The sequence below is a fragment of the Oncorhynchus tshawytscha genome, linkage group LG01, assembly GCF_018296145.1.
Source record: "Oncorhynchus tshawytscha isolate Ot180627B linkage group LG01, Otsh_v2.0, whole genome shotgun sequence".
In the NCBI taxonomy this organism is placed as follows: domain Eukaryota; kingdom Metazoa; phylum Chordata; class Actinopteri; order Salmoniformes; family Salmonidae; genus Oncorhynchus; species Oncorhynchus tshawytscha.
In genome coordinates this window covers 8,261,369-8,405,547 of record NC_056429.1, presented here as the reverse complement: position 1 = coordinate 8,405,547, position 144,179 = coordinate 8,261,369, and the positions used below count along the sequence as shown (strand labels likewise).

At 44.9% G+C, this 144,179-nt stretch overlaps 2 protein-coding genes and 1 long non-coding RNA gene across 11 annotated transcripts in view; all 3 read right to left on the bottom strand.

The window, feature by feature from the left end:
• Positions 1-34,088: 34,088 nt before the first annotated feature.
• LOC121846909 lies at positions 34,089-36,112 on the bottom strand. Its single transcript, XR_006083908.1, has 2 exons — positions 35,596-36,112; positions 34,089-35,561 (listed from the first exon to the last, which is right to left on the bottom strand). It is a non-coding gene; the product is annotated as an uncharacterized LOC121846909 (long non-coding RNA).
• A 112-nt stretch (positions 36,113-36,224) lies between these two features.
• Positions 36,225-105,207, bottom strand: LOC112258161 (GRAM domain-containing protein 2A-like). Of its 4 annotated transcripts, XM_042325572.1 has the most exons (13): positions 104,943-105,204; positions 91,750-91,859; positions 83,574-83,702; positions 69,650-69,707; positions 61,473-61,545; positions 56,337-56,440; positions 53,780-53,878; positions 47,889-47,960; positions 44,527-44,589; positions 40,241-40,409; positions 39,227-39,320; positions 38,390-38,497; positions 36,225-37,749 (listed from the first exon to the last, which is right to left on the bottom strand). In XM_042325572.1, exons 3-13 carry the CDS (start codon positions 83,696-83,698, stop codon positions 37,704-37,706), a joined length of 1,011 nt encoding a protein of 336 aa, XP_042181506.1. In that variant the 5' UTR covers positions 83,699-83,702; positions 91,750-91,859; positions 104,943-105,204; the 3' UTR covers positions 36,225-37,703. The 4 variants fall into 4 exon arrangements, with proteins under 4 accessions (XP_042181506.1, XP_042181486.1, XP_042181535.1 ...); XM_042325552.1 differs by lacking the exon at positions 91,750-91,859 and having other exon boundaries at positions 104,943-105,203; XM_042325601.1 differs by lacking the exon at positions 91,750-91,859 and having other exon boundaries at positions 36,225-37,872; positions 104,943-105,201.
• A 12,946-nt stretch (positions 105,208-118,153) lies between these two features.
• Positions 118,154-144,179, bottom strand: part of LOC112266881 (zinc finger protein 609) — a 191,628-nt gene continuing 165,602 nt past the window's right edge. For all 6 annotated transcript variants that reach the window (XM_024444899.2, XM_024444816.2, XM_042325450.1 and 3 more), the window contains 6 exons: positions 138,404-138,491; positions 126,451-128,857; positions 125,855-126,263; positions 125,063-125,401; positions 123,812-123,890; positions 118,154-122,125 (listed from right to left, as the gene is read on the bottom strand). In XM_024444899.2, coding sequence (XP_024300667.1) covers positions 123,817-123,890; positions 125,063-125,401; positions 125,855-126,263; positions 126,451-128,857; positions 138,404-138,491 — 3,317 coding nt within the window. In that variant the 3' untranslated portion in view covers positions 118,154-122,125; positions 123,812-123,816. The remainder of the gene's footprint in view (positions 122,126-123,811; positions 123,891-125,062; positions 125,402-125,854; positions 126,264-126,450; positions 128,858-138,403; positions 138,492-144,179) is intronic.

Sequence of the window (144,179 nt, the reverse complement as noted above, 5' to 3'; positions counted from 1 at the left end):
AAAAAGAGTCTGCATCAGTCTTAAGCGGTGGACTCAAAATCTGGTTTTACACTTTGGACGTGTGTTGACAGGTAGTTGTTGTGCAAAATATGTTAATGAATGTTCCCAGACAGGTATTTTATTCCTTACTTCCCACTTACTTTCCAATGAGCTTAAACATTTAAATCAACAATGTATTTTATAAGCTTGATGATTTCAGTGTTAAAGATGATTTCAGTGTTAAAGATGATTTCAGTGTTAAAGATGAATTCAGTGTAAAATATGATTTACACATACAGTGCACATACAGTACAGTACTGTATACATACCTCCACACATACAGTACTGTATACATACCTCCACACATACAGTACAGTATACATACCACCACAGATACAGTACAGTATACATACCACCACACATATAGTACAGTATACATACCTCCACACATACAGTACAGTACAGTATACATACCACCACACATACAGTACTGTATACATACCACCACACATACGGTACAGTACTGTATACATACCACCACACATACAGTACAGTACAGTATACATACCACCACACATACAGTACTGTATACATACCACCACACATACGGTACAGTACTGTATACATACCACCACACATACAGTACTATATACATACCACCACACATACAGTACAGTATACATACCACCACACATATAGTACAGTATACATACCACCACACATACAGTACTGTATACATACCACCACACATACGGTACAGTACTGTATACATACCACCACACATACAGTACTATATACATACCACCACACATATAGTACAGTATACATACCACCACACATACAGTACTGTATACATACCACCACACATACGGTACAGTACTGTATACATACCACCACACATACAGTACTATATACATACCACCACACATATAGTACAGTATACATACCTCCACACATACAGTACAGTATACATACCACCACACATACAGTACAGTACTGTATACATACCGCCACACATACAGTACAGTACTGTATACATACCACCACACATACAGTACTATATACATACCACCACACATACAGTACAGTATACATACCACCACACATACAGTACAGTATACATACCACCACACATACAGTACAGTATACATACCACCACACATATAGTACAGTATACATACCACCACACATACAGTACTATATACATACCACCACACATACAGTACTATATACATACCACCACACATACAGTACTGTATACATACCACCACACACACAGTACAGTATACATACCACCACACATACAGTACTGTATACATACCACCACACATACAGTACAGTATACATACCACCACACATACAGTACAGTACTGTATACATACCACCACACATACAGTACTGTATACATACCACCACACACACAGTACAGTATACATACCACCACACATACAGTACAGTACTGTATACATACCACCACACATACAGTACTGTATACATACCACCACACACACAGTACAGTATACATACCACCACACATACAGTACAGTACTGTATACATACCACCACACATACAGTACTGTATACATACCACCACACACACAGTACAGTATACATACCACCACACATACAGTACTGTATACATACCACCACACATACAGTACAGTATACATACCACCACACATACAGTACAGTATACATACCACCACACATAGAGTACAGTACTGTATACATACCACCACACATACAGTACAGTATACATACCACCACACATAGAGTACAGTACTGTATACATACCACCACACATACAGTACAGTATACATACCACCACACATACAGTACAGTACAGTATACATACCACCACACATACAGTACAGTATACATACCACCACACATACAGTACAGTACTATATACATACCACCACACATACAGTACAGTATACATACCACCACACATATAGTACAGTATACATACCACCACACATACAGTACAGTATACATACCACCACACATATAGTACAGTACAGTATACATACCACCACACACACAGTACAGTATACATACCACCACACATACAGTACTGTATACATACCACCACACATACAGTACAGTATACATACCACCACACATACAGTACAGTATACATACCACCACACATATAGTACAGTACAGTATACATACCACCACACATACAGTACAGTATACATACCACCACACATACAGTACAGTACTATATACATACCACCACACATACAGTACTGTATACATACCACCATACATACAGTACAGTATACTTTTTTTTTTTGCCCGCTTTGAGGACAATACAGTGCCACTGACACGGCCTGCAATGAAAACATGCGGTCTCTCCTTCACTGCAGCCGAGGTGAGTAAGACATTTAAACGTGTTAACCCTCGCAAGGCTTGCACGCCCAATTTTTCAGTTTTTGATTTGTTAAAAAAGTTTGAAATACCCAATAAATGTCGTTCCACTTCATGATTGTGTCCCACTTGTTGTTGATTCTTCACAAAAATATACAGTTTTATATCTTTATGTTTGAAGCCTGAAATGTGGCAAAAGGTCGCAAAGTTCAAGGGGGCCGAATACTTTCGCAAGGCACTGTACCTCCACACATACACACAGAGGAACTGCTCCAGAGCTTCTCACGGCTTCATGACGTTGACTATCCTATTTGATATGTGACAGAAAAAGGTCACATCCATGTCTATCATAGTTGACACTTGTATACAGTACTGTGGAATGTATGGGAAAATTAACTCCTCTTTGGGTTTTCGAAATGAAAACATCCCACCTGTTTTTCAGGGGATTGATTTCCAAGCCCTGTGACATATTTTCCAGGGCTGACATTTTGAAAAGGAAATGCACCCTTTCCCTCTGTAAATTGGAATTACAACTCCCTTGCACAGAGGGGACCCATTCTACACATTCAAGGCAGACTAGCATCACTGTCCAAATTGATAGGTGCTTTACATGAAAAGGCCACATCAACTCAGAGCAGTTTGTGGAGCCCGGGAGGGACAATAGGCACACAGGTTCATACCAAAGACCTTTCACGTCACAGAGAAACCAAAATCGGATCAAAACAACCTTTGTTAGGGATGGACCTGAAAATAACTGTCACAGTAGCATGGTGTGTGTGTGTGTGTGTGTGTGTGTGTGTGTGTGTGTGTGTGTGTGTGTGTGTGTGTCTAAATGAATTAGACTACCGGGATGTAATTCCATGGGACTATCCTCACTTCTCAAATGACTTTTAAAGCCACACTCTGTAAAATGAAAGCTGGGCTGCCAATCAACAGAAAACCCATCAACAAACAATGGAGCAAATGCATTCCGGCCCGAACGAACGTAATCATTCAATTCTTCCTCCAAAAACTAACAAATAAAAATAAAAACAGATAACATAACATCAATCTGTTCGCTTCCCAACCCGCCTGTGTAACGCTATGTACAACAGCACTGTTGGATAGTCACATTTCTATTGCAGAATTCATTCAAAGATATCAAATATCTACCACAAGCCTCTGTTAGGGAGTGGAAGGACGGCAGAGTAGAGCAGTGACAGGGGCTGGGGACGCTGGTCCATCTTCAGGCCTAGTGCTTCTCAGATGTATTGTCTCTGGAGACAGTTCACCCTCTGATTTGTCATTGGATAACTTTATTCTGTGGACGGGAAGGGAGTCAGGGAAGGATTAGTTCCCCCAGCGTCCATATTGTTAAAAATGAAACTATGAGTGATTGCTGCCCGACACTCATATCCATTGTTAGATGTCTGTATATTTGTGTCATGAAACTGTTGGGAAACTGATGTGTCATGAAACTGTTGGGAAACTGATGTGTCATGAAACTGTTGACAAACTGATGTGTCATGAAACAGTTTTTATGACTACAGTTTCATAACACAAACATACACCTGCTAAAAATGACCATGAACAGCCTGACTGATGACAGTCATCAAATCAAATTACATTTTATTGGTGACAAACACACGGTTAGCAGATGTTACTGTGAGTGTAGCAAAATGCTTGTGCTTCTAGTTCTGACAGTGCAGTAATATCTAACAAGTAATCTAACAATTCCCCGACAACTACCTAATACACACAAATCTAAAGGGGTGAATGAGAATATGTACATATAAATATATGGATGAGCGATGGCTGAGCGGCATAGGCAAGGTGCAGTAGATGGTATAAAATACAGTATATACATGTGTGAGTAATGTAAGATATGTAAACATTATTAAAGTGGAATTCTTTAAAGTGCACTATATAAAGTGACTAGTGATCCATTGTTTAAAGTGGCCAGTGATTGGGTCTCAGTGTAGGCAGCAGCCTCTCTGAGTTAGTGATGGTTGTTTAACAGTCTGATGGCCTTGAGATAGAAGTTTTTCAGTCTCTCGGTCCCAGCTTTGATGCACCTGTACTGACCTCACCTTCTGGATGGTAGCAGTGTGAACAGGCAGTGGCTCGGGTGGTTGTTGTCCTTGATGATCTTTTTGGCCTTCCTGTGACATTGGGTGCTGTATGTGTCATGGAGGGCAGGTAGCTTGTCCCCACACTCTGGAGAGCCTTGTGGTTGAGGGCAGTGCAGTTGCCATACCAGGCTGTGATATAGCCTGACAGCATGCTCTCGATTGTGCATCTGTAAAAGTTTGTCAGGATTTCTTCAGTCTCCTGAGGTTGAAGAGGCGCTATTGCGCCTTCTTCACCACATTGTCTGTGTCGGTGGACCATTTCAGTTTGTCTGTGATGTGTTTGCAGAGAAACATAGAACTTTCCACCTTCTCCACTGCTGTCCCGTCGATCTGGATAGGGGGGGGGGGCTCCTCTGTTGTTTCCCGAAGACCACGATCATCTCCTTTGTTTTGTTGACGTTGAGTGAGAGGATGTTTTCCTGACACCACGCTCCGAGTGCCCTCACCTCCTCCCTGTAGGCTGTCTCGTCATTGTTGGTATTCAAGCCCACTACTGTTGTGTCATCTGCAAACTTGATGACTGAGCTGTAGGCGTGCATGGTCACACAGTCGTGGGTGAAAAGGGAATACTGGAGGGGGCTGAGCACGCAACCTTGTGGGGCCCCAGTGTTGAAGGTCAGTGAAGTGGAGATGTTGTTTGCTACCTTCACCACCTGGGGTGGCCCGTCAGAAAGTCCAGGACCCAATTGCACAGGGCAGGGTTGAGACCCAGGACCCTCCCGCTTGATGATGAGCTTGGAGGGCACTATGGTGTTGAATGCTGAGCTGTAGTCAATGAACAGCATTCTTACATAGGTATATTGATTGTCTTGCGGAGGGAATAACTACACTGTTTATATTCAGCCAAATTCCCAGACCTCTTTCCATGGTTAAATGCGGTGGTTCGTGCTTTCAGTTTTGCATGAATGCCGCCATCCATCCACGGTTTCTGGTTAGGGTAGGCTTTAATAGTCACGGTGGATACAACATCTCCAATGCACTTCCTTTTGAACTCACTCACAGAGTCAGCATATAGATCGATGTTGTTCTCTGAGGCTGACCGGAACATATCCCAGTCCGCATGATCAAAACAATCTTGAAGCGTGGATTCCGTTTGGTCAAACCAGCGTTGAATGGTTCTAGTCACTGGTACATTCTGTTTGATTTTCTGCCTATAAGACGGTAGGAGCAAGATGGCGTCGTGGTCAGATTTACCGAAGGGAGGGCAGGGGAGGGCTTTGTATGCAACGCAGAAGTTAGAGTAGCAGTGATCGAGGGTATTACCCCCGCGTGTACTACAATCAATATGCTGTTAGAATTTAGGTAGCCTTGTACTCTATCTTGCTTTGTTAAAATCCCCAGCTACCATAAATGCAGTCTCAGTATATATGGTTTCCAGTTTACATAGAGTCCAGTGAAGTTCCTTGAGGGCCGTGGTGGTGTCTGCTTGAGGGGGAATGTACACAGCTGTGACGATAACGAACGATATTTCTCTTGGCATTTGATTGTAAGGAATTCTAGGTCGGGTGAGCAGACGGACTTGAGTTCCTGTATGTTGTTATGATTAAACCATGAGTCGTTAATCATGAAGCATACACCCCTGCCCTTCCTCTTCCCAGAGAGGTGTTTATCTCTGTCGGCGTGATGCATGGAGAAGCCCGGTGGCTGAACCGATTCCGACAACATATCCCGAGAAGAGCCATGTTTCCATGAAGCAGAGGATGTTACAATCTCTGATGTCTCTCTGTAATGTAACCCTTGCTCGAATTTTGTCTACCTTGTTGTCAAGAGACTGAACGTTGGCTAGTAGTATACTCGGGAGCGGTGTGCGATGTGCAGATCTACGGAGCCTGGCCTGGTGGCCGCTTCGTCTGCCCCTTCTGCGGCGTCTTTGTTTTGGGTTGACTACTGGGATTAGATCCATTGTCCTGGGTGGTGGTCCAAACAGAGGATCTGATCCATTGTCCTGGGTGGTGGTCCAAACAGAGGATCTGATCCATTGTCCTGGGTGGTGGTCCAAACAGAGGATCTGATCCATTGTCCTGGGTGGTGGTCCAAACAGAGGATCCGCTTTGGGAAAGCTTCCTGGTCATAATGTTGGTAAGTTGATGTTGCTCTAATATCCAATAGTTCCTCCCGGCTGTATGTAATAAGACTTAAGGTTTCCTGGGGTACCAATGTAAGAAATAATACATAAAAATACAAAATACTGCGTAGTTTCCTAAGAACTCGAAGCGAGGTGACCATCTCTGTCAGCGCCATCTTGCTACTCATCAGAGTGGACCAACATTAAAACTGAGGAAGATCACAAAACATTCCCTGTGTGCTCCCTGTGTGTTCCCTGTGTGCTCCCTGTGTGTCCCCTGTGTGTTCCCCGTGTGTTCCCCGTGTGTTCCCCGTGTGTTCCCCGTGTGTTCCCCGTGTGTTCCCCGTGTGCTCCCCGTGTGTTCCCCGTGTGCCCCCGTGTGTTCCCCGTGTGCTCCCTGTGTGTTCCCTGTGTGCTCCCTGTGTGTTCCCTGTGTGTTCCCTGTGTGCTCCCTGTGTGCTCCCTGTGTGTTCCCTGTGTGCTCCCTGTGTGTTCCCTGTGTGCTCCCTGTGTGCTCCCTGTGTGTGCTCCCTGTGTGCTCCCTGTGTGTTCCCTGTGTGCCCTGTGTGCTCCCTGTGTGTTCCCTGTGTGTTCCTGTGTGCTCCCTGTGTGCTCCCTGTGTGCTCCCTGTGTGTTCCCTGTGTGCTCCTGTGTGTGCTCCCTGTGTGCTCCCTGTGTGCTCCCTGTGTGTTGCCCTGTGTGCTCCTGTGTGTTCCCTGTGTGCTCCCTGTGTGTTCCCTGTGTGCTCCCTGTGTGTTCCCTGTGTGCTCCCTGTGTGTTCCCTGTGTGCTCCCTGTGTGCTCCCTGTGTGTTCCCTGTGTGCTCCCTGTGTGCTCCCTGTGTGCTCCCCGTGTGCTGTCACTTTATACAGTTCAGTAAATAAACAATAGCAGTGTCTTTGTTAGGGAGTGGAACCACACAAAGGGGAGTGAACGCAAGGCAGAGTAGTGAGAGGGTCTGGGGATGGCAGTCTGTCATCAGGCCTGGTGCTTCTCAGATTGACTGTCTCTGGAGCCATGCCACCCTCTGGGTGATGTGTTGCCTTCCCTGTCGGCTCCGATATTTCACCAGGAACACACAGCTCATACTGCCACCGCATTAAGGTTAACGGGCCCAATAAAAGCCTTCAGAGCAGGCCTGAGTGGGCCACCACATTAAGGTTAATAAAAGCCTACAGAGCAGGCCTGAGTGGGCCACCACATTAAGGTTAATAAAAGCCTACAGAGCAGGCCTGAGTGGGCCACCACATTAAGGTTAATAAAAGCCTACAGAGCAGGCCTGAGTGGGCCACCACATTAAGGTTAATAAAAGCCTACAGAGCAGGCCTGAGTGGGCCACCACATTAAGGTTAATAAAAGCCTACAGAGCAGGCCTGAGTGGGCCACCACATTAAGGTTAATAAAAGCCTACAGAGCAGGCCTGAGTGGGCCACCACATTAAGGTTAATAAAAGCCTACAGAGCAGGCCTGAGTGGGCCACCACATTAAGGTTAATAAAAGCCTACAGAGCAGGCCTGAGTGGGCCACCACATTAAGGTTAATAAAAGCCTACAGAGCAGGCCTGAGTGGGCCACCACATTAAGGTTAATAAAAGCCTACAGAGCAGGCCTGAGTGGGCCACCACATTAAGGTTAATAAAAGCCTTCAGAGCAGGCCTGAGTGGGCCACCACATTAAGGTTAATAAAAGCCTACAGAGCAGGCCTGAGTGGGCCACCACATTAAGGTTAATAAAAGCCTTCAGAGCAGGCCTGAGTGGGCCACCACATTAAGGTTAATAAAAGCCTACAGAGCAGGCCTGAGTGGGCCACCACATTAAGGTTAATAAAAGCCTAAGAGCAGGCCTGAGTGGGCCACCACATTAAGGTTAATAAAAGCCTACAGAGCAGGCCTGAGTGGGCCACCACATTAAGGTTAATAAAAGCCTTCAGAGCAGGCCTGAGTGGGCCACCACATTAAGGTTAATAAAAGCCTTCAGAGCAGGCCTGAGTGGGCCACCACATTAAGGTTAATAAAAGCCTTCAGAGCAGGCCTGAGTGGGCCACCACATTAAGGTTAATAAAAGCCTTCAGAGCAGGCCTGAGTGGGCCACCACATTAAGGTTAATAAAAGCCTTCAGAGCAGGCCTGAGTGGGCCACCACATTAAGGTTAATAAAAGCCTACAGAGCAGGCCTGAGTGGGCCACCACATTAAGGTTAATAAAAGCCTACAGAGCAGGCCTGAGTGGGCCACCACATTAAGGTTAATAAAAGCCTACAGAGCAGGCCTGAGTGGGCCACCACATTAAGGTTAATAAAAGCCTACAGAGCAGGCCTGAGTGGGCCACCACATTAAGGTTAATAAAAGCCTACAGAGCAGGCCTGAGTGGGCCACCACATTAAGGTTAATAAAAGCCTACAGAGCAGGCCTGAGTGGGCCACCACATTAAGGTTAATAAAAGCCTACAGAGCAGGCCTGAGTGGGCCACCACATTAAGGTTAATAAAAGCCTACAGAGCAGGCCTGAGTGGGCCACCACATTAAGGTTAATAAAAGCCTACAGAGCAGGCCTGAGTGGGCCACCGCACTGGCAGTCAACCAACTGTACCATCATAATCCTCCTTTTTACAGATGCAAAACAATTAAGAGTCCTAAGGATTTTTTTTATTTTACCTTTATTTAACTAGGCAAGTCAGTTTCAACTGACCTGAGCCCTAGCACCATGCCCCAGGACTACCTGACATGATGACTCCTTGTTGTCCCCAGTCCACCTGACCGTGCTGCTGCTCCAGTTTCAACTGTTCTGCCTTATTATTATACAACCATGCTGGTCATTTATGAACATTTGAACATCTTGGCCATGTTCTGTTATATTCTCCACCCGGCACAGCCAGAAGAGGACTGGCCACCCCACATAGCCTGGTTCCTCTCTAGGTTTCTTCCTAGGTTTTGGCCTTTCTAGGGAGTTTTTCCTAGCCACCGTGCTTCTACACCAGCATTGCTTGCTGTTTGGGGTTTTAGGCTGGGTTTCTGTACAGCACTTTGAGATATCAGCTGATGTACGAAGGGCTATATAAATACATTTGATTTGATTTGAGTTAAGAACAAATTCTTATTTTCAATGACGGCCTAGGAACAGTGGGTTAACATTAGTCAGACATTTGCACAGAGTAGTTCACAACAATATGGCTTATTTGTTGAAGGAGAAAGACTTAAAGCAACAGAACGGGGTAGTATTTTATTCTGTTTTTATTTATTTTTTTAAGAGGGTGGATCAGCTTTAATATTGTAGCTAGATTGTTGATTCCATGAATGTAATTGTAATGCATCATTTCCAATCTGTTCTCTTGTTAATCATATGAGCAACAATGGCCAATTAGTTACATTGTCCTAGTTCCTTTAATCAAATGAACTCTAACGATCTAATGTTTCACATTGCATGAGGCTCAGCCATCTTTAAACGTTGATATTAATATCTCCAACATGAATAGCATTTACAATACATCAGAGAAGGTTAGTAGCCCACGTGACATGATACATTCTAATCAAAAAGTCATCTATTATTCAAGCAGTTAAATGTCGTTAATCGCAACGCAGGCTGCAGCAATGGATCTGGCCCTCCCCTTCTTGGCTCCCAGCCAATCCCAGCCCAGTCAACCTACCAAAGCCTTCCAACTGTAGTTGATATAGTAATAATAACAGGGGGTTATTGTGTGTCTATAGCGCAAGAGCCCAAACACAGTTAAAAGTATGAGGTCATGAATAGACTAGGGATTTATGTCAAAAAATGGGTCTGGGTCACAACATGGTTGACCCTACACAACTCTGGTTATGAGAACATGAAGCTATTGTGACATCACAATAGTGCTGGATTATAGAGTAAACATAGCCTCTTCTCTGCCACGTTCTGTGGTCTTCTCAATGTGCAGTGGTTTTGTTACATAACAAACGTGATGCCTCTCTAGTGACTATGAGCATCAACAAGCTGTCACAGTGTCTGCCTCCTCATGTCTGTTTCCTACAAGACGATGTGTGAGCAATGGGACCAAACCACTTTGGGGGGGGATCCCCATAGGCCCAGAGTGGCATGTTCCTCAAATGGTTTCAGACCCAACACTCAATATTACAACAGAGATATTTTCATCTCAACCCTGTTGTGTCTCCAGTTCCTGCACTTTATCAACAATAGCCTTCCCCAACCAAACTGCCACAGCAAGGGCTTTGCTGCTTCACAGTTGTGCATGTACTCTCCAGGCTAGGGAGGTAGTTGATGTGACTAAGTATCATAGCTGAGCATTTAAAACCATCTGAACTGGTGGTCTTAGGTGACTTTGTCATTGTTCCAGGTGAATGGAAGAAAGTGGAGTCAGGCGCAGGACACAGGTATGAGTAAAGCCACGATATTTACTCAATATCAACAATAATCCAACAAGGATAGACATGAACAATCCAGAACACGTACACGGAGCCACTTGACAAAAAACAATCACGCACAAACCAAAAGGGGAAGCCAGAGGGTTAAATAAGGAACATGATTATGGAATGGAAACCAGGTGTGTACAATGAAGACGAAACAAAACGAAAATGAAACATGGATCGGTGGTGACTAGAAAGCCGGTGACGTCGACCCCCGAACGCCGCCCGAACAAGGAGAAGGATCAACTTTGGCGGAAGTCATGACAGACTTCAACCTGGACTGGCTGACACCCATCTCTGATAACTTCAAGAACATTTGTTTTGATCTGAATCTAACCCAGCTAATCACAAAACCTACTCGGTTAAATGGGAAAAATCTTGATAGATCCTCATTATTAGATTTAATTCTCACAAATAACCCCCATAAGTTATCAGTTATGAAGGTAAGACCCAGATGCAGACAACGTCTGTAGGCAGGCAGAGTGGTCAGGCAGGCAGGCTCAGGGGCAGGCAGAGTGGTCAGGGAGAAGGGCTCAGAGTTAGGACAGGCAAGGATCAAACCCAGGAGGGTGAGAAAAAGCGAGACTGGGGAAAAGCAGGGGCTGAGACACAAAAACGCTGGTTGACTTGACAAACAAGACGAACTGGCAACAGACAAACAGTGAGCACTGGTATAAATACACAGGGGATAATGGGAAAGATGGGCGACAACTGGAGGGGGTTGGAGACAATCACAAAGACAGGTGAAAAAGATCAGGGTGTGACATAACTACATGTATTTTGGTGTGTTTGCAAGTGACCTTAGTGATCACTGTCCTATAGCCTGTATTATAGATACTAGACAGCATAAGATACATTTTTAAAATATTTTCTCCTCAAGCATTTATGGTAGAACACACCTGTACTCTCCAGGCTAGAACACACCTGTACTCTCCAGGCTAGAACACACCTGTACTCTCCAGGCTAGAACACACCTGTACTCTCCAGGTTAGAACACACCTGTACTCTCCAGGTTAGAACACACCTGTACTCTCCAGGTTAGAACACACCTGTACTCTCCAGGTTAGAACACACCTGTACTCTCCAGGTTAGAACACACCTGTACTCTCCAGGTTAGAACACACCTGTACTCTCCAGGTTAGAACACACCTGTACTCTCCAGGTTAGAACACACCTGTACTCTCCAGGCTAGAACACACCTGTACTCTCCAGGTTAGAACACACTTGTACTCTCCAGGCTAGAACACACATGTACTCTCCAGGTTAGAACACACCTGTACTCTCCAGGTTAGAACACACCTGTACTCTCCAGGCTAGAACACACCTGTACTCTCCAGGTTAGAACACACCTGTACTCTCCAGGCTAGAACACACATGTACTCTCCAGGTTAGAACACACCTGTACTCTCCAGGTTAGAACACACCTGTACTCTCCAGGTTAGAACACACCTGTACTCTCCAGGCTAGAACACACATGTACTCTCCAGGTTAGAACACACCTGTACTCTCCAGAACACACCTGTATAGAACACACCTGTATTCTCCAGGTTAGAACACACCTGTATTCTCCAGGTTAGAACACACCTGTATTCTCCAGGTTAGAACACACCTGTATTCTCCAGGTTAGAACACACCTGTACTCTCCAGGTTAGAACACACCTGTACTCTCCAGGTTAGAACACACCTGTACTCTCCAGGTTAGAACACACCTGTACTCTCCAGGCTAGAACACACCTGTACTCTCCAGGCTAGAACACACCTGTACTCTCCAGGTTAGAACACACCTGTACTCTCCAGGTTAGAACACACCTGTACTCTCCAGGCTAGAACACACCTGTACTCTCCAGGTTAGAACACACCTGTACTCTCCAGGCTAGAACACACCTGTACTCTCCAGGCTAGAACACACCTGTACTCTCCAGGTTAGAACACACCTGTACTCTCCAGGCTAGAACACACCTGTACTCTCCAGGCTAGAACACACCTGTACTCTCCAGGCTAGAACACACCTGTACTCTCCAGGCTAGAACACACCTGTACTCTCCAGGCTAGAACACACCTGTACTCTCCAGGCTAGAACACACCTGTACTCTCCAGGTTAGAACACACCTGTACTCTCCAGGTTAGAACACACCTGTACTCTCCAGGCTAGAACACACATGTACTCTCCAGGCTAGAACACACATGTACTCTCCAGGTTAGAACACACCTGTACTCTCCAGGTTAGAACACACCTGTACTCTCCAGGTTAGAACACACCTGTACTCTCCAGGTTAGAACACACCTGTACTCTCCAGGTTAGAACACACCTGTACTCTCAGGTTAGAACACACCTGTACTCTCCAGGTTAGAACACACCTGTACTCTCCAGGCTAGAACACACCTGTACTCTCCAGGTTAGAACACACATGTACTCTCCAGGCTAGAACACACATGTACTCTCCAGGTTAGAACACACCTGTACTCTCCAGGTTAGAACACACCTGTACTCTCCAGGCTAGAACACACCTGTACTCTCCAGGTTAGAACACACCTGTACTCTCCAGGCTAGAACACACCTGTACTCTCCAGGTTAGAACACACCTGTACTCTCCAGGCTAGAACACACCTGTACTCTCCAGGTTAGAACACACCTGTACTCTCCAGGTTAGAACACACCTGTACTCTCCAGGTTAGAACACACCTGTACTCTCCAGGTTAGAACACACCTGTACTCTCCAGGTTAGAACACACCTGTATTCTCCAGGCTAGAACACACCTGTACTCTCCAGGCTAGAACACACCAGTACTGCCCAGGTTAGGGAGATAGATCACACAGTTCAGTATGAAGGAGACTGTCAGTAGCTCTCTCCAAGCGCTCTGGGAAGCTGGAAATGGGTCCTGTACAGGAGTTAAGTTAGTGACGTTTAACATGTAAGTGAAGATTGAAACACCAGACAAGCTCAATCAAGCACTGGGAAACTAGTCTTCACACTTTAGTCTCAAATGCAGGCTCATATCAAAATCATAAGCCTCTTTCCATTTAAGGTAAAGATATTCTGACATCATAAACGTGATTTACTTTTCAACCAAGCCCTCCTTCCTTTGAGGAGCTCTGTAGTCCAGAAAACACACAGCCGGCTTCAAACGACGCACTGTGTAAATCATTGGCACATTCCAAGAGATAAGAAACGTTACAATAAACTTGTCATGTGTCACGGCCAACGTCTGAGCATGGTGGGACGCTGTGAAAAGCGGACGAGACGACATACCTTCCTCCTCTCCAGACCTGGGTTCAAATGTTATTTGAAATCTTTCAAATACTTGTAGCATTTGATTTTGCCTGCGTGAAGGGACAAAAGGGCAGACCTTTTCTACAATTCTAGGTTCCATTACACCAGGCAATTCTAGGTTCCATTGCACCAGGCAATACTAGGTTCCATTGCACTAGGCAATACTAGGTTCCATTACACCAGGCAATACTAGGTTCCATTACACCAGGCAATTCTAGGTTCCATTACACCAGGCAATACTAGGTTCCATTGCACCAGGCAATTCTAGGTTCCATTACACCAGGCAATACTAGGTTCCATTACACCAGGCAATACTAGGTTCCATTGCACCAGGCAATTCTAGGTTCCATTACACCAGGCAATACTAGGTTCCATTGCACCAGGTTCCATTACACCAGGCAATACTAGGTTCCATTGCACCAGGCAGGTTCCCATTACACCAGGCAATACTAGGTTCCATTGCACCAGGCAATACTAGGTTCCATTACACCAGGCAATACTAGGTTCCATTACACCAGGCAATACTAGGTTCCATTGCACCAGGCAATACTAGGTTCCATTGCACCAGGCAATACTAGGTTCCATTGCACCAGGCAATTCACCATTGCAGGCAATACTAGGTTCCATTGCACCAGGCAATACTAGGTTCCATTACACCAGGCAATACTAGGTTCCATTGCACCAGGTTCCATTATTACTAGGTTCCATTACCATTACACCAGGCAATACTAGGTTCCATTGCACCAGGCAATACTAGGTTCCATTGCACCAGGCAATACTAGGTTCCATTGCACCAGGCAATACTAGGTTCCATTACACCAGGCAATTCTAGGTTCCATTGCACCAGGCAATACTAGGTTCCATTGCACCAGGCAATACTAGGTTCCATTACACCAGGCAATACTAGGTTCCATTGCACCAGGCAATTCTAGGTTCCATTACACCAGGCAATACTAGGTTCCATTGCACCAGGCAATTCTAGGTTCCATTACACCAGGCAATACTAGGTTCCATTGCACCAGGCAATACTAGGTTCCATTGCACCAGGCAATAGGTTCCATTGCACCAGGCAATACTAGGTTCCATTGCACCAGGCAATACTAGGTTCCATTGCACCAGGCAATACTAGGTTCCATTACACCAGGCAATACTAGGTTCCATTGCACCAGGCAATACTAGGTTCCATTACACCAGGCAATACTAGGTTCCATTGCACCAGGCAATTCTAGGTTCCATTACACCAGGCAATACTAGGTTCCATTGGCAATACTAGGTTCCATTGCACCAGGCAATTAGGTTCATTGCACCAGGCAATACTAGGTTCCATTACACCAGGCAATACTAGGTTCCATTGCACCAGGCAATACTAGGTTCCATTACACCAGGCAATACTAGGTTCCATTGCACCAGGCAATTACTAGGTTCCATTGCACCAGGCAATACTAGGTTCCATTGGTTCCATTGCCAGGCAATACTAGGTTCCATTACACAATACAGGCAATACTAGGTTCCATTGCACCAGGCAATTCTAGGTTCCATTGCACCAGGCAATACTAGGTTCCATTGCACCAGGCAATACTAGGTTCCATTGCACCAGGCAATTCTAGGTTCCATTGCAGGCAATTAGGTTCCATTGCACCAGGCAATACTAGGTTCCATTGCACCAGGCAATAATAGGTTCCATTGGCAATTCTAGGTTCCATTGCACCAGGCAATACTTCCATTGGTTCCAGGTTTTGCACCAGGCAATAGGTTCCAGGTTCCATTACACCAGGCAATACTAGGTTCCATTGCAGGTTCCATTGCACCAGGCAATACTAGGTTCCATTGCACCAGGCAATACTAGGTTCCATTGCACCAGGCAATACTAGGTTCCATTACACCAGGCAATACTAGGTTCCATTACACCAGGCAATACTAGGTTCCATTGCACCAGGCAATTCTAGGTTCCATTGCACCAGGCAATTCTAGGTTCCATTGCACCAGGCAATACTAGGTTCCATTGCACCAGGCTCAATGAAGCACAGCTAATGTATGTCAAATGATGTCAAATAGTATTTGATCCCAGGTCTGCTCTGCTACACTCTGGCCTCCACTAGCAACTCGCCTCTGTCAAACACACTCACCGAGGGGGGTATAGACAACACGGGATCCCTCGAGTCCCTCGCATCAGGACGATGGGACTAATATTTGCCCCCCCCCCTGTGAAAAAACAACAACATTGCCTCTCAAATCAACCAACTAATAAAATACCCCCGTCTGTCAACCCCGTCGATAAATTCACAGCCCGTTTATTTTTCTAGACAAAACATGGCAGACGTTCCCCGAAGTATTTGTGGTGTGAACATACTGTAAAAGCCTCATTTTTCCACTCATTAAATTGCTCGAATACAGGAAATGGCCCCGATTAGAACTATACTATATTTCCTATTTTATTATGTTCAGTGCCTGGTTTCATCTGGAGGCTGTAGGCTACTCTGCTATTCTTGCTGGCTTAGCCTCGGCTGAAACATTCAGTGGGAGTCTATACTGTGTTCACTTCACTACAAGATGGGTGGAAAGAATTTAATATATTCAGATGCCTTGAGCATATCGCATTTGCATTTGCTCGTTTGAAAACAAAATCAATAATATAGCACAGTAGGCTTAGGTCAAAAAGCAAATAAAGTTCAGAACTGCTTTGCAACTATAGTGTCTTCAGAGTGTATTCAGAACTGCTTTGCAACTATAGTGTCTTCAGAGTGTATTCAGAACTGCTTTGCAACTATAGTGTCTTCAGAGTGTATTCAGAACTGCTTTGCAACTATAGTGTCTTCAGAGTGTATTCAGAACTGCTTTGCAACTATAGTGTCTTCAGAGTGTATTCAGAACTGCTTTGCAACTATAGTGTCTTCAGAGTGTATTCAGAACTGCTTTGCAACTATAGTGTCTTCAGAGTATATTCAGAACTGCTTTGCAACTATAGTGTCTTCAGAGTGTATTCAGAACTGCTTTGCAACTATAGTGTCTTCAGAGTGTATTCAGAACTGCTTTGCAACTATAGTGTCTTCAGAGTGTATTCAGAACTGCTTTGCAACTATATGTGTCCATGGCAATGTCTCTCTTGTCGTGATGTGATTTGTTTACACGGCGATGTCTCTCTTGTCATGATGTGCTTTGTTTCCATGGCAATGTCTCCCTTATTGTGATGTGCTTTGTTTCCATGGCAATGTCACCCTTATTGTGATGTTCTTTGTTTCCATGGCAATGTCTCCCTTGTCGTGATGTGCTTTGTCTCCATGGCAATGTATCCCTTGTCGTGATGTGCTTTGTTTCCATGGCAATGTCTACCTTGTTGTGATGTACTTTGTTTCCATGGCGATGTCTCCCTTGTTGTGATGTGCTTTGTTTCCATGGCAATATATCCCTTATTGTGATATTCTTTGTTTCCATGGCAATGTCTCCTTTGTTGTGATATGCTTTGTTTCCATGGGAATGTCTCCCTTGTCGTAATGTGCTTCGTTTCCATGGCAATGTCTCCCTTATTGTGATGTGCTTTGTTTCCATGGCAATGTCTCCCTTATTGTGATATTCCTTGTTTCCATGGCAATGTATCCCTTGTCGTGATGTGCTTTGTATCCATGGCGATTACTCCTTTATTGTGATGTGCTTTGTTTCCATGGCAATGTCTCCCTTATTGTGAATCCTCAACCCCTGCCCCACAGAATCCTCAACCCCTCCCCCACAGAATCCTCAACCCCTGCCCCACAGAATCCTCAAACCCTCCCCCACAGAATCCTCAACTCCTGCCCCACAGAATCCTCAACTCCTGCCCCACAGAATCCTCAACCCCTCCCCCACAGAATCCTCAACCCTTCCCCCACAGAATCCTCAACTCCTCCCCCACAGAATCCTCAACCCCTCCCCACAGAATCCCAACCCCTCCCCCACAGAATCCTCAACTCCTGCCCCACAGAATCCTCAAACCCTCCCCCACAGAATCCTCAACCCCTGCCCCACAGAATCCTCAATCCCTGCCCCACAGGATCCTCAACCTCTCCCCCACAGGGGGCCTTTTGCCTCTTGCTAGGCCGTCATTGTAAATAAGAATTTGTTCTTAATTGACCTACCTGATGAAATAAAGATATAATAAATAAATAACACACATAGGCATTCGCCAAATCTATGCCTCGCTGTTCAGCTTCAGTCAAGACACAGAGCTGTCACTGGTCATATCGCACTGAGCTGTCACTAGTCATAACGCCCTGAGCTGTCACTAGTCATAACGCACTGAGCTGTCACTAGTCATAACGCACTGAGCTGTCACTAGTCATAACGCACTGAGCTGTCACTAGTCATAACGCACTGAGCTGTCACTAGTCATAAGGCACTGAGCTGTCACTAGTCATAAGGCACTGAGCTGTCACTAGTCATAACGCACTGAGCTGTCACTAGTCATAAGGCACTGAGCTGTCACTAGTCATAAGGCACTGAGCTGTCACTACTCATAAGGAACTGGGCTGTCACTACTCATAAGGAACTGGGCTGTCACTACTCATAAGGAACTGGGCTGTCACTAGTCATAAGGAACTGGGCTGTCACTAGTCATGAGGAACTGGGCTGTCACTACTCATAAGGAACTGGGCTGTCACTAGTCATAAGGAACTGGGCTGTCACTAGTCATGAGGAACTGGGCTGTCACTAGTCATGAGGAACTGGGCTGTCACTAGTCATAAGGAACTGGGCTGTCACTACTTATAAGGAACTGGGCTGTCACTAGTCATGAGGAACTGGGCTGTCACTACTCATAAGGAACTGGGCTGTCACTACTCATAAGGAACTGAGCTGTCACTACTCATAACGCACTGAGCTGTCACTAGTCATAACCCACTGGGCTGTCACTAGTCATAACGCACTGAGCTGTCACTAGTCATAAGGCACTGAGCTGTCACTGGTCATAAGGCACTGAGCTGTCACTAGTCATAACGCACTGAGCTGTCACTAGTCATAACGCACTGAGCTGTCACTAGTCATAAGGAACTGGGCTGTCACTGGGCTCACTGAGCTCACTAGTCAAACTGGGCTGTCACTGGTTATAAGGAACTGAGCTGTCACTAGTCATAAGGCACTGAGCTGTCACTAGTCATAAGGAACTGAGCTGTCACTGGTCATAAGGAACTGGGCTGTCACTACTCATAAGGAACTGGGCTGTCACTAGTTATAAGGAACTGAGCTGTCACTAGTCATAAGGAACTGAGCTGTCACTAGTCATAAGGAACTGAGCTGTCACTAGTCATAAGGAACTGAGCTGTCACTAGTTATAAGGAACTGAGCTGTCACTAGTCATAAGGAACTGAGCTGTCACTAGTTATAAGGAACTGAGCTGTCACTAGTCATAAGGAACTGAGCTGTCACTAGTCATAAGGAACTGGGCTGTCACTACTCATAAGGAACTGGGCTGTCACTAGTTATAAGGAACTGAGCTGTCACTAGTCATAAGGAACTGAGCTGTCACTAGTCATAAGGAACTGAGCTGTCACTAGTCATAAGGAACTGAGCTGTCACTAGTTATATGTAGTAACTGTATCACTAGCGTGATACAACATACCTGGGTCAAACGTTTCAGGTAGCCTTCCGCAAGCTTCCCACAATAAGTTGGTTGAATTTTGGCCCATTCCTCCTGACAGAGCTGGTGTAACTGAATCAGGTTTGTAGGCCTCCTTGCTCGCACATGCTTTTTCAGTTCTGACCACAAATATTTCATAGGATTGAGGTCAGGGCTTTGTGATGGCCACTCCAATACCTTGACTTTGTTATCCTTAAGCCATTTTGCCACAACTTCGGAAGTATGCTCGGGGTCATTGTCCATTTGGAAGACCCATTCGCGACCAAGCTTTAACTTCCTGACTGATGTCTTGAAATGTTGCTTCAATATATCCACATAATTTTCCATCCTCACGAAGCCATCTATTTTGTGAAGTGCACCAGTCCCTCCTGCAGCAAATCCCCCCCACAACATGATGCTGCCACCCTGTGCTTCACGGTTGGGATGGTGTTCTTTGGCTTGCAAGCCTCCCCCTTTTTCCTCCAAACATAACGATGGTCATTATGGCCAAACAGTTCTATTTTTGTTCCATCAGACCAGATGTCACGTTCTGACCATAGGTCTTGTGTGTTTTCCTTGTTTTAGTGTTGGTCAGGACGTGAGCTGGGTGGGCATTCTGTGTTGTGTGTCTAGTTTGTCTGTTTCTGTGTTTGGCCTGATATGGTTCTCAATCAGAGGCAGGTGTTAGTCATTGTCTCTGATTGGGAACCATATTTAGGTAGCCTGTTTTGTTTTGGGTTTTGTGGGTGTTTGTTTCCTGTCTTTGTGTTTGTTGCACCAGATAGGGCTGTTTCGGTTTTTCACATTTGTTGTTTTGTATATTGTTCTATTTTCATCTTTCATTAAAGATGTATAGAGATAACCACGCTGCATTTTGGTCCGTCTCTCTTTCACCAGAAGAAAACCGTTACAGAATCACCCACCACAACAGGACCAAGTGGCGTGGTGACAAGCAGCAACAGCGGGAGAAGCAGCCAGCATCACAAGACTCATGGACTCGGGAGGACGAGTTGGACGGAAAAGGACCCTGGGCAGTGCCAGGGGAATATCGTCACCCCAAAGCAGAGCTGGAGGCAGCGAAAGCAGAGAGGCGGCATTACGAGGAGCAGGAAAGGCAGCGATGTCAGGATTTCGGGACATGGGAGCAGAATCTGGACTATACAACTTGGGAAGAGATAGACAGGTGAGCGGTCGACCCAGGGAGAGTGCCGGAGCCCGCCTGGGATTTGATGGAGCAGTGCGAGGAAGTTTACAGGAGAATGAGGTTGGCGAAGCGAGCACGGCAGCGCGGTAGGAAGCCCGAGAGTCAGCCCCAAAAATTTCTTGGGGGGGGGCACACAGGGAGTGTGGCGAAGCCAGGTAGGAGACCTGCGCCAACTTCCTGTGCTTACCGGAGAGCGAGAGAGATGGGGCAGGCACCGTGTTATGCTGTGGAGCACACGGTGTCTCCAGTGCGGGTGCATAGCCCGTTGCGGTACATACCAGCTCCTCTTATCGACCGGGCTAGAGTGGGCATCGAGCCAGGTAAGGTTGGGCAAGCTCGGTGCTCAAGAGCTCCAGTGCACCTGCACGGTCCGGTCTATCCAGTGCCACCTACACGCACCAGCCCTCCGGTGGCAGCCCCCCGCACCAGGCTTCCTGTGCGTGTCCAGAGCCCAGTACTCCCTGTTTCTCCTCCCCGCACTCGCCCTGAGGTGAGTGTCCTCAGCCCAGTACCACCAGTGCCGGCACCACGCATCAGGCCTATAGAGTCTCCCGCCTGTCCGGCGCTGCCAGAGCTTCCACCCCTCAGTCCAGAGGTGCCAGAGCCCCGCAGTCCAGAGGTGCCAGAGCTCCTCTGTCCAGCGCTGCCAGAGCCTTCCTCTCCAGCGCAGCCTGAGCTGCCCGTCTGCCCAGCGCCGCCTGAGCTGCCCGTCTGCCCAGCGCCACCTGAGCTGCCCGTCTGCCCAGAGCCGCTAGAGTCTCCCGTCTGTCCAGAGCCGCTAGAGTCTCCCGTCTGTCATGAGCCGCCAGAGCCGCCAGTCAGCATGGAGCCGCCAGTCAGCCAGGATCTGCCAGAGCCGCCATTCAGCCAGGATCTGCCTGAGCCGCCATTCAGCCAGGATCCGTCAGAGTGGCCAGTCAGCCAGGATCCGCCAGTCAGCCAGGATCCGCCAGACAGCCAGGATCTGCCAGAGCCGCCATTCAGCCAGGATCTGCCAGAGCCGCCATTCAGCCAGGATCTGCCAGAGCCGCCATTCAGCCAGGATCTGCCAGAGCCGCTAGTCAGCCAGGATCTGCCAGAGCCGCCAGTCAGCCAGGATCTGCCAGAGCCGCCAGAGCCGCCATTCAGCCAGGATCTGCCGGAGCTGCCATTCAGCCAGGATCTGCCAGAGCCGCCATTCAGCCAGAAGCTGCCAGAGCCGTCAACCAGCCTGAGCTATCTCTCAGTCCTGAGCTACCTCTCAGTCCTGAGCTACCCCTCAGTCCTGAGCTACCCCTCAGTCCTGAGCTACCTCAGTCCGGAGCTGCCCCTCAGTCCGGAGCTGCCCCTCAGTCCGGAGCTGCCCCTCAGTCCGGAGCTGCCCCTCAGTCCAGTGTGGCCCTTTGTTAGGGTTACTGGGCCAAGGTCGGCAGTGAGGGTCGCCACTCAAAGGACGCTAAGGAGGTGGACTAAGACAATTATGGAGTGGGGTCAACGTCCAGCGCCAGAGCCGCCACCGCGGACAGATGCCCACCCAGACCCTCCCCTATAGGTTTAGGTTGTGCGGTCGGAGTCCGCACCTTGAGGGAGGGGGGGGGGGGAGTACTGTCACGTTCTGACCATAGGTCTTGTGTTTGGCCTGATATGGTTCTCAATCAGAGGCAGGTGTTAGTCATTGTCTCTGATTGGGAACCATATTTAGGTAGCCTGTTTTGTGTTGGGTTTTGTGGGTGGTTGTTTCCTGTCTTTGTGTTTGTTGCACCAGATAGGGCTGTTTCGGTTTTTTCACATTTCTTGTTTTGTATATTGTTCTATTTTCATCTTTCATTAAAGATGTATAAAGATAACCACGCTGCATTTTGGTCCGTCTCTCTTTCACCAGAAGAAAACCGTTACACCAGAGGACATTTCTCCAAAATGTACGATCTTTGTCCCCATGTGCAGTTGCACTTTTTAATGGCGGTTTTGGAGCAGTAGCTTGCTGAGAGGCCTTTCAGGTTATGTAGATATAGGACTCGTTTTATTGTGGATATAGATACTTTTGTACCTGTTTCCTCCAGCATCTTCACAAGGTCTTTTGCTGTTGTTCTGGGATTGATTTGCACTTTTCACACCAAAGTACGTTCATCTCTAGGAGACAGAACGCGTCTCCTTCCTGAGCGGTATGATGGCTGCGTGGTCCCATGGTGTTTATACTTGCGTACTATTGTTTGTACAGATGAACGTGGTACCTTCAGGCATTTGGAAATTGCTCCCAAGGATGAACCCGACATGTGGAGGTCTCCAACTTTTTTTCTGAGGTCTTTTTCCCAAGCAAAGAAAGAGGCACTGAGTTTGAAAGTAGGCCTTGAAATACATCCACAGGTACACCTCCAATTGACTCAAATGATGTAAATTAGCCTATCAGAAGCTTCTATAACCATGACATCATTTTCTGGAATTTTCCAAGCTTTTTAAAGGCACAGTCAACTTAGTGTATGTAAACTTCTGATCCACTGGAATTGTGATACAGTGAATTATAAGTGAAATAATCTGTCTGTAAACAATTGTTGGAAAAATTACATGTGTCATACACAAAGTAGATGTCCTAAGTGACTTGCCAAAACTATAGTTTGTTAACAAGAAATTTGTGGAGTGGTTGAAAAACGAGTTTTAATGACTCCAACCTAAGTGTATGTAAACTTACGACTTCACGTGTACATATAACTAGGAATAGAGTGACCATGCAACACGATAGATAATAAACTGTGGCAGCAGAGGATGTGATGAGTCAAAGTTAGTGCAAAAAAAGGGTCAATGTAGATAGTCCAGGTAGCGAATTGGTTAACTATTTAACTAATTAGCAATCTTTTGACTTGGGGGTAGAAGCTGTTCAGGGTCCTGCTGGTTAAAGACTTGGTGCATCGGTACAGCTTGTCGTGCGGTAGCAGAGAGAATGGTTTATGACTAGGGTGGCTGGAGTCTTTGACAATTTTTTGGGCCTTCCCCTGACACCGCCTGGTATAGAGTTCCTGGATGGCAGGGAGCTTGGCCCCAGTGATGTACTGGGCCCTACGCACTACCCTCTGTAGCGCCTTGCGGTCGGAAGCCAAGCAGTACGAAGCGGTGATGTAGCCAGTCAATATGCTCTGAATTGTGGAGCTGTAGAACTTTTTGAGGATCAAATGTTTTCAGTCTCCTGGGGGTGTTGTCGTACCCTCTTCACGACTGTCTTGGTGTGTTTGGACCATGAAAGATCCTTAGTGAAGTGGATATTGAGGAACTTGAAGTTCTCGACCCGCTCCATTGCAGCTTCATTGATGTGAATGGGGGCGCGCTCGGCCCTCCTTTTCCTGTAGTCAATGATCAGCTAATTTGTTTTGATCACGTTGAGGAAAAGGTTATTGTCCTGGCAGTCTCTGACCTCCTCCCTACAGGCTGTCTCATTGTTGTTGGTGATCAGGCCTACCACAGTCGTGTCATCAGCAAACTTAGTGATGATGTTGTAGTCGTGCACAGCCACGCAGTCATGGGTGAACAGTGAGTACAGGAGGGGACTAAGCATGCACCCCAGAGGGGCCCCCGTATTTCAGGGTCAGCGTGGTGGATGTGTTGTTTCCTACCTTCACCACCTGGAGGGCGACCCGTCAGGAAGTTGAGGAGTCCCACATTCATTCACTTATCTAATGGAAAAAACACATTTGCTGCAGCTACAGTCAACGGCCAAACGCATGTACTCATGTGTTACACATAACATCCACACATCAGAGGAATTCCTTAGTGCCAGTATGCCAGTGTATTTGCAGTATTCCTTAGTGTCAGTGTGTTTGCAGTATTCCTTAGTGCCAGTGTGTTTGCAGTATTCCTTAGTGCCAGTATGCCAGTGGCTTTGCAGTATTCCTTAGTGCCAGTGTGTTTGCAGTATTCCTTAGTGCCAGTGTCTTTGCAGTATTCCTTAGTGTCAGTGTGTTTGCAGTATTCCTTAGTGCCAGTATGCCAGTGTCTTTGCAGTATTCCTTAGTGCCAGTGTATTTGCAGTATTCCTTGGTGTCAGTGTGTTTGCATTATTCCTTAGTGCCAGTTAGTTTGCAGTATTCTTTAGTGCCAGTATCTTTGTAGTATTCCTTAGTGCCAGTGTTTGTAGTATTCCTTAGTGCCAGTGTGTTTGTAGTATTCCTTAGTGCCAGTGTATTTGCAGTATTCCTTAGTGCCAGTAAGCCAGTGTATTTGCAGTATTCCTTATTGCCAGTTAGTTTGCAGTATTCTTTAGTGCCAGTATCTTTGTAGTATTCCTTAGTGCCAGTGTTTGTAGTATTCCTTAGTGCCAGTGTGTTTGTAGTATTCCTTAGTGCCAGTGTATTTGCAGTATTCCTTAGTGCCAGGATTGTATTGCATTTGATATGTTTAGTAAAGAACCATGACATTGTAAAGAAAGGAAATACTAGGCTGTGTGTGTCCATTGCACTTGTGCCAATCGACTCAATAACATTATCAGCGCGGTATATATTCCATGGAGCCCCCCTGCTGGCCTCGTGGTCTTTACACTGATGGTGGACTGGCTTATCTGGGAATAGTTTACCAGCAGGCTACTTTTAAGTAGAAAATCCTCCATTATACAACCCTTCACTCTAAATTAGTTCAAGTGCCCCTATGATACTGATCCTAGACCAGATTTACTTTGAGGCCAGCTTACAGGGGGATAAGGAAATGTGGAACTCATGCTGCGTTCTGAACTGATGCTGACACTGAGGAAAAGTAAGGAGGCTGTAAACCAACAATAAAACTGAACCTGTCGCCCACGATTTGGGTTACTTCTTTAGTTCACAGGTAGATATTTGTTTTTCTTTCAGAAATGAATCTTAACTCGAGATACTGATGTGTGGGCCTACCTGTCAGACATTCATATAAATGGTTCCTAGATGTCAAACAATTCAAGCTACTTGGTTCATTCTGGTGCAGTGTTTCTGCACTGCTTGTTGTAACAGGAAGAAAAGACAGAGACAATGTAATTTCATTTGTCATACGCTGTCTCGCTCACCACTGCCTCATCTCTTACAGACAGACTGAGCCGAGGAAAGGTCCCTGGAAGAATATTCCAGAGACTGACGGGGACGTTTTAGAGACTGACAGGACTCCAGCAAGTGCTAGAGACTGACGAGATTCCAGGGAGTGCTAGGGACTGACGGGATTCCAGGGAGTGCTAGAGACTGACGGGATTCCAGGGAGTGCTAGAGACTGACGGGATTCCAGGGAGTGCTAGAGACCGACGGGATTCCAGGGAGTGCTAGAGACTGACGGGATTCCAGGGAGTGCTAGGGACTGACGGGATTCCAGGGAGTGCTAGAGACTGACGGGATTCCAGGGAGTGTTAGAGACTGACGAGATTCCAGGGAGTGCTAGAGACTGACGGGATTCCAGGGAGTGCTAGAGACTGACGGGATTCCAGGGAGTGTTAGAGACTGACGAGATTCCAGGGAGTGCTAGAGACTGACGGGATTCCAGGGAGTGCTAGAGACTGACGGGATTCCAGGGAGTGCTAGAGACTGACGGGATTCCAGGGAGTGTTAGAGACTGACGGGATTCCAGGGAGTGTTAGAGACTGACGAGATTCCAGGGAGTGCTAGAGACTGACGGGATTCCGCTGAGTGTTAGAGACTGACGGGATTCCAGGGAGTGTTAGAGACTGACAGGATTCCAGGGAGTGCTAGAGACTGACGGGATTCCGGGGAGTGCTAGAGACTGACGGGATTCCAGGGAGTGTTAGAGACTGACAGGATTCCAGGGAGTGCTAGAGACTGACGGGATTCCGGGGGAGTGCTAGAGACTGACAGGATTCCAGGGAGTGTTAGAGACTGACTGGATTCCGGGGGAGTGCTAGAGACTGACGGAATTCCAGGGAGTGCTAGAGACTGACAGGATTCCGGGGAGTGTTAGAGACTGACAGGACTCCAGGCAAGTGGTAGAAGCGGATACAAGACTTCCATCTACTCAGCCAGCAGATTTGCCATCTCCGAGCCTCTCACTCCGAGCCTCTCACCTCTATCCATTGGCCCTGGCTACAGCCAGATACCACTATATTGGTCAACACAAACACAAACCCGGATCTCAGTTCAGTTATTGTCTCAATAGATACAGTTAACACACAGACAAGGTTGTACTTCCATATGTGGACCCTGGCTCTACAGCACATTACACCCAAGGGCCACATTGGCTGCAGCACACATTGTATTTTCCTACGCTTCACTGTTTGCTTGGGCAGCGGTTTTGGAGCATATTTGGCCCCAACGGTATTCAGCCCTGGGTCTGGACTGTGAATAGTGGTCAGTGTCTAGTATTTTGGTCAAGTCTTATATAGAGTGGAAAAAGGAGGTTGAACACAAACAGATCCATCCAGGCATCTATCCTCCACCCCTGGATGGGTAGATGCCCTCCGCTTGCTCTGCTCTCCCCCGAACGCTCTCCCTGGGGAGAAGTTCATAAAGACTGTCCACTGAGCCCCAGCAGCCATCAGACAGGAATGTCCCAGTCAGACTCCCTCCCAGTGCACAACAACTGGAGAGGAGGGAGGGAGGGGTGCGGAACCCTACCCTGTCCCAATCACCGCTCACACACAGCCCCAGCCTCTTACACTTTGTCATACACACATATTCTCACGCAAGCATGCATGTATACACACACACTTTAACAGTCAGTTGGATCCAGATGGGGAATAGCATGTTGATCATTAGACTAGCTACCCTCTGGGACTGCTCTTAGGCCTACCAGGAGTTCCTACCAGGGGTTCCTCTGGGACTGATCTTAGGCCTACCAGGGGTTCCTACCAGGGGTTCCTCTGGGACTGATCTAAGGCCTACCAGGGGTTCATATCAGGGGTTCCTCTGGGACTGATCTAAGGCCTACCAGGGGTTCATATCAGTGGTCCCTACCAGGGGTTCCTCTGGGACTGATCTAAGGCCTACCAGGGGTTCCTCTGGGACTGATCTAAGGCCTACAAGGGGTTCATATCAGGGGTTCCTACCAAGGGGTTCCTCTGGGACTGATCTAAGGCCTACCAGGGATTCCTACCAGGGGTTCCTACCAGGGGTTCCTCTGGGACTGATCTAAGGCCTACCAGGGGTTCCTACCAGGGGTTCCTACCAGGAGTTCCTACCAGGGGTTCCTACCAGAGGTTCCTACCAGGGGTTCCTACCAGGAGTTCCTACCAGGGGTTCCTACCAGGGGTTCCTACCAGGGTTCCTACCAGGAGTTCCTACCAGGGGTTCCTACCAGGAGTTTCCTACCAGGGGTTCCTACCAGGAGTTCCTACCAGGGGTTCCTATCAGGAGTTCCTACAGAAAAGCCAAGGTGGATCCAAATACCAAATCACACACAACCTTCCAGATCCTTCATAGTTGCCTCAACACACCAGCTAGTTGCCCAATCCCAAATCAACCCCGGTTTACACAGTTGCCCAATCCCAAATCGACCCCTAGATTTAACTGTGGATTTACCTCCCGACGAGAGGATATACAGTGCATTCAGAAAGTACAGAAAGTTCAGACCCCTTGACTTTTTCCACATTTTGTTACGTTACAGCCTTATGTTAAAATGAATCAAATGGTTTTTTTTCTCATCAATCTACACACAATACCCAATAATGACAAAGCAAAAACAGGTTTTTGGACATTTTTGCGAAAGGTATTCAAAGTAAAAATCTGAAATTCCTTATATACATGCACTTGAAATTGAGCTCAGGTGCATCCTGTTTCCATTGATCATCCTTGAGATGGTTCTACAACTTGATTGGAGTCCACCTGTGGAAAATTCAATTGATTGGACATGATTTGGAAAGGCACACACCTGTCTATATAAGGTCCCACAGTTGACAGTGCATTTCAGAGCAAAAACCAAGCCATGAGGTCAAAGGAAATGTCTGTAGAGCTACGAGACAGGATTGTGTCGAGGCACAGATCTGGGGAAGGGTACCAAAAAATTACTGCAGCATTGAAGGTCCAAGAACACAGTGGCCTCCACATTCTCAAATGGAAGAAGTTTGGAACCACCAAGACTCTTCCTAGACCTGGTTGCCCAGACAAACTGAGCAATCGGGGAAAAGGGCCTTGGTCAGGGAGGTGACCAAGAACCCGATGGTCCCTCTGACTGTGCCCCAGAGTTCCTCTGTGGAGATGGGAGAACCTTTCAGAAGGACAACCATCTCTGCAGCACTCCACCAATCAGGCCTTTATGGTAGAGTGGCCAGATGGAAGCCACTCCTCAGTAAAAGGCACATGACAGCCCACTTGGAGTTTGTCAAAAGGCACGAAAGACTCAGACCATGAGAAACAAGATTCTCTGGTCTGATGAAACCAATATGTAACTCTTTGGCCTGAAGGCCAAGAGTCACTTCTGGAGGAAACCTGGTACCATCCCTACGGTGAAGCATGGCGGTGGCAGCATCATGCTGTGGGGATGTCTTTCAGCGGCAGGGACTGGGAGACTACTCAGGATTAAGGGAAAGATGAACTGAGCAAAGTACAGAGATCCTTGAGGAAAACTTGCTCCAGAGTGCTCAGGACCTCAGACTGGGGTGAAGGTTCACCTTCCAACAGGACACAGCACACAGCCTAGACAACACAGGAGTGGCTTTGGGATGTCAGGATTGAGGGAAAGCCAGAGCCAGGACTTGAACCCGATTGAACCTCTCTGGATAGACCTGAAAATAGCTGTGCAGAGACGCTCACCATCCAACCTGACAGAGCTTGACAGGATCTGCAGAGAAAAATGGGAGAAACTCCCCAAATACAGGTGTGCCAAGCTTGTAGCGTCATACCCAAGAAGACTCAAGGCTGCAATCGCTGCCAAAGGTGCTTCAACAAAGTACTGAGTAAAGGGTCTGAATACTTATGTAAATGTGATATTTAAATAGAGTATTTTTTATAAATTGTCATTATGGGGTATCGTGTGTAGATTTATGAGGGGGGGGAAAAAACGATTTAATCAATTTTAGAATAAGGTTGTAACGTAACAACATTTGGAAAAAGTCAAGGGGTCTGAATACTTTCCAAATGTATTGCACGTTCATAGAAGCATCTCCTGTTCGTCTCTCCAGCGAGCTGTGTAGCTGTGGACGAGAGGCCGAGTGTGAGCTCTGGTAAAGGTCATAACCTATTCCATTCTACAGGCCAAGTCTCGGCCTATCAGGGATCCTCAACTAGATTCAGCCATGGGACGATGTTTTTTCTTGGTCAGGAGCTGGAACATAATCACAAATCATTTGTAGACTGCAAATCGACCGCAAGAAGCCCAAACAGATATAATATTTTGACTGAAACATAATAATTTCAAACCTTGCTTACTATTATTGTATACGATCATGTGTCTCTCTATTATGCGTGGGAATACTAGGGAACAGATTAAATTAAAATCACTTGGAGCTGATTTCTTGGTGTTTTTGAAAGTCTATATTATGTCCAACAATGAAAATTCTCCAAAATCCTACTTTTTTTTTTTGCACAGAAAACTTGAGGGGCCATATAAAACCATCCACTGGCCGCCAGTTAGGGAATCCTGGCCTAGGCCCTAGGGGCTATGTAGCTTCTTATCTGTCATGTTTGGATTTGTGTTACACTGTTATGTTGTCACGTCCTGACCATAGAAAGCCTGTATTGTCTATGGTAGAGTAGGTCAGGGTGTGACTAGGGGTTTTAGTCTAGTTTATTATTTCTACATGGGGTTCTGATTCCCAATTAGAGGCAGCTGGTAATTGTTGTCTCTAATTGGGGATCATACTTAAGTTGCATTTTTCCACCTGTGGGTTATGGGATATTGTTTGAGGCAGCTGGTAATCGTTGTCTCTAATTGGGGATCATACTTAAATTGCATTTTTCCACCTGAGGATTATGGGATATTGTTTGAATGTATGTGTTTTGGATTAGTGCACATAACATCTGTTAGTCACGGTTCGTTTTTAGTTCATTGTTTATTTGTTTTTGTCATTGCTAAGTTTCACTTTATTCATTAAAATGATGTGGAACTCAACATACACTGTGCCTTGGTCCGACCATCATTATTACGATCCACGTGACATATGTGGAAACTTGTTTCTTTCCAGTTGAGTTGCCGTGGTCGTGTCAGTATACAGAAACTTTAAAGAGCAACTGTTCCTTAAAAAACATCTTGTTTAGAAAACAGCATATGTGGCATTGATATGAATCAGAAATATTTATTCTACTGTCAAAATTGACTACAAAGTGTAAATAGGATAATTTTGGTCATAAAGTCAGTCTCGTCCAAAACAGAGTTTTGTGACTTGTGGTTGTGACTGTATCACAATGTAAATAAAGGTTGGGTTTGTTTCAATCCTGCCACATGCCCACAGCTGGCAGCACACAAGTAATCATCAATTCGGATTGCAGCAGCACGCCACCTGATCGTAATGCTTGTGGTAAATTTGGGTTGACTTTGGATATCCCTATGGGGATAGTTACCATCGCTAAATTAAACAATGTACATGTGTGTAACGGCAGATCTCCTCTTCGTCTGAAGGGGAGTAAAGATCGAACCAAGATGCAGCGTGGTAAGTGTCCATAACTTTAATCAAAGAAAGCACTGAAAACTTAATCAAAAATAACAAAAGAAACGTGAAGAAACGAAACCGAAACAGTATAGTGTGGCGACTGACACAGAAACAAACACCCACAAACCAACAGTGAAACCCAGGCTACCTAAGTATCATTCTCAATCAGAGACAACTAATGACACCTGCCTCTGATTGAGAACCATACTAGGCTGAAACAGAAACCAAACATAGAAAAACAAACATAGACTGCCCACCCCAACTCACGCCCTGACCATACTAAATAAAGACAAAACAAAGGAAATAAAGGTCAGAACGTGACAATGTGAGAATATATACAATATGAGACAATATGTTAAGATTCCAATACTCCAAATGTCAATGACTTATAAACAAACCTCAAACCAACTATAAATTGTAGACAGTCATATACAGATATTGAAACCATGTAATGATAAAACTTAAAGGTGTACAACATGAAGATATTGTCTAGTTTACATTGTGTCATTTAACGGTCCCTAACTAGCCCCAGAGATAGGCTATCCAAAGTCAAAGTCAAGTCACACACCAGCCAGCTGAAGCTAATTGGCAAAATAATTTGGTTAAATCTTCCCACCTGCGAACACACATACACACGCGAGACACCCACGTCAAACCACACCCCTAAACCCTGTTTAATTAAGTAATGGCCGCTAGCATTTGAACCAAATCTAAAATGAGGCCAAACCAGGAAGTGCAGTCGCCCTTTAAAACTAAGTAATGACATGTTGCACCTCTACCTTGCTACCTTTCAGATGAGCCAAGGAGGACAGATGACAACAGCAGGTCAGTGGAGAACTTGGAACAGCAGCAACCAGGGGCAAATGGCAAGGTAGAAAAACATCTCATCTCTCAATATTCTAATCTCTCAATATTCTAATCTCTCAATGTTCTAATCTCTCAATGTTCTAATCTCTCAATGTTCTAATCTCTCAATGTTCTAATCTTTCAATGTTCTAATCTCTCAATGTTCTAATCTCTCAATGTTCTAATCTCTCAATGTTCTAATCTCTCAATGTTCTAATCTCTCAATATTATAATATCTCAATGTTCTAATCTCTCAATGTTTTAATCTCTCAATGTTCTAATCTCTCAATGTTCTAATCTCTCAATATTCTAATCTCTCAATGTTCTAATCTCTCAATGTTCTAATCTCTCAATGTTCTAATCTCTCAATGTTCTAATCTCTCAATGTTCTAATCTCTCAATGTTCTAATCTCTCAATATTCATCTCAAAGTGCGCCAAATTTGTGCATTTAGCTGTTGAGATTTTTGGACCAGACCACCCTGCTGGCTTTGGGCTAAGCCTCAAAGTCTTCAAATCCTAGAAATGGCCATAAATTATAGAATAATAGCCATCTATATCAACATGATCTACTCAGCTCGAGTTTGGGTTTGTTTTTGCTGAATAATATAATAATATACTGTAATAATATAATAATTTACAGTAATAATATACTATAATAACATAATATAATAATATACTGTAATAATATAATAATTTACTGTAATAATATACTGTAATAACATTTCATAATATACTGTAATAATATAATATACTGTAATAATATAATAATATACTATAATAACATAATATAATAATATACTGTAATAATATAATAATTTACTGTAATAATATACTGTAATAACATTTCATAATATACTGTAATAATATAATATACTGTAATAATATAATAATATACTGCAATAACATAATATAATAATATACTGTAATAATGTAATATAATAATTTATTGTATATAATAATATGATGTAATAATATATCATCATTTACTGTAATAATATAATATATTTTAATAATATAACATACTGTAATATTGTAATATAATAATTTACTGTAGTTATATATTAATATAATGTAATAATAAATAATATATGTAATTATATAATAATATACTGTAATAATATAATAATATACTGTAATAATATAATAACATACTGTAATAATATAATAACATACTGTAATTATATAATCATATACTGTAATAATATAACAATATGCTGTAATAATATAATCATATATATACATCCACAGAAGATAGGGATTATATTTCCATTCAGTATGCAATGTTTTGTAACTAATAGCGAAACCTCTGCTATGTTTCTAAACTTGTATAGCTAATGAGATATAAATAGGATGTATTTGTATTCCATCTGATTGTATGGGACCTTAACACCATATGCTCTACACAGCTCACGGAACACGGCCTGTCTGCCTTTCCCTCATAGAAATATCAGCTTTTCGGCAGACTTTCTCTCATCCATAATGTATTTTTCTGAGCAATACAAACAGATGTGTGCAATACTACGATATGAACTCTGTTTAAGTAGTAGTCATGTTTTGTAAGTACTTATTAGGACACAGTGTGCATAAATAAATACAGTGAGGGAAAATAGTATTTGATCCCCTGCTGATTTTGTACGTTTGCCCAGTGACAAAGAAATGATCAGTCTATAATTTTAATGGTAGGTTTATTTGAACAGTGAGAGACAGAATAACAACAAGAATCAAAGATAAACGCACGTCAAAAATGTTATAAATAGATTTAATTGATCCCTCATTTTAATGAGGCAAATAAGTATTTATTTGTTAAGTCAATATTTATAGTACACACCTCCTCATGGAATATTATAATATTTATAGTACATCTCCTCCTCATGGAACATTATAATATTTATAGTACACCTCCTCATGGAATATTATAATATTTATAGTACACCTCCTCCTCATGGAATATTATAATATTTATAGTACACACCTCCTCCTCATGGAATATTATAATATTTATAGTACACACCTCCTCCTCATGGAATATTATAATATTTATAGTACACCTCCTCATGGAATATTATAATATTTATAGTACACACCTCCTCCTCATGGAATATTATAATATTTATAGTACACACCTCCTCCTCATGGAATATTATACCTTCTCCTCATGGAACATTATAATATTTATAGTACACACCTCCTCGTGGAATATTATAATATTTATAGTACACCTCCTCATGGAATATTATAATATTTATAGTACACCTCCTCCTCATGGAATATTATAATATTTATAGTACACACCTCCTCCTCATGGAATATTATAATATTTATAGTACACCTCATGGAATATTATAATATTTATAGTACACCTCCTCATGGAATATTATAATATTTATAGTACACCTCCTCCTCATGGAATATTATAATATTTATAGTACACACCTCCTCCTCATGGAATATTATAATATTTATAGTACACACCTCCTCCTCATGGAATATTATAATATTTATAGTACACCTCCTCCTCATGAAATAGAATATCATAATATTTATAGTACACACCTCCTCATGGAATATTATAATATTTATAGTACACACCTCCTCCTCATGGAATATCATAATATTTATAGTACACCTCCTCCTCATGGAATATTATAATATTTATAGTACACACCTCCTCATGGAACATTATAATATTTATAGTACACACCTCCTCATGGAATATTATAATATTTATAGTACACCTCCTCATGGAATATTATAATATTTATAGTACACACCTCCTCCTCATGGAATATTATAATATTTATAGTACACCTCCTCCTCATGGAATATTATAATATTTATAGTACACACCTCCTCATGGAACATTATAATATTTATAGTACACACCTCCTCATGGAATATTATAATATTTATAGTACACCTCCTCATGGAACATTATAATATTTATAGTACACACCTCCTCGTGGAATATTATAATATTTATAGTACACCTCCTCCTCATGGAATATAATATTTATAGTACATACCTCCTCCACATGGAATATCATAATATTTATAGTACACCTCCTCCTCATGAAATAGAATATTATAATATTTATAGTACACGCCTCCTCATGGAATATCATAATATTTATAGTACACACCTCCTCCTCATGGAATATTATAATATTTATAGTACACACCTCCTCCTCATGGAATATTATAATATTTATAGTACACACCTCCTCGTGGAGTATTATAATATTTATAGTACACCTCCTCCTCATGGAATATCATAATATTTATAGTACACACCTCCTCATGGAATATTCTAATATTTATAGTACACACCTCCTCCTCATGGAATATTATAATATTTATAGTACACACCTCCTCCTCATGGAATATTATAATATTTATAGTACACCTCCTCATGGAATATTATAATATTTATAGTACACCTCCTCCTCATGAAATATTATATTTATAGTACACGCCTCCTCCTCATGGAATATCATAATATTTATAGTACACCTCCTCCTCGTGAAATAGAATATTAGAATATTTATAGTACACATCTCCTCGTCATGAAATATAATATTATAATATTTATAGTACACATCTCCTCCTCATGGAACATTAAGGGCAAGTTGACAGCAACCTAATTCATTGTCAACCTGAGTCTCTCTTTCTCTGTCTGTCTCCCCTCTCTCTCTGTCTCTCACTCTGTGTCTCTCACTGTCTCTCCGCTCTGTCTCTCTCTCTCTCTTTGTCTTTCTCTCCTCTCTCTCTCACTCTGTGTCTCTCACTGTCTCCTCTCTGTCTCTGTCTTTCTCTCCTCTCTGTCTCTCTCTCTGTCTTTCTCTCCTCTCTGTCTCTCTCTCCTCTCTGTCTCTTTCTCCTCTCTGTCTCTCTCTCTGTCTCTGTCTTTCTCTCCTCTCTGTCTCTCTCTCCTCTCTGTCTCTCTCTCTGTCTCTGTCTTTCTCTCCTCTCTGTCTCTCTCTCTGTCTTTCTCTCCTCTCTCAATACTTTCACCACTTTCTCTCCGTTCACGTCCAAAGTTCCACTCCATCCAACACAGATTCACAGACAATGGCTTTACAATTCTGTCAATATCTATTATTACATGACATGGAGAAGCTACCGACTACCTTGAGACAGTCCTAGCCACTTGTTAAGTCACACAAACAATGGTTAATACACTCAAACACACACACATACAACACGCACGCACACACATACACACACACACACTTTCACAACCTCACCTGACACACACAGTAGCATGTTTTCAGTTGGCATGACAAGACTCGAGCACAGCATCTTCAAATTCTGACAGAAATGTTAAACCTCTGATAATAGTGTCCATTGAAATAGTTTCTATTTTTCCTTAGTATTACAGGAACGGTTATGTCTCGGTGACCATGCACAGTAAACATTGCAATGTGGGCTACGGTTGGAAATGGTTGACCAGGTCAGGTTGAGTTCCTGATCGGACTGCCTTCTTATATTCAATCTTTATTCAGTCTCTCTCGTAGCAACTCTCCTACTGGGTGCAGTCTATTCCTGTTGAAAAAGGCCCTGTGTGTCTGACAACAGGCTCTGTGTGTCTGACAACAGGCTCTGTGTGTCTGACAACAGGCTCTGTGTGTCTGACAACAGGCTCCGTGTGTCTGACAACAGGCTCCGTGTGTCTGACAACAGGCTCCGTGTGTCTGACAACAGGCACCGTGTGTCTGACAACAGGCTCCGTGTGTCTGACAACAGGCTCCGTGTGTCTGACAACAGGGCTCCGTGTGTCTGACAACAGGCACCGTGTGTCTGACAACAGGCACCGTGTGTCTGACAACAGGCACCGTGTGTCTGACAACAGGCACCGTGTGTCTGACAACAGGCACCGTGTGTCTGACAACAGGCTCCGTGTGTCTGACAACAGGCTCCGTGTGTCTGACAACAGGCTCCGTGTGTCTGACAACAGGCTCTGTGTGTCTGACAACAGGCTCCGTGTGTCTGACAACAGGCTCCGTGTGTCTGACAACAGGCTCCGTGTGTCTGACAACAGGCTCCGTGTGTCTGACAACAGGCTCTGTCTCTAAAATCCTGGATACAGAAGTGTCTGATCAGTTGACTGGTATTGTAAAATTCCTTGTCAGAATCCGAGTAAAACAAGGACATTGAGGTCAAAGGTCAGCTGAACTCCGTTGGCTCTGTCCCATTGACACCTACTCTGTAGTCATCTACTTCCAATCCTCCTCCATCCATTCCAGTCTTTTGTCTGCAGTCCATAGTCTTTCTAGGGAACGACAAGAGGATTCTTGTCTCTCTGGCACCCCCTATTGGACGGTCTATTTAACTGCAGTTTTGGCTTCAGGTCTTGGATTTTCTCAAGTCATTGTCTTTTCATTGAACCAGCAGGGCACTTCTCCACACCTACAGGGTGGGACAGAGTGAACAGGTAAACAAACAGAGTCTCTGTTTGCCCAATTGCCAGGAGAACCTCCGTGACTGACAGACCATCTGTCCAATGTTGATGCAGCATGCAGCAAGTGTTACCTGGGAAGAGACAAACATGCACGTTGGCAAAGAAACAGCAATATCTTCTCTTGGAGTGGGGAAGCAATGTTTTATCTAATAAAATATGACACCAAACATTCAGCCCTGTGTTGAGATGGGAAATTAGCTAAAAGCATCCAGCCCTGTGTTGAGATGGGAAATTAGCTAAAAGCATCCAGCCCTGTGTTGAGATGGGAAATTAGCTAAAAGCATCCAGCCCTGTGTTGAGATGGGAAATTAGCTAAAAGCATCCAGCCCTGTGTTGAGATGGGAAATTAGCTAAAAGCATCCAGCCCTGTGTTGAGATGGGAAATTAGCTAAAAGCATCCAGCCCTGTGTTGAGATGGGAAATTAGCTCAAAGGAACTGGGAGAGAAAGGTGACATTCATGGGTCAAAAATGAGAAGTGTGTATATGTATGAGAGATTGAAGATGTACACTTACCTCTCTCTGTGTGTGTGTGTGTGTGTGTGTGTGTGTGTGTGTGTGTGTGTGTGTGTGTGTGTGTGTGTCCTCACCTCTCTCTCATGGGCATTGTGGGATGTGTGTTGAGGAAGGACAGCTGCTGCTCTAGACAACACACACGGAAGGCCAGGTAGCAGGAGGACATGACGAGCAGGACGATACTGAAGGAGACAGACACACGCCGCACAATGACCACATTGTTTACCACAGGGGTTCTCAAAGTGGGGTCAGTGGAGGTACTTCAAAATATATGATATATACAATATATGTTCTTAAGCGTGGCCAACATGGGCCTGGGAGGGTCACAGGGGTATTGGTATCCACAGTAGACCTACACTCCACCAATGATCCATTTCTCAACTCATAAGTTGATATGTAATAGGTAAGTGTAATATGAACGTGCAATAATAACTACAACCAGCAGGTGGCGGTATGACAGTAAGTGTATAATACAATGAGAGATGCCTTAGCCCAGTGTTTTCCAAACTCTGTCTCGGGGACCCTAAGTGTTGCACGTTTAGTTTTTGTTGCCCAAACACTACACAGCTGATTCAAATAACAAACGAATCATTAGTGGGGCGGCAGGGTAGCCTAGTGTTTAGAGTGTTGGAATAGTAACCGGAAGGTTACACGTTCAAATCCCTGAGCGGACAAGGTAAAAATCTGTCTTTCTGCCCCTGAACAGGCAGTTAACCCACTGTTCCTAGGCCGTCATTGAAGATTTTTGTTCTTAACTGACTTGCCGAGTTAAATAAAGGTAAAAAAGAAATAAAACGTTGATTATTTGAATCAGCCGTGTCTTTCTTGGGGTCACCAGGAGTGAGTTTGGGGAAACGCTGCAGCATTCCACCAGAGTACAAACAGGTCAGGTTAGTCCGTCCAGTACTCACAGCAGGATGAAGAACTTGAGCAGTTGGTACTCCATGTGGCCCAGTTCTGGTACTGGCTCTGTCAGGAGGATCTTCCCTGTCTCCAGACTCCGCTCTGCACACAACACATGTTATAGGGTGAAGCAAAATGCTTGTGTTACTGTCTCCTAACACTAACAAAAAAACATAAAATCAACAAATCTAAAAATGCCAGAATGAATCCAATGAACAACACAAATAACACTGTATCGATATCCCGAATCCAATCCCAAATAACACTGTATCAATAACCCAAATAACACTGTATCAATAACCCAAATAACACTGTATCAATAACCCAAATAACACTGTATCAATAACCCAAATAACACTGTATCAATAACCCAAATCCAATCCCAAATAACACTGTATCAATAACCCAAATCCAATCCCAAATAACACTGTATCAAGGTAGGTAGGGGATGTCCACTGATCTTACCCTTTAATGTCAGTGGAACCTCCGTAGGTAGGTAGGGGATGTCCACTGATCTTACCCTTTAATGTCAGGGGAACCTCCGTAGGTAGGTAGGGGATGTCCACTGATCTTACCCTTTAATGTCAGGGGAACCTCCGTAGGTAGGTAGGGGATGTCCACTGATCTTACCCTTTAATGTCAGTGGAACCTCCGTAGGTAGGTAGGGGATGTCCACTGATCTTACCCTTTAATGTCAGGGGAACCTCCGTAGGTAGGTAGGGGATGTCCACTGATCTTACCCTTTAATGTCAGGGGAACCTCCGTAGGTAGGTAGGGGGTGTCCACTGATCTTACCCTTTAATGTCAGTGGAACCTCCGTAGGTAGGTAGGGGATGTCCACTGATCTTACCCTTTAATGTCAGGGAACCTCCGAACCTCCGTAGGTAGGTAGGGGATGTCCACTGATCTTACCCTTTAATGTCAGGGGAACCTCCGTAGGTAGGTAGGGGATGTCCACTGATCTTACCCTTTAATGTCAGGGGAACCTCCGTAGGTAGGTAGGGGATGTCCACTGATCTTACCCTTTAATGTCAGTGGAACCTCCGTAGGTAGGTAGGGGATGTCCACTGCACGCCGACTGCTGGTGGAGTTACCAAGGAGATCCGGGAGAGACGAGGACACGGACGGAATGGACGGCTTCCTCCTCCACTTCAACACCGGAGGGAAGTCATTGACCACGGGGAACTCATCCTGAATGAGGAGAGGAGGAGAAAGGAGAAGAGGGGAGAGCTTAAGGAGGAGAGGAAATTAAGTTGGCTGAAGAGGAAAGGTAAGGTAACTTTAAGAAAGTTGGGGAAGCTACACTGAAATCATAGTTTACCAAACTACCATTTACTTTTTCACTAGAAGAAATTAAGCTACACAAAATCTACCCTCAAGAAAAATAGTTCACCACATCCAAACTACTTAGTGAAAAAAAACATCACTCTGTGGTCAGGTGTTAACAGAATGTGAAATATAGCCTATTAAACACAAAAACTATGTTTCAAGTCAGAATTAGGAATGTCTGATGCAAAAAAGAAATATTTCTATATTTTGGTAAAACCAAACAGTAGTTAGCTACATCGCTACATGGGAAAACAGTAGTGTGTAGTTCCAATAGTTAGCTACATGGTAAAACAGTAGTGTGTAGTTCCAGTAGTTAGCTACACTGCTACCTGGTAAAACAGTAGTGTGTAGTTCCAGTCGTTAGCTACACCGCTACATGGTAAAACAGTAGTGTGTAGTTACAGTAGTTAGCTACACCGCTACATGGTAAAACAGTAGTGTATAGTTCCAGTAGTTAGCTACATGGTAAACAATAGTGTGTAGTTCCAGTAGTTAGCTACATGGTAAAACAGTAGTGTGTAGTTCCAGTAGTTAGCTGCACCGCTACATGGTAAAACAGTAGTGTGTAGTTCCAGTAGTTAGCTACACCACTACATGGTAAAACAATAGTGTGTAGTTAGCTACACCGCTACATGGTAAAACAGTAGTGTGTAGTTCCAGTAGTTAGCTACACCACTACATGGTAAAACAATAGTGTGTAGTTCCAGTAGTTAGCTACACCACTACATGGTAAAACAGTAGTGTGTAGTTCCAGTAGTTAGCTGCACCGCTACATGGTAAAACAGTAGTGTGTAGTTCCAGTAGTTAGCTGCACCGCTACATGGTAAAACAGTAGTGTGTAGTTCCAGTAGTTAGCTACACCACTACATGGTAAAACAGTAGTGTGTAGTTCCAGTAGTTAGCTACATGGTAAACAGTAGTGTGTAGTTCCAGTAGTTAGCTACATGGTAAAACAGTAGTGTGTAGTTACAGTAGTTAGCTACACCGCTACATGGTAAAACAGTAGTGTGTAGTTCCAGTAGTTAGCTACACCGCTACATGGTATAACAGTAGTGTGTAGTTAGCTACACCGCTACATGGTAAAACAGTAGTGTGTAGTTCCAGTAGTTAGCTACACCGCTACATGGTAAAACAGTAGTGTGTAGTTAGCTACACCGCTACATGGTAAAACAGTAGTGTGTAGTTCCAGCAGTTAGCTACACCGCTACATGGTAAAACAGTAGTGTGTAGTTAGCTACACCGCTACATGGTAAAACAGTAGTGTGTAGTTCCAATAGTTAGCTACATGGTAAAACAGTAGTGTGTAGTTCCAGTAGTTAGCTACACTGCTACCTGGTAAAACAGTAGTGTGTAGTTCCAGTCGTTAGCTACACCGCTACATGGTAAAACAGTAGTGTGTAGTTACAGTAGTTAGCTACACCGCTACATGGTAAAACAGTAGTGTGTAGTTCCAGTTGCTAGCTACACCGCTACATGGTAAATAAATTGAATCAAATCAAATTGTATTTGTCACATGCTTCGTATGCTTACTTATGGGTCCTTTTCCAACAATGCAGAGTTAAAGATAAGGTAAAAAAATGTAATAACTAGAATGGTGACACGAAGAATAAATACACACTGAATAACGAAACAAAATAAGGAGTAAAAATAACATGGCTATATACAGGAAGTAGAAAGTAACATGGCTATATACAGGAAGTAGAAAGTAACATGGCTATATACAGGAAGTAGAAAGTAACATGGCTATATACAGGAAGTAGAAAGTAACATGGCTATATACAGGAAGTAGAAAGTAACATGGCTATATACAGGAAGTAGAAAGTAACATGGCTATATACAGGAAGTAGAAAGTAACATGGCTATATACAGGAAGTAGAAAGTAACATGGCTATATACAGGAAGTAGAAAGTAACATGGCTATATACAGGAAGTAGAAAGTAACATGGCTATATACAGGAAGTAGAAAGTAACATGGCTATATACAGGAAGTAGAAAATAACATGGCTATACACAGGAAGTAGAAAGTAACATGGCTATACACAGGAAGTAGAAAGTAACATGGCTATATACAGGAAGTAGAAAGTAACATGGCTATATACAGGAAGTAGAAAATAACATGGCTATATACAGGAAGTAGAAAGTAACATGGCTATATACAGGAAGTAGAAAATAACATGGCTATATACAGGAAGTAGAAAGTAACATGGCTATATACAGGAAGTAGAAAGTAACATGGCTATATACAGGAAGTAGAAAATAACATGGCTATATACAGGAAGTAGAAAGTAACATGGCTATATACAGGAAGTAGAAAGTAACATGGCTATATACAGGAAGTAGAACATAACATGGCTATATACAGGGAGTATCAGTACTGAGCTGATGTGCAGCATTATGAGGTAATTGAGGTAGATATGTACATATACGTTGGGGTAAAGTGACTAGACAACAGGATAGATAATAGACAGTAACAGTAGTATACTGCAGGTAGGGGTAAAGTGACTAGACAACAGGATAGATAATAGACAGTAACAGCAGTATACTGTAGGTAGGGGTAAAGGATCGACAATGGACAGTAGCAGCAGTATACTGTAGGTAGGGGTAAAGTGACAAGACAACAGGATAGATAATAGACAGTAGCAGCTGTATACTGTAGGTAGGGGTAAAGTGACTAGACAACAGGATAGACAATAGACAGTAACAGCAGTATACTGTAGGTAGGGGTAAAGTGACTAGACAACAGGATAGATAATAGACAGTAACAGCAGTTAGACAACAGGATAGATAATAGACAGTAGCAGCAACGTATGTGGTGAGCGAGTGTGTGGCGGCAGTATGCGTGTGTGTGTGTGTGTGTGTGTTTTGGGGTGTCAGTGTATGTGTGAGTGTGTTGGGTAGAGTCCAGTGTGTTTTTAGCATAGAGTCAGTCCAAGAGATTTAGTCCAAAAAAGGGTCAATGCAGGTAGTCTGGGTAGCTATTTTGTTAACTATTTAACTAACTATGTAGCAGTCTTATAGCTTGGGGGTATCAGCTGTTCAGGGCCCTGTTGGTTCCAGACTTGGTGCATCGGTGCCGCTTGCCGTGCTGTAGCAGAGAGAACTGTCTGTGGCTTGGGTGACTGGAGTCTTTGACAATGTTTTGGGCCTTCCTCTGACACTGCCTTATATAGAGGTCCTGGATGGCCCACAATGATGTACTCGGCCATACCCACTATCCTCTGTAGCGCTTTAGTAGTATAGTAGTATAGTAGTAATATAGTAGTGTAGAGTATAGTGGTGTAGTGTAGAGTGTAGTTGAGTGCAGTTGTGCAGAGTGGAGCAGTGTAGAGTGTGGTAGAGTGTAATGGTGTAGAGTATAGTGGTGTAGTGTGGAGCATAGTAGAGTATAGTAGTGCAGAGTATAGTAGTGTAGAGTGGAGTAGTGTAGAGAAGTGCAGAGTATAGTAGTGTAGAGTATAGTAGTGTGGAGTAGAGTAGGGTAGAGTAGTGTAGACTATAGTATAGTAGTGTAGAGTAGTGTATAGTGTACACTATAGTAGTGTGGAGTAGAGTAGGGTAGAGTAGTGTAGACTATAGTATAGTAGTGTAGAGTAGTGTATAGTAGTGTAGACTATAGTAGTGTAGAGTAGTGTTGAGTAGTGTAGTGTATAGTAGTGTAGACTATAGTAGTGTGGAGTAGAGTAGGGTAGAGTAGTGTAGAGTAGTGTAGACTATAGTATAGTAGTGTATAGTGTAGACTATAGTAGTGTGGAGTAGAGTAGGGTAGAGTAGTGTAGAGTAGTGTAGACTATAGTATAGTAGTGTAGAGTAGTGTATAGTAGTGTAGACTATAGTAGCATGGAGTAGAGTAGGGTAGAGTAGTGTAGAGTAGTGTAGACTATAGTATAGTAGTGTAGAGTAGTGTATAGTAGTGTAGACTATAGTAGTGTAGTGTAGTGTATAGTAGTGTAGAGTAGTGTAGAGTAGTGGCTGGGCTTACCATAGATAGTGAGCTAGGCTCCTCCAAGTACTGCTTCAGGCTAAGGCTTTTCTTCCCATTCACCTATGGAGGAAAATAAGGTACACTGTAACTACACTTAATGTACCACCATTCAGATGGTGGTAGGCTATAGCAGTTATTAATTCAGACCCATAACCATTCAGACCCATAACCATTCAGATGGTGGTAGGCTATAGGAGTTATTAATTCAGACCCATAACCATTCAGATGGTGGTAGGCTATAGCAGTTATTAATTCAGACCCATAACCATTCAGACCCATAACCATTCAGACCCATAACCATTCAGATGGTGGTAGGCTATAGCAGTTATTAATTCAGACCCATAACCATTCAGACCCATAACCATTCAGATGGTGGTAGACTATAGCAGTTATTAATTCAGACCCATAACCATTCAGATGGTGGTAGACTATAGCAGTTATTAATTCAGACCCATAACCATTCAGATGGTGGTAGGCTATAGCAGTTATTAATTCAGACCCATAACCATTCAGACCCATAACCATTCAGATGGTGGTAGACTATAGCAGTTATTAATTCAGACCCATAACCATTCAGACCCATAACCATTCAGATGGTGGTAGGCTATAGCAGTTATTAATTCAGACCCATAACCATTCAGATGGTGGTAGGCTATAGCAGTTATTAATTCAGACCCATAACCATTCAGACCCATAACCATTCAGATGGTGGTAGGCTATAGCAGTTATTAATTCAGACCCATAACCATTCAGACCCATAACCATTCAGATGGTGGTAGGCTATAGCAGTTATTAATTCAGACCCATAACCATTCAGATGGTGGTAGACTATAGCAGTTATTAATTCAGACCCATAACCATTCAGATGGTGGTAGGCTATAGCAGTTATTAATTCAGACCCATAACCATTCAGATGGTGGTAGGCTATAACAGTTATTAATTCAGACCCATAACCATTCAGACCCATAACCATTCAGATGGTGGTAGGCTATAGCAGTTATTAATTCAGACCCATAACCATTCAGACCCATAACCATTCAGATGGTGGTAGACTATAGCAGTTATTAATTCAGACCCATAACCATTCAGACCCATGGTGGTAGGCTATAGCAGTTATTAATTCAGACCCATAACCATTCAGACCCATTTCAGATGGGTGGTAGGCTATAGCAGTTATTAATTCAGACCCATAACCATTCAGACCCATAACCATTCAGACCCATAACCATTCAGATGGTGGTAGACTATAGCAGTTATTAATTCAGACCCATAACCATTCAGACCCATAACCATTCAGATGGTGGTAGACTATAGCAGTTATTAATTCAGACCCATAACCATTCAGACCCATAGATGGTGGTAGGCCATTCAGACCCATAACCATTCAGACCCATAACCATTCAGATGGTGGTAGACTATAGCAGTTATTAATTCAGACCCATAACCATTCAGACCCATAACCATTCAGATGGTGGTAGGCTATAGCAGTTATTAATTCAGACCCATAACCATTCAGACCCATAACCATTCAGATGGTGGTAGGCTATAGCAGTTATTAATTCAGACCCATAACCATTCAGACCCATAACCATTCAGATGGTGGTAGGCTATAGCAGTTATTAATTCAGACCCATAACCATTCAGACCCATAACCATTCAGACCCATAACCATTCAGATGGTGGTAGGCTATAGGAGTTATTGATTCAGACCCATAACCATTCAGACCCATAACCATTCAGATGGTGGTAGGCTATAGCATATCAGCCGATGTAAGAAGGGCTTTATAAATACATTTGATTTATTATATTTTAAAACGTAAATCAAAGTCGCTAGCCTATACTTTATAACTTTGTAGGCCGCATGTAATCGCACCAACATCACATGTTCTCTCCCTGCTTCATCACGGTTTGAACGATGTGTGTAATTCCAGTCCAAATAATACAGTATAATACAATACAGTATATTAATACAGTTCACTCAAAAAGATCAGACTACTGGAGCGAGTTTCATTGATTTACCCAAGAGAGCATATAGCTAGCTACATCTATGGGTTTTTTACTGTATATTTTTCTGTCGTTGTGTAATGTGCAGTATCATTGCCTATTGGATAACGACACAATAACTTGGGCATTTTTTGGCCTTGGGCTCATAACATGTCTTTAATATATCAGGCTCAAGGACCAATTAAAATTGAATTTTCAGAGTGATCAAAGAGCTAATCAAATCCTGATATTTAAATGCTTTTTTTGAATGACGCTTCCGGTTTTGGCGGGAAATACCGGCTTACCGGGATAGAACATTTGTAGAATACAGGGAAAATGTTAAACCCTAGTCTGGTGGGGTAAGTGTGTGTGTGTGTCAGTGTTGTGTGTAAGTTGACTATGCAAACAATTTGGAATTTCCAACACATGAATGTTTCTTATAAAAACAAGAAGTGATACAGTCAGTCTCTCCTCAACTCTTAGCGAAGAGAGACTGGCATGAATAGTATTAATATCAGCTCTCTGATTACAATGAAGAGCAAGATGTGCTGCTCTGTTCTGGACCAGCTGCAGCTTAACTAGGTCTTTCCTTGCAGAACTGGACCACATGACTGGACAATAATCAAGATAAGATAAAACTAGAGCCTGCAGGACTTGACCATATGACTGGACAATAATCAAGAGAAGATTAAACTAGAGCCTACAGGACTGGACCACATGACTGGACAATAATCAAGAGAAGATTAAACTAGAGCCTGCAGGACTTGACCATATGACTGGACAATAATCAAGAGAAGATTAAACTAGAGCCTGCAGGACTTGACCATATGACTGGACAATAATCAAGAGAAGATAAAACTAGAGCCTACAGGACTTGACCATATGACTGGACAATAATCAAGATAAGATAAAACTAGAGCCTGCAGGACTTGCTTTGTGGAGTGTGGTGTCAAAAAAGCAGAGCATCTCTTTACTACGGACAGATCTCTCCCCATCTTTACAACCATTGAATCTATATGTTTTGACCATGAAAGTTTACAATCTAAGGTAACAATAAGTAATTCCGTCTCCCCAACTTGTTCAACAGCCACACCATTCATTACTAAGATTCAGCTGAGGTCTAGTACTTAAGGAATGATTTGTACCAAATACAATGCTCTTAGTTTTCGAGATGTTCAGGACCAGTTTATTCCTGGCCACCCATTCCAAAACATAACTACAGTGTAACTACACTACATGACTTTAACACTGGTATCTCGCCAGAGGTGTATTGCAAAACATTTCTAGTGTAGCAGACACTTTCCTACAAAGTGGCCCACGTGGGAATTGAACCCACAACCTTAAGCCTTGTGTACCGTGAGGAGGTTATTTCTCACCTGAAGGTGTGTGCAGATCCTCCGGAGGATGTCGTAGACACTGTCTCGAGACAGCAAGGACACAAACACATACTGCAACACAGAACAAGACACTAAAAAAACAACACAAACTCAACCTCTATAGTAGTCTAGAACTTAAGCTCTATAGTAGTCTAGAACTCAAGCTCTATAGTAGTCTAGAACTTAAGCTCTATAGTAGTCTAGAACTCAAGCTCTATAGTAGTCTAGAACTTAAGCTCTATAGTAGTCTAGAACTCAAGCTCTACAGTAGTCTAGACCTCAAGCTCGACAGTAGTCTAGACCTCAAGCTCGACAGTAGTCTAGACCTCAAGCTCGACAGTAGTCTAGACCCCAAGCTCGACAGTAGTCTAGACCCCAAGCTCGACAGTAGTCTAGAACTCAAGCTCTATAGTAGTCTAGAACTCAAGCTCTATAGTAGTCTAGAACTTAAGCTCTATAGTAGTCTAGAACTCAAGCTCTATAGTAGTCTAGAACTCAAGCTCTATAGTAGTCCAGAGCTTAAGTTCAATTGTAGTCTAGAACCTAAGCTATATAGTAGTCTAGAACTCAAGCTCTATTGTAGTCTAGAACTTGAACTCTACTATATTTGAATAGTCTATTAAAGAAGATATGAAGATGCACAAGTTACCAACAAAGTCTGATTTTTCACTTGCCAACTGACACCTTTATGACATGGACTGACTAAGTAGCTTCAGCCAATCCAGCTGTGATAGATAAAAGACTGTGTATATAGTAAGTGTTACCCATTCATTTACCCAAGTCTCTCAATCAGACAAAGCAAAGCCAGCTGGCAGCCAGGAGCTTTAGCTGTTGTCACTAAAGTCCATAAAACCCCATAAAGGTTTTTGACCCAGAACAAGTCCAGACTATTGAGTTAACCCTATCAGTCTGGAACTCCAGCAATGCATGCCCAGCCCTTATATTTAGCCTCACAATGAAGTGGTTTACCATTTTATGTTCTAGACAACCAGGGCTACAAGTAACAATTTGAAATAAACAGTTGCATTCACGAGTTGTATTGACAAAGGTCAATATGAAAATAAGGTCTGCCAAAGTAAGAACCTGATCAAAATGAATTTATATGGATGCTATAAGTACAGAAATGGTTTGCTCAGTGGGAAATTAATATCCAACTAGGCAGTGACAACTGTGTGGAGTTTGGAGTTTGTGACAGCAACTATGTGAGCTTATTACAGTATTATAGACACTATTTCCTGGGATTTCATATGATCGTCTATGTAGAAGAACCCCTTAAAACGACTCTTGCGTAGCTTGTGAGTGTCATAGAGCAAAACACGTGTGTGGTACATGTGTGGTCGTGGGGTCTCAGCTTTTCATAGTTTTCATTAGTTTGTAGCTCAAACCATTCAGACACTACAGACGTTTTTGTAACAAGACTCGACTCCAGCTTAGTCCTGTACAAGCCTATTTATGCTTGATCCGGGAATTCCGTTTCGGAGGCTCCGACCAGTGGCGGTCGGTTCCGTTTAAGATGAGGGAGGACAATCGGGGCGGCAGGGTAGCCTAGTGGTTAGAGCGTTGGTCTAGTAACCGGAAGGTTGCAAGTTCAAATCCCTGAGCTGAGAAGGTACAAATCTGTCGTTCTGCCCCTGAACAGGCAGTTAACCCACTGTTCCTAGGCCGTCATTGAAAATAAGAAATTGTTCTTAACTGACTTGCCTAGTAAAAAAAATAATAATAATTTATCTTATGAGCATGGCCTTATTTCTATTAAGGCACATTGGATGACTGTCATTCATATTCCATTCACCCAGTTCAATGTAACATGCATATGTTTAGGCTACTACATGATACTGTAATGTTCCCTATACCCATCATGAGGTTGCTACAACTTAGCTTTGAATTAAAGTTTACAACGTAGGTGCACACATTGAAATATATATTTTTGTAATCAAGGTGAAAGACAGTGACACATTCAATACCGCCTTGCACACTCTTGCCTTCATCTCGTAAGGACCAATGCTGGGAGACGAGAAGCAAGTACAGGGAGTGAACATTTAATGGATAACAGTCAAGAAACAAACAAGGAGAGCGTCTGGACAGGAGAAAACATAACGACATCAATGCTGACACGGGGAATAAACTGAGGAGCAGACAGATATAGAGGGGCAATCAACAAAGTAATGTAGTCCTGGTGAGTCCAACATTGCACATATGCGCGTAATGATGGTGACAGATGTACGTAATGATGGGCTGCCTGGTGCCCTTGAGCGCCAGAGAGGGGGAGCGGGCGCATGCATGACACATCAAGCTGATCTACGGTGTAATCATTAGTCCAACAGTTGCAAACGATAGTTTCTATCGGACAAATTCAGGTATGTTTATCCCCGTTTCGTTCGTTTTCCAACAGAATCGGTGGAATGAATACACCCCTGATCACACACAAACACAGTTCACTTTCATAGCAGCCACATACAAACAGCACGATCACTTTGCTCATTGTAATTCCTTCTTGCATCTACACTCCCTCCTCCTCTCTCATCTTTTTCCCTCGCTTGTGGACTTCAGTGCACAACACATCAGCTGTTTGTGACCAGGCTAAAAAACCTTTCCAAGCCAAACCTTCATATCATGATCGCTAACCACTACACACAGCCTACATCATTGTCACCATATTAGATAACATCATACAACATAGCAAATATAACTACCACTTTAGTAAACCCACTACAATCATGCAGTACAGTGTACAGTCAGAAAGCGGTTTAGCAGTTACACCGGCGGGCCCTGGTGGCAATAAATTCATAAATCCAAAAGTTTACCTTGACTTGGAAGAGTGTTGGATAGCCATAGTCAGCTAGCTAACATAGCATCCCTCTCTGTTTGAGCCGGTATTTGAGTAGGCTAGCTAGCTAAGTAAGTGAAAAAAATAGAACAAAATATAATGTAGCTAGCTCTATCTTGTTTTCTCCCTCTCTCTTATACTGTTCATACATTTTTGAAGGAATGTATTTGTTCAAAAAATTTCAACTATTGTCTTTCTCTCTATTTGAGTCAACTACTCACCACATTGTATTCACTGCAGCTAACTGTAGCTTATGCTTTCAGTACTATATTCATTCTCTGATCCTTTGATTAGTTGGACAAGAGCTCTGATAGGTTGGAGGACGTCCTCCAGAAGTTGTCATAATTACTATGGAAGTCTATGGAAGGGACTGAGAACATGAGTTTCCTAGGTCAATGTACCCAGAGGAGGACGGAAGCTAGCTGTCCTCCGGCTACACCATGGTGCTACCCTACAGAGTGCTGTTGAGGCTACTGTAGACCTTCATTGCAAAACTGTGTGTTTTAGTCATTTATTTGGTGATGTGAATATATTTAGTATAGTTCTATTCAAGAATTCTAGCTATTTTTTATTTACATTTGACCCCCTTTTCTCCCCTATTTTGTGGTATCCAATTGTTAGTAGTTACTATCTTGTCTCATCGCTACAACTCCTGTACGGGCTCGGGAGAGACGAAGGTCGAAAGCCATGCGTCCTCCGAAACACAACCCAACCAAGGCGCACTGCTTCTTAACACAGCGTGCATCCAACCCGGAAGCCAGCCGCACCAATGTGTCGGAGGAAACACCGTGCACCTGGCGACCTGGTTAGCGTGCACTGCGCCTGGCCCGCCACAGGAGTCTCTGGAGGCCAAATCGAGCTCTGAATGGCAAAGCTATGTGCCTCCCAAACTTTGGTTGACGGCAAATGGGGCGATACATCCTGTATAAACACAAACTCACTTCCTTGACAACAAACATGGAGAACTTTGACAGGCTATCAGAACAAGTTCATTAATAAAATACATCTTTATGATACCCCGTGTAGGGATTTCAAAGACACAAACATTTGTTTGAACTTCTGGAAAGAGATCGGGGAGGTAATGGGGATTGATGCAGTAAAGAGGTCAATGGAATGATCTAACAATGTGGATATTTATCAAATCCGTCATGATCGATGTATTGTAACAGGCCCACAATATGGTCACTAAAAACACGATTTGGATATATTTGGCTGTTTTCGTTGCATAACATTTAGAAGTTTTTCCTTTTCAGGTTTAGAAGTGACTGTTAAATGCTAACTCCTGTTCGTATAAACTGGCAGCATAGCTAGCATACAAAAATCAGAGGTGGTTGTCAAAGTAGTTTTTACCTGTAATGCAGTTGATTGATGACATGAACATGTATTGGGGTTGACATCCATACAAGCATTTTTACTTCAACGTAGTGTGAAATACACAAATAAACAATAGCCTTAAATGTAGACTAATTTTGCTGGGGGGGGCAAATGGGGAGATTTGTGATGGAGATGCAGCCTTTGTACTTCATGTTGTTTTGGCTGAGCTCCTATGTCAAGCACCGGGAAACAGACTCCGACATTTCAGTAGAGATAAGATCTTGTCTTTTCATTTAGCCAGTTGCTCGTAAATTAGCTGCTTGGCTATAGAGATTATCCCTGAATCACTGTGAGTTGCTGTTCAGACCAATTTATTGGATGCGTATGACAGCACCACAAAGCACAAGAAGTATGAAAGCTCTGACTTCTGCAGAGGCCGCATCGCCGTAAATGGTGTACGGCTATTTCAGACGCGGATTGGCCATAAAAAACTGTCTGAAGCTCAAACACACAATGTTTAAAGGGCATTTAGTAGTCCAAATCTCACCAGCGCCGTGGTGTGACTCAATGGGTTAACATTCAAAATTAAACACTAACAGCCTGATCCTTGTTCATTCCTTTACAAGGAGACTACTCAAACACCTCTGAAGAACTGGAAGGTCAACGTGGATCTGACATTTGACCTTTACCCTGATGTCGTATGTTCTCAACTCAAAGCAGTGTCTGTTGAGAACCAACTATACAGTATATGAGCTGTGTGGCTGCGCTAGCAGACTTTCCTCAGACTGAACAAGTCAAAAAGTCAGCGTGGATCCTCTACCTTTGGACCTCCGGGAGGATTGCTTCATTTGAAGTTGTGACTGACATTAACCCTCCACGTGTGCTGACTAGGTTACATTCTGTTTGGTTCAGGTGTTCTCAAACACACTATTTCATGTTGTTGAGTGTGGCTGTTAGCTTAATTAGGCTGACTATCTGATGATCTGGTTGTTAGCCTTGTTGTTAGCCCGGCTACCTGGTTGTTAGCCTGGCTACCTGGTTGTTAGTCTAGCTTCCTTGTTAGCCTGCCTACCTAGTTGTTAGCCTGCCTACCTGGTTGTTAGCCTATGCTTCCTGGTTGTTAGCCTACGCTTCCTGGTTATTAGCCTGGCTTCCTGGTTGTTAGCCTTGCTTCCTGGTTGTTAGCCTTGCTTCCTGGTTGTTAGCATGGCTTCTTGGTTATTAGCCTGGTTTCCTGGTTATTAGCCTGGCTATCTAGTTGTTAGCCTGGCTTCCTGGTTATTAGCCTGGCTATCTAGTTGTTAGCCTTGGTTCCTGGTTGTTAGCATGGCTTCCTGTTTGTTAGCATGGCTTCCTGTTTGTTAGCCTGCCTACCTGGTTGTTAGCCTAAGCTTCCTGTTTGTTAGCATGGCTTCCTGGTTGTTAGCTTGGCTATCTGGTTGATATCCTGCCTACCTGGTTGTTAGCCTAACTACCTTGTTGGTAGCCTGGTTGTCAGCCTGACTGTTTGCATTCTGCAATGCTACATCTTTGCTTTCCCTTGTTTGGCAAGACTAAGATAAGTTAAAGTCAAACAGGACTGGCCCTGAAACAACCTCCCTACCACTTTGGTGTCTGCAGATAAGCACCTACAATATGCTAGCTGTCTGCTATCTGTATGCTAGCTGTATGTAGTATTAACTGTCTGTGAGTGGTATAGCCTTATTGCATTGTACTGCTTTGTACTACACTGTTGTGTACTGTAGCGTACCTTCTGGCTGGTGTCCACGGTGATGGCCAACCCGTTGGGTACCAGGCCTGCCGTCCTGTGCTTCTTCACCAGCCGTAATGACACCACTGGAATGGCCACCTGTAAAGGAAAAGCAGCAACATGGTCACCAGCTGCAGCTCATAGAATCCCTTCCTTCCCTTAGTGAGACACAGTAACGTTGTTAGTTACACATTGAGACACTGTAACATTGTTAGTTACACATTGAGACACAGTAACAGTGTTAGTTACACAGTAACATTGTTAGTTACACATTGACACAGTAACATTGTTAGTTACACATTGACACAGTAACATTGTTAGTTACACATTGAGACACAGTAACATTGTTAGTTACACATTGAGACACAGTAACATTGTCAGTTACACATTGAGACACAGTAACATTGTCAGTTACACATTGAGACACAGTAACATTGTTAGTTACACATTGAGACACAGTAACATTGTCAGTTACACATTGAGACACAGTAACATTGTCAGTTACACATTGAGACACAGTAACATTGTTAGTTACACATTGAGACACAGTAACATTGTTAGTTACACATTGACACAGTAACATTGTTAGTTACACATTGAGACACAGTAACATTGTCAGTTACACATTGAGACACAGTAACATTGTTAGTTACACATTGAGACACAGTAACATTGTTAGTTACACATTGACACAGTAACATTGTTAGTTACACATTGACACAGTAACATTGTTAGTTACACATTGAGACACAGTAACATTGTTAGTTACACATTGAGACACAGTAACATTGTCAGTTACACATTGAGACACAGTAACATTGTCAGTTACACATTGAGACACAGTAACATTGTTAGTTACACATTGAGACACAGTAACATTGTTAGTTACACATTGACACAGTAACATTGTTAGTTACACATTGACACAGTAACATTGTTAGTTACACAGTAACATTGTTAGTTACACATTGACACAGTAACATTGTTAGTTACACATTGACACAGTAACATTGTTAGTGACACATTGACACAGTAACATTGTTAGTGACACATTGAGACACAGTAACATTAACATTAGCCTGGAGTAGGCACAGGACACGTTAGCCATGTCACATTTCTGCTAAAGCCCAGAACCCTGAGACTTTGTTCCCATGTAAAGAAAGAGGGAGCAGAACGGCTCAAAACAAACAAGAGTGAAAAAAGGAACAAATAAAGTTTTAGTCAAGCCGGAGTGTACACACACAGTGAGTGATAACTAGCTGGGGTTTCAGGGTCAGTTGACACTGCATGTGCTTTCTCTTCAGACACTTCAATTGACTGGCTGATTATTGGTCAGGAAGAACATTGGTCAGGAAGACGATTGGTTAGGAAGACGATTGGTCAGGAAGACGATTGGTCACGAAGACCATTGGTCAGGAAGACCATGAGAATAGAGTAACCATACTCATGTTAGGTAGTTATCAATTCAATAGAATGATGTTATTCATAGCAATACAACACCATTATTATGTCATTGAAAAGCATAGGTCTAGATTTTGATCTGGATGCACATTTGAAATAAGTCAATTGGTTCCAAATATCCTTTCCTCTTGAAAACATTTTAACACTTGACTGTGTATGTGACCAACGATTATATTATTCAGACCTTAATTTCACTTCGCTCCTCCCTTTTTATGTTGTATTCCCAGGTATCATGAAAGTAATGATTTGTAAATAACGAAATTGGGTCTCAACTGAATTTCCCTAACTGTAAATGAAGTCAAAATCTCGTAAAACAGTTTGCTGTTCAATGAATAACCTGGCTACCACGTCACTTTATTGTACTGTATTTGAATACCTGCATCAAACACACGGCATATCTCACGTTGAACATTTCCCTTGTAAAACTACATTCCCAGCTCAACTTGACATTTAAAGGGTTATAGGGCTGTCCCCTTAGGTGAACCCTTTTAGGTTCTAGATAGCACCTTTCATTCTAAGAGTGTACTATACAATAAAGAGAAAACCTGAATGCAGTGAGATTCATTTGAATGTCTTTTGTGTTCAGGTTGTTAAGTGCCGAGGCTCCATCAGACATCTTGATTCTCTATTCAAAGAGAGAAACATTCAGCAATTGAACAGAGAGACAGACATCCATTTATCTTGGAATGAGTCAATGGAAAACATGGAGATCAAGTCCAAATCAAATCAAATCGAATTTATTTATATAGCCCTTCGTACATCAGCTGATATCTCAAAGTGCTGTACAGAAACCCAGCCTAAAACCCCAAACAGCAAGCAATGCAGGTGTAGAAGCACGGTGGCTAGGAAAAACTCCCTAGAAAGGCCAAAACCTAGGAAGAAACCTAGAGAGGAACCAGGCTATGTGGGGTGGCCAGTCCTCTTCTGGCTGTGCCGGGTGTCCAGAAAGAGAACCTGTTTATCAACTGAAATGATCATACCGACAGTGTTGTACTCGATGATAAGTCTACTCCCTCTTTTCATTGTGAGAAGAAAGCAGCCATTTTGTGTCAAGGCTGAGGGCAGTTGCAATTCCCACTGGAACATCAACACTCACCTTGATGTCCTTCCCAAAGAGGTTGGCATAGAAACACAGCCAGTTGCGGGAGATGTAGAGGCGGCCCTGAAGTAGGATGTCTCGGAGGAGAGCGCAGGAATACACTGGGAATGGGGAAAAAGACACCATAAGATTGGGAATACCATAAGAGATGCATTATAATACTGATCTATTTCATTCAACACACCAGAGGGAGGATATACAGAGCTGGAGACTAGCCTCGGGAATACAAAACATGGCTGAGTGGATTCACATGACATAGACTGACCAGGTGAAAGCTATGATCCCTTACTGATGTCAACCTGTTAAATCCACTTCAAATCAGTGTAGATGAAGGGAAGGAGACAGGTTAAAGAAGGATTTTAAAACTTTGAGACAATTGAGACATGGATAGTGTATGTGTGCCATTCAGAAGGCGAATGGGCAATACAACATATTTATGTGCCTTTGAACAGGGTATGGTAGTAGGTCCCAGGCACATCGGTTTGAGTGTGTCAAGAACTGCAACGCTACTGGGTTTTTCACGCTCAACAGTTTCCCTGTGTAACAAGAATGGTCCACCACCCAAAGGACATCCAGCCAACTTGACACAGCTGTGGGAAACATTGGAGTCGACATGTGCCAGCATCCCTGTGGAACGCTTTCGACACCTTGTTGAGTCCATGCCCCGACGAATTGAGGCTGTTCTGAGGGCAAAAGGGGTTGCAACAATACTAGGAAGGTGTTCCTAATGTTTTGTACACTCACTGTATACGAGTGGGCTTCAAACCTACACACTGAAGGAAAGGGATATGAACACTGTTGATTGGTGGTGATTTCCATTAATATGGAAACATAACTCAATTTACAATATCAGTATGTCATTTTCATAATCCCTAAAATATTTTCTTCAGGGCATACACATACTAACAAATAGATCTTTAGACACCCAAACAACAAATTATAAAATGATGAAAAAACAAATAAACTCAATTCTATTCTACCACAGATTATGAACCAACGTCACAAGACACGAGTTATGAGTCATAACCAAAACAAAAACAGCCTAAAATGGCAAAAAGATTATCTGTGTCATAATGACTCATTTCTAGCTAAATGCAGCAGGCTGGTACAGGGTTGCCCAGACTGGTGGAGAGTGAGAGGGAGGGATGGAGAGTGAGAGGGAGGGATGGAGAGAAAGAGGGGGGTAGAGAGGGGGTAACAAAAGAGAAAGAGAGAATTAAAGAGGGATTAAGGAAGATGGAGGGAGATGGAGGTGATTCATCACTTCAGAGAACGTGTTTCCACTGCTTTACACCACTCCAGCCGACAGTTGGCATTGCACATGGTGATCTTAGGCTTGTGTGCGGCTGCTCGGCCATGGAAACCCATTTCATGAAGCTCCCGACTAACAGTTATTGTGCTGATGTTGCTTCCAGAGGAAGTTTGGAACTCGGTAGTAAGTGTTGCAACAAAGGACAGATGATTGTACGCGCTACGCGCTTCAGCACTCGGCGGTGCCGTTCTGTGAGCTTGTGTGGCCTACCACTTCACGACTGAGCCGTTGTTGCTCCTAGACGTTTCCACTTCACAATAACAGCACTTACAGTTGACCAGGGCAGCTCTAGCAGGGCAGAAATTTGACGACCTGACTTGTTGGAAAGGTGGCATCCTATGACTGTGCTATGTTGAAAGTCACTGAGCTCGTCAGTACAGGCCCTTCTACTGCCAATGTTTGTCTATGGAGACTGCATGGCTGTGTGCTCAATTTTATACACCTGTCAGCAACAGGTGTGGCTGAAATAGCCTAATGTATAGAGTATATAGTGCATTTCGAAATACCCTGGTATGCGGTATAAACAGTATTTCGCCCAAGCCTACGCTGAAGCCTGAGAGTTGTGATGTCTCCTCCTGAAAAAAAGGGGGGGGGATTGATTGAGTCAGGCTCAAATCACATGTCCAAATTGATGTGTAGCCTACCTTTTTAAATGTGTTTTAGTGACTAGCAAGTTTGGCGTGGGTTTTAACCTGTTAAGCTTCCCCCTACTTTTTCGGAAATTCTGTTAAAAATCGTATTTTGGCGTCCTGCTACTCAGGCCAGGAATATAGTATATGCATATGATTAGTATGTGTGGATAGAAAACACTCAGACGTTTCCAAAACTGTTTAAATCACGGCTGTGACTATAACAGAACGTCTGTTTCATCGAAAAGCGCAGGAAAATCTGATCACTGGAGATGGAAAAAAATATCCATGCGCCACTCCCATGAATTGTTAAAGGTGAACCGTAATATATGAGGCCAAGCTTGCAGTACCTACAGCTTCCACAGGGTGTATAGAGTCTCCTCATTTGAATCTGAATTGATTCTTGGTAGATCCGACCAAAGGGAACCGATTCTCTCCGACCACCGACCCGAGGCATTGTCTCTGTGTTTTTCCGGACATTTTTCCACACGGCAGGCTAAAACATCGCCTCCTGATGATTTTTATAGCTTATTAACTAAGTTATACCTAAAGTTGCATTAGAAAGGTATTTCGAAAAGTTTATCGTATTTTTAACTTTTAAAAAAATGACGTTACGTTGAAACGCTCTTTTTTTCCGTTTTCCACACAGTCTTCATAGATCGATATCTAGGCTTATATGGACTATTGATTATGGGACATCAAGGTCTGCAAAGAAAGAAGATGGTCAAAGGTAATTAATGTTTTATATTTTATTGTGCGGTTTGTGTAGCGCACTATGCTAATTCTTTTGTTTACATCCCCTACGGGTCTTTTGGGGTGTTGCATGCTATCAGATAATAGCTTCTCATGCTTTCGCCGAAAAGCATTTTAAAAATCTGACACGGTGGCTAGATTCACAATGACTGTAGCTTTATTTCAATACCAAACATGTGTATTTTAATGAACGTTTGCGTTTTAACTAATACTATTAGCATGTATGGCGCATGTGCATTTCTAGAGCTCTAGGTGGGACGTGTCAAAATAAGCTCAATTAATGTCCATAAAAGTAGGAATTAAATATGAATATATCTCAATCATTGTATTGTAGCTATACAGGACCTAGCTTAGTGTACTGTACAATCAACCTCTGCACATTGGAGTGGAGCAAACTCTCTATTCAAACTAAGTGCAGATTAACACCCCTATTTCAAAATGTTTCGACTTGGACTGTTTTCTTCACACTTCACAAATGTTTGCACACATTCACATCCAAGCCAGATGGTCCACCAATTAGTATGAAGCATTCTAAGTTCAGTAGTGTGCTAGTATGGATATTGGCTCATAGACAGTACACTGTCAAAATGAAGTGCTTTGTAACACCCAAAATGAATGGCAACTGAGCTGCCACCAACTTGAAGGAGACGAAAACCTTAACTTATTATTGAAACACATCCTCCTGAGATGTTTGGAAATACGTAACACCACTTAATCAAGTGGACTGGGAACATTAGCAGAAAAGGTTGAAAACACGATATAAAAATTAAAAGAATTTGAGTCCTGTCTAGTGCAGAATTATACACCTTCTCTTTTGGTGTTGTTTCCTCTCTCTAAAGCTTCTAAACATCATTATGATGATGGATGATTTTGAGTCCTGTCTAGTGCAGAATTAGATACCTTTGTCTGGTGTCTTAATGTTAACAGTGTATTTGATCATTTGCCGTTCTGTACCGGTTTGGAAGGCATTGTCAAGCACAGTGTTCAAAGTACCAGCGGTAACTGGATGTTGACCTGCAGGAAATGAGGACTTTGCACTTTCCACTGACAATCATACATGTGGGAATGGGTGCTGTGCTCATTGAACGACAATCATACATGTGGGAATGGGTGCTGTGCTCATTGAACGTCAATCAGCCTGATGGTTTTGATATCTGTTTATCACGATCCCATTACGACTCATGGCACGACACGCTGCCTAATCCTAATATAGAGTTATACTCTTCTTTCTTCAGACATGTATATACTATTGTGTGAAAGAATCATGAAGTTACCCACAATCCTCTAAAAACAGAGTCACGTGGCAAGATAGGAAATGCGCCCAGGCTCTGTCGTAACCGGCCTGTGGCGGGCCGGGCGCAGTGCACGCTAACCAAGGTTGCCAGGTGGACGGTGTTTCCTCCGACACATTGGTGCAGCTGGCTTCCGGGTTGGATGCACGCTGTGTTAAGAAGCAGTGCGGCTTGGTTTGGTTGTGTATCGGAGGACGCATGACTTTCAACCTTCGTCTCTCCTGAGCCGTACGGGAGTTGTAACGATGAGACAAGATAGTAGCTTCTAAACAATTGGATACCATGAAATTGGGGAGAAAAAAGGGGTAAAATGTTTAAAAAAAAGAACTCCAATGACTTTCAATCAGTCTATTGTCTCTCTTTTTGTTAAACTTAATGAAAGATTTTGAAAGATTTTGAGAAACATGGATTTACATTATGTTGGTAAAATTAAATTAACAAATCACTGAAAATGCATAACTTTTTTCTAATATATTTCAGGGGTATTTTGAAATAGGTATGACATAACAGAGGTGATACATAGGTGGGAGAAACAGAGTGAAGGGTTGGAGCTGGGAATTGAACCCCCGGTGGTGGGAAGAGGGGTGACCTTTCTAAACCAGGTGTGTTACAACTAGACCACGGGCAGCCAGGTCACCTGTGATACAAGTCGGTATTTAACATCCATCCATGTCTGAGTACGTCAGGAGATGATGTGGAAACCGGCCACTAGGGGCAGCAGTGAGCGCTGTTACCTTTAAGTAGGCTTTGGTTTTGCTAGGGTTTTGTGTACGGGGATGGTGGATAGGCAAAAGCATCTGCCTCTCATTCCAAAGGTTGCATGTTCAAACGATACAAAGTTGTTTTTTTATTTTTGTTTTAAGCCTATCCCAAACCTTAACCCTTACCTTAACTATCCTGAGTTAATGCCTAACCTTAAGAATTCAAAATGAATGCCTAAACTTAACCTTGAACGATACAGACATGTACAGTAACATGACATTTAAAAAATGTGATGTTTGGAACACCTTCAAAATATGACATTTGAGAAAACACGGATGAACGTCTAATTCTGACATGAGACTGTGAGAGCTTGTTGCATCATAGACATACAGTGCTATTGGATATTGGATCAGTGTAGGAGGAATAGATGGTCTCCCTGACCTACCTTTCATAAGGATCTCCTCCTTGGGGACGCTCTGGAACAGCTTGTGGTACTGGGAGTTGTACTTGCTGACGGTCTGTTAGGGGGAGACAGGGGTAAGACGGGGGGGACAGGGGTACGATGGAGGAGACGGCGGTGAGAGAGGTGAGACAAGGGGGAGACAGGGGTATGATGGAGGAGATGGGGTGAGACAGGGGGAGACAGGAATAAGATGGAGGAGACAGGGGGAGACAGGAATAAGATGGAGGAGACAGGGGGAGACAGGGGTAAGATGGAGGAGACAGGGGGAGACAGGAATAAGATGGAGGAGACAGGAATAAGATGGAGGAGACAGGGGGAGACAGGGGGAGACAGGAATAAGAGGAAGGAGACAGGAATGAGATGGAGGAGACAGGGGGAGACAGGGGGAGACAGGAATAAGATGGAGGAGACAAGGGTGAGACAGGGGGAGACAGAGGGGAGACAGGAATAAGATGGAGGAGATGGGGGAGACAGGAATAAGAGGGAGGAGACAGGAATAAGATGGAGGAGACAGGGGGAGACAGGAATAAGAGGGAGGAGACAGGAATAAGATGGAGGAGAAAGGGGGAGACAGGAATAAGATGGAGGAGACAGGGGGAGACAGGGGGAGACAGGAATAAGATGGAGGAGACAGGGGTGAGACAGGGGGAGACAGGAATAAGATGGGGAGACAGGAATAAGATGGAGAGACAGGGGGAGACAGGGGGAGACAGGAATAAGATGGAGGAGACAGGGGGAGAGATGGGGAGACAGGAATAAGATGGGGAGACAGGAATAAGATGGAGGAGACAAGGGGTGAGACAGGAATAAGACAGAGGAGACAAGGGGAGACAGGAATAAGATGGAGGAGACAGGAATAAGATGGAGGAGACAGGGGGAGACAGGAATAAGAGGGAGGAGACAGGAATAAGATGGAGGAGACAAGGGTGAGACAGGGGAGACAGAGGGGAGACAGGAATAAGATGGAGGAGACAGGGGGAGACAGGAATAAGATGGAGGAGACAAGGGTGAGACAGGGGGAGACAGGAATAAGATGGAGGAGACAAGGGTGAGACAGGGGAGACAGAGGGGAGACAGGAATAAGATGGAGGAGACAGGGGGAGACAGGAATAAGATGGAGGAGACAAGGGTGAGACAGGGGGAGAGAGGAATAAGATGGAGGAGACAGGGGAGACAGGAATAAGATGGAGGAGACAGGGGGAGACAGGGGGAGACAGGAATAAGATGGAAGAGACAGGGGGAGACAGGAATAAGATGGAAGAGACAGGGGAGACAGGAATAAGATGGAAGAGACAGGGGGAGACAGGAATAAAATGGAGGAGACAGGGGGAGACAGGAATAAGATGGAAGAGACAGGGGGAGACAGGGGTGAGACAGGAATAAGATGGAAGAGACAGGGGTGAGACAGGGATGGAAGAGACAGGGGGAGACAGGGGTGAGATGGAAGAGACAGGGGGAGACAGGAATAAGATGGAAGAGACAGGGGTGAGACAGGAATAAGATGGAAGAGACAGGGGGAGACAGGAATAAGATGGAAGAGACAGGGGGAAGAGAGACAGGAATAAGATGGAAGAGACAGGGGAGACAGGAATAAGATGGAAGAGACAGGGGGAGACAGGGGGAGACAGGGGGAGACAGGAATAGGATGGAAGAGACAGGGGTGAGACAGGAATAAGATGGAGGAGACAAGGGGGAGACAGGGGGAGACAGGAATAAGATTGAGGAGACAGGGGGAGACAGGAATAAGATTGAGGAGACAGGGGGAGACAGGGGTGAGACAGGGGAGACAGGAATAAGATGGAAGAGACAGGGGTGAGACAGGGGTGAGACAGGGGGAGACAGGAATAAGATGGAAGAGACAGGGGTGAGACAGGGGTGAGACAGAGGGGAGACAGGAATACGATGGAAGAGACAGGGGGAGACAGGAATAAGATGGAAGAGACAGGGGGAGACAGGAATAAGATGGAGGAGACAAGGGGGAGACAGGAATAAGATGGAGGAGACAGGGGTTAGACAGGGGGAGACAGGAATAAGATGGAGGAGACAAGGGGGAGACAGGGGTAAGATGGGGGAAGACAAGGGGGAGATAGGGTGAGACAGGAGAGGTGGGTGAGGTTCCTTTCAGAAAATGTTCACTCACTGTTTTACTTCTCCCAAACAGAATCCTGTCACACTGTGTAGTGTTCTAACTCAGACACACTTCCTGTGTCACACTGTGTTGTGTTCTAACTCAGACACACTTCCTGTGTCACACTGTGTAGTGTTCTAACTCAGACACACTTCCTGTGTCACACTGTGTAGTGTTCTAACTCAGACACACTTCCTGTGTCACACTGTGTTGTGTTCTAACTCAGACACACTTCCTGTGTCACACTGTGTAGTGTTCTAACTCAGACACACTTCCTGTGTCACACTGTGTTGTGTTCTAACTCAGACACACTTCCTGTGTCACACTGTGTAGTGTTCTAATCAGACACACTTCCTGTGTCACACTGTGTTGTGTTCTAACTCAGACACACTTCCTGTGTCACACTGTGTTGTGTTCTAACTCAGACACACTTCCTGTGTCACACTGTGTAGTGTTCTAACTCAGACACACTTCCTGTGTCACACTGTGTAGTGTTCTAACTCAGACACACTTCCTGTGTCACACTGTGTAGTGTTCTAACTCAGACACACTTCCTGTGTCACACTGTGTTGTGTTCTAACTCAGACACACACAATTTTTTCTTCCTGTGTAACATCTAACAGTGCTCCCTTCCCTTCTCTGTCCCCTGTAATGGTGTGACAGACAATCCCTTCCCCTCTGTGTCTCAGCCTGGGTTATAATTGAGGCTCGACCAAAGACAGTACAGTATGAAATGAAGATTGGCCAAAACTGCTTCTCCAATAGAAATTCCAGATCACACTTGTCGGCGATGTCATGGCGACGTTGGCTAGCTAAGCTTATGAGTAGAAACACGTCATCAGGGCTAACAGTCGTCTCGTGCCGAACTGTGCATGTGAAGGCTGTCAAATCAAAGGCACTCTTTCGATATAACGTTGTTTTTGAAAAAAATGAAATCATATCAGGTTGTCACTTTCATGAGGTTGTAGTAATAACATGTTCCGGTTCGGATCTACGTTGGGCCTTTGGATTTCAATCGAATTAACAACTAAAGAATAATTTTTCACTTCTCTCATTGATTCCTCAAACACCAAACTCTGGCCTGGTCTGCTTGGTCTGTTTCGCAAGCGTTTCAGGAAGTCTTGCGATGATGCGCCTCTGGGTTAAGAAACTCTGTGGCTAGACACTAGAAGAAAGTTCTTGGTTTCTGGCCATTTTGAGCCTGTAATCAAACCTGCAAATGCTGATGCTCCAGATACTCAACTAGTCTAAAGAAAGCCAGTTGTATAACTTCTTTAATCAGGACAACAGTTTTCAGCTGTGCTAACAGAATTGAAAAGGTTTAAACTTGTTATAATGGAGGCTAGACAGAGACAGTAGCTCCTTTTCTGGAAACGTTTGTGGGTGATTTCCATGTGATAAATAGCCGTGTGTGTGTGTGTGTGTGTGTGTGTGTGTGTGTGTGTGTGTGCGTGCGTGCGTGCGTGCGTGCATGTGTGTGCGTGTGTGTGGTTGTGCAGTATAAAACTGTGAGAAGGCTATTTAAATCATAAGTCATAAGTCGTGTGTGTGTGTGTGTGTGTGTGTGTGTGTGCGTGCGTGCGTGCGTGCGTGCATGTGTGTGCGTACGTGTGTGGTTGTGCAGTATAAAACTGTGAGAAGGCTATTTAAATCATAAGTCATAAGTCGTGTGTGTGTGTGTGTGTGTGTGTGTGTACGTACAGTACAAGTAAAATGTTTGACTGGATTTTTCTTTATTTTTTAAAACTATTTTCTACATTGTAGAATAATAGCAAAGACATAAAAACTATGAAATAACACATATGGAATCATGTAGTAACCAAAAAAAGTGTTAAACAAATCTAAATATATTTTATATTTGAGATTCTTCAAAGTTGCCACCCTTTGCTTTGAAGACAGCTTTGCACACTCTTGGCATTCTCTCAACCAGCTTAATGAGGTAGTCACCTGGAATGCATTTCAAGTAACAGGTGTGCCTTGTTAAAAGTTAATTTGTGGAATTTCTTTCCTTCTTAATGTGTTTGAGCCAATCAGTTGTGTTGTGACAAGGTAGGGGTGTTATACAGAAGACAGCCGTATTTGGTAAAAGACCAAGTCCATAATATGGCAAGAACAGATCAAATAAGCAAAGAGAAACGATAGTCCATCATTACTTTAAGACATGAAGGTCAGTCAATACGGTCGCATGTGCAGTCGCAAAAACCATCAAGCGCTATGATGAAACTGGCTCTCATGAGGACCGCCACAGGAAAGGAAGACCCAGAGTAGGTGAAGCTTTGACTAGACAACCTCACATAATAATAAACATCCTAAAACTCATACCTATATGACCTGCATACAATATTCTGTGGGCTGCTGAATTTACTGTAGCCATGGTAAATAACTTGGACTCAGTCAATTGATATGACAAAATATCATGTCGTGTCTTAAACCGTGTAAAGACAGTATTTCAGTGTGACATTTCAAGTACCACTTCATGTTTCATCACTTCACGTTTCCCAGGGAACCGACGTAACATTCACACATCATCACTTCATGTTTCTCAGGGAACCAACATAACATTCACACATCATCACTTCATGTTTCCCAGGGAACCAACGTAACATTCATACATCATCACTTCATGTTTCCCAGGGAACCGACGTAACATTCATTCATCATCACTTCATGTTTCCCAGGGAACCAACGTAACATTCATACATCATCACTTCATGTTTCCCAGGGAACCAACATAACATTCATACATCATCACTTCATGTTTCCCAGGGAACCGACGTAACATTCATACATCATCACTTCATGTTTCCCAGGGAACCGACGTAACATTCATACATCATCATGTTTCCCAGGGAACCAACATAACATTCATTCATCATCACTTCATGTTTCCCAGGGAACCGAGCATTCATACATCATCACTTCATGTTTCCCAGGGAACCGACGTAACATTCATACATCATCACTTCATGTTTCCCAGGGAACCGACATAACATTCATACATCATCACTTCATGTTTCCCAGGGAACCGACATAACATTCATTCATCATCACTTCATGTTTCCCAGGGAACCGACATACATCATCACTTCATGTTTCCCAGGGAACCGACATAACATTCATTCATCATCACTTCATGTTTCCCAGGGAACCAACATAACATTCATACATCATCACTTCATGTTTCCCAGGGAACCAACGTAACATTCATACATCATCACTTCATGTTTCCCAGGGAACCGACGTAACATTCATTCATCATCACTTCATGTTTCCCAGGGAACCAACGTAACATTCATACATCATCACTTCATGTTTCCCAGGGAACCAACATAACATTCATACATCATCACTTCATGTTTCCCAGGGAACCGACATAACATTCATTCATCATCACTTCATGTTTCCCAGGGAACCGACATAACATTCATACATCATCACTTCATGTTTCCCAGGGAACCAACATAACATTCATACATCATCACTTCATGTTTCCCAGGGAACCGACATACATCATCACTTCATGTTTCCCAGGGAACCAACATAACATTCATACATCATCACTTCATGTTTCCCAGGGAACCGACATAACATTCATTCATCATCACTTCATGTTTCCCAGGGAACCGACATACATCATCACTTCATGTTTCCCAGGGAACCAACATAACATTCATACATCATCACTTCATGTTTCCCAGGGAACCGACATACATCATCACTTCATGTTTCCCAGGGAACCAACATAACATTCATGCATCATCACTTCATGTTTCCCAGGGAACCAACATAACATTCATACATCATCACTTCATGTTTCCCAGGGAACCGACAAAGATCATCACTTCATGTTTCCCAGGGAACCAACGTAACATTCATACATCATCACTTCATGTTTCCCAGGGAACCGACATACATCATCACTTCATGTTTCCCAGGGAACCGACGTAACATTCATACATCATCACTTCATGTTTCCCAGGGAACCGACGTAACATTCATACATCATCACTTCATGTTTCCCAGGGAACCGACGTAACATTCATACATCATCACTTCATGTTTCCCAGGGAACCAACATAACATTCATTCATCATCACTTCATGTTTCCCAGGGAACCAACGTAACATTCATACATCATCACTTCATGTTTCCCAGGGAACCGACGTAACATTCATACATCATCACTTCATGTTTCCCAGGGAACCGACATACATCATCACTTCATGTTTCCCAGGGAACCGACGTAACATTCATACATCATCACTTCATGTTTCCCAGGGAACCGACGTAACATTCATACATCATCACTTCATGTTTCCCAGGGAACCAACATAACATTCATACATCATCACTTCATGTTTCCCAGGGAACCGACGTAACATTCATACATCATCACTTCATGTTTCCCAGGGAACCGACGTAACATTCATACATCATCACTTCATGTTTCCCAGGGAACCGACGTAACATTCATACATCATCACTTCATGTTTCCCAGGGAACCGACGTAACATTCATACATCATCACTTCATGTTTCCCAGGGAACCGACGTAACATTCATACATCATCACTTCATGTTTCCCAGGGAACCAACGTAACATTCGTTCATCATCACTTCATGTTTCCCAGGGAACCGACATACATCATCACTTCATGTTTCCCAGGGAACCAACGTAACATTCATACATCATCACTTCATGTTTCCCAGGGAACCGACGTAACATTCATACATCATCACTTCATGTTTCCCAGGGAACCAACATACATCATCACTTCATGTTTCCCAGGGAACCAACGTAACATTCATACATCATCACTTCATGTTTCCCAGGGAACCGACGTAACATTCATACATCATCACTTCATGTTTCCCAGGGAACCGACGTAACATTCATACATCATCACTTCATGTTTCCCAGGGAACCGACGTAACATTCATACATCATCACTACATGTTTCCCAGGGAACCAACGTAACATTCATACATCATCACTTCATGTTTCCCAGGGAACCGACGTAACATTCATACATCATCACTTCATGTTTCCCAGGGAACCGACATACATCATCACTTCATGTTTCCCAGGGAACCAACATAACATTCATACATCATCACTTCATGTTTCCCAGGGAACCGACGTAACATTCATACATCATCACTTCATGTTTCCCAGGGAACCAAAATAACATTCATTCATCATCACTTCATGTTTCCCAGGGAACCAACGTAACATTCATACATCATCACTTCATGTTTCCCAGGGAACCGACATACATCATCACTTCATGTTTCCCAGGGAACCAACGTAACATTCATACATCATCACTTCATGTTTCCCAGGGAACCAACATAACATTCATACATCATCACTTCATGTTTCCCAGGGAACCAACGTAACATTCATACATCATCACTTCATGTTTCCCAGGGAACCAACATAACATTCATACATCATCACTTCATGTTTCCCAGGGAACCAACATAACATTCATACATCATCACTTCATGTTTCCCAGGGAACCAACATAACATTCATACATCATCACTTCATGTTTCCCAGGGAACCAACATAACATTCATACATCATCACTCATCACTTCATGTTTCCAGGAACCAACATAACATTCATACATCATCACTTCATGTTTCCCAGGGAACCAACATAACATTCATACATCATCACTTCATGTTTCCCAGGGAACCAACATAACATTCATACATCATCACTTCATGTTTCCCAGGGAACCAACATAACATTCATACATCATCACTTCATGTTTCCCAGGGAACCAACGTAACATTCATACATCATCACTTCATGTTTCCCAGGGAACCGACATACATCATCACTTCATGTTTCCCAGGGAACCAACGTAACATTCATACATCATCACTTCATGTTTCCCAGGGAACCAACATAACATTCATACATCATCACTTCATGTTTCCCAGGGAACCGATGTAACATTCCAGTGGGTAGAAACACCATAATAAAACAGTGGAATCTGGACACAGTAAAAACAACTCACCGAGCCCCTGTAGCATTTCTTGACATCTTCATACGTCAGGTCATCAATCAGTTGCAGCCTGTAGAGGAGGGACAGAGGAGAGACGGGGGAGAGACAGGGGAGAGGCAGAGCAGAGGCAGAGGAGGGGCAGGGGAGAGACAGGGGAGAGACGGGGAGAGACAGGGGAGAGGCAGAGGAGGGACAGAGGAGAGACGGGGGAGAGACGGGGGAGAGACAGGGGAGGGGCAGGGGAGAGGCAGAGGAGGGGCAGGGGAGAGACATGGGAGAGACAGTGGAGGGGCAGGGGAGAGGCAGAGGAGAGACAGGGGAGGGGCAGGGGAGAGGCAGAGGAGAGACAGGGGAGGGGCAGGGGAGAGACAGGGGAGAGGCAGGGGAGAGGCAGAGGAGAGACAGGGGAGAGGCAGGGGAGAGGCAGAGGAGAGACAGGGGAGGGGCAGGGGAGAGACATGGGAGAGACAGGGGAGAGACAGGGGAGAGGCAGAGGAGGGGCAGGGGAGAGACAGGGGAGAGACGGGGAGAGACAGGGGAGAGACAGAGGAGAGACGGGGAGAGACGGGGAGAGACAGGGGAGAGACAGGGGAGGGGCAGGGGAGAGGCAGAGGAGGGGCAGGGGAGAGACAGGGGAGAGACAGAGGAGAGACAGGGGAGGGGCAGGGGAGAGGCAGAGGAGGGACAGAGGAGAGACAGGGGAGAGACAGGGGAGAGACAGAGGAGAGACAGGGGAGGGGCAGGGGAGAGGCAGAGGAGGGACAGAGGAGAGACGGGGGAGAGACAGAGGAGAGACAGGGGAGAGACAGGGGAGAGGCAGGGGAGAGGCAGAGGAGGGGCAGGGGAGAGACAGGGGAGAGACGGGGAGAGACAGGGGAGAGGCAGAGGAGGGACAGAGGAGAGACGGGGGAGAGACGGGGAGAGACAGGGGAGGGGCAGGGGAGAGGCAGAGGAGGGACAGAGGAGAGACGGGGAGAGACGGGGAGAGACAGGGGAGGGGCAGGGGAGAGGCAGAGGAGGGACAGAGGAGAGACGGGGGAGAGACAGGGGAGGGGCAGGGGAGAGGCAGAGGAGGGACAGAGGAGAGACGGGGGAGAGACGGGGGAGAGACAGGGGAGGGGCAGGGGAGAGGCAGAGGAGGGACAGAGGAGAGACGGGGGAGAGACAGAGGAGAGACAGGGGAGAGACAGGGGAGAGGCAGGGGAGAGGCAGAGGAGGGGCAGGGGAGAGACAGGGGAGAGACGGGGGGGGCAGAGGCAGAGGAGGGACAGAGGAGAGAGGGGGAGAGACGGGGAGAGACAGGGGAGGGGCAGGGGAGAGGCAGAGGAGGGGCAGGGGAGAGACATGGGAGAGACAGGGGAGGGGCAGGGGAGAGGCAGAGGAGAGACAGGGGAGGGGCAGGGGAGAGGCAGAGGAGAGACAGGGGAGGGGCAGGGGAGAGGCAGAGGAGGGGCAGGGGAGAGACATGGGAGAGACAGGGGAGGGGCAGGGGAGAGGCAGAGGAGAGACAGGGGAGAGACAGAGGGGCAGGGGAGAGACAGGGGAGGGGCAGGGGAGAGACAGGGGAGAGACAGAGGAGGGGCAGGGGAGAGACAGGGGAGTGACAGAGGGGGGCAGGGGAGAGACAGAGGGGCAGGGGAGAGACAGGGGAGAGACAGGGGAGAGACAGGGGAGAGACAGAGGAGGGGCAGGGGAGAGACAGAGGAGGGGCAGGGGAGAGACAGGGGAGGGGCAGGGGAGAGACAGGGAGAGACAGAGGAGGGGCAGGGGAGAGACAGAGGAGGGGCAGGGGAGAGACAGGGGAGAGACAGAGGGGCAGGGGAGAGACAGAGGGGCAGGGGAGAGACAGGGGAGAGACAGGGGGGAGAGACAGGGAGAGACAGAGGAGGGGCAGGGGAGAGACAGAGGAGGGGCAGGGGAGAGACAGAGGAGGGGCAGGGGAGAGACAGGGGAGAGGCAGGGGAGAGACAGGGGAGAGACAGGGAGAGACAGGGGAGAGACAGGGGAGAGACAGGGGAGGGGCAGGGGAGAGACAGGGGAGAGACAGGGGAGAGACAGGGGAGAGACAGGGAGAGACAGGGGAGAGACAGAGGAGGGGCAGGGGAGAGACAGAGGAGGGGCAGGGGAGAGACAGGGGAGAGACAGGGGAGAGGCAGAGGAGAGACAGGGGAGAGACAGGGGAGAGACAGGGGAGAGACAGAGGAGGGGCAGGGGAGAGACGGGGGAGAGACAGAGGAGGGGCAGGGGAGGGACAGGGGGAGAGACAGAGGAGAGACAGGGGAGAGACAGGGGAGAGACAGGGGAGAGACAGAGGGAGGGGCAGGGGAGAGACAGGGAGAGAGACAGGGGAGAGACAGGGAGAGACAGGGGAGAGACAGGGGAGAGACAGAGGAGGGGCAGGGGAGAGACAGAGGAGGGGCAGGGGAGAGACAGGGGAGAGACAGGGGAGAGACAGGGAGACAGGGAGAGCAGGGGAGAGACAGGGGAGAGACAGGGGAGAGACAGAGGAGAGACAGAGGAGAGACAGAGAAACAGAAAAGGTGAGGAGTGGTGACACTTTCTATGGTTTGTCACCATCATTGCTGATGATTCGTTTGTAGCGTCAATTTATTCTTCATATAAGATTACGGTAGCATGTACTGTTAAACTGCTGTAATGATGAACATATAACTCCTAGATTAGAGAGGCACACACAAGCCCGGTCTTATTCTCTCCCTCTCTCTGGCACTCGCACATCTAAGTGATTGATGCTGAACTAAGACCACTAGAGCCCAAAGTAGGCCCACTCTAATATCCCCAAGGAACTCTTATAGACTACTTCCTATTCCCGGCCCAAGCCTGGCATTCTGAATTATACTGTACATACAAACCAACATAGAATCATAACTGGTGAAATTCTAGAACCTGACTGTACCTGTTCATATAATGACAAGTCTGTTAAAAGAATAGATCACCCAATTTACAACAAGGACATATTGGTTTCTTTACCTTGTACAGTGCATTTGGAAAGTATTCAGACACCTTGACTTTTTCCACATTATGCAACGTTAAAGCCTTTGCTAAAATGTATTAAATTGTTTTCCCCCCTCATCAATCTACACACAATACTCCATAATGACAAAGCAAAAACAGTTTTTTTCCCGAAATGTTTGCAAATGTATTAAAAATCAAAAACTTAAATATTACATTTACATAAGTATTCAGACCCTTTACTCAGTACTTTGTTGAAGCACCTTTGGCAGCGATTACAGTCTTCTTGGGTATGACGCTACAAGCTTGGCACACCTGTACTTGGGGAGTTTCTCCCATTCTTCTCTGCAGATCCTCTCAAGCTCTGTCATGTTGGATGGGGAGCGTCGTTGCACAGCTATTTTCAAGTCTCCGCAGAGATGTTCAAGTCCGGGCTCTGGCTGGGCCCCTCAAGGACATTCAGAGACTTGTCCCGAAGCCACTCCTGCATTGCAGGACAAGGATCCAGTGTGCTTAGGATCCTTGTCCTGTTGGAAGGTGAACGTTCACCCCAGTCTGAGGTCCTGAGCAGGTTTTCATTAAGGGTCTCTCTGTACTTTGCTCCGTTCATCGTTCCCTTGATCCTGACAAGTCTCCTTTCCCTGCCGCTGAAAAACATCCCCACAGCATGATGCTGCCACCACCATGCTTCACCGTAGGGATGGCGCCAGGTTTCTTCCAGATGTGATGCTTGGCATTCAGGCCAAACAGTTCAATCTTGGTTTCATCAGACCAGAGAATCTTGTTTCTCATGCTCTGAGAGTCCTTTAGGTGCCTTTTGGCAAACTCCAAGCGGGCTGTCATGTGCCTTTTACTGAGGAGTGGTTCCCATCTATCCACTCTACAATTAAGGCCTGATTGATGGAGTGCTGCAGAGATGGTTGTCCTTCTGGAAGGTTTTCCCACCTGCACAGAGGAACTCTGGAGCTCTGTCAGAGTGACCATTGCTCAGTTTGGCCGGGCGGCCAGCTCTAGGAAGAGTCTTGGTGGTTCTAAACTTCTTCCATTTAAGAATGATGGAGACCACAGTGTTCTTGGGGACCTTCAATGCTTCGTACATTTTTTGGTACCCTTCCCCAGATCTGTGCCTCGACACAATCCTGTCTCGGAGCTCTACAGACAATTCCTTCGACCTCATGGCTTGGTTTTTGCTCTGACATGCACTGTCAACTGTGGGACCTTATATAGACAGGTGTGTGCCTTTCCAAATCATGTCCAATCAATTGAATTTACCACAGGTGGACTCCAATCAAGTTGTAGAAACATCTCAAGGATCAATGGAAACAGGATGCACCTGTGCTCAATTTCGGTCTCATAGCAAAGGGCCTGAATACTTAAGCAAATAAGGTATTTCTGTTTTTTTATATATATAAATTTGCTAAAATTTCTAAGAAACTGTTTAGATTGTGTAGATTGATGAGGATTTTTTAAAATCCATTTTAATGTAAAAAAAAGAAATGTAGAAAAGGGGGAGGGATCTGAATACTTTCCAAATGCACTGTAGGTAAGACAGCAATCCATTCGGTGGCCAATGAGGGACATTCAAGTCTTCAGACCGGTTGTGACCGGTTTTCACTGATAGGTCACAATCAGTCTCTCCGGGTATTCAATTCTCCTGTGGTTCTGGGGTTAGTTAGAACATCAATTCTCCTGTGGTTCTGGGGTAAGTTAGAACATCAATTCTCCTGTGGTTAGTTAGAACATCAATTCTCCTGTGGTTCTGAGGTTAGTTAGAACATCAATTCTCCTGTGGTTCTGGGGTTAGTTAGAACATCAATTCTCCTGTGGTTCTGTGGTGTTCTGGGGTTAGTTAGAACATCAATTCTCCTGTGGTTCTGGGGTTAGTTAGAACATCAATTGTCCTGTGGTTCTGGGGTGTTCTGGGGTTAGTTAGAACATCAATTCTCCTGTGGTTCTGGGGTTAGTTAGAACATCAATTGTCCTGTGGTTCTGGGGTGTTCTGGGGTTAGTTAGAACATCAATTCTCCTGTGGTTCAGGTTGTTGGATTCTAGTTTGAAATACACTTATTCAGACAACACTATATACTAGAACTATACTAGAACGTATTGATTACTTTACATAAATGTTGATTAAATGTTGATTAATGTGCACTTGTCCCTGTAAAAAACAAAGTATAATTTAAAACTCAAACTCAAACTATATTTTGGGGTCAGTGGAGATTGGATAAGAACTAGGAGCATGGAATGTTACCGAGTGAGACAATGGGGGATGCAGGGAGTTTACATTCTGTCGAACATGGTATTGCTAAATCACATGGATCATATGGAGGGAGGCAAAGGGCAACAGTCTGGTTTCAGTCAGGAATTTGGCTTGAGGTCAGATCAGATGAAATGAGAAGGAACATTCCTATTAGACACATGCACTTTCATGCCCACAAAGATTCCAGCAGGAAGCGGGGCCATGACTACACCAGTGAGAGGAACCAATTTAAGTTCCTGACTAGCAACAGAGATGTGTTGGCTATGTAGATATGCAAGGAGGTGACTCCTCCTAGTAGGAGGGTAGAAAGATATGTGCTTCTCCTGTGGTTCTGGGGTTAGTTAGAACATCAATTCTCCTGTGGTTCTGGGGTTAGTTAGAACATCAATTCTTATACCCTTAGTCTGGTAATGAATCAAACCTAGTGATACATCCATTATACCCTTAGTCTGGTAACAAATAAACCTAGTGACACATCCATTATACCCTTAGTCTGGTAACAAATAAACCTAGTGACACATCCATTATACCCTTAGTCTGGTAACAAATAAACCTAGTGACACCCTCCATTATACCCTTAGTCTGGTAACAAATAAACCTCCAGTGATACATCCATTATACCCTTAGTCTGGTAACAAATAAACCTAGTGATACCCTCCATTATACCCTTAGTCTGGTAATGAATCAAACCTAGTGATACATCCATTATACCCTTAGTCTGGTAACAAATAAACCTAGTGACACATCCATTATACCCTTAGTCTGGTAACAAATAAACCTAGTGACACATCCATTATACCCTTAGTCTGGTAACAAATAAACCTAGTGACACATCCATTATACCCTTAGTCTGGTAACAAATAAACCTAGTGACACATCCATTATACCCTTAGTCTGGTAACAAATAAACCTAGTGATACATCCATTGCGACATTGTGGGAGGATGACCAACCTTCCAATCGATGGCAATGCATTTCTTAGCCGCTATAAATGCTAGATTACACAGTTTCTTCAGATAACAGTATCCAGTATCAACATTTCCAAGCAAACAAAAACAGGGCGTATCTGTAGACGTGATGAGATAAAAGAACATACTTTTTTAGCTAGAAATCAGCCAGCCTTCACAAGACCATAACATGTGGAAATATGTTTCCTGGTGTGTGTTACATCTCCACCACAGGAGACTTACATTTCTGAGTGCTTGATATTCAGTTTCACTGACATATAGTATATGGGGTCAACAAAGTGAAAGACTAAAGTTACATACATGGGATGCTTTATTGAATTGCACAGTGTTTAGTTTTAGAATTGGCCCCTGTCATTCTAAGCTGAGACATGCTCATTAGCTCATTAGCTCATTAGCTCATTAGCTCATTCGCTCATTAGCTCATTAGCTTTTCTGAAACGTAACCTTATGGGCTTTCTGTTTCAATGACAATCTACAATACACTGCTCAAAGAAATAAAGGGAACACTAAAATAACACATCCTAGATCTGAATGAATGAAATATTCTTATTAAATACTTTTTTCTTTACATAGTTGAATGTTCTGACAACATGGAGTTGTGCTTATCAACCCATGGAGTTCTGGATTTGGAGTCACACTCAACATTAAAGTGGAAAACCACACTACAGGCTGATCCAACTTTGATGTAATGTCCTTAAAACAAGTAAAAATGAGGCTCAGTATTGTGTGTAGCCTAAACGTGCCTGTATGACCTCCATACAACGCCTGGGCATGCTCCTGATGAGGTGGCAGATGGTCTCCTGAGGAATCTCCTCCCAGACCTGGACTAAAGCATCCGTCAACTCCTGGACAGTCTGTGGTGCAACGTGGCGTTGGTGGATGGAGCGAGACATGATGTCCCAGATGTGCTCAATTGGATTCAGGTCTGGGGAACGGGCGGGCCAGTGCATAGCATCAATGCCTTCCTCTTGCAGGAACTGCTGACACACTCCAGCCACATGAGGTCTAGCATTGTCTTGCATTAGGAGGAACCCAGGGCCAACCGCACCAGCATATGGTCTCACAGTTTGATTTCACAGAAGTGTGATTGACTTGGAGTTACATTGTGTTGTTTAAGTGTTCCTTTTATTTTTTTTTGAGCAGTTTTTTGAGCATGTAGTACCTTCTCTGGATGGTTTTAAGCTGCAGTAATCTATGTCTGAGATGATATGAACACGACTGGGCCTTCACACACACATCTGTATCCATTCATCATCATCAAGAGCGTCTCCCAGGTCTTCCTCACATGTTTGGTTTACATGTTTTGTGTCATTGGGAAAAGCCTCGATCAACCCTTGATACAGTTTGGAAATCATCTTTAGAGGTTTCGTCAAACTGACATAAAATAGTTTCTGGCTTGTCCATTGCTGCACAGAAAGAATAAAGTGTTGAAAATAATTCACTGGTCTTCCCTGGATGCCTGACCCTGATGAGACTACTGCCACCATTTTATCCTGCTCAGATAAGGCATGACGAAGAATGATCTTGGTGTCCATTGGTATAGGTTGATTGGGATTATCCAATCAATGGTTCAATAATTGAAATTACCATAATTCCCAGATCTCATACTGTAGCTTTAAGCTGCTGTCCTGTAGCTACTGTACTGAAGGTCTAGCCATCAAATCAAGATGGAACTTTGTAACCATTCACTGATTGTTATAATATATTTGCAAAATTCACGTGAACTCTGTAGACTGGTCTTCCCTGGCTGTCTGACCCTGCTGGGACACCTGTCACCATCTGATCCTGCTAAAACATGATGAGCATAGTGTTGTGCACCATGACAGTGAATCCTGTAGAGCTGTTTATACCGTGTCAGTGTGAAAAGTAGGGAGTTACCTAGGGAAACTGACAGATCAATAACGTTACATTGATATGCTGACTCTAATAAAAACTGACATTGCGCTTTCAAAAAATGTCAGAATATCAGTCTTTTTTAAACTCGGGAAGTCAGTTTTCAATGACGGCCTAGGAACAGTGGGTTAACTGCCTTGTTCAGGGGGTAGAATGACAGATTTGTACCTTGTCAGCTCAGCGATTCGATCTTGCAACCATTTCGGTTACCAGTCCAACGCTCTAACCACTAGGCTACCTGCCTCCTCTACACTCTAACCACTAGGCTACCTGCCACCTCTACACTCTAACCACTAGGCTACCTGCCACCTCTACACTCTAACCACCAGGCTACCTGCCACCTCTACACTCTAACCACTAGGCTACCTGCCACCTCTACACTCTAACCACCAGGCTACCTGCCACCTCTACACTCTAACCACTAGGCTACCTGCCGCCTCTACACTCTAACCACTAGGCTACCTGCCGCCTCTACACTCTAACCACTAGGCTACCTGCCGCCTCTACACTCTAACCACTAGGCTACCTGCCGCCTCTACACTCTAACCACTAGGCTACCTGCCGCCTCTACACTCTAACCACCAGGCTACCTGCCACCTCTACACTCTAACCACTAGGCTACCTGCCACCTCTACACTCTAACCACTAGGCTACCTGCCGCCTCTACACTCTAACCACTAGGCTACCTGCCGCCTCTACACTCTAACCACTAGGCTACCTGCCACCTCTACACTCTAACCACTAGGCTACCTGCCGCCTCTACACTCTAACCACTAGGCTACCTGCCGCCTCTACACTCTAACCACTAGGCTACCTGCCACCTCTACACTCTAACCACTAGGCTACCTGCCACCTCTACACTCTAACCACTAGGCTACCTGCCACCTCTACACTCTAACCACTAGGCTACCTGCCACCTCTACACTCTAACCACTAGGCTACCTGCCACCTCTACACTCTAACCACTAGGCTACCTGCCACCTCTACACTCTAACCACTAGGCTACCTGCCGCCTCTACACTCTAACCACTAGGCTACCTGCCGCCTCTACACTCTAACCACTAGGCTACCTGCCGCCTCTACACTCTAACCACTAGGCTACCTGCCGCCTCTAAGCTCTAACCACTAGGCTACCTGCCGCCTCTACGCTCTAACCACTAGGCTACCTGCCACCTCTACACTCTAACCACTAGGCTACCTGCCACCTCTAACCTGACCACTAGGCTACCTGCCACCTCTACACTCTGACCACTAGGCTACCTGCCGCCTCTACACTCTAACCACTAGGCTACCTGCCACCTCTACACTCTAACCACTAGGCTACCTGCCGCCTCGACGCTCTAACCACTAGGCTACCTGCCACCTCTACACTCTAACCACTAGGCTACCTGCCACCTCTACACTCTGACCACTAGGCTACCTGCCACCTCTACACTCTAACCACTAGGCTACCTGCCGCCTCGACGCTCTAACCACTAGGCTCCTAAACCACTAGGCTACCTGCCGCCTGCTCTAACCACTAGGCTACCTCCGCCTCACTCTAACCACTAGGCTACCTGCCGCCTCGACGCTCTAACCACTAGGCTACCTGCCGCCTCTACACTCTAACCACTAGGCTACCTGCCACCTCTACACTCTAACCACTAGGCTACCTGCCACCTCTACACTCTAACCACTAGGCTACCTGCCACCCGGTCCTTAATCGTTTGGCCGCTGGATTCATCGTTTGATTAAGGTGATTAAAGTGATTAAGGTGTAGTGTGATTGAGGCAAAAATAATAGTTAACGTTAGCCAACTTTTTGGCCAAAGAAAATCATTGCAGTTTTGTAACTGCAATTTATTTTGGACATAGTAATTGCAGAATAACTGCATTTATTTTGGACACAGTAATTGCAGAATAACTGCATTTATTTTTTATTTATGTTTAACCTTTATTTAACTAGGCAAGTCAGTTAAGAACAAATTCTTATTTACAATGACGGCCTAGAAAAAGTGGGTTCAGGGGCAGTACGACAGATTTGTACCTAGTCAGCTCAGGGACTTGAACGTGCAACCTTTCGGTTACTAGTCCAACGCTCTAACCTACCCTGCCTCCCCAGTTATACTGCACTCTGACTACAATCTTTTTTCATAGATAAAACTGCTAACTGAGAAGCTGACCTTCCTTTGCCATCCTAGGATCACAAGGCTGGGTAGGTATGATGACACCACTGTGGGCCGTGCCAAGATTGCCAGACCTCCCTCCACTCCCTGCCTTCAGGGAAAAGAGAAGGCTGATCTGAACTGAACCAAGGACATGTTACATCAAGAGTATTAAACAGCTCGCCACAGTCATCTGTAATGTATTCCATCTGTGAGCCACACCAAATACGCATATACACGGAGTGTACAAAACATTAGGAACACTTTCCTAATTTAGTCGTACCGCCTGGAGGATCATGGTCCCTGGGCATGAGCCCGGTGTACCCGGTCGGTTTTCAGCCACGATTACTACAGGTTTAGTTAACTGGCTAGACCAGTGGTTCCCAACCACCTTGATGGGATAAAAAAAAAATCCATACAGCCGGCCCTGGTTGGTAGCATCAGGAAGTGACCTCGATTTCTAGGCCTTCTCACGATCGTTCTGAAAAATAACCGAGCGACAACGAGACGTGGAAGTTGGGGTAACGTGAGACAGATCTAGGGGGGAAACATTGGGTTGTTAATGTGTTACTTCTTCCACTCAACCTTTAGTATTTTTATATGGTTTAATAGACAGGTATATACTGAATATAGAAGGAGATAAAGTGAGAATTTATTATTTTATTTCACCTTTATTTAACCAGGTAGGCTAGTTGAGAACAAGTTCTCATTTACAACTGCGACCTGGCCAAGATAAAGCAAAGCAGTGTGACACAAACAACAACACAGAGTTACACATGGAGTAAACAAAACATACAGGCAATAACGCAATAGAAGAAAAAAAAGAAAGTCATAAAGAGAGAGAGGGGATTGAACCCCAGGCTCCGGTGGGGAGGCACAGCTCTGCACAATTTAGACAGGATACAAGCTGTACTAGTGTGGTTTTCTAGTCTAGTCAGTGAGCTGAAGTGACCCGGGTGGGCTGAGAGAGAGACAGTTAATCCCAAACTGTGTGTTTGTCCTGCAACCTGCTGTCTTTTATAATGAGGGAGGAGCAGACAGACAGGAAGAGGAAGAGAGGAGGAGACAGACAGGAAGAGGAAGAGAGGAGTAGACATTTCTGCTGGCAGTAGCATCAGGTCAACCCAAAGACAAACAGGAAGAGGAGGAGACATTTCTGCTGGCAGTAGCATCAGACAAACAGGCTCAACCTGTGGCAAAGACAAACAGGCTGTCTGTGTGTCTGTGTGTGTGTGTGTGTGTGTGCGTGTGTGTCTGTGTGTGTGTGTGTGTCTGTGTGTGTGTGCGTGTGTGTGTCTGTGTGTGTGTGTGTCTGTGTGTGTGTGTGTGCGTGTCTATGCGTGTGTGTGTGTGTGTGTGTGTGTGTGTGTGTGTGTGTGTGTGTGTGTGTGCGTGTCTATGTGTGTGTGTTCGGGCTGGCATGATATGGGACAAAAATCAAACAGATTTTTTTTTAACCAAATACTTATATATATTTGAAGTCCGATATATATCAAAACACTTGGATGAACTGTTGTAATTCTAGAAATGAATAGTATAATAACTCTACCTACATGTAAATTTGACCTCAATTACCTCGACTAACCGGTGCCCCCTCTATATAACCTCCACATAGACTCTGTACTGGTACCCCCTTCCCACCCAGACCACGAGACAGTCTTCCCACCTAGTCACCAATGTTGAAGAACAAGGTGTGATTCTATTCTACTCGATGCCAACGTAAATAAATATGAAGGGAAAGGGAAACAGACCACAGAGACCTTTAACTGTCTTTGATGGGCAAGCTGCCAGTGTTTGGCAGTCCTTTGTTGTATTCTAAGCTACTAACTCCTTCTGTACACACAGGGGCCTGCAGACTGGAGCGGAATTCAGGTGGGGACTTGTAGGCTACTTAATAACCTCTTGAAACTAGGGGGCAGTATTTTCATTTTTGGAAAAATAACGTTCCCAAAGTAAACGGGCTATTTTGTCAGGGCAAGATGCTAGAATATGCATATAATTGACAGTTTAGGATAGAAAACTCGAAAGTTTCCAAAACTGTAAAAATATTGTCTGCGAGTATAACAGAACTGATATTGCAGGCGAAAGCCTGAGAAAAATCCATTCAGGAAGGGACTCTTATTTAGAAAGCTCTGCGATCCTATGCGTCCCTATTGAGCAGTGAATGGGATATCAACCAGATTCATTTTTCTATGGCTTCCCTAATGTGTCTAGTGTCACAATACATAGTTTCAGGCTTTTATTTTGAAAAATGAGCCTGAACGACAACATTGCGTCAGTGGTCAGCTGGAGGCTCTCAGAGTGTTTTGTGCGTAAGAGACAAATGCGGCCATTGTTTCTCTCTTTCTTACTAAGAAGCCACCTGTCCCGGTTGATATATTATCGAATAGATATTTTAAAAACACCTCGAGGATTGATTATAAAAAAACGTTTGCCATGTTTCTGTCGATATTATGGATCTAATTTGGAGTATTTTTTGGCATTGTCGTGACCGCAGTTTCCGGTGGATTTCTCAACCAAACGTGAAGTACAAACGGAGGTATTTCGGCAATAAAAATAATCATTAAGGAACAAAATGAACATTTGCTGTCTAACTGGGAGTCTCGTGAGTGAAAACATCCGAAGCTCATCAAAGGTAAACGATTTAATTTGATTGCTTTTCTGATTTTCGTGACCAAGCTGCCTGCTGCTAGCTGGACATAATGCTATGCTAGGCTATCGATAAACTTACACAAACGCTTGTCTTGCTTTGGCTGTAAAGCATCATTTCTAAATCTGAGATGACAGGGTGATTAACAAAAGGCTAAGCTGTGTTTCACTATATTTCACTTGTGATTTCATGAATATGAATATTTTCTAGTAAGATTTTTTGTCCGTTGCACTATGCTAATTAGTGTCAGTTGATGACAATTCTCCCGGATCCGGGAGAGGGAGTTCCAAGAGGAGCGGACAGGGTTATTGAATACGGGCAGAAAGAGGTGGAGATATCACTGTACATTATAATGCTAGTTGCTAATTTGCCTCCCTGTCTTTTAAGTCCACCTAGCAAGCAATGACAGCAATGGGTGATGGCACATCGAATCAAATCTAATTTTATTGGTCACATACATATATTTAGCAGATGTTATTGCGGGTGCTTGTAAATGACATCTTAATGACGTTATTTTATAGTTGCTAAAAAGACTTTAACAAAGCGTCCATATTCAACCAGTTCACAACCTGATCATGACGTCATTGTAACCAGTTTTGCTAACTGGCAGTGTACTGGGATCAGTCTAGACACATTCACCATAACATTCACCATAACTTACAGTGTAAGTAAGTTACAGTGTCTGCACTGAAAATTTAGCAACATGGGAGATGACTCATGAAGAATGCTTGTTCAGCTTCTAATCAGAGATGGCTTGTTAACGGCCCCTCGTGACTGCATGGGGAGACACTATCCATCTGTTTACCACTCTGGAGTCCGCTGGGAGGGAGACGACTTTCACACTAGAGTCGGAGGCATCTTCAACTTTTGCGCCGAACGCAAGCTAAAATAACAATAACACTAATTTCTGGTATCCATGAGTTCATCTGACTGCTGGGAAAAAAGGGCTTAATTGCCAAATGATCCAACTATCCCTTTAAAATGAGCATTGAGGAGTTATTGGGAGGATTTAGCTGATCCTAGATCGGTGTCAAAGAAGAGGAGATGCCTCACCTGAACTGTGGTTGGCAGTGCCCATCGTCCTCCTTGGCGGCCTCGGTCAGCAACTCCAGCGGGCTCAGGACACTGATGTCCTCACTCTGCTCCTGTTGGTCCATCATCATCGTCATCATCATCATCAGCCTGAGGTGACAGAACAGAACACGACACCCCATCACAGACTGAGAAAACTAAATGATTAACACATCACTCACACACAAGTACACAACCTTTTCTACTCGTTGTTGCCTAGTCAGACCGTACTGTGCTGCCAGCTGATATGTCCTTTTCACATTGGCCTTTTCAGAAACAATGATGGATTCACAACCAGGCAGCTTGGTTTCACTCAGCTCAGGGGTGTGAAAAGCCTTATATACTCCATGTCCCAGGGGAAGGTTGGTCAAAAAAAGGGGAGAGGAGCATGTCTGAGGAAGATCTGGTGACAATTCCTCTCCTTAGCATGTGTGGCTAATGCAATTATTTCCTGACACAATTTCCCACTTGCGCCTAGACCTTTCTTTTCAGAACAGTTTCAAAGGGCTTTTTCCTTTCTGTAGTTTTAGCAGATGCAAAGTCAATGGGAAATGCCATGCTGTGGAACACCTAGAGTAACAAACAGAGCATGGGTGGAGGGAACAGGGGTGGGGGGTGGTCCTGCTTGTCTTGAGTGGTTTCCTGCTTGTCTTGAGTGGTTTCCTGCTTGTCGTCATGAGTGGTTTCCTGCTTGTCGTGAGTGGTTTCCTGCTTGTCGTGAGTGGTTTCCTGCTTGTCGTGAGTGGTTTCCTGCTTGTCGTGAGTGGTTTCCTGTTTGTCGTGAGTGGTTTCCTGTCAATCCACTAAACTGGTACACAGCCTACAGTAGCGCACCCTGACCTTAAACAACAACAACATCTTTCATGACCTACTACTAGCATTGTGACCCTACTCTGAGACTAGAGAGTTGTTCATGAGAAAAACAGCAGCAGACTGTGTGGCTGTATGAGGGAAGAAAGGCATGCGAACAGTTGACTGGTTAGCTTGGAGTGGTGGATCATTTTTGATACACACAGGAAACTGTTGAACGGGGAAAAACCCAGCAGCGTTGCAGTTCTTGACACAAACCGTTGCGCCTGGTACCTACTACCATACCCCGTTCAAAGGCACATAAATATTTTGTCTTGCCCATTCACCCTCTGAATGGTACACATACACAATCCATGTCTCAATTGCCTCGAGGCTTAAAAATCCTTCTTTAACCACCCGTCTCCTCCCCTTCATCTACACTGATTGAAATGGATTTAACAAATGAAATCAATAAAGGGTCATAGCTTTCACCTGGATTCACCTGGTCAGTCTATGTCATGGAAAGAGCAGGTGTCCTTCATGTTTTGTGCTCTCAGTGTAAAATAGATCTCCTGGGAAATGAGTTTCATCAATGCTTCTCTTCTCTAATCACTGTGACGTAAGGTGAAGGTGGTTTATTGGTTGATTTGGCTTGAGTTCCAAGTGTGGAGGTCTAAGCATGGCTGTATCGATCGAGGCTTCCACAGGCCTTCGAAGGTGGTGATGGAGGCTTCCACAGGCATTCTGATGGTGATGATGAAGGCTTCCACAGGCATTCTGATGGTGATGATGGAGGCTTCCACAGGCATTCTGATGGTGATGAAGAAGGCTTCCACAGGCATTCTGATGGTGATGATGGAGGCTTCCACAGGCATTCTGATGGTGGTGATGGAGGCTTCCACAGGCATTCTGATGGTGGTGATGGAGGCTTCCACAGGCATTCTGATGGTGATGCAGGTTGACGTGTGACTGGGGAGGTGTGGTCACTAAGATACAGGCACCAGCTGGTATATAATCTAGAACAGTTCCCCAACCTTCTTTCCCCAGGGCCCCCTTTTTATTGATTTGGTATCATTATTCATTGAGCCTATATTAAATACATCACAAGCTTGGTTGGTAGAACCCTCACAGGCTCACAATACAAAACTCATAAAAACTCAAATTCATTTAACATGTCTGTGCCTGCCCTGTCTGTTTCCCTTCAGATTTAATTAGGATACACGATTTAGCACAATGAAGGCCTCCCGAGTGGCTCTGCGTTCTAAGGCATTGCATCTCAATGCAAGAGGTGTCACTACAGTCCCTGGTTCACGTCAGGCCGTGATTGGGAGTCCCATAGGCACAATTGGTCGGTAGGCCGTCCTTGTAAATAAGATTTTTTTTTTAACTGACTTGCCTCGTTAAAAGGTTATATTTTAAAAAATGTAAGAAATTGAGTAATATATGCTATGATTGATGACACTGATATTCCTCCTATAAAATACTATATTTTGGGTTCTATGTAGAACCCTCTGCGGAAAGGGTTTTACATGGAACCCAAAAGGGTTCTACCTAGAACCAAGAAGGGTTCTGGGGACAGCTGAAGAACTGTTTTAGGTTCTAAGAGTGTATAGGCGATGAGAGAGCAGGGTTATGTAAGAATGTGATTCTCCCTTTGTCAGTTACACAACCCTGCTCGCTCTTTCATCTTTCCTTTCTAAAACTTTAGCCAAATTTGCCAGTCATGTAGGAAGGGCTGGATCTGAGGTCAGTGTAGATGAATGCCTGGTGATTCCCCAGGCCAGGTATTTCCTGGTTTCATCTACCAAACATCCTCTTTTCTTTCCACTTTTATTCAAAACGTCATGTTCTCTGAAGTTCAGTAAGCCCCTTGGTGACTGGCTGCCTGGCTTCCTAGCTCCCCCAGGACCAGAGTGACATACACTGACATGGCCTGGTCCCAGATCTGTGTGTGCTGCCTGGCGTCCTAGCTCCCCCAGGACCAGAGTGACATACACTGACATGGCCTGGTCCCAGATCTGTGTGTGCTGCCTGGCGTCCTAGCTCCCCCAGGACCAGAGTGACATACACTGACATGGCCTGGTCCCAGATCTGTGTGTGCTGCCTGGCGTCCTAGCTCCCCCAGGACCAGAGTGACGTACACTGACATGGCCTGGTCCCAGATCTGTGTGTGCTGTCTGGCGTCCTATCTCCCCCAGGACCAGAGTGACATACACTGACATGGCCTGGTCCCAGATCTGTGTGTGCTGTCTTGCCAACACCCATGACCATTATCACACAGTGATTAAAAGACATCTAGGACCAGCCTAGTATTGAGATGATGGTTAAAAATGATCTAGATACGATATTAAAACACTCTCCAGATAGTTCAAAACATACATTTAATTCAGAGGCTTTATTAACCATCCAGCCTCACTTCCAAACTGGGCACGCCACTTCATTTCAACGTGGATAATTGGATAATTAATATTTGGTAGACATTGATTAATGAGATTTCAACCTTTTATTCATTCACTCTAAACAAAGTCAACCAGAAGTTTGTTGAATTCCCAATGTGTTATCACTATGCTTTCAACCGTGTAAAGAGCACAACCAAATACCAATGGAAAAACAATGTCTGATTTCTGGTTTGAATCGTCATCTAAATGTGTTATCACAGCGCTTTGAACCACTTAAAAGCACAACAAAGTTCAAATGGGAAAACAATGTCTGATATTTTTGATATTTTTTTCAACAACTTAACAACTTAATGTGTTCTCACTGTGCTTCTTCATCTAATAGCACAACCCAATGACCCGGATTGTAGTTGAGATTACATTAAATGTACATGGTGCAAGTGATCCATACCAGTCGAGATTCTGTACAGATTATTACAGCAAATGTGAAGATCTCCACAGACCTGCCATGACCTATGACCTGCGATCTTTAACGTGCACGCTCTCTATTTTTACATAAAAATAAATAGTTCCAGTAACCTCAGAATGTAGCCATGGATGTGTTTCTCACTTTAAGGTTGAATAAATACTGTTACATTAGTTTGTAAGATAACGTTACGCTATTCACTGTATTTCAAAAGTGATATTGAATTGCGTTCGGTTGTCAACGCAACCAAATATCAACATTGAAAGGATAATGCTTGGATAGTTTCATCTTGACTTAATCCTATTCTTTATAGACCGAAATATTCTCATTGATGATACATGACTTATAAAGTATAGTTACATTTCATTTGCTTTGTTAAACCAACCCTTTGTAATGTTTTCGCAACAGTAAATAGATTTAGTTATTAAGAGATCTTTCAATAATCAATCTCCGAATTGTTTATTTAACTCGGCAAGTCAGTTAAGAACAAATTCGTATTTACAATGATGGCCTAGGAACAGTGGGTTAACTGCCTTGTTCAGGGGTAGAATGACAGATGTTTTACCTTGTCAGCTCAGGGATTCGATCTAGCAACCTTGCGGTTACTTGCCCAATGCTCTAACCACTAGATAGTAGTTACTGACAAATATCTAAGCAGGACTGAGCTTGGTTAAAATCCTGGATGGGAGACCAAATGAAAAGCTGTAGATAGATCAACTCTCCAGTAGGAGGTGCTGTAAATAGATCAACTCTCCAGTAGGAGGTGCTGTAGATAGATCAACTCTCCAGTAGGAGGTGCTGTAAATAGATCAACTCTCCAGTAGGAGGTGCTGTAAATAGATCAACTCTCCAGTAGGAGGTGCTGTAAATAGATCAACTCTCCAGTAGGAGGTGCTGTAGATAGATCAACTCTCCAGTAGGAGGTGCTGTAGATAGATCAACTCTCCAGTAGGAGGTGCTGTAGATAGATCAACTCTCCAGTAGGAGGTGCTGTAGATAGATCAACTCTCCAGTAGGAGGTGCTGTAGATAGATCAACTCTCCAGTAGGAGGTGCTGTAGATAGATCAACTCTCCAGTAGGAGGTGCTGTCTAGCTTATTTATTTTCAGATAGAGGATATAACGTTGAAGATCTGACATTTCAGATATTTTATACAAGGTTTGTCTATGTTGAAATTTGGTTACCACGATAACATAATCCTGTGGTTGAAATTCCACCCCTAAAAAAATCTAATGTACAGTATTTTCCACATGGTTTCCACATCACAATACATTGATAATGTTGAAACAAGGTTGATTGAACCAGTTGTTTTTGTTGCCCAGTGGATTGAACCAGTTGTTTTTGTTGCCCAGTGGATTGAACCAGTTGTTTTTGTTGCCCAGTGGATTGAACCAGTTGTTTTTGTTGCCCAGTGGATTGAACCAGTTGTTTTTGTTGCCCAGTGGATTGAACCAGTTGTTTTTGTTGCCCAGTGGACTGAACCAGTTGTTTTTGTTGCCCAGTGGACTGAACCAGTTGTTTTTGTTGCCCAGTGGATTGAACCAGTTGTTTTTGTTGCCCAGTGGACTGAACCAGTTGTTTTTGTTGCCCAGTGGATTGAACCAGTTGTTTTTGTTGCCCAGTGGACTGAACCAGTTGTTTTTGTTGCCCAGTGGATTGAACCAGTTGTTTTTGTTGCCCAGTGGATTGAACCAGTTGTTTTTGTTGCCCAGTGGATTGAACCAGTTGTTTTTGTTGCCCAGTGGACTGAACCAGTTGTTTTTGTTGCCCAGTGGATTGAACCAGTTGTTTTTGTTGCCCAGTGGACTGAACCAGTTGTTTTTGTTGCCCAGTGGACTGAACCAGTTGTTTTTGTTGCCCAGTGGACTGAACCAGTTGTTTTTGTTGCCCAGTGGATTGAACCAGTTGTTTTTGTTGCCCAGTGGATTGAACCAGTTGTTTTTGTTGCCCAGTGGACTGAACCAGTTGTTTTTGTTGCCCAGTGGACTGAACCAGTTGTTTTTGTTGCCCAGTGGATTGAACCAGTTGTTTTTGTTGCCCAGTGGATTGAACCAGTTGTTTTTGTTGCCCAGGGGACATTGAACCAGTTGTTTTTGTTGCCCAGTGGATTGAACCAGTTGTTTTTGTTGCCCAGTGGATTGAACCAGTTGTTTTTGTTGCCCAGTGGACTGAACCAGTTGTTTTTGTTGCCCAGTGGATTGAACCAGTTGTTTTTGTTGCCCAGTGGATTGAACCAGTTGTTTTTGTTGCCCAGTGGATTGAACCAGTTGTTTTTGTTGCCCAGTGGATTGAACCAGTTGTTTTTGTTGCCCAGTGGACTGGGCCGTTATGTCTCCAGTCAGACACTGTCGTAAAACACGTATTCACACCTTCATGTACTGATATGATGTTACTCCTGTCGGTCTTCAGCACTTGGCTGGATAAACACTTCCATGGACACTGATGCAAATGGTAAGAAAATGATCTCTCCCTCTCTCCCGGAATCAACACCCATCCACATGCATGGAAATGAAACTGATTAAATCTTTGGGTGCAACCGAATAGCCTACAGGTTTACTGTTCATTCACAAATGGTACGCTGTCATTACTAAAAAAACACACTATAAAAGGCTGCTCTTCAGGAGAACTAATGACATTGAAGGAGCGGCGGTTTCACAACTAACAATCAACAGTTCTATTGTGTAGTGCTGCTACTGGCTCCAAATTAGATCCAAAATATTTCTGAACCTCCTCAATGGGTCTCTTGTTCAAGTGTCCTTCAGTGATCTCACCGCTTCAGTGCTGCCTGTCCCACAAATGAGTCCATTTCAAACACAGCAAACAATCACATTGATGTGTCCGACTTGATCTGTAACACATGCTGACACAGGGCAGCAGGTAGCCTAGCCGTTAGAACACAAGCTGACACAGGGCAACAGTTAGCCTAGCCGTTAGAACACAAGCTGACACAGGGCAGCAGGTAGCCTATCCATTAGAACACAAGCTGACACAGGGCAACAGGTAGCCTAGCCGTTAGAACACAAGCTGACACAGGGCAGCAGGTAGCCTAGCCGTTAGAACACAAGCTGACACAGGGCAGCAGGTAGCCTAGCCGTTAGAACACAAGCTGACACAGGGCAGCAGGTAGCCTAGCCGTTAGAACACAAGCTGACACAGGGCAACAGTAGCCTAGCCGTTAGAACACAAGCTGACACAGGGCAGCAGGTAGCCTAGCCGTTAGAACACAAGCTGACACAGGGCAACAGTTAGCCTAGCCGTTAGAACACAAGCTGACACAGGGCAGCAGGTAGCCTAGCCGTTAGAACACAAGCTGACACAGGGCAACAGTTAGCCTAGCCGTTAGAACACAAGCTGACACAGGGCAACAGTTAGCCTAGCCGTTAGAACACAAGCTGACACAGGGCAACAGTTAGCCTAGCCGTTAGAACACAAGCTGACACAGGGCAACAGTTAGCCTAGCCGTTAGAACACAAGCTGACACAGGGCAACAGTTAGCCTAGCCGTTAGAACACAAGCTGACACAGGGCAGCAGGTAGCCTAGCCGTTAGAACACAAGCTGACACAGGGCAGCAGGTAGCCTAGCCGTTAGAACACAAGCTGACACAGGGCAACAGGTAGCCTAGCCGTTAGAACACAAGCTGACACAGGGCAGCAGGTAGCCTAGCCGTTAGAACACAAGCTGACACAGGGCAGCAGGTAGCCTAGCCGTTAGAACACAAGCTGACACAGGGCAGCAGGTAGCCTAGCCGTTAGAACACAAGCTGACACAGGGCAGCAGGTAGCCTAGCCGTTAGAACACAAGCTGACACAGGGCAGCAGGTAGCCTAGCCGTTAGAACACAAGCTGACACAGGGCAGCAGGTAGCCTAGCTGTTAGAACACAAGCTGACACAGGGCAGCAGGTAGCCTAGCCGTTAGAACACAAGCTGACACAGGGCAACAGTTAGCCTAGCCGTTAGAACACAAGCTGACACAGGGCAGCAGGTAGCCTAGCTGTTAGAACACAAGCTGACACAGGGCAGCAGGTAGCCTAGCCGTTAGAACACAAGCTGACACAGGGCAGCAGGTAGCCTAGCCGTTAGAACACAAGCTGACACAGGGCAGCAGGTAGCCTAGCCGTTGGAACACAAGCTGACACAGGGCAGCAGGTAGCCTAGCCGTTAGAACACAAGCTGACACAGGGCAGCAGGTAGCCTAGCCATTGGAACACAAGCTGACACAGGGCAGCAGGTAGCCTAGCCATTGGAACACAAGCTGACACAGGGCAGCAGGTAGCCTAGCCGTTAGAACACAAGCTGACACAGGGCAGCAGGTAGCCTAGCCGTTGGAACATAAGCTGACACAGGGCAGCAGGTAGCCTAGCCGTTAGAATACAAGCTGACACAGGGCAGCAGGTAGCCTAGCCGTTAGAACACAAGCTGACACAGGGCAGCAGGTAGCCTAGCCGTTAGAACACAAGCTGACACAGGGCAGCAGGTAGCCTAGCCGTTAGAGAGTTGTACCATTACCTAAAAGGTTGCTGGTTGGAATACCCAAGGTGAAAAATCTGTCGATCTGTCCTTGAGCAAGGCACATAACCGAAATTTGCTCCAGGGGTGTTGTCCTATTTTGGCTGACCCTGTAAAACAACAAATGTCACTGCACTTATCAGGTGTATAAAACTATTTTTTCCCAGAAGTATTTTTCTACACCCGCGATAACATCTCCTAAATATGTGTATGCGACCAATAACATTTGATTTGAGATGTAAATTGACCGAGAGCTGTGTTTAGTAAATGGGTTATCTTTAAAAGCTTCCAACCTACTTCACTTGAGGAGACCAGGCTTGCTAAACATAACCCGAAGCGCTCAAGTAGACCCTTGAATGTCCAACACAAGTACACTTCAACTCACTATTCTCCATTACAACGGGGCTCCCGAGTAGCGCAGCGGTCTAAGGCACTCAGTGCTAGAGGTGTCACTACAGACCCTGGTTCGATTTCAGGCTGTATCACAACCGGCTGCGATTGGGAGTCCCATAGGGCGGTGCACTATTGGCCCAGCGGCATCGGGGGTAGGCCGTCCGGGGTAGCCTAGTGGTTAGAGCGTTGTACTAGTAACAGGAAGGTTGCAAGTTCAAACCCCCGAGCTGACAAGGTCCAAATCTGTTGTTCTGCCCCTGAACAGGCCGTCATTGAAAATAAGAATTTGTTAACTGAATTTCTTGGTTAAATAAAGGTAAAATAAAAAAATAGGCCGTCATTATAAGTAAGAATTTGTTCATAACTGACTTACCTAGTTAAATAAATAAAAAATAGGAGATAATCAGAGATCTTGTCTATGTCTCTTTCGGACATTCAAGAGGTTGAGCCATATGGAACCTGATAACCTTTCAATAAGAAGGGAGACAGGCTTTACAGTACCGTGGGCTGCCATTGGTATGGTGTTGAGCTTCAGGGCCCATTTAACTTGACTTTACAGGCTACACACATCACCTGGAATGCAGGCTGCGGTATTCTTTCCTATTCAGCAGACAAAAACATGGCTCTGGGCTTATGACAATGACAGCTCAAAGAACCACGCAGTTCCTGAAACAAGGGTACCTGTGCTGAGACAATGGCAAACGTGAAGTCATCCAGGGGGAAAGAATGAGATCATTTGGAACAAAACCTATCTACAGTAAATCAGTGAAATGTGTAGTAAAACCGTACTTGTATTCGGCCGATCTGCAATTAGGCATGGAAACCCGTCATATAAAATAAATAATTTTCTAAAAAAGCAGAAAGACCGTTTACCTGAACTCACAAATCCTATTTACAGTGTTGTAATAATGACATTACTGATGCCCTAGTCATGATGACGGATGATTTAAAAAAAAAACTTCATACTACAACACACACACTATTGCTTAAAGGGATGATAAAGGTTATTAAAGGGTCACCCAAGTCTGTGGACAAGGTATGACTGTAATCACTGCTTTGGTTAGTTTCCCTGGCACTGTTCCACATGCTAACAGTTGAGCATTTTTGGCACAAATCCCATTCAAGTCAGGGGACCGATATTAGCATTTTCCGCGGCATCATGTCCAATTAATCCAAAAGTATCTCAAATTGATTGTGAAGCTCAACAACATCACTTATAGATATTTTTTTTTATAATGATGCACAATTTTTTTAAATATCGGTCCCATGACTTGAATCGGGGCTCCCGAGTGACGCAGCGGTCTAAGGCACTGCATCTCAGCGCTAGAGGCGTGCGTCACTACAGACCGTTGTTCAAATCCAGGCTGAATCACAACTGGCCGTGATTGGGTGGCGTACAACGGGCTCAGCGCCGTTCTGGGGAAGGCCGGGGAAGGCCGTCATTGTAAATAAGAATCTGTTCTTAACTGATTTGCCTAGTTAAATAAAGGTTAAATAAATAAATGAGATCTATGCCACAAATGCTGCATGAGAATCACATGACCCAAGGCCATTTCCATGTAAAAGGACCCATTCAACCCAACATGTGAATGAGTCCTTTCAAATTGGGTGTCAAATGAAAGCTAAGCTAAGCTATTATAATACTTTATACAGATCAGACAATAGGGGAAGCTATTATAATACTTTATACAGATCAGACCATAGGGGAAGCTATTATAATACTTTATACAGATCAGACCATAGAGGAAGCTATTATAATACTTTATACAGATCAGACAATAGGGGAAGCTATTATAATACTTTATACAGATCAGACCATAGAGGAAGCTATTATAATACTTTATACAGATCAGACCATAGGGGAAGCTATTATAATACTTTATACAGATCAGACCATAGAGGAAGCTAGTATAATACTTTATACAGATCAGACAATAGGGGAAGCTATTATAATACTTTATACAGATCAGACCATAGAGGAAGCTATTATAATACTTTATACAGATCAGACCATAGGGGAAGCTATTATAATACTTTATACAGATCAGACCATAGAGGAAGCTATTATAATACTTTATACAGATCAGACCATAGAGGAAGCTATTATAATACTTTATACAGATCAGACCATAGAGGAAGCTATTATAATACTTTATACAGATCAGACCATAGAGGAAGCTATTATAATACTGTATACAGATCAGAGAGGAAGCTATTATAATATTTTATACAGATCAGACCATAGAGGATGCTATTATAATACTGTATACAGATCAGACAATAGGGGAAGCTATTATAATACTGTATACAGATCAGACCATAGAGGAAGCTATTATAATACTGTATACAGATCAGAGGGGAAGCTATTATAATACTGTATACAGATCAGACCATAGAGGAAGCTATTATAATACTGTATACAGATCAGACCATAGAGGAAGCTATTATAATACTGTATACAGATCAGACCATAGAGGAAGCTATTATAATACTGTATACAGATCAGACCATAGAGGAAGCTATTATAATACTATATACAGATCAGACCATAGAGGAAGCTATTATAATACTGTATACAGATCAGAGAGGAAGCTATTATAATACTGTATACAGATCAGAGACGAAGCTATTATAATACTGTATATGCCAGTTTGGATTTGGCTTCGCTCCAATCACATCGAGAGCATAGGCTCACTCATCAACTCACCATCAGTACGACCAAGAATATGACTTTCGCGAAGCGGATCCTGTGTTCTGCCTTTCACTCAGGACAACGGAATGGATCCCAGCCGGCGACCCCAAAAAGCGACTTCGAAAAAGGGGAAAACGAAGCGGTCTTCTGGTCAGACTCCGGAGACGGGCACATCGTGCACCACTCCCTAGCATTCTCCTCGCCAATGTCCAGTCTCTTGACAACAAGGTTGATGAAATCCCGAGCAAGGGTAGCATTCCAGAGGGACATCAGAGACTGTAACGTTCTTAGCTTCACGGAAACATGGCTCACTGGAGAGACGCTATCGGAGACGTTGCAGCCAGCTGGTTTCTCCACGCATCGCACCGACAGAAACAAACATCTTTCTGGTAAGAAGAGGGACGGGGGCGTATGCTTTATGGTTAACGTGACGTGGTGTGGCCAAAACAACATACAGGAACTCAAGTCCTCAAGTCCTGATTTAGAATTCCTCACAATCAAATGTAGACCGCATTATCTGCCAAGGGAATTCTCTTCAATTATAATCACAGCCGTATATATTCCCCCCCAAGCAGACACATCGATGGCTCTGAACGAACTTTATTTGACTCTTTGCAAACTGGAATCCATTTATCCGGAGGCTGCATTCATTGTAGCTGGTGATTTTAACAAGGCTAATCTGAAAACAAGACTCCCTAAATTGTATCAGCATATCGGTTGCGCAACCAGGGCTGGAAAAACCTTGGATCATTGCTATTCCAACTTCCGCGACGCATATAAGGCCCTGCCTCGCCCTCCTTTCGGAAAAGCTGACCACGACTCCATTTTGTTGATCCCTGCCTACAGACAGAAACTAAAACAAGAAGCTCCTGCGCTGAGGTCTGTTCAACGCTGGTCCGACCAATCTGGTTCCACACTCCAAGACTGCTTCCATCACGTGGACTGGGATATGTTCCGTATTGCGTCAGACGACAACATTGACGAATACGCTGATTCGGTGTGCGAGTTCATTAGAACGTGCGTTGAAGATGTCGTTCCCATAGCAACGATTAAAACATTCCCAAACCAGAAACCGTGGATTGATGGCAGCATTCGCGTGAAACTGAAAGCGCGAACCACTGCTTTTAATCAGGGCAAGGTGACTGGAAACATGACCGAATACAAACAGTGTAACTATTCCCTCCGCAAGGCAATCAAACAAGCTAAGCGTCAGTATAGAGACAAAGTAGAATCTCAATTCAACGGCTCAGACACAAGAGGTATGTGGCAGGGTCTACAGTCAATCACAGATTACAAAAAGAAAACCAGCCCCGTCGCGGACCAGGATGTCTTGCTCCCAGGCAGACTAAATAACTTTTTTGCCCGCTTTGAGGACAATACAGTGCCACTGACACTGCCCGCAACTAATACATGCGGACTCTCCTTCACTGCAGCCGACGTGAGGAAAACATTTAAACGTGTCAACCCTCGCAAGGCTGCAGGCCCAGACGGTGTCCCCAGCCGCGCCCTCAGAGTATGCGCAGACCAGCTGGCTGGTGTGTTTACGGACATATTCAATCAATCCCTATCCCAGTCTGTTGTTCCCACATGCTTCAAGAGGGCCACCATTGTTCCTGTTCCCAAGAAAGCTAAGGTAACTGAGCTAAACGACTAGCACTCACTTCCGTCATCATGAAGTGCTTTGAGAGACTAGTCAAGGACCATATCACCTCCACCCTACCTGACACCCTAGACCCACTCCAATTTGCTTACCGCCCAAATAGGTCCACAGACGATGCAATCTCACCACCCTGCACACTGCCCTAACCCATCTGGACAAGAGGAATACCTATGTGAGAATGCTGTTCATCGACTACAGCTCGGCATTTAACACCATAGTGCCCTCCAAGCTCGTCACCAAGCTCGAGACCCTGGGCCTCGACCCCGCCCTGTGCAACTGGGTACTGGACTTCCTGACGGGCCGCCCCCAGGTGGTGAGGGTAGGCAACAACATCTCCACCCCGCTGATCCCCAACAGTGGTGTGGGGGCTGTGCTTTGGCAAAGTGGGTGGGGTTATATCCTTCCTGTTTGGCCCTGTCCGGGGGTGTCCTCGGATGGGGCCACAGTGTCTCCTGACCCCTCCTGTCTCAGCCTCCAGTATTTATGCTGCAGTAGTTTATGTGTCGGGGGGCTGGAGTCAGTTTGTTATATCTGGAGTGCTTCTCCTGTCCTATTCGGTGTCCTGTGTGAATCTAAGTGTGTGTTCTCTAATTCTCTCCTTCTCTCTTTCTTTCTCTCTCTCGGAGGACCTGAGCCCTAGGACCATGCCCCAGGACTACCTGACATGATGACTCCTTGCTGTCCCCAGTCCACCTGGCCATGCTGCTGCTCCAGTTTCAACTGACCTGAGCCCTAGGACCATGCCCCAGGACTACCTGACATGATGACTCCTTGCTGTCCCCAGTCCACCTGGCCATGCTGCTGCTCCAGTTTCAACTGTTCTGCCTGACTATTATTCGACCATGCTGGTCATTTATGAACATTTGAACATCTTGGCCATGTTCTGTTATAATCTCCACCCGGCACAGCCAGAAGAGGACTGGCCACCCCACATAGCCTGATTCCTCTCTAGGTTTCTTCCTAGGTTTTGGCCTTTCTAGGGAGTTTTTCCTAGCCACCGTGCTTCTACACCTGCATTGCTTGCTGTTTGGGGTTTTAGGCTGGGTTTCTGTACAGCACTTTGAGATATCAGCTGATGTACGAAGGGCTATATAAATAAATTTGATTTGATTTGATTTGAACACTGGGGCCCCACAAGGGTGCGTTCTGAGCCCTCTCCTGTACTCCCTGTTCACCCACGACTGCGTGGCCATGCACGCCTCCAACTCTATCATCTAGTTTGCGGACGACACAACAGTGGTAGGCTTGATTACCAACAACGACGAGACGGCCTACTGGGAGGAGGTGAGGGCCCTTGGAGTGTGGTGTCAGGAAAATAACCTCACACTCAACGTCAACAAAACTAAGGAGATGATTGTGGACTTCAGGGGAACACCCCCCTATCCACATCGATGGAACAGTAGTTGAGAGGGTAGTAAGTTTTAAGTTCCTCGGCGTACACATCACAGACAAACTGAATTGGTCCACCCACACAGACAGCATCGTGAAGAAGGCGCAGCAGCGCCTCTTCAACCTCAGGGGGCTGAAGAAATTCGGCTTGTCACCAAAAGCACTCACAAACTTCTACAGATGCACAATCGAGAGCATCCTGTCGGGCTGTATCACCGCCTGGTACGGCAACTGCTCCACCCACAACCGTAAGGCTCTCCAGAGGGTAGTGAGGTCTGCACAACGCATCACCGGGGGCAAACTACCTGCCCTCCAGGACACCTACACCACCTGATGTCACAGGAAGACCATAAAGATCATCAAGGACAACAACCACCCGAGCCACTGCCTGTTCACCCCGCTATCATCCAGAAGGCGAGGTCAGTACAGGTGCATCAAAGCTGGGACCGAGAGACTGAAAAACAGCTTCTATCTCAAGGCCATCAGACTGTTAAACAGCCACCACTAACATTGAGAGGCTGCTGCCAACACACTGACTCAACTCCAGCCACTTTAATAATGGGAATTGATGGGAAATGATGTAAAATATATCACTAGCCACTTTAAACAATGCTACCTAATATAATGTTTACATACCCTACATTATCTCATATGTATACGTATATACTGTACTCTATATCATCTACTGCATCCTTATGTAATACATGTATCACTAGCCACTTTAACTATGCCACTTTGTTTACATACTCATCTCATATGTATATACTGCACTCAATACCATCTACTGTATCTTGCCTATGCCGCTCTGTACCATCACTCATTCATATATCTTTATGTACATATTCTTTATCCCCTTACACTTGTGTCTATAAGGTAGTAGTTTTGGAATTGTTAGCTAGATTACTTGTTGGTTATTACTGCATTGTCGGAACTAGAAGCACAAGCATTTCGCTACACTCGCACTAACATCTGCTAACCATGTGTATGTGACAAATACAATTTGATTTTGATTTGATTTGACAGAAACTGGTAGTTCATCTCCTTGTGTTGTTGTCCTCCGGTGACAAGCTAGCTAGCTAAAATTGTCCATTTCCTAAATTAGCCATGGATGGAGATATGGATTTGAACTTGTGATTTTACTTAATTCTACATATTGATATTGATACATATTGATTATTATTTATTTTTTTACAATTAAAAATAAAATTGGCGCCGGAGAAGAAGGCTGATGTTTTACGTGTCCCCAACCGATTGCGTTTTTTGTTTGTTATTTCACATTGTTTGTAAATAAAAATAAAAACTTATTTTGCACATAATGTTGCCGCTACCATCTCTTATGACTGAAAACAACTTCTGGACATCAGGACTGCGATTACTCACCATGGACTGGCAGAATTATGTTTTTCCTTGAACGAGTCTGACGTGAATGATATACTGCTTTCTTGGGAACAGGCCCAGATCCCCGTGATTTGCGTGAAGAGGAGGCAGAGAAAAAGGGGCCGGAGGGTGGGCTGTCTTCTGAGAATTCGTAGGCGATTGAATAAACCCCCACTTCCTTCCATTCTGCTAGCAAAAGTTCAATCTTTGGAGAATAAAATCAATGACCTTTGCGCAAGATTAAACTACCAACGGGACATTCAAAACTGTAATATCTTATACTTCATGGAGTCGTGGCTGAACGACGACACTATCAACATACAGCTGGCTGGTTATACTCTGTACCGGCAGGATAGAACAGCAGCGTCTGGTAAGACCAGGGGTGGCGGACTATGTATTTTTTGTAAATAATAGGAAGTCTCGAACTAGTTCTTGCCTGAGGTAGTGCATCTCTTGATAAACTGTAGACAACACTATCTACCTAGAGGGTTTTCATCTGTATTTTTCGTAGCTGTTTACATACCACCACAGACTGAGGCTGGCACTAAGACAGCATTGAATGCATATGAGAGCACCAGCTGTTCCAGAAGACTGTGTGATCACGCTCTCCGCAGCCGATGTGAGTAAGACCTTTAACTTCTTCGATATAGGGGGCGCTCTTTTAATTTTTGGATAAAAAAACGTTCCTGTTTTAAACAAGATATTTTGTCACGAAAAGATGCTCGACTATGCATATAATTGACAGCATTGGAAAGAAAACACTCTGACGTTTCCAAAACTGCAAAGATATTATCTGTGAGTGCCACAGAACTGATGCTACAGGCGAAACCAAGATGAAATTTCAAACAGGAAATGCCCCAGATTTTGAAGGCGCTGTGTTCCAATGTCTCCTTATATGGCTGTGAATGCGCCAGGAATGAGCTTACACTTTCTGTAGTTTCCCTAAGGTGTCTGCAGCATTGTGACGTATTTGTAGGCATATCATTGGAAGATTGACCATTTTACACTACATCTACCAGGTGCTCGCTTGGTGTCCTCCGTCTCAATTATTGCGTAATCTCCAGCTGCGTGTATTTTTCCATTTGCTTCCGAGGAGAAACCCAACTGCCATGAATGATTTATCATCGAATAGATATGTGAAAAACACCTTGAGGATTGATTCTAAACAACGTTTGCCATGTTTTTGTCGATATTCTGGAGTTAATTTGGAAAAAAGTTTGGCGTGGGAATGACTGAATTTTCTGGGTTTTTTCTTAGCCAAACGTGATGAACAAAACGGAGCGATTTCTCCTACACAAATAATATTTTTGGAAAAACTGAACATTTGCTATCTAAAAGTCTCCTCATTGAAAACATCCGAAGGTAAATTATTTTATTTTAATGCTTTTCTTGTTTTTGTGAAAATGTTTCCTGCTGAATGCTAGGCTTAATGCTATGCTAGCTATCAATACTCTTACACAAATGCTTGTGTAGCTATGGTTGAAAAGCATATTTTGAAAATCTGAGATGACAGTGTTGTTAACAAAAGGCTAAGCTTGTGAGTGAATATATTTCTTTCATTTCATTTGCGATTTTCATGAATAGTTAACGTTGCGTTATGGTAATGAGCTTGAGGCTATGATTACGCTCCCGGATACGGGATTGCTCGACGCAAGAAGTTAAACAGGTCAACATTCACAAGGCGGCAGGGCCAGACAGATTACCAGGACGTGTAATGCGCTGATCAACTGGTAAGTGTCTCCACTGACATTTTCAACCTCTCCCTGTCTGAGTCTGTAATACCAACATGTTTTAAGCAGACCACCATAGTCCCTGTGCCCAAGAATACTAAGGTAACCTGCCTAAATGACTACCGACCGGTAGCACTCATGTCTGTAGCCATGAAGTGCTTTGAAAGGCTGGTCAAGGCTCACATCAATACCATTATCCCAGAAACCATAGACCCACTCCAATCTGCATACCGCCCCAACAGATCCACAGATGATGCAATCTCTATTGCACTCCACACTGCCCTTTCCCACCTGGACAAAAGGAAAACCTGTGTGAGAATGCTATTCATTGACTACAGCTCAGCGTTCAACACAATAGTGCCCTCAAAGCTCATCAACAAGCTAAGGACCCTGGGACTAAACACCTCCCTCTGCAACTGGGTTCTGGACTTCCTGACGGGCTGCCCCCAGGTGGTAAGGGTAGGTAACAACACATCTGCCACGCTGATCCTCAACACAGGGTTCCCTCAGGGGTGCGTGCTCAGTCCCCTCCTGTACTCTCTGTTTACTCATGACTGCACGGCCAGGCACAACTCCAACACCATCATTAAGTTTGCCAATGACATAACAGTGGTAGGCCTGACCACCGACAACAACGAGACAGCCTATATGGAGGTGGTCAGAGACCTGGCTGTGTGGTGCCAGGACAACAACCTCTCCCTCAATGTGATCAAGACAAAGGAAATTATTGTGGACTACTGGAAAAAGAGGACCGAGCACGCCCCCATTCTCATCGACAGTCTCGAAGAGGGCACGACAAAACCTATTCCCCCTCAGGAGACTGAAAAGATTTGGCATGGGTCCTCGGATCCTCAAAAGGTTCTACAGCTGCACAATCGAGAGCATCCTGACTGGTTGCATCACTAACTGGTATGGCAACTGCTCGGCCTCCGACCGCAAGGCACTACAGAGGGTAGTGCGAACGGCCCAGTACATCACTGTGGCCAAGCTTCCTGCCATCCAGGACCTCTATACCAGGCAGTGTCAGAGGAAGGCCCTGAAAATTGTCAAAGACTCCAGCCACCCTAGTCATAGACTGCTCTCTCTGCTAACGCACGGCAAGCGGTACAGGAGCGCCAAGTCTTGGTCCAAGAGGCTTATAAACAGCTTCTACCCCCCAAGCCATAAAACTCCTGAACATCTAATCAAATGGCTAAACAGACTATTTGCATTTCCCCCCTCTTGTACACCGCTGCTACTCTCTGTTGTTATCATCTATGCATAGTCACTTTAATAACTCTACCTACATGTACATATTACCTCAACTAACCCCGCACATTGACTCTGTACCGATACCCCACCTGTATATAGTCTCATGATTGTTATTTTACTGCTGCTCTTTAATTACTTGCTACTTTTATTTCTTATTCTAATCAGTATTTTTTTAAAACTGCATTGTTGGTTAGGGGCTCGTAAGTAAGCATTTCACTGTAAGGTCTACATACACCTGTTGTATTCGGCGCATGTGACTAATACAATTTGATTTGATTATAATGGCAATTCTGATCCAACCATAAAATACATTGTGCCCCTGGACTGAGAGGATGGAAGTTCAATATGTAGCTAGATGTAGAAGGCTAATGTTAACTAGCTAACTTTGCCCATGAAGTTAGGTTAGAAATCAAGCATTTTATACAGGTAGCCTAGGACAACAACAAATAAAAGTGTGTACTGTATGACAGAGTGACAGACCGTTTTGCCAACATGAAAGAGAGAAGGATGGCATTGGTGTTTCTCAACAAGTAGGGTGAGTCAACATCTTTTTCTACTTGCACAAACGCACCCCCCCCCCCACCCCACCCCCACACACACACAGAGAAAACATCACCATGGAAAGTCACATCATATTTAACTTGTTGATTGGACTAAATTGTGATTGGTATTTTTTGTCACTGTATTAGATGAAGTGTAGGTGATTTGATGATGTTGATGTATAGTATAGTGGAGGCAGCTCCTGTTTTCTTTGTGACCTACAGTAACTCTCTGTGGTTCTAAATCAATAGTTGTTCAGTGGTCTGAAAATGTCAGAAACATTAACTTGCTTGACCTGCTGTAGGTCCTTCAACGGTTTGTTACAAGCAATATGCTTTGTGGACTTAACTGGACAGATGTTGCTCTCTGGTTTTGTGACGAAACAAAAGGTGTGGTTGAATTTATTCTGCCAGTGTGTCTTCTTACTGTCTCTGCCTTTAGGCCTGTATATCACGGTGTCAAGGCAGATGAACTAACAGTTTATAGAGCAAACAACGCAATTATCACAACACAAAGGTTGTAATATGGCTTTTTTTTCTGGCTTTCCCATTGATTTTACCCACGCAAGTCACTGTCTGTAACTGATGATCTGTCTGATAGTAGTTTGTCTCGTTACTAACCACTGTCTGTAACTGATGATCTGTCTGATAGTAGTGTGTCTTGTTACTAACCACTGTCTGTAACTGATGATCTGTCTGATAGTAGTGTGTCTTGTTACTAACCACTGTCTGTAACTGATGATCTGTCTGATAGTAGTGTGTCTTGTTACTAACCACTGTCTAACTGATGATCTGTCTGATAGTAGTTTGTCTCGTTACTAACCACTGTCTGTAACTGATGATCTGTCTGATAGTAGTGTGTCTTGTTACTAACCACTGTCTGTAACTGATGATCTGTCTGATAGTAGTGTGTCTTGTTACTAACCACGGTCTGTAACTGATGATCTGTCTGATAGTAGTGTGTCTTGTTACTAACCACTGTCTGTAACTGATGATCTGTCTGATAGTAGTGTGTCTCGTTACTAACCACTGTCTGTAACTGATGATCTGTCTGATAGTAGTGTGTCTCGTTACTAACCACTGTCTGTAACTGATGATCTGTCTGATAGTAGTTTGTCTCGTCACTAACCACTGTCTGTTACTGATGATCTGTCTGATAGTAGTGTGTCTCGTCACTAACCACTGTCTGTTACTGATGATCTGTCTGATAGTAGTGTGTCTCGTCACTAACCACTGTCTGTTACTGATGATCTGTCTGATAGTAGTGTGTCTTTACCAACCACTGTCTGTAACTGATGATCTGTCTGATAGTAGTTTGTCTTTACCAACCACTGTCTGTAACTGATGATCTGTCTGATAGTAGTTTGTCTCGTTACCAACCACTGTCTGTAACTGATGATTTGTCTTATAATTAGAACATGTCACTTTTCAGACAGAAACTAAATGTACAAGGTGCTGTGAGTTAAACTAATCATCATACACCAACTACATAACTTGCAGACCCACGAGTGGAACATCACATACTGGGTGATACGTTTCCATTCCCCGAAATAGACACGACCGTGTGAGAACCGTCCAGTCGATTTGAGCTGCCATGTGACGTCGTATTGTTAACACACTGGAACGCTATCGCTCTCCGCACCTTGTTCAATATTCTGAATAAACTGTTCAAGTTGGCACAGAAGAATGCCTTAGCAGTTTTCACGTTTTTAGTTTCCTTTGTAACAATTTAATTTAATTTATTTCACCTTTAGTAGCTAGTTGAGAACAAGTTCTCATTTACAACTGCGACCTGTCCAAGATAAATAGTTATAAATGGATAGGATTAGTGCATAGACTACCCCACAGCACAGTCGCATGAGTGTTGAAGATTTTCATTATGTAATTCAAAAAACATATTTATATGACCAAGTACCAACCTGTCTCCACCTATTTTGATAGCGTCCCTTATGATCGTTATGTAATAACATAATCATAATAACGTTAGGCTACTGTCCGACTTGAATCAGTTGTTCCCTAATCGTCAGCTCATGTCTGTCCTATTTCCAATTAACTTGTCTTTCTTCAAAAACAACGGGCAAATCCAGTACCAGGAACGCGAAGCAGAAATCAATCTGCCGCTCAATGACGATGTCTGTGGTCTCGACGTGGACAACACCTACCGTGGCGGAAGCTGCGGGTAGCTATGCTGTCGAGTATATCATTTCCACGGCGCACTCACAGAAGACAAAATTCGGCCGAATGTCCACATCATCGTCTTCGATAGTAAAGAAGTCCGTGGGGAAAGGTAGACAAGACTGGAAGAGGAGAAGCGGTTGTCGGAGTTGTCAAAACGAAGGCAGAGGAGCACTGAGCACATGGAATGTCTGCTGGCTGACTTGTTGCGTCGAGCATCTGCGAGCGCAGTGGGCAGTGGCTTATTCCCGCTTCCTCCTGCGTTGTTTTGTGTGTCCTACTAACTGTAGCCTTTACGATCCAAGGACCTGCACCAAGGACATCACTGACATTCATTCGTACAGAGAGCGCTCATTATTCATATCTTGTGTATGTATACATTTAAAAAAATCCAGAATCATGTTGGCTAAACAACATAATATTAGGCACTATAGGCCTAGTCCAAATATGGATAGCTTACGGCATTATACATTATGTGGGCTGAGAGGTTTTTGCTAAACCCTAGACCCGACATGTTCATTCAATTATGAAAATTAAAACATGCAAATTGACTTACACAATTCGAAGAACACAGAAAATGTCCATTCCCATATTAAAAAGCATGTGCACTGTGTTGTGGAACAAAGGGGCCTTTCATAATAAAACTGATGGAGGGAGGAAGCCAGCACCTGATTAGAAGGGGGTTATGGCTAAGGGGGGGTATGGAGTCCACGTGCTTCACGTTGGCTGTGGTCAGATGGGAGGAAAGAGTGAGGAGCTGTCTTGAATTCCAATCATGTGCGTTTTAACCTGACTTTAACCTGACTTTAACCTGACTCCATCTTTACCGCCTATGATCTGAAGACACAGTGGAACCACCATAAAAAAAGGAATCGTATTACGGAAGTGGTCAGATGACGCGGTTGCTAAGCTACGGGACTGTTTTGCTAGCACAGACTGGAATATGTTCCCGGGATTCTTCCTGATGGCATTGAGGAGTACACCACATCAGTCACTGGATTCATCAATAAGTGCATCGATTACTTCGTCCCCACAGTGACTGTACGTACATACCCCAACCAGAGGCCATGGATTACAGGCAACATCTGCATTGAGCTAAAGGAGCAGGACTCTAACCCGGATGCTTATAAGAAATCCCGCTATGCCATCCAACGAACCATCAAACAGGCAACACGTCAATACAGGAATAAGATTGAATCCTACTACACCGGCTACGACGCTCGTCAGATTGGGCAGGGCTCGCAAACTATTACGGACTAGAGGTCGACTGATTAATCGGAATGGCCGATTAATTAGGGCCGATTTCAAGTTTTCATAACAATCGGTCATCTGACTTTTTGGACACTGATTATGGCGATCACATTGCAATCCACGAGGAAACTGCGTGGCAGGCTGACTTCCTGTTACGGCAGGCTGACTTCCTGTTACGGCAGGCTGACTTCCTGTAACGTCAGGCTGACTTCCTGTAACGACAGGCTGACTTCCTATTACGACAGGCTGACCTCCTGTTACGGCAGGCTGACCTCCTGTTACGGCAGGCTGACCACCTGTTACGGCAGGCTGAATTCCTGTTACGGCAGGCTGACTTCCTGTTACGGCAGGCTGACTTCCTGTTACGGCAGGCTGACTTCCTGTTACGGCAGGCTGACTTCCTGTTACGGCAGGCTGACTTCCTGTTACGGCAGGCTGACCACCTGTTACGGCAGGCTGACCACCTGTTACGGCAGGCTGACCACCTGTTACGGCAGGCTGACCTCCTGTTACGGCAGGCTGACTTCCTGTTACGGCAGGCTGATCACCTGTTACGGCAGGCTGACCACCTGTTACGGCAGGCTGACCACCTGTTGACGGCAGGCTGACCACCTGTTACGGCAGGCTGACTTCCTGTTACGGCAGGCTGACCACCTGTTACGGCAGGCTGACTTCCTGTTACGGCAGGCTGACCACCTGTTACCCGAGTGCAGCGTCAAAAGGACCTTGAGGCTGCAAGGAGACAAGGTAAGTTGCTAGCTAGCATTAAACTTATCATAAAAAAACAACCAATCTTAACATAATCACTAGTTAACTACACATGGTTGATGATATTACTAGGTTAACTAGCTTGTCCTGCGTTGCATGTAATCAATGCGGTGCCTGTTAATTTATCATCGTATCACAGCCTATTTCAACTTCGCCAAACAGGTGGTGATTTAGCAAAAGCGCATTCGCGAAAAAAACACAATCGTTGCACAAATGTACCTAACCGTAAACATCAATGTATTTCTTAAAATCAATACACAGAAGTATATATTTTTAAACCTGCATATTTAGTTAAAAGAAATTCATGTTCGCAGGCAATATTAACTAGGGAAATTGTGTCACTTCTTTTGTGTTCCGTGCAAGCAGAGTCAGGGTATATGCAAAAGTTTGGGCCTGGCTCGTTGCGAACTGTGTGAAGACCATAATTAATTTTCCAGAATTTTACATAATTATGACCATAACATTAAAGGTTGTGCAATGTAACAGCAATATTTAGACTTAGGGATGCCACCCGTTAGATAAAATACGGAACGGTTCTGTATTTCACTGAAAGAATAAACATTTTGTTTTAGAAATGATTGTTTCCGGATTTGACCATATAAATGACCAAAGGCTTGTATTTCTGTGTTTATTATATTATTTTTAAGTCTGATTTGATATTTGATATTGCAGTCTGACTGAGCGGTGGTAGGCACCAGCAGGCTCGTAAACATTCATTCAAACAGCACTTTCCTGCGTTTGCCAGTAGCTCTTAGCAATGCTTGAAGCACAGCGCTGTTTACAAGCCTAGAAACTCCCGAGATTAGGATGGCAATACTAAAGTGCCTATAAGAACATCCAATAGTCAAAGGTATAAAAAAATATACAAATGATAGTTTATGCTGGTAACGGGTATCACCAGCCAGCTTCAGTCCACACCGCACCAGGAGTATGGAGTTGAGAGTGTGCAGTGACATTCTACTTCTTAACTTTGACTTGAACACACTCATTTGGCTGAACAGCCGTTCAACCTCCACATTTGAGTGTGGCAAGGAGAGGACAGCGAGTGCAGCTTTGCACAATTCCTCATAAGGATGAGAGTCCGTGTAGTTATTCACTTCAAAACCCGACTTTCAGTTGAGTCCCACCTAAACAGATGGATGTTTCTCCATTGGGAAACAATTGTATCACTTGTTTGAGGCTGGTACTTCAGTAGCTCAGCTACTTTAATCATTTCAGTGGTGTCTTTATTGTGCTTTAGTGTTTCCTTAACACTGAACAAGGCCATGTTTCACAGGGATTCTAGGTTGTCTGGGAGCCTTGCTTGCAGCTGCTTGCTTAAAGCAACAACGTAGTTGATGCACTGTCTCCGAATGACCTTTTTGTCCTCTGGCGTGAGACTGAGTTGGTACACCGTGCTCTCGAAAAGGTACTGAAGGTATTGTGATGGACTGAGATGTCCATCAATGGCATCTTTCAGGACATCCATTTTTGCCATAAGGTTGACTACTCTGCTGCAAATTGGATGTTAAGAGGTGTACCAGATTGTCCAAAAGCTTGACAGGATCTGTTTGCTCCTCCCTCAAATAACTTCACTGCAACTTGTACGTCAGACAGGATTGATTTCCAGAATGTCAGGTAGACATAGTTTGTCTTGTCCATGTACCTGGCGTGGAGCACAACCACCATGTAGCAATGCTCACTGGCATTGGTCAGTTCTTCCCATTGGCTCAATATACGAGTTACCGCAGCCTCAATCGATAGCCAGCGTGTGGCAAACACTTTGGTGATCTGCAGGGGTTTCTGGCCACAATTAATGGTGGAATACACCACTTTGTACGCACCGTACCGTTTTTGGGGAAATAGAAAACCAGTTGTAGGTTTCCCTGATTAAGTACTCAACACTCCTAGGGATGCTTTCTTTGGATGCTGCACAGACAGCCAATTGTAAAGACTGGCTGCACACAGCGAATGGCACACACAGCCAATTGTAAAGACTGGCACACACAGCGGATGGCACACACAGCCAATGGCACACACAGCGAATGGCACACACAGCGAATGGCACACACAGCAGATGGCACACACAGCGAATGGCACACACAGCAGATGGCACACACAGCAGATGGCACACACAGCGGATGGCACACACAGCAGATGGCACGCACAGCGAATGGCACACACAGCAGATGGCACACACAGCGACTGGCACACACAGCGAATGGCACACACAGCGAATGGCACACACAGCGACTAGTAGCAAATTGGCACACACAGCAATGGCATATTCTTCCTGGCACACACAGCGACTTAAAATGTTGAATGGCACCCAGTCATCATGGACGCATTATCAGTGCCAATACCCTGAAGATTCTCGTTTTTAAGGTTACACTTCTCAAGACACGTAGCGACTGCCTCTGCTATTGATCTGGCATCGCCCCCCTCTCCAATTCAACCAGCCCGAGAAATGTGGACACAATGGTTATTTTTTTAGCACTGAAATACCGAATCACCAAATCCAGGTATTTTGAAACACTGACATCAGTGGACTCATCCAAAAGGAGACTGAACTTCTCATCCCCCACATCTGATGTTACCCTTTTGAGAAAATAAGGAGCCAGTCCTCCCCTAATCATTTCTGTGCACTTGATACGATGCATTTGTAAGTTTGTTCCTGCCACAGATTCTGAAAAGGCAGCTTTACAAGCCACACTTTAAATGATGGCATGCTATCAGCGAACAATGCTCCGCCATGGCCATGGCCATAGTAGCTTCTACGCTTTTGCAGTTATCCACTTTCTTAACCAACTGTGGTAATATAGACTGCGTTGCGGGGTTGTACAGTTTTGCTTTTGCAAGCATATCTGATCTGCAGTACGCACAGTATGCCAGACAATCATCCCCAATTACTGGCTTCAGCAACCCTTTCAATTCAGGTACAGACTCCCACTCTTTTCTCTACAATTTTGATTGAGACATGTTGATTGATGTTGTAAGTTCTGTTCAAGATCAAACATTCATGACCAACTATATTCATTGGGTTTGTCTCGTCGAACGCATACTACTGCAGTCAGCCAACAATGATTAGCAATTTGCTGAAATTGCAGCTGGCCTCAGTGGACTGTGCAAAAGCTGGGCGCCTGCTGCTCCACCACATCTGATGTTACTTTTTGCAGCCAGGCACATGTGTTGTGACTGAGTGTGTGACAGAGAAAATCGTTGTAGTGTCATTTAGAGCTATATCTAGCAACACAATTGCTAAGTTGGCATCACTGTTAAAACACCGGTTGTAATTCATCTGTCACATTTGATTTGACATTATTGATGTGTCTGTGGGAAGGAGTCGTTTTTAATTTGTTGAATCCATACACTTACCCACCTGTGGTAATTAGCCTACGTTGAGGACAAATGTACAAAACTATTTGCTTTTGCAAAACATCATTGAGTCTGCCAGAGGCAAAGACTGCCAGAACAATCATTTTCTTAGACTGGGCGCTCAGCAACCCTTTCATTCATTCTGGTAGTGCTCCCTTCTTCCAACCGTGTCTCCATAGAAACCGCTGTGTGCAAGGCTGGGGTGTTTGTATGGCGCTTTTATATTGAGCCAGTCAGGCTTGGTCACCTGCTTTTTTTCCAGCCAGTCAGGCTTGGTCACCTGATTTCTCAAAAAGCTGAAAAGAACCCTGCAGCTGGGCTATTGGCAAATCCCCAACTAGACTAAGAAAACACACTCTGACCCATATCCTTGAACTCACTTTTATAAACTAGGCCAACGTGCAATGAATGCACTGAGAGAGTGGAGAAACAAATGGCATTATTATGGTGCTGTGCTGAACAAGCTCTCATAACCTGGTAAACCAGAGCCCCACCCTGGCCAATGTGGCATACTGCATCACCAAATGTATCAGTGCCTAACTAAACAACAATGTGGCATACTGTATCACCAAATGTATCAGTGCCTAACTAAACAACAATGTGGCATACTGCATCACCAAATGTATCAGTGCCTAACTTTTTAAAATCCATACACTTACCCACCTCAATTAGCCTACATGACAAATGCATCACCAAATGTATCAGTGCCTAACTAAACAACAATGTGGCATACTGCCATCACCAAATGTATCAGTGCCTAACTAAACAACAATGTCATACTGCATCACCAAATGTATCAGTGCCTAACTAAACAACAATGTGGCATACTGCTCACCAAATGTATCAGTGCCTAACTAAACAACAATGTGGCATACTGCATCACCAAATGTATCAGTGCCTAACTAAACAACAATGTCAGGCATACTGCATCACCAAATGTATTTTGCCAACTAAACAACAATGTGGCATACTGCATCACCAAATGTATCAGTGCCTAACTAAACAACAATGGGCATACTGCATCACCAAATGTATCAGTGCCTAACTAAACAACAATGTGGCATACTGCATCACCAAATGTATCAGTGCCTAACTAAACAACAATGTGGCATACTGCATCACTGAATGTATCAGTGCCTAACTAAACAACAATGTGGCATACTGCATCATGGTGCCTAACTAAACAACAATGTGGCATACTGCATCACCAAATGTATCCCCTAACTAAACCAATGTGGCATACTGCATCACCAAATGTATCAGTGCCTAACTAAACAACAATGTGGCATACTGCATCACCAAATGTATCAGTGCCTAACTAAACAACAATGTGGCATACTGCATCACCAAATGTATCAGTGCCTAACTAAACAACAATGTGGCATACTGCATCACCAAATGTATCAGTGCCTAACTAAACAACAATGTGGCATACTGCATCACCAAATGTATCAGTGCCTAACTAAACAACAATGTGGCATACTGCATCACCAAATGTATCAGTGCCTAACTAAACAACAATGTGGCATACTGCATCACCAAATGTATCAGTGCCTAACTAAACAACAATGTGGCATACTGCATCACCAAATGTATCAGTGCCTAACTAAACAACAATGTGGCATACTGCATCACCAAATGTATCAGTGCCTAACTAAACAACAATGTGGCATACTGCATCACCAAATGTATCAGTGCCTAACTAAACAACAATGTGGCATACTGCATCACCAAATGTATCAGTGCCTAACTAAACAACAATGTGGCATACTGCATCACCAAATGTATCAGTGCCTAACTAAACAACAATGTGGCATACTGCATCACCAAATGTATCAGTGCCTAACTAAACAACAATGTGGCATACTGCATCACCAAATGTATCAGTGCCTAACTAAACAACAATGTGGCATACTGCATCACCAAATGTATCAGTGCCTAACTAAACAACAATGTGGCATACTGCATCACCAAATGTATCAGTGCCTAACTAAACAACAATGTGGCATACTGCATCACCAAATGTATCAGTGCCTAACTAAACAACAATGTGGCATACTGCATCACCAAATGTATCAGTGCCTAACTAAACAACAATGAAGTACAACATGTATAAAAGTAGCGGAATGTAAGTAACATTTTAAATAACGCGTTATAAGGGAATTTACAATGCTTTGTTTTATTTACTTGTACACGTACGTATTTGACACGTATAGTGCGTCATAACTCGTAATAGTAACATGATAATATACCCTCACTACACAGTCCCTCCAGGATTCTGTGATTTCACCTTTTTTGTTGTTGTTGTGCAAAATCAACAATTTCCCGCATATTATGCGATAGCTTGCAAATGTAAATCAATCACCGCAATATTTCAGCATAAAACAGTCAAATCGCGGCAAAAATCACTGTATTAAATTGTCTGATCACGCAGTACAAAATGAGGGCTCGCAATATGAACTAATCAAAGCACATTTACCGCAACAACAAAAATATATATCAAGCCACATGTCAAACAATCTTTTACCTCACTAGTTCATTTTCGTGACCAACTGGACAGAAGCCATGCAAAATGTAAGAATTGCTGCAGCAAAAATTAAAGCATTTTTACACGCCACTAAACACACAAAAAGAGGGTCTGACTATCATGTATAACGCGCTGTTCTTAGGGCATGTCTGCCTGTTTTGACTAGCATTAGTGACTTTTCGTAGCAGGTTAGGATAATTAATGTGCCATGTTTGGAGAATTAACGTGGTTTAGGGTAAATAGGTTAAGGTTAGGAAAATGGTAGGGTTAGCTAAATTTGTCCCCAACACCACTCAAACATACTGTATTTAGTTTACAATCAGGCTTGCCCTGAGAACTGTCTTGGTTTCCACTAATGGGATGTTGCACATTATGCATGCTCACCCGATTGGATACATGGGGCAACATTACATTGTATGCATTCGACTATAACGTTATTTTCAAACAAGTAGGATCTATGATACATTATGCACAGGGCCGGCCCTAGCCTTTAGGGGGCCCTTAGCGAGATTTGGTTCGGGGACACCCCCCCCCCCCACCACATCATAAGCAAAACATTTTAGTGCCTCTTGAAGGTGGAGAGTTTTAAAGTAAATTTTCTGCAATTCTACACATTTTGCAATTTTGGCGCAAAGAACATTTTGCAATTTTCTAACTTGTTTGACTAATTATCTACTTATTTTGCCATGAGGCGGAAAGAAAAATGAATCCTGCGATTCTCCACATGTTGCCATGACTTCTGCCATGTTAATATATCTGAATATGGTGTTCCTGAGAAGAAGGAATTGTCATTGTCAAGGATTGTCATGCTGACGCTAGTGCTGTAGTTACAGCTGCTCTACCATTCTAAATGCCCTTGGAAAATTGGCCTATAGCTTGATGACACGTTGAACTTTGAAATGCAATGTTTTGGGGTAAATCTTGGGAGGGATTTTGATATTAAACTAGTTTATACGGAAACCGATGTCTCGTCAACCCCGTTACAGTATTCAAACCTGTCACCCTTGTCTCAACCCCGTTACAGTATTCAAACCTGTCACCCTTGTCTCAGCCCCGTTACAGTATTCAAACCTGTCACCCTAGTCTCAACCCCGTTACAGTATTAAAACCTGTCACCCTAGTCTCAACCCCGTTACAGTATTCAAACCTGTCACCCTTGTCTCAACCCCGTTACAGTATTCAACCCTGTCACCCTTGTCTCAACCCCGTTACAGTATTCAAACCTGTCACCCTTGTCTCAACCCCGTTACAGTATTCCATCCTGTCACCCTTGTCTCAACCCCATTACAGTATTCAATCCTGTCACCCTAGTCTCAACCCCGTTACAGTATTTAATCCTGTCACCCTAGTCTCAACCCCATTACAGTATTTAATCCTGTCACCCTAGTCTCAACCCCGTTACAGTATTTAATCCTGTCACCCTAGTCTCAACCCCGTTACAGTATTTAATCCTGTCACCCTAGTCTCAACCCCGTTACAGTATTTAATCCTGTTACCCTAGTCTCAACCCCGTTACAGTATTTAAATAAAATGTCAAAGACTAGTCTCAACCCCGTTTAGTGATTCCATCCTGTCACCCTTGTCTCAACCCCCGTTATATTTATTTAATCCTGTCACCCTAGTCTCAACCCCGTCTATTTCAGTATTTAATCCTGTCACCCTAGTCTCAACCCCGTTATTTATATTTAATCCTGTCACCCTAGTCTCAACCCCTGATTGTTATAACAGTATTTTTAATCCTGTCACCCTAGTCTCAACCCTGTTACAGTATTTAAATCCTGTCACCCTAGTCTCAACCCTGTTACAGTATTTAATCCTGTCACCCTAGTCTCAACCCCGTTTTCAGTATTTAATCCTGTCACCCTAGTTTCAACCCACTTATTCAGTTATTTAATCCTGTCACCCTAGTCTCAACCCCGTTACAGTATTTAATCCTGTCACCCTAGTCTCAACCCCGTTACAGTATTTAATCCTGTCACCCTAGTCTCAACCCCGTCACATGACAATATTTGTTAAATAAAATGGCAAAGACTAATAAATATGAATTTAGTGATTTCTGAGCTCAGTATGAAATCTTAAGGACAATCCGAAGAAGATTATATTTATGTTACAATTCTGAATTGAAAGGATTTTATTTAAAATCATAAGCCCGCTGACACGTGTCTATTTCAGGGTTTAATAAAGCAACATTGCGATTTTACATACATTTTATATTTATAATAATTGAATTGATTTGGGGGACACATGAGCACTAGGTAAATGCTGATTGTTATAACAAGTATCTTTTATAATCATATTCAGACAACTTCCATATTGTCTGTGACGGGGTTGAAGATAAATGGTGTCCATATCAGACAAAAATGGACAATAATAAAAGGGTTTTAATGCCCGAGATCGGAAAATGTGTTTTCTTGTAGGTTGTATGTACTTAATGTTGTGGGGTTTTCAGAAAATGCACTTATTCTAGTTATATTTTACCGCAGCCCAAGAATGACCCATAAATTGTTGGTGGCCACTCAGGGTCTTTGCACATGCGCTCTAGCCAACAGCTCGCCGATACAGTGCGGCTAGACTGCCTACATTATGATATAGTTTTTGTCAAACGGCAGTCAAGTATCGATGATGACATCACCAGAATAAGACCATCGATATTTATTAGAAAAGAGCGTCAAGCTCATCACCTTGCTCTTTCACCTCCCCTGTGAAGTTCATCATAACTTATTTCATCTGTAGCCTAATAAACTGTATTCTTTCCCGATGAGTCGTAGAGGGAGGACAGCGCAACATGTCATCACGTGACTCCACATTTACTTCGACATTACGGTTATTATATCATTATTTCAGCATAAAGGTGTTTACAACGCCATTTCTCGCATAATTGATTTTAGACCCAAAATGATTCCACCATGTCGAACGAACAAATTGTCTGTCCGCATTTATAAAATTGTACCGGCATTTCATGTTTCAATCAGCCTGGTCACGTCTTTTAAATTCATCCGCATGAAATGAACGGAATCATGGTTACAGACTGACATGAGGGAAACGTGGTTACAGACTGCCATGAGGGAAACGTGGTTACAGACTGACATGAGGGAAACGTGGTTACAGACTGACATGAGGGAACACATGGTTACAGACTGACATGAGGGAACACATGGTTACAGACTGCCATGAGGGAAACGTGGTTACAGACTGACATGAGGGAAACGTGGTTACAGACTGACATGAGGGAAACGTGGTTACAGACTGACATGAGGGAACACATGGTTACAGACTGACATGAGGGAACACATGGTTACAGACTGACATGAGGGAAACGTGGTTAACACATGGTTACAGACTGCCATGAGGGAAAGTGGTTACAGACTGACATGAGGGAACACATGGTTACAGACTGACATGAGGGAACACATGGTTACAGACTGACATGAGGGAAACGTGGTTACAGACTGACATGAGGGAAACGTGGTTACAGACTGACATGAGGGAAACGTGGTTACAGACTGACATGAGGGAAACGTGGTTACAGACTGACATGAGGGAAACGTGGTTACAGACTGACATGAGGGAAACGTGGTTACAGACTGACATGAGGGAAACGAGGTGGTTACAGACTGACATGAGGGAAACGTGGTTACAGACTGACATGAGGAAACGTGGTTACAGACTGACATGAGGGGAAACGTGGTAACAGACTGACATGAGGGGGAAACGTGGTTACAGACTGACACGAGGGGGAAACATGGTTACAGACTGACACGAGGGGGAAACATGGTTACAGACTGACACGAGAGGGAAACATGGTTACAGACTGACACGAGAGGGAAACATGGTTACAGACTGACACGAGAGGGAAACATGGTTACAGACTGACACGAGAGGGAAACATGGTTACAGACTGACACGAGAGGGAAACATGGTTACAGACTGACACGAGAGGGAAACATGGTTACAGACTGACATGAGGGGGAAACATGGTTACAGACTGACACGAGGGGAAACATGGTTACAGACTGACACGAGGGGGAAACATGGTTACAGACTGACATGAGGGGAAACATGGTTACAGACTGACATGAGGGGGAAACATGGTTACAGACTGACATGAGGGGAAACATGGTTACAGTCTGACTGACATGAGGGGGGGGGAAACATGGTTACAGACTGACATGAGGGGAAACATGGTTACAGACTGACATGAGGGGGAAACATGGTTACAGACTGACATGAGGGAAACATGGTTACAGACTGACATGAGGGAAACATGGTTACAGACTGACATGAGGGAAACATGGTTACAGACTGACATGAGAGGGAAACATGGTTACAGACTGACATGAGGGAAACATGGTTACAGACTGACATGAGAGGGAAACGTGGTTACAGACTGACATGAGAGGGAAACGTGGTTACAGACTGACATGAGGGAAACGTGGTTACAGACTGACATGAGGGAAACGTGGTTACAGACTGACATGAGAGGGAAACATGGTTACAGACTGACATGAGAGGGAAACATGGTTACAGACTGACATGAGAGGGAAACATGGTTACAGACTGACATGAGGGAAACATGGTTACAGACTGACATGAGGGAAACATGGTTACAGACTGACATAAGAGGGAAATCTGCTGCTGTACAACCAAATGTAGAAATTGCACCATGTGTATTCTACTATTCTAACTCAACGTTAAGTAGAGACCCTGATTGACTTTTATAATTACGTCGCTTAGTGACTAGGTCCAGCCCTGATGATGCACTTTGGTATTATAATGCATCACAGTGATATATTATGAGGATGTTATAACTACTTATGAGTTATGACAGCTTATTACAAGAATTGTAATGCTCTTAAGTGTATGCGTGTGCCTCTAGTTAGGAAGTGTATACTGAATTTGTTTGTATTTGGTGAACCATTATTTGAACTATATCAAATCAGTCTTTCAATGAATTTTAACAAAAAAAATGTATGCACGCAAGTACCAGAATGTTGACGCAATAAACCCGTATCACGTTGACGCAATAAACCCGTATCGTGTTGATGCAATAAACCCGTATCACGTTGACGCAATAAACCCGTATCACGTTGACGCAATAAACCCGTATCACGTTGACGCAATAAACCCGTATCGCGTTGACGCAATAAACCCGTATCGTGTTGACGCAATAAACCCGTATCATGCTCATCATTAACCTGTATCATACGCATTAACTTAAGGGTTTCCTAATAACAACACCTATTGTGATCCTTTTCCTTCCCTGTGGAGAAAAAAAAGACAAGACAGATGGGACAGGAGTGATTGTCTCATAAAAAGATTTATTTTTTCGCCTAAATGTACAAAGGCAAGTTACAGCATTGTATAAAAAAAGACATGTGGCAATGTACACTTTACATAAGAGAGAAACCCTTGGGGGGGTAAGGGGGAGGGGCAAAGAGGGGGATGAACCAAAACAAAACATAGCAATTAAAAAAAGCTGTAAACATCTTTCTCTCAAGTACCGATGACTGATACTGAGCCACTGCTCTGGGGACGTGGGTTTAGGGGGGGTTTAGGGTTTAGGGGTGTGGGTTTAGGGGGCGGGCTTATGAATAAAGAAACAGGAAAAGGAAATCCCACAAGAACATTGTCCTCCCGCGGCGTGAGTAACACAAGGAATGACAGACTACCCAAGCACAGTGAGACAACATCTCAACAACGGCTGCTGTGGGAGTATGATCATTATCTAATTTCTCTGTCTGTATTAAAAAAATAAAAAAAAATCCCCAAACTCGATCCTCAAAAAAAAATGTATCAAGCACTTTTTTCCACGTATCGTAAAAAAACAAAACATTTTTCACCAGCAGAGGTCCTGGTTTAACAGACCCGTTAAATGACTATTAATATATAATCTGGTTCTGACCTCACCTCCCATCTCACTCCATACAGAACGTGTTAAAAGCATGGGCTCTTCTAACACGGGCTCTTCTCCCATTGTATGACAAGACATATTTCCAAACAAAACCTAAACCCTCCACTTCAGAGAAAAGGACAGGGGGGGGGGGAAATATAATCTGTGCCAGCATCCAATCAAGGCTGAGCATCAACAGTATTGTGGTGAGAGTAGGGCTTATCAACCAGGTCACCTGTCAACAACATTCATACAACAGTAACATATGAACTGACATCACTACAGGACAGAACCAAAGTCAACCTCGATGAGCCTACCATAGAAATAGAAGCAATAGAATGGTGTTCCAGACGTCATTGAACATTGACTTGAATGGAGATCCCCCTTTCTCTAGTGACTGGATCATTATGGATCCTACAGGCCTCTTATGTTAGTGTTGAGCAGGGGAATTCAACTGGAACGTGTCTGATTAGGAGAACTATTAGAGTATTACTGGAATGAATGGACTCTCCTACAGGGGGCAGTGCTCTGAGCACGGCCTATTTAATTGTTCATGATAGCGTTGGCCTGATCTCTTGGTGAATGAAACGCCACTTTGGTCTGTTTGAGGTCTGTTTCACCGCCGCTGCCACAACAAACGTGTCATTCCCATCGGCTTCGCTAAATCACATTTATGTATAAAACACACACACGCACACAAAAAAATTTAATTTATTAGTTCAGATTTCCTGTGCTGCTCTCCCAAGCACGCCAGATCCTTGAAGGGCAAGGAAAGCATCACGGCGAATCAGATTTACTGATTTACAGACAAGCGGTTGAGTGGGCGCTGTGCGGCTGCGGCAGGATTAATGGGGATCATTAGCAGGAGAAGAGTGGACGCGGTGATACCTCTCTATCACTCCTCTGTGGGCAGCTGCTCGGCCCTCAACCTTCGTCTATCCCGGCAGGTAGTAATAACAACACAAAGCATTCATGAGCAGTATCTCATGGAACCAAAAACAAACAAAAACAAGAGCAACAAATAAGTGAGGGTTAAAATGACAAGGTTGAAATGTGACTTGTTTTCCTTGAGGTCGAGGCGGCTTGGGAACGTGTGTGACGAGGGGACTAAAATGGCATCATGGGCTTCAAGAGTGGGGATACAGGCTACTGGTGGAGGGGTTAATAACAACAGAGGCTACTGAAGGGGTGGACTCCACAGTTTATCATATTGTATCAACAACGGAAAGGGGGGAGGCTAACAAGACAGAAAGCGTAGGACATTTTCCAATAGCGTCCAACAAAAAAACTAATTCCTCTGTACACTATAAACAGAAACCACAGTGAGAGGGGCAGAGATGGGGACAGTGTCCCAAAGCAAATTTGCATCTGACTTGATCCACTAGGAAGGACATTGTGCGGGGCTAATGTTTACACCATGCAGCCACACACAGACAGAGATAGTTGGAAAGGAGAGGGAGGTGAGAGGAGGTGGGCCTGCAGGAGAGACTCCATTTTGCAATTGCGCTCATTCACCAAAAAATTAACAGGGGCATGTGCCAACTCCCAGTAACACAGCACTCCACAACTAGAAGTCCTAGAATAAATATTACAGGAGAGAGCTGCCCGTCTCTCCATCACTACAGGCCAGAACAGAGGGAGAGAGCTGCCCGTCTCTCCTTCAATTCAGGCCAGAACAGAGGGAGAGAGCTGCCCGTCTCTCCATCACTACAGGCCAGAACAGAGGGAGAGTGAGTGCAGTCATATCTACTGAGCATCCTCTGACAGCTCTAGAGAGTTTCCCCTTTGTGTTCTTACACGTCCATTGATGAGGGAGAACTGCAGATAACCCATGATGCAGTTCGGTGAGAGACTAGCGACAGCCAGACTGTGGCTTGCAGACCGTTCTCATATAGCCATGTAGGTCCCAGACAGTGTGCATAAACAGACAAAACAAAAGCCTTGTGCACTTTACGACCTGGGCTGCCTGCCTGCCTGCCTGCCTGTCTGAGAACCCCTCTCCCCCTCCAGCCTCTGCAGTGCCCAGTGAAGATGGACGGCTGGATGGAACTAGAGGCAGCATCTGAAGAGTCTAGGCAGCTCCTCTGATTAGTGCAACCTGCCAGGTCACAGCTTGGAAAGCACCAGGATGGTACATCTCTGCTCCTCTCCGTTCCTCTTCTCTCTAAGCCAAAGTACCTCCAGGCACAAATATGTCCTCTCCCTTTAAGCCGGGGCCCTTGCTGAGCAGCTGGGATCTGGAGCAGATGCATTGGAGCTACTTTGTAAGCTGCATGACCCTTTGGGAAAGGAAACCAGGAGACAGCTGTCACCGCCACCACAGAAAGGCCAGTAGCGTTCAACACAGGGACAAACAGCCTAAGGAGTTTGTTTTACCACTGGGTGAGAGTGAGATGGAAACATGGTCGTCAAGCCAACAAGACAAAGAAAAAAACAATTCAAATAAACTGCTAAAATAATACAAAAACATGAATAGTGACGAGACTAATGCTGTGGAACGAACAACGCACGACAATAAAAAGCCTTGTACAAATAAAAAGCAACAAAACAACAAACACGGATAGTTTGACTCTCTGAATGAACTCAAGTAGGCAATTGATAACTTTTCACACAAAACAACTACAGATTCAACAGAGCGTGAACTTGAATGTTTCTCCTCCTGAAACTGAACAGAGGAAGAGGAGGGCTGTCTCTGTCAGTATTAAGGAGAAGAGCAGCTTCGGCTTGCATAGAAAGCCCAGAGTGGTGGAGAGGGATGGAGACAACGAAAACCAGTCGCTCCCCTTTCAGTCACCCCTCCTCTGGCCCAAACAACGACCCCCCCAAAAAAAAAAAAAAAACAGAATGAAAAAAATGGGTCCATTGCAATGAATGTCTCAAAATGTCCTCCGGGTCAGTGGGTAGTTTGGTGGATGAATGAAACAACCCAGAAGTCAAGCTGCAGCCCATTACTCTGAGTCTCAGGGTCAGCCATCAGTCCTATAGGTCCATATCTCTATGTAGTGATTTCTGATCGACCCCTGTCCCATCTGCACCCTCCACTTCCAATATGGCCGTCCGTGTGATAAGGCCTCACTCCATCAGAACGCGTCAGCCTCGTCAGGCCTCTCTCCTTTTAGTCCATCACGTGACTGGCTGGCCGGCCAGAGGAAAGGCCTCGGCAAGCCCTCAACCCAGCCACGGGAAGCCTTGCCGTAGGGTGGCCATCCCACTAGCGGAGGGAGGAGGAAGCAGAACAGCCGGAACAACCAGGCAGAAACTAAAAAAAACACACCAAACACCATTGAACTGATGTCTTAAAATGAGCTCTGCAGCAGGCTTCTTCGTGTGATCCAGTCACATGGCTCCAAGCAAGGTCGAGGTCAGCCAATCAGGTCTCCCTGTGGGGGAAAAAAAAAACAGACGGGGAGAGTTATATGACAACAATGCTAAGAATTTAACATCCACATTCAACAAGATGATTGGCCTGTAAACTTACATTGTAGTTGAGCCCTACAGATAACCGCACATACTGTATACACTGACACTTTCAATGTAATGTAGTTGATGTCGGATCATATTTTGTCCAGCAGAGGGCATCATAGACTGCAGTTTCATCAAACAACCAGAAATCCTTCTAGTCGTCAGACAGAAGCATTTATTTTTTGACTTAGAAAAAAAGAGAAAGAGATACACTACATGGTCAAAAGTATGTGGACACCCCTTCAAATTAGTGCATTCGGCTATTTCAGCCACACCCTTTGCAGACAGGTGTAAACAATTGAGCACACAGCCATGCAATCTGCATAGACAAACATTGGCAGTAGAATGGCCTTACTGAGGAGCTCAGTGACTTTCAACGTGGCACCGTCATAGGATGCAATCTTTCCAACTAGTCAGTTCATCAGATTTCTGCTCTGCTAGAGCTGCCCCGGTCAACTGTAAGTGCTGTTGCAACACTCACTGCCGAGTTCCAAACTGCCTCCGGAAGCAATGTCAGCACAAGAACTGTTCGTCGGGAGCTTCATGAAATGGGTTTCCATCACGAGGCTGCTGAGGGGAGGGACAGAGCAAATGGAATGGCATCAAACACCTGGAAACCATGTGTTTTGATGTATTTGATACCATTCTACTTACTCCGCTCCAGCCATTAACACGAGCCAGTTCTCCCCAATAAAAAGGTACCACCGATTTCCTGTAGTTTCCGTGGCCAAGCAGCCGCACGCAAGCCTAAGATCACCATGTGCAATGCCAAGTGTTGGCTGCAGTGGTGTAAAGCTCGCCACCATTGGACTCTGGAGCAGTGGAAACGCGTTCTCTGGAGTGACGAATCACGCTTTGCCATCTGGCAGTCTGACAGACAAATCTGGGTTTGGCGGATGCCAGGAGAACACTACCTTTACCAATGTATAGTGTCAACTGTAAAGTTTGTTGGAGGAGGAATAATGGTCTGGGGCTGTTTGTCATGGTTGGGGCTAGGCCCCTTAGTTCCAGTGAAGGGAAATCTTAACGCTACAGCATACAATGACATTCTAGACGATTCTGTGCTTTGGGGAAGTTTGGGGAAGGCCCTTTCCTGTTTCAGTATGACAATGCCCCCGTGCACAAAGCAAGGTCCGTATAGAAATGGTTTGTCAAGACCGGTGTGGAAGAACTTGACTGGGCTACACAGAGCCCTTACCTCAACCCCATCGAACACCTTTGTAATTAATTGTAACGCGAGCCAGGCCTAATCACCCAACATCAGTGCCCGACCTCACAATGCTCTTGTGGCTGAATGGAAGCAAGTCCCCGCAGGAATGTTCCAACATCTAGTGGAAAGCCTTCCCAGAAGAGTGGAGGCTGTTATAACAGCAAAGGTGGGACCAAATCCATGTTAATGCCCTCGATTTTGGATTGAGATGTTTGACAAGCAGGTGTCCACATACTTTTGTGGTGTAGCCATTTAGTGTAGCTATATTGACACTATTCTGGATCAAAGAGAATGTTTAAACATCAGGAAGAAACATATGTGTGTGTGTGTGTGTGTGTGTGTGTAAGCAGGGTCAGTTTGGGGCCATTTGTTGGAGGATCTGGTTCCTCCTTACCATTCTCATCTCCGTGCAGGGGGGTACATGGAGGGGGAGGAGGCTTGTTGACTGGCAACTATGGCTGATGAAGAGAGACCTGTGAAGGAAGAGCCACTAGTTAGATACACCTCCATATACTAATAACTCCAGATTTAGTCAATACACCAAAGTTACGGATGATATTTTGTTAATGTTTTCTTTTCTGTATTACTTTAGGTGGGAGAAAAAGTTCTTACAAAGTTATATCATTTCACAGTTAGGTGATTGCCATATAAAAGCGTTCTATTTGAGCAGCTAGCCAACGCTCTCCTATTTGAGCAGCTAGCCAACGCTGACGCTGTAGGCCGAGATGTGTCCTTGTGCGTTCTATTTGAGCAGCTAGCCAACGCTGTAGGCCGAGATGTGTCCTTGTGCGTTCTATTTGAGCAGCTAGCCAACGCTGTAGGCCGAGATGTGTCCTTGCGCGTTCTATTTGAGCAGCTAGCCAACACTGAAGGCCAAGATGTGTCCTTGCGCGTTCTATTTGAGTAGCTAGCCAACGCTGAAGGCCGAGATGTGTCCTTGCACGTTCTATTTGAGTAGCTAGCCAACGCTGTAGGCCGAGATGTGTCCTTGCGCATTCTATTTGAGTAGCTAGCCAACGCTGAAAGCCGAGATGTGTCCTTGCGCGTTCTATTTGAGCAGCTAGCCAACGCTGAAGGCCGAGATGTGTCCTTGCGTGTTCTATTTGAGCAGCTAGCCAATGCTGTAGGCCGAGATGTGTCCTTGCGTGTTCTATTTGAGCAGCTAGCCAATGCTGTAGGCCGAGATGTGTCCTTGCGCGTTCTATTTGAGCAGCTAGCCAACGCTGAAAGCCGAGATGTGTCCTTGCGTGTTCTATTTGAGCAGCTAGCCAATGCTGTAGGCCGAGATGTGTCCTTGCGTGTTCTATTTGAGCAGCTAGCCAACGCTGAAGGCCGAGATGTGTCCTTGCGCGTTCTATTTGAGCAGCTAGCCAACGCTGAAGGCCGAGATGTGTCCTTGCGTGTTCTATTTGAGCAGCTAGCCAACGCTGAAGGCCGAGATGTGTCCTTGCGTGTTCTATTTGAGCAGCTAGCCAATGCTGTAGGCCGAGATGTGTCCTTGCGTGTTCTATTTGAGCAGCTAGCCAACGCTGTAGGCTGAGATGTGTCCTTGTGCGTTCTATTTGAGCAGCTAGCCAAAGCTGTAGGCTGAGATGTGTCCTGGTGCTTGAGCTTGTTTGTAGGCGGGCGTCCAGCCATCACTTACCTGTGGCGTAGGACAGGTCGTACTGCCCCGAGAGCAGCGGGTAGCCCAGGTGGTGATGGGAAGGCATGATGCGCTGCGAGGGAGAGGAACGCGGCCGGTCCAAGTCTCGCTCGCGCTCGGCCACAGCGCGCTCCCGTTCCCTTTCATGCGAGGAGGTCTTGTCGCCAACCGTGGGCGACTTGCTCTTGTACTGGCTGGCGTGCTGCTGAAGGATGTCCAGGGCCTTGGCCTCGGAGGACGACTTGCCACTGACCGTGGGGCTGGCGCGCGCTGCCTTCTCGCCACCTTCCTCGCCCGGCCCCATCTTACTACCATAGGGGGAGAATGAGTAGTAGGACCCTGTCGGTGAGAGAGGACGTTAAACACCATGACACCAGAGTCATTAAGTGTTCCCATTTACAATCAAACAAACATGAAAATTAATGCATATCAGTGTTCATTCATTATTTTATTATTATTTTTTCAATTTTGTACATCATCATAATACAGATTTGAACAATCCAATGGCATAGCTGTATGTACAGTGCATTCAGAAATACTTCTATAAATAAGATACTTGCTTTTTATTTTGAAAACATTTGTCAAAAATTCAAAATAACCTGTTTTCGCTTTGTCATTATGGGGTATTGTGATGTCATTATGGGGTATTGTGTGCAGATTGATGATGGAAAAAAAGCCATTTAATCCATTTTAGAATAAGGCTGTAAACGTAACAAAATGTGGAAAAGGGGAAGGGGTCTGAATATTTTCCCGAATGCACTGTATCCTGTTAGCTGTAGCATTAACTCTTACCAGGGTAGTTCTGCATCATGACTGATGGCATCCCACGGTAGCCCGGGTGGCTGGGGTCATACCCCTGGCCGTAAGCGTAGGCTCCATGCATGTAAGGCATGTAGCCTTGGTGCTGGGCCATGGGAGAGGAGAACTGCATGTGGCCAGCGGTGGCCCTTGGGTCCTTTCCCACCCCCCGGTGTTCCTCCAAGGCCAAAGACAACCGGGGCTCAACCCCCTCTTTGCTCTCCTCCTTCGGAGTGGGGTCTTTGGGCCGAGCCCTCTCGTCCCTGCCCTCCTTGCCCTTTCGGTCTCTGTCCCGCTCTCCTCGGTCTCTGTCTCTTTCCCTGTGGCGCTCCACATCCTGTGGTTTCTGGGCCTCAGGGTATTTGCTGGGGTAGAGGTAAGGCCACAGCCGCGAGTCAGGCTCCTGAAAACAACACAAAACATCTCATTACAGACATCTCATCAGTTGTGTCCTACAAAAATGAACCTTCACTTAAACATTTCCCAGAATACACAAACCAGCATGCACTTCTACTCAGTTTTATAGTGATCATTAGACATACATTTGTCCAATCACAATCGGCCGATTCAAACACAACGTGTTAGGTTACCTGTCTGTACCACATGGCCTGTTCCATGGCCGAGGGCCTGCCGGACTCCATGCCCGCCTTGGGTTCATCCCCCTTCCCGTGGTGCCCTCCTTCACTCAGCTTCATCTTCAGCCCTTCAGCCTGCTGGGCCGGCGCCTTGGCGTCCTCCCCCTTGGGCATGATGACCGATGACTTGGTCTGCTCCGAGGAGGACGAGGGCTCTTTGGGTGGCTTGCCCTGGTGCGGCCCGCCTTTGCCCAGGTCTGTGACACTGGGAGCCTTGGACAGGGTGGGGGGCACCAAAGCCTTCTGCTTCCATTCCTCACCCCGCTCCTTCCCTGAGGAGCCCTCTCGCTCTCGCTCCTTTCCAGCAGCATCTGATTTCTTCTCTGCGGCGCGGTGCTGCTCAGCTACCACCTGCCTCTGCCGCTCATCGTACTGCTGCCGGTAGGCCGGGTTGGTGTTCAGCAGGTGGTTGTGGTAGGCCTGGTCCGGGTGGTAGGCGTACGGGGGAACGTAGGCATACTGGTTGTAGTAGAGAGGCTGCATATACATGTTGGAGCGCTGCTGGATGACCGAGGCCTGTTGCTGCTGCTGTTGCCCCGGTCCAGAGGTACCTATCTCGGGCTTACGCTCCTCCTGCTGCTCCTGCTTGACCTTACGCTCCTCCTGCTGCTCCTGCTTGACCTTACGCTCCTCCTGCTCCTCTTTTTTCACCTTGACCTGGGCCCCCTCCTGTTGTGTGCCCCCCGTGGCTGACACCCCCGGGCTAGGGTTAGGGTTGGCGTAGTTTGGGGAGTAATAATTTTCGTAGCCGGGATAGTAGGGGGACTCCTTGCTGGCTGTTTGGGTGGGGAACAGGGACTTCTTGGCCCCCTCTCGGGTGGCCTGCTCCTCGGACTTGACTCCCTTGACGCCCTCCACCCGGCCCTCGCCATCCTCGCCCGCGTCTGAGATGTCAGAGTAGGCCGGGCTGTTGGTCTTCACCGAGGAGTTGTCGGCTCCGTTCTGTGTGACCACATGGAGTGGGGTGAGGGGCTGGGCCATGCCTCCAGCCTCTATCCTGCTGGCCACACCGATGGAGGGACTGGGAGCGTTGTCGGTAAAGCTGTAGATCTTGTCTGCCTCGGCCTTGATGCTAGCCAGCCGGCTCTGGTGGGGGTCTGATGAGCCGTTCAGCAGCCCGTCGCCTTTGCTCCCCGGGTCCGAAGATTCAGAGTACGGGCTCTTGCCTTCCTCTGGCTTTCCCCCTTTCCCTTTGGGGCTATCTCCCTCCTTTCCTGCCTCCTTCTTCTTCTTGTCTTTCTTCTTCTTGTCCTTGGAGCTGCTCAGCACTGGGTTCACAGACGAGGGGTCTCCCAGGGCCGAGGGCTTGGGCTGGATCGCTTTCAGCTGTGGGCTCTTGGGGATAGACTGTACTGCTGAACTAATGGCAGGGGTGGAGCCAGGGCTGGCTGCAGGGAAGCCGCCTGCCGTCTGTAGGGAGTAGAGTTGCTGAGGTGGTATGGTCGGGGCGATGGGCCGCGTTAACTTCATGCCCTTCTGGGCCAGCTTGTCTGCCTTGGAGCCGCTACCCATCTTCTTGGCTTTGTCCTTCTTGTCGTCCATGCCGTCGTTGCTGGCCTCGTCCGTTAGGCAGGGCCCATCCTCACAGCCATCCATGGGCATGCCCCCTGCCTCTAGATCGACCTCGCAGGGCTTCTTTTTACCCTGCTTGGAGCCAAACTTACCCGAGGAGGGTGACGGAGTCTGGGCCTCAAAGCCCCTACCCTTTGGCGTGACTGAGCGAGCCGGTGACAGGCAGCCCTTTTGAGAGATGGAGGCCCCATTGCAGCTGCTCGGATCGGGGTGGAGCGTAGAGTCCTCCCCGTACTCACTGTCACCGTCCATGTCCAGCTTGATGTCATCATCATTGTGGGCACGGGCCTGGTGGTACTTGAGGCCATTAATGTGCTTGTACTTCTTGTTGCAGTTGGGGTGCGGGCAGTCAATGAGCACCGGCGAAGGGCAGTTGCGGTCGAGTTGCTGTGGGGGCAGTGGTTCCATCTTTATGCTGGGTTTGCCAGGGAGGAGAGTGTGAGGCGGCTGGGGCACTCCTCCAGGGCCGCTGTTGGAGTTGGTGCGCATGCGTTTGCTGCCCTTGGTGTCCTCCGAACTGGAGTTGGGCTCCATGTCTGAGGCAGGCTTGTTCTTGCGCTTGTTAGCCGACGAAGGGCTGGCTTTGACGTCTTCTGTGTTGCTGTTGGGCGGCGTGCCCCGTCGGCTCTTGCTGCTGCTGTTGGCGGCGCGCGTCTTGCTGGTGCCGCTGCCCTTGTTATCCGACGAGTTGCTGTTCTCATTGACGGGTGTGTTTCCGTTAGGCCTCATCCTCTTCCCCCGGCCCCGGCCGTTCCTCATCTCCATGTCACTGGTGGGGGACTCACAGAACCTAGAGGAAAACCAAAGCCAGAGAATTAAAACCTATCCGCCATTAATACCCCACCACAATAACAGAGCCTCAAACCAGAGAACTCACTGCCCTCATCAATCCCCACCACAATAACAGAGCCTCAAACCAGAGAACTCACTGCCCTCATCAACCCTCACCACAATAACAGAGCCTCAAACCAGAGAACTCACTGCCCTCATCAACCCTCACCACAATAACAGAGCCTCAAACCAGAGAACTCACTGCCCTCATCAACCCTCACCACAATAACAGAGCCTCAAACCAGAGAACTCACTGCCCTCATCAACCCTCACCACAATAACAGAGCCTCAAACCAGAGAACTCACTGCCCTCATCAACCCTCACCACAATAACAGAGCCTCAAACCAGAGAACTCACTGCCCTCATCAACCCTCACCACAATAACAGAGCCTCAAACCAGAGAACTCACTGCCCTCATCAACCCTCACCACAATAACAGAGCCTCAAACCAGAGAACTCACTGCCCTCATCAACCCTCACCACAATAACAGAGCCTCAAACCAGAGAACTCACTGCCCTCATCAACCCTCACCACAATAACAGAGCCTCAAACCAGAGAACTCACTGCCCTCATCAACCCCCACCACAATAACAGAGCCTCAAACCAGAGAACTCACTGCCCTCATCAACCCTCACCACAATAACAGAGCCTCAAACCAGAGAACACTGCCCACATCAACCCTCACCACAATAACAGAGCCTCAAACCAGAGAACACTGCCCTCATCACTCCCCACCACAGTAACAGAGCCTCAAACCAGAGAACTCACCAATCCCCACCAACAGCCAATAGATAGTATTGTTTTAATATCTAGCTTCTAAGTAAAGCTGGTGAACCACTCCACGGAGCTCTCACAATCCTGTTGCTATTCTCAGTCTCTGAATCATCCCCGCTCCGAGAAGGGCTATTACTAGCGGCTCTGGGAGAGGACCTGCGACAGATTCTGATCCTCTCCTTATCCCCCAATCTCAACAGCCCAGTGTGTTCTGACAGATCGCCAAGCGCCACAGGGCTTGACAGGATTAGGCAACGTTGATCAGATAGGAGATAACATCCTGCCTTTACACAACAGCCAACAGGGGCTAGAGAGAGAGGTAACGAGAGAGAGAGAGGGGTAGCGCGAGAGACAGGGGTAGCGTGAGAGAGCGAGAGGGGTAAGGAGAGAAAGGGAGATGTAACTAGAGATAGGTAACAAGAAGGAGAGAGAGGTAACGAGAGAGAGGGGAAATGAGAAAGAGCGAGAGAGGAGAAATGAGAGAGAGACAAAGAGGTTGGCAAGAGAGAGAGACAAAGAGGTGGGCTAGAGAGAGAGACAAAGAGGTGGGCTAGAGAGAGAGAGACAAAGAGATGAGTGAGAGAGAGAGACAAAGAGGTGGGCGAGAGAGAGAGACAAAGAGGTGGGCGAGAGAGAGACAAAGAGGTGGGCGAGAGAGAGAGACAGAGGTGGACGAGAGAGAGAGAGACAGAGGTGGACGAGAGAGAGAGAGACAGAGGTGGACGAGAGAGAGAGAGACAGAGGTGGACGAGAGAGAGAGACAGAGGTGGACGAGAGAGAGAGAGACAGAGGTGGACGAGAGAGAGAGAGACATGCTCAACTTGAGCTCCTGATATATTTCATATTTTTTTCTTCATAAAATGAGATTAACACTCAAATCTAAAAAGAATTTCAGACAAGTGATGAACAACAACTCTATTCATTCAGAATAGAAAAAAAGTTACTTTGCGCCTCAAGTTTTGACTCGAGCTAGCCAGCATGCTAACAAGCTAGCCAGCATGCTAACAAGCTTATCAGAAGTAACCTAGCAAGGGGAGTTAATACAACTACATCAAACGACCAAACTGAGTGAGTAAACCAAAAAGGAGACGGACTAACTTTAAACATATCTTCTGTTTTTTTGTGTCAAGATTTGTCACTCTTTTTGCTGGTTTTTTGGCAACAGCAGCAGACGAACAAATCGGTTGCCATGGCAACGGGGCAGCAGAACAGAGCAGCAGCAGTAGTAGCAGAGCCCACAAGCACCATGTCCCCACTCCTCCTCAGCACTGAGTCCATGCTCTACCCTCCAGAGGCCAAAAATAACAATGAGCTAACAACAATGAGCTAATAACAAAGCTTTTAAACAGACACTACTACAGGGGAGGCCAGAAACCCTTTTCGCAGACCTCTACAAAAACGGTGATGTGAGTAATCTCATCTTCCTCACTGACCAGCCAAATGCATGGCGCTCAGCAGTGTGCTCTCACTACCCATCCATAAAGAAAGAGGGAATCTGTAATGGGTGGAAGCTGAAAATCAAAGAGACAGATGACCCTGACAGCACCACGATAACAATCAACCTCTACAAGACTGGGACTGTCATGGTGCAAGGTAACATTAGGCTCACTCTCATAAGGAGAGAGCAGAGAAAGATAAGGACACCACCAGTGACATGCCCTCCCACCAGACAAACTCCACCAGCACCACCCTCACCCCTACTATCCCCACCCAAGGAGGCACATCCAGCACCTCTCTTCCCACCATAGTGGAGGATATGCCCCAGGAGGAGAGCGACCCCCTCAGTGCAGAGCAGGCTCAGGCCCTCCTCACCACCATGGCTGCATGAGGGATGAGTTCACCAGACTGGAGGTGGTCCTGCTGAGGGCGAGCGTGAACAAACAGCAACCAGACAACCACACCTTTGAGGAGCTCCTAACCAAGGTGAGGACAGAGAAGGACAGCAGCCTTGCAACACAGCTGAAAGAGGTTCAGCAAGAGAGAGACGGACTCAAGAGAGAGCTGGCTGATCTAACAAAGGAGGTGAGAGCTGGCTGATCTAACAAAGGAGGTGAGAGAGCTGGCTGATCTAACAAAGGAGGTGAGAGCTGGCTGATCTAACAAAGGAGGTGAGAGCTGGCTGATCTAACAAAGGAGGTGAGAGCTGGCTGATCTAACAAAGGAGGTGAGAGCTGGCTGATCTAACAAAGGAGGTGAGAGAGCTGGCTGATCTAACAAAGGAGGTGAGAGAGCTGGCTGATCTAACAAAGGAGGAGAGAGCTGGCTGATCTAACAAAGGAGGTGAGAGCTGGCTGATCTAACAAAGGAGGTGAGAGAGCTGGCTGATCTAACAAAGGAGGTGAGAGAGCTGGCTGATCTAACAAAGGAGGTGAGAGAGCTGGCTGATCTAACAAAGGAGGTGAGAGCTGGCTGATCTAACAAAGGAGGTGAGAGAGCTGGCTGATCTAACAAAGGAGGTGAGAGCTGGCTGATCTAACAAAGGAGGTCCAAAAAGAGCAGTAGTAATAACGATCTGACCACACTAAGAGAGGACAGGCTGCAGGAGAGAAAGAGAACAGAGGACAGGCTGCAGGAGAGAAAGAGAACAGAGGACAGACTGCAGGAGAGAAAGAGAACAGAGGACAGACTGCAGGAGAGAAAGAAAAGAGGACAGACTGCAGGAGAGAAAGAGAACAGAGGACAGGCTGCAGGAGAGAAAGAGAACAGAGGACAGACTGCAGGAGAGAAAGAAAAGAGGACAGACTGCAGGAGAGAAAGAGAACAGAGGACAGACTGCAGGAGAGAAAGAGAACAGAGGACAGACTGCAGGAGAGAAAGATAACAGAGGACAGACTGCAGGAGAGAAAGAGAACAGAGGACAGACTGCAGGAGAGAAAGATAACAGAGGACAGACTGCAGGAGAGAAAGAGAACAGGACAGACTGCAGGAGAGAAAGAGAACAGGACAGACTGCAGGAGAGAAAGAAAACAGGACAGACTGCAGGAGAGAAAGATAACAGAGGACAGACTGCAGGAGAGAAAGATAACAGAGGACAGACTGCAGACACAGCCTGTCTTTGTCTCTCCCTAGACACAAAAGGAGAAAGGTGTGGTGCCCAACAACGCAGAGGGCCATGGGGCTGCTTGACAAGGCCCATCTCGGGTCGCCAAGCCACATAATCATACACATCGGAAGCAACGACCTGCGTGCTCAGCAGGAGTGGGTGGCGACTGCACTACGTGGAGTGATTGCGAAGGCCTGCGCAATCTTCCCCAAATCAAGAATCGTTATGTCAACCCTTCTACAGAGGAAGGACTTCCACCCTGCCACAATCCAAAGAATAAACACCAGCCTCTCCCGGGACTGTGCCCTGCGACCCAATGTACACCTGGCCCACCATCCCACCCTCGATCTGGACTGTGCCCTGCGACCCAATGTACACCTGGCCCACCCTCCCACCCTCGATCTGGACTGTGCCCTGCGACCCAATGTACACCTGGCCCACCATCCCACCCTCGATCTGGACTGTGCCCTGCGACCCAATGTACACCTGGCCCACCATCCCACCCTCGATCTGGACTGTGCCCTGCGACCCAATGTACACCTGGCCCACCATCCCACCCTCGATCTGGACTGTGCCCTGCGACCCAATGTACACCTGGCCCACCATCCCACCCTCGATCTGGACTGTGCCCTGCGACCCAATGTACACCTGGCCCACCATCCCACCCTCGATCTGGACTGTGCCCTGCGACCCAATGTACACCTGGCCCACCATCCCACCCTCGATCTGGACTGTGCCCTGCGACCCAATGTACACCTGGCCCACCATCCCACCCTCGATCTGGACTGTGCCCTGCGACCCAATGTACACCTGGCCCACCATCCCACCCTCGATCTGGACTGTGCCCTGCGACCCAATGTACACCTGGCCCACCATCCCACCCTCGATCTGGACCGTCTCTATGACCATGTTCACCTGTACAGGGAGACAGTCCCCATCCTTGCCAAGACTCTCAAGGATGTCACTTTAAACCGCAGTCCGACAATTAACTTTAACTTACGGATGAGCCCCCACTTGTCACAGGCCGGCTCATAGCCTGTGGCAAAAATGAGGGGACGCGAACAACAGGTATAGGCCAATTAAAACATGTTCTTTATTATAAACAAAACTATTAACTTTAAACTAAGAAAAAGGAATGAGGTGTGGAAGTATCATAATGTAAGGTGTTTGTAAAGTGCAGGGATGCGTGAATCTGTGTGTGAATGACTGAGTGAAAACTATGCAAAACTACAAAAGAACAAACAAAACAGGTTCATACCTGGAGGAGCGGAGAGAGAGAGGTGATTAGTGACAGTTTAAATACTCTGATCCCAGGTGACTCCAATCACTAACGACCCTCCTCTGCCTGCAGGAGGAGCCGCCCCTGCAATGCAGAGGAGGGGCTGTGACAGTCCTCCACCCAGGAACAGCGGAGCAATCTCCACCCCACCGAGATCACCGAGACAACACTACGGACCAGCACCCTGGAACCCCCAGCCACGACCACAGCACCACCAACCTCAATGCCGACCACAGCCAGCGCAGCACAGACCACCCCAGCCCAGCTTCAGACCCACCCAGACGAGGCCCACCCCCCCTGCCCCCCACCGCAGACCCACACCTGGAGGAGCCACAGCCCAGCAGGCAGAGCTACGCACAGGCTGTGAGAGGAGCAACTGGCCCAGCACCCACCAACCAAATGAGTGACATCAAACAAATGCTGACATGTGATAGGTCGAGGGTCACGGTAAGATGAGCACAAGAACTCCACCCTCCTCACACTACATCCATCCAAGTGGCATGACACAAAACCTTAAAACGATAAACAAATCACAATTGCATAATAAGAGTTTACGTTAATTGAAAAATCCTATTTTAATAGTTCTTGTAGGATTGTGAGTGTTTGTCTCATTTTGAAAGTAAAGAAAAAACAGTTATGAAATCTTTTTAGAAACCCAGACTTCCTGAAATAAATTACTGATGTTGATATTGTAGTACTACAGGAAACATGGTGCAGAGTTGATGTTTCCCCTGGCTGTCCACTAGGTTACAGGGAGATAATCCTACCATCCACTAAATGAAAAGGAATCACACAGAGCTGTCCACTAGGTTACAAGGAGATAATCCTACCATCCACTAAATGAAAAGGAATCACACAGAGCTGTCCACTAGGTTACAAGGAGATAATCCTACCATCCACTAAATTAAAAGGAATCAGACAGAGCTGTCCACTAGGTTACAGGGAGATAATCCTACCATCCACTAAATGAAAAGGAATCACACAGAGCTGTCCACTAGGTTACAAGGAGATAATCCTACCATCCACTAAATGAAAAGGAATCACACAGAGCTGTCCACTAGGTTACAAGGAGATAATCCTACCATCCACTAAATTAAAAGGAATCACACAGAGCTGTCCACTAGGTTACAAGGAGATAATCCTACCATCCACTAAATGAAAAGGAATCACACAGAGCTGTCCACTAGGTTACAGGGAGATAATCCTACCATCCACTAAATGAAAAGGAATCACACAGAGCTGTCCACTAGGTTACAGGGAGATAATCCTACCATCCACTAAATGAAAAGGAATCACACAGAGCTGTCCACTAGGTTACAGGGAGATAATCCTACCATCCACTAAATGAAAAGGAATCACACAGAGGTCCACTAGGTTACAGGGAGATAATCCTGCCATCCACTAAATGAAAAGGAATCACACAGAGCTGTCCACTAGGTTACAGGGAGATAATCCTACCATCCACTAAATGAAAAGGAATCACACAGAGCTGTCCACTAGGTTACAGGGAGATAATCCTACCATCCACTAAATGAAAAGGAATCACACAGAGCTGTCCACTAGGTTACAGGGAGATAATCCTACCATCCACTAAATTAAAAGGAATCAGACAGGGCAGAGACTCTGTACCAGTATCCCCTGTATATAGCCTCCACATTGACTCTGTACCGGAACACCCGTAGGTCTACTACACCTGTTGTATTCAGCATTTCACTGTAAGGTCTACTACACCTGTTGTATTCAGCATTTCACTGTAAGGTCTACTACACCTGTTGTATTCAGCATTTCACTGTAAGGTCTACTACACCTGTTGTATTCAGCATTTCACTATAAGGTCTACTACACCTGTTGTATTCAGCATTTCACTGTAAGGTCTACTACACCTGTTGTATTCAGCATTTCACTATAAGGTCTACTACACCTGTTGTATTCAGCATTTCACTATAAGGTCTACTACACCTGTTGTATTCAGCATTTCACTATAAGGTCTACTACACCTGTTGTATTCAGCATTTCACTATAAGGTCTACTACACCTGTTGTATTCAGCATTTCACTGTGAGGTCTACTACACCTGTTGTATTCAGCATTTCACTATAAGGTCTACTACACCTGTTGTATTCAGCATTTCACTATAAGGTCTACTACACCTGTTGTATTCAGCATTTCACTGTGAGGTCTACTACACCTGTTGTATTCAACATTTCACGGTAAGGTCTACTACACCTGTTGTATTCAGCATTTCACTGTGAGGTCTACTACACCTGTTGTATTCAGCATTTCACTGTAAGGTCTACTACACCTGTTGTATTCAGCATTTCACTGTAAGGTCTACTACACCTGTTGTATTCAGCATTTCACTGTAAGGTCTTCTACACCTGTTGTATTCAGCATTTCACTGTGAGGTCTACTACACCTGTTGTATTCAGCATTTCACTGTGAGGTCTACTACACCTGTTGTATTCAGCATTTCACTGTGAGGTCTACTACACCTGTTGTATTCAGCATTTCACTGTGAGGTCTACTACACCTGTTGTATTCAGCATTTCACTGTAAGGTCTACTACACCTGTTGTATTCAGCATTTCACTGTGAGGTCTACTACACCTGTTGTATTCAGCATTTCACTGTGCGGTCTACTACACCTGTTGTATTCAGCATTTCACTATAAGGTCTACTACACCTGTTGTATTCAGCATTTCACTGTGAGGTCTACTACACCTGTTGTATTCAGCATTTCACTGTGAGGTCTACTACACCTGTTGTATTCAGCATTTCACTGTGAGGTCTACTACACCTGTTGTATTCAGCATTTCACTGTGAGGTCTACTACACCTGTTGTATTCAGCATTTCACTGTGAGGTCTACTACACCTGTTGTATTCAGCATTTCACTGTGAGGTCTACAACACCTGTTGTATTCGGCATTTCACTGTAAGGTCTACTACACCTGTTGTATTCAGCATTTCACTGTAAGGTCTACTACACCTGTTGTATTCAGCATTTCACTGTAAAGTCTACTACACCTGTTGTATTCAGCATTTCACTGTAAGGTCTACTACACCTGTTGTATTCAGCATTTCACTGTAAGGTCTACTACACCTGTTGTATTCAGCATTTCACTGTAAGGTCTACTACACCTGTTGTATTCAGCATTTCACTGTAAGGTCTACTACACCTGTTGTATTCAGCATTTCACTGTAAGGTCTACTACACCTGTTGTATTCAGCATTTCACTGTAAGGTCTACTACACCTGTTGTATTCAGCATTTCACTGTGAGGTCTACACCTGTTGTATTCAGCATTTCACTGTAAGGTCTACTACACCTGTTGTATTCAGCATTTCACTGTAAGGTCTACTACACCTGTTGTTTTCAGCATTTCACTGTTCGGTCTACTACACCTGTTGTATTCAGCATTTCACTGTAAGGTCTACTACACCTGTTGTATTCAGCATTTCACTGTAAGGTCTACTACACCTGTTGTATTCAGCATTTCACTGTAAGGTCTACTACACCTGTTGTATTCAGCATTTCACTGTGCGGTCTACTACACCTGTTGTATTCAGCATTTCACTATAAGGTCTACTACACCTGTTGTATTCGGCATTTCACTATAAGGTCTACTACACCTGTTGTATTCATCATCATGTGACTAATAACATTGGATTACAGGGTGACACACAACGCGATGGAGATGCAGGACTATTACTTACATCACTATGGTCATTGTTCATCTTCCTCGCCAACACACGGTGAAGAAGCAATGACCTACCAACTCTTTTAGGGCCCGTATTGTCTTATAGATATTTGATCAATTATTTATTGTCAAAATAGAGGTTTGATTGATAATACTACCTGATTCTGTTGCACAGATAGCTTAGTACCTATTGATAATACTACCTGATTCTGTTGCACAGATAGCTTAGTACCTATTGATAATCCTACCTGATTCTGTTGCACAGATAGCTTACTACCTATTGATATTACTACCTGATTCTGTTGCACAGATAGCTTTCAAGCTTTTGAACATTGTTGAGGACACTCAGACCCAGCAGGCTGTGGACAGACCAGTGGGGTGTTTAGTAGAGAAGTCTATAAAAGGCTCAGACAGCTCTGTGATGCTGAGGACAGGATAGATGGCAGAGGAGAAAAATCATTCCAACTCTCGTTGTTGCATTTCGAAAGCCCTGTGTCAGCGGGGAGGGGGAAGCTTCGGAGACGTTACCCAAGGATATTTCATTCATAATGGCCCCCGAGCAAAGGAAAAGCTATGGAGGGGGGAAATATGCCCTCAAGACAACCAATATGTCAGTTTTCAAGTGTCTGACCGACTGAATGTTCAGTTTGAAAGGGTGTGTGTGTGTGTGTGAATGTGTGTCAATGATTAGTTGTGAGAGTTCCTGTTTACCTTGGCGGGGCCCAGTTGTGTCTGGTGCAGTCCAGGAGGGTGCCGACATAGGTCTTGTTTCTCCAGGTCACGTTAACTACCAGCATGCCTGGGAACAGAGAGGGGGAGAGAAGGAATGATGATCACAGAGGAACTGTCATCATGTCTTCCTTCATCAGTCAAGGGGTGTAAACCCATCCTGCCTTCTAGTGAGTCCTCGCCACTGTGCTCCCTGCCTCTGCACTGCTCTGAGCTTTTCATCTTATTTATAAGCCACTGTGACATCTGCTGATGTAAAAAAAAAGGGCTTTATAAATACATTTGATTGATTGAACACTTAATGAAGAGTGATATTAGCATAGCATGACAACTTTCATCCCAAATACTGTCAGCATGGACAGTATAGGCTAGTAAATAGGGAAATCCCAATACCAAGGTGCCGATACGTTATGTACTGTGATTCTCACCATACGTATTGCGATTCAATACTGTGATTTATACTGTGATACTGAGATTCGATGTTCCAAACATATGTCTGCTGCAGAGGGATGAGCGAGAGAGCGAGAGAGAGAGAGAGAGAGCGAGAGAGAGAGAGAGAGAGAGAGAGAGAGAGAGAGAGAGAGAGAGACGTGAGAAAAACAAGTTTTGATCAGTCAGGGAAATAAAATGTGCCAAAAACAAATTGGCTTCCTGTTTTGAAAACATGGAGAACAAGAAACCTACTGGAGTTTTGGTGCAGGTACAGCCGACTAGCACAAACATAATATTGAGATATTGTCAAAATGATACGATGTATCGTCAAAAATAATATCCTGATATGTAACTACCGATTCCCCCCCCCCCATCACTACTAGTAAACATAAAACTGTGTACTAGAATCGGTCATACTAATCAAATCAAATATTATTAGTCACATGTGCCGAATACAACAGTGAAATGCTTACTTAGATTCAAAGTTAAAATAAAAATACGGATAAGAATAAGAAATAAAAGTAACAAGTAATTCAATTAAAATAACAATAGCGAGACTATATACCCGGGGGGACCAGTACAGAGTCAATGTGGAGGCTATATACAGGGGGGACCAGTACAGAGTCAATGTGGAGGCTATATACAGGGGGGTACCGGTACAGAGTCAATGTGGAGGCTATATACAGGGGGTACCGGTACAGAGTCAATGTGGAGGCTATATACAGGGGGTACCGGTACAGAGTCAATGTGGAGGCTATATACAGGGGGTACCAGTACAGAGTCAATGTGGAGGCTATATACAGGGGGTACCGGTACAGAGTCAATGTGGAGGCTATATACAGGGGGTACCGGTACAGAGTCAATGTGGAGGCTATATACAGGGGGTACCGGTACAGAGTCAATGTGGAGGCTATATACAGGGGGTACCGGTACAGAGTCAATGTGGAGGCTATATACAGGGGGTACCGGTACAGAGTCAATGTGGAGGCTATATACAGGGGGACCAGTACAGAGTCAATGTGGAGGCTATATACAGGGGGTACCGGTACAGAGTCAATGTGGAGGCTATATACAGGGGGTACCGGTACAGAGTCAATGTGGAGGCTATATACAGGGGGACCAGTACAGAGTCAATGTGGAGACTATATACAGGGGGTACCAGTACAGAGTCAATGTGGAGGCTATATACAGGGGGTACCAGTACAGAGTCAATGTGGAGGCTATATACAGGGGGTACCGGTAGAGTGTCAATGTGGAGGCTATATACAGGGGGTACCGGTACAGAGTCAATGTGGAGGCTATATACAGGGGGTACCGGTACAGAGTCAATGTGGAGGCTATATACAGGGGGTACCGGTACAGAGTCAATGTGGAGACTATATACAGGAGGTACCAGTACAGAGTCAATGTGGAGACTATATACAGGGGGTACCAGTACAGAGTCAATGTGGAGACTATATACAGGGGGTACCGGTACAGAGTCAATGTGGAGGCTATATACAGAAGGTACCAGTACAGAGTCAATGTGGAGGCTATATACAGGGGGTACAGGTACAGAGTCAATGTGGAGACTATATACAGGGGGTACCGGTACAGAGTCAATGTGGAGGCTATATACAGGGGGTACCAGTACAGAGTCAATGTGGAGGCTATATACAGGGGGTACCAGTACAGAGTCAATGTGGAGACTATATACAGGGGGTACCAGTACAGAGTCAATGTGGAGACTATATACAGGGGGTACCAGTACAGAGTCAATGTGGAGGCTATATACATGGGGTACCAGTACAGAGTCAATGTGGAGGCTATATACAGGGGGTACCAGTACAGAGTCAATGTGGAGGCTATATACAGGGGTTACCAGTACAGAGTCAATGTGGAGACTATATACAGGGGTACCAGTACAGAGTCAATGTGGAGGCTATATACAGGGGGTACCAGTACAGAGTCAATGTGGAGGCTATATACAGGGGTACCAGTACAGAGTCAATGTGGAGACTATATACAGGGGGTACCAGTACAGAGTCAATGTGGAGGCTATATACAGGGGGTACCAGTACAGAGTCAATGTGGAGGCTATATACAGGGGGTACCAGTACAGAGTCAATGTGGAGGCTATATACAGGGGGTACCGGTACAGAGTCAATGTGGAGGCTATATACAGGGGGGACCAGTACAGAGTCAATGTGGAGGCTATATACAGGGGGGACCAGTACAGAGTCAATGTGGAGACTATATACAGGGGGGACCAGTACAGAGTCCTGATGTCCAGAAGTTATTTTCGGTCATAAGAGACGGTAGCGGCAACGATAGGTACAAAATAACCCCCCCCCGCAAATAAACAAACATAAAAACACAATCAGTTGGGGAAACGTAGAACGTCCGTCTTCTTCTCTGGTTTCCTATTAATTCCCCAAGAGAAAAGACGGCACCAAGCAACATTCAGGTCAATCTCAGAGCATTGAATAGAAAAGGTGCAGCTGATCAGTATTCAGCACGCTAGTTTTGGGGTTGGAACTGCACACACTCACACCCCTCCCGCCTCCATTAGAACAGAGCAGTTCCTGATTACAGAGGCTGGGCGCAGCACAGTACACTGACAGACAGCCATTTGTATGCAGCTGAGTGAGGGATGAAGGAGGAGGAGAAACAGAGTGGTGTTGTCCTCCAGCTGACATTGCTGCCTGCAGACTGCAGAGGCTCCACAGAAAAAAAAAAAAAAAAAAAAAAAAGGTTTATTTTTGTGTCGGGGAAGGAAACAGCTGAGGCATATGAAAGAGGTCCCTGGTTGCCAGAGCCCAGGTCTGTCGCCTTCAATTTGTCTCCCGAATGGTTTGTGCATCGGGCTGACAGACACTTTGATACTAGCAGAGCGAGAGGAAGTGGAGAAGTGAGGCTCGACTCGTCTGTGTGACTCCCATACTCTTATTCGACCACTAGGGGGCAGTTGGTATCACAGGATGAGCTTCCAAAGAAACACACACACACACTCACTCAGACAGTCCATTTTCATTGAGACATTCCCTCAGGGGCTTTGGCTTTCATAATTGACCTGAACTCAGTCAGCCGACAGTTTTGCCTTTGAAGCTTCTCTCAAATATCAGTCAAAATGATTGTGTTTACACAGCACACTGCAGATAATGTTGCTTAACTCAAGTGCAGAATATTGGTTTGGTTTCAAGAAAGGGAGTATGTACCATTAACTCAAAAGCCTATAGCTGTCCAACACTTTACAACCGTTCTGATAGATTTGAACTGTCAGAGCAGTAAAAACATCAATAGAACCAAAGTTAACAGCACAACAATGAGACGAAAAATAGTTCAACGAGACAAGCCTTTCAAACAAACAATGATCAACTTGCGTGACTTCACGTTTAGGCAGACAGAACAGCTTTGGGAGCAATTATCCCATCTTCCAAAAGTTAGTATGACATCAGTACATTGTTGGAAAGGTAACCATTAGGCCTACCACTGAAAATGAACCTTGGTTCCATTGTCTGGGTAAGGTGGAAGGCAAAATGAACCTGGGTTCCATTGTCTGGGTAAGGTGGAAGGCAAAATGAACCTGGGTTCCATTGTCTGGGTAAGGTGGAAGAGAAAATGAACCTGGGTTCCATTGTCTGCGTAAGGTGGAAGAGAAAATGAACCTGGGTTCCATTGTCTGGGTAAGGTGGAAGAGAAAATGAACCTGGGTTCCATTGTCTGTGTAAGGTACAAGAGAAAATGAACCTGGGTTCCATTGTCTGGGTAAGGTAGAAGAGAAAATGAACCTGGGTTCCATTGTCTGGGTAAGGTGGAAGAGAAAATGAACCTGGGTTCCATTGTCTGCGTAAGGTGGAAGAGAAAATGAACCTGGGTTCCATTGTCTGTGTAAGGTACAAGAGAAAATGAACCTGGGTTCCATTGTCTGGGTAAGGTAGAAGAGAAAATGAACCTGGGTTCCATTGTCTGGGTAAGGTGGAAGAGAAAATGAACCTGGGTTCCATTGTCTGGGTAAGGTACAAGAGAAAATGAACCTGGGTTCCATTGTCTGGGTAAGGTGGAAGAGAAAATGAACCTGGGTTCCATTGTCTGGGTAAGGTACAAGAGAAAATGAACCTGGGTTCCATTGTCTGTGTAAGGTACAAGAGAAAATGAACCTGGGTTCCATTGTCTGGGTAAGGTACAAGAGAAAATGAACCTGGGTTCCATTGTCTGCGTAAGGTGGAAGAGAAAATGAACCTGGGTTCCATTGTCTGGGTAAGGTACAAGAGAAAATGAACCTGGGTTCCATTGTCTGCGTAAGGTGGAAGAGAAAATGAACCTGGGTTCCATTGTCTGGGTAAGGTGGAAGAGAAAATGAACCTGGGTTCCATTGTCTGGGTAAGGTACAAGAGAAAATGAACCTGGGTTCCATTGTCTGGGTAAGGTGGAAGAGAAAATGAACCTGGGTTCCATTGTCTGGGTAAGGTAGAAGAGAAAATGAACCTGGGTTCCATTGTCTGGGTAAGGTGGAAGAGAAAATGAACCTGGGTTCCATTGTCTGGGTAAGGTGGAAGAGAAAATGAACCTGGGTTCCATTGTCTGGGTAAGGTGGAAGAGAAAATGAACCTTGGTTCCATTGTCTGCGTAAGGTGGAAGAGAAAATGAACCTGGGTTCCATTGTCTGGGTAAGGTACAAGAGAAAATGAACCTGGGTTCCATTGTCTGGGTAAGGTACAAGAGAAAATGAACCTGGGTTCCATTGTCTGGGTAAGGTACAAGAGAAAATGAACCTGGGTTCCATTGTCTGGGTAAGGTACAAGAGAAAATGAACCTGGGTTCCATTGTCTGGGTAAGGTAGAAGAGAAAATGAACCTGGGTTCCATTGTCTGGGTAAGGTAGAAGAGAAAATGAAGCTGGGTTCCATTGTCTGGGTAAGGTACAAGAGAAAATGAACCTGGGTTCCATTGTCTGGGTAAGGTACAAGAGAAAATGAACCTGGGTTCCATTGTCTGGGTAAGGTACAAGAGAAAATGAACCTGGGTTCCATTGTCTGGGTAAGGTGGAAGAGAAAATGAACCTGGGTTCCATTGTCTGGGTAAGGTACAAGAGAAAATGAACCTGGGTTCCATTGTCTGGGTAAGGTACAAGAGAAAATGAACCTGGGTTCCATTGTCTGTGTAAGGTACAAGAGAAAATGAACCTGGGTTCCATTGTCTGTGTAAGGTACAAGAGAAAATGAACCTGGGTTCCATTGTCTGGGTAAGGTACAAGAGAAAATGAACCTGGGTTCCATTGTCTGGGTAAGGTGGAAGAGAAAATGAACCTGGGTTCCATTGTCTGTGTAAGGTACAAGAGAAAATGA

Excerpts from the sequence above, each read along its gene's own strand:
- LOC112258161 (XM_042325572.1), bottom strand. The coding sequence starts at position 83,698 with ATGATGATGATGACGATGATGATGGACCAACAGGAGCAGAGTGAGGAC. Across the intron at positions 44,590-47,888 it reads GGATCTGCACACACCTTCAG|GTGAATGGGAAGAAAAGCCT; the intron begins GTGAGAAATAAC and ends TTTCCTCCATAG. Across the intron at positions 39,321-40,240 it reads GGTTCCACTGACATTAAAGG|AGCGGAGTCTGGAGACAGGG; the intron begins GTAAGATCAGTG and ends TGTTGTGTGCAG.